We start from the raw sequence: 144,179 nt of genomic DNA, 5'->3' as shown, positions 1-144,179 counted from the left end.
TGTTTCCCCCGACACATTGATGCGGCTGGCTTCTGGGTTAAGCAGGCGGGTGTTAAGAAGCGCGGTTTGGCGGGTTTTGGAGGAGGCACGACTCGACCTTCGCCTACCGAACCTGTTGGGGAGTTATAGCGATGAGACAAGATCGAAGTTGGGGAGGAAAAGGGGGTTAAAAAAACAACAACAAAACATGTTAAGCACTATTATTGCACACAGAACGAGTCCATGCAACTTATGTGAATTTTTACGACTGAAATTATTTAGGCTTGCCATAACAAATTTATTGACTCAAGACATTTTGGCTTAGAATTTTTTATGAATTTGTAAAAAAAAAAAAAAAAAAAATTGACACTGTGGGTTATTGTGTGTAGGCCAGTGACAAAAAAAAATCTATAATTTTAGAGAGATCTCTCCATTTTAAATTCAGGCTTGTAACAAAACAAAATGTTGAAAAACTCAAGGAATGTGAATACTTTCTGAAGGCACTGATATGTCATGTTATACGGTACACATGTAGTCTTCTCATGTAGAGTCACGTTTTCCGAATGTGGGATGCTTGGACTGTGAACCTTGCTGTATTTTGGGAATGAGCGTATATCATGCAAACTTTGAGTGTGTATCACGCAAAGCAGACATACTGTCCATGAGATATAATAGATCAAATGCCTGGAATGTGAACACATTGTGGAGTGCGCAAAGCTAACATTATGCATACACGCACTATAGTGTGTATCATAACTGTATAATGACAAGAGTATAGTGAATAGCGTGTGTATAGTAGAGAATAGGGTGCGTCCATCATGTGCGGTCCTCACTTGTAATGGATCTGAGTGAGAGGCTTTGACACTGAGCGCTGGAACTATATATAAAACCCCTGGAGGAGGGAGAGACAGTTAATTAAGGACCAAGAGGGGAGTGATAGGGTTGCAGGGGGCTACGATGCAGGGAGTGTTGATCATCTTTCCTCTTTACGATGTTCCTTTGGATCCTCCTCTCTGACCTGTCAACAGGTCAGTCACACAGCGAATAAAGATCGGACTGAACTGTCTTAAGCTTGTAGTCTGCAATTCACTTGGATTGAATACACCATATACATTTCTAACTGAGATTAGGATGTTTCTGGGATATGGCAAAATAACATTGATCAGGATTGTTCATATGAGACAGCATGTTCATGAGCATTCTTTTACAGTAACATTGCTTTGAGACCAGTTGAGTTCACACACATAAAATCAGCAGAAAAATAATTGTCCCTTTTCCAGGACCCTGTCTTTCAAAGGTAATTCGTAAAAATCCAAATAACTTCACAGATCTTCACTGTAAAGGGTTTAAACACGGTTTCCCATGCTTGTTCAATGAACCATAAGAAATTAATGAACATGCACCTCTGGAACGGTCGTTAAGACACTAACAGCTTACAGAGGGTAAGCAATTAAGGTCACAGTAATGAAAACTTAGGACATTAAAGAGGCCTTTCTACTGACTCAAAAACACCAAAAGAAAGATGCCCAGGGTCCCTGCTCATCTGCGTGAACGTACCTTAGGCATGCAAGGAGGCATGAGGACTGCAGATGTGGCCAGGGCAATAAATTGCAATGTCCGTACTGTGAGATGCCTAAGACAGGGCTACAGGGAGACAGGACAGACAGCTGATTGTCCTCGCAGTGGCAGACCACGTGTAACAACACCTGCACAGGATCGGTACATCTGAACATCACACCTACGGGAAAGGTACAGGATGGCAACACCAACTGCCCGAGTTACACCAGGAACGCACAATCGCTCCATCAGTGCTCAGACTGTCCGCAATAGGCTGAGAGAGGCTGGACTGAGGGCTTGTAGGCCTGTTGTAAGGCTGGTCCTCACCAGACATCACCGGCAACGTCGTTGCCTATGGGCACAAACCCACCGTCTCTGGACCAGACAGGACCGGCAAATAGTGCTCTTCACTGACGAGTCACGGTTTTGTCTCACCAGGGGTCATGGTCAGATTCGCGTTTATCGTCGAGGAATAAGCGTTACACCGTGGCCTGTACTCTGGAGCAGGATCGATTTGGAGGTGGAGGGTCCGTCATAGTCTAGGGTGGTGTGTCACAGCATCATCGGACTGAGCTTGTTGTCATTGCAGGCAATCTCAAAGCTGTGCATTACAGGGAAGACATCCTCCTCCCTCATGTGGTACCCTTCCTGCAGGCTCCTCCTGACATGACCCTCCAGCATGAGAATGCCACCAGCCATACTGCTCGTTCTGTGTGTGATTTCCTGCAAGACAGGAATGTCAGTGTTCTGCCATCTCAATCCTATTGAGCAGGTCTGGGATCTGTTGGATCGGAGGGTGAGGGCTAGGCCATTCCCCCCAGAAATGTTCGGGAACTTGCAGGTGCCTTGGTGGAAGAGTGGGGTAACATCTCACAGCAAGAACTGGCAAATCTGGTGCAGTCCACGAGGAGGAGATGCACTGCACTGCTTAATGCAGCTGGTGGCCACACCAGATACTGACTGTTACTTTTGATTTTGACCCCCCCTTTGTTCAGGGACATATAATTCCGTTTCTGTTAGTCACTTGTCTGTGGAACTTGTTCAGTTTATGTCTCAGTTGTTGAATCTTGTTATGTTCATACAAATATTTACACATGTTAAGTTTGCTGAAAATAAACGCAGTTGACAGTGAGAGGACGTTTCTTTTTTTGCTGAGTTTAGACAGAGAGAGAGAGAGAATAAGGATAAACTACTTTTATTTCTCAGTTCATTTACAAAATGTACAGACTATTTACTAAAATACTCACAATATTCTCATTAACCCATAAAAGCTCATAGAGACATTGACTGACAAGGTGTTGTAGTAGAGACTATGGCTAAATCAGATTCAGCAGCGCATAAAACAGACATTGACAGTAGCCATGTCACACAGACCCAGACAGAGAGCAGCAGCTTTACATAAGGTCAAAGGTCAAACTTCACATCATCACATACAGTGCGCAGCAGCCAGTTTCTAGTTAAGAGCACAGGTTGTTTTGACATGTAGAATACTTTCCGTAATGTGTCTCTCCCTTATTGTTTAAACTTCCATGCTGGAATAGAAGCAGGGTAAAAAGAAAATACAGTCAGTGGAATTTACAGTATTTGAAGCGCAGCAGAGAAGAAATACCCCAAAAATCTATATACATTGTAGAGACCAGACAATTGAAGAAGTAGAATAGAGTAGAGTAGGATAGAATAGAATAGACCGTATGAAACCAAAGTGAAAATATGAATAGTGACAACCCAGTAAAGTAGTAAATCAACTAAGAGAGACTGACATAGTGAGAAAGAAAATCACTAATGTTTCTGATTAGTCATGCATTAAGACAGTCATAATGCATTGGCTGAAATGACTGTGACTACAGGAACTAGATCTACCCATCTATAGGCATGCAAGTTGTTTACTAAGTCTAACATGCAATATCTATACATGTTACTGTCTCACACATATACACTACTCATGCACTGGCTGTGTTCAGTCAATTAAAAAAGAACCCTCTACTCAATCTAGAACTGCTCTCAAATCAACAAACCATGTTATTTAACTGTGCTAAACTATTTCCTATTTACAATACAATACAAATACCACATGTTGGTACACAACTACAGATATTGTTTTTACATACATACATTTACAACCTATAAGCATTCATGTTTTTCAGGTCACCTCAGTGTTTAATTGCCTATCATACGATTATGATTATCAAACATGTATTGAAACTAATATTATATACTTATAGTCGTAATTTATTGATTCATAGCACAAATTAGAAGCACTAATTACCTATACATATTTATAATTATAACTCTACAATGGGATACTGGAATACAGAAGAATATTGGCTAAGCACGCTTTCAATGTCTTGTCACCTACACACCCACAGAATGTTAGCTGATTAGCTCGCCTACATACATCTAGGAAACAAGCCAACTGTCAGTCATGAAAGCACACTACGAATCCAGGCACCAGCTATAACGCTTACTGCATTCTGTACACGTTTCTCACAAACGATCCTCTAGACAAGAAAACATTTTATGTTAGATTGCTCTCTCAGTCATAGTCGTTGTGTGTTCTTGGACAAAGACCATTTAACTCCGGCAGCTCTAAAATAACACCATGGTTCTAACTCAACGCAAAGTGCATTTCTGACATTTTGCTCCACAGGTAACAAAGGAGTTGAAAGGATTTGTATTTCCACGGTAGCTAAATCATGCCAAAGGTAGAGTAAGAATCAAAAAGTATTCTCGGTGCACTCCCTTAGGTGCCGAAACGGCAGAGTAAAGGTTAGACGTCTTCTCCATGACAACAGTGTCACATCGCTGTTGTTGTTTAGTCAATCTATCATTGGAATGTGTTGTGTCAAGCTTACAGCAATGACACTGAAAAGGTCCCATGAATCTGTATGCTTCGTGCCAACAAAGAAAAGGGCACCATCGTTGGAGAATATAGATAGCAGAGAGTAGAACGCAAACAGTACAAGACGAAAATACTAGGTCAAAGAAACGCCAAAATGCACATCCTAAAAAACAATGGTCCATATTTCATCACTGGCTCCACTTTTCATTTTGGTGACCTATGTTGATTGTTTGTAATTTTTCAGAATGCTTGTCACGATAAATATTAAAAAATTATGCAAAACATTTAAACACAATGTCTATTTGCAAAAATAACTCTCTGTTTCAAATAACGAGCCTTGTTATTAAGTTCTGTTTCTAAGCAGAACCAAACACAGTGGAATCAGTCATTAAATAACTCCTCAGTCTTGGGGATAAATTCTTCCTATGGCTACAAAAATAGACATCTAGCTGGAAATGATTTGGACTGTCAAATTGAATACACCAAGTTGCATTAATGATAGTATTGTTCGTCTGTATAGATGCGTATAGTGGTTGTGGTTCCATTCACATACAAGATATAACCAATTGTAAGGAGAACGTGAGAGAGAGAGAGCGAGAGAGAGACAGAGAGAGAGAGAGTCACACAGATGCAGACGAGAAAGAGAAAGAACCATTTACAAAGGAGACAAACATCCAATACATCAAACTCATATAATCAAACCCTCCTCCACACATCTTCATTTAAACGTAAAAAGAGCATGCCACAACATAAACAGAAGGAAAAGTGTTGAAAGAGTAAATTGTGAGCCGTAAAGACACAAAGTGATTCAAAAAGAGGGGTAGGATCTGGGGAAAGATCACATGCCCATTAGAAAGAGAAACATCTCATCAGTGACTCAATATGTGCATGAGCTTTTCCCAACTCAACCTTTACAGGTTGTCAATAAACCAATCAACCATCAACCAATCAAATAATAAACCATCAACCGATCAATCAATAAATGCACAGACATGTTCTGTGCTAAATTGTGTCTTTCCATTGACTCCCATGCAGACACCGTACTTCCACAAACTCCGAGGCAGTCCCTGTTATATTATGCTGTTCCCTTAAACTCGTATGTTTATCTAAAGAAGTGCAGAGAGAAGAGTAGTAGAGAGGGAAAACGATTGAGTCAAACTGAAGGACTTTAAAGAGAGAAACAAGATATTGCCGTCCTTATCTTTACGTGGCTTAAACAGGTATATGTATTTCTCCTTTAGACTACTTCCTTGTGGTGTTGTATTTCCTGGTGAAAATGTCAGTTGTCGATGTAGTCCTCCTTGGAAGATGAAGCGAGGAGGAGACTTGACAAGGGCATCATGAGATAAGGGCATGGCATTGCCAGTGTTGCCAGGGGAAACCGGCACAGTCATTTCCTGTACAGTGACTTCCGTTCTGTGTAGTCCTCAGGTAAACGCTCTGGAAAGGCTGGGGACTATCAGGACTACAAGCACTGCCACGGCAACCACCGCCACCAGGTTCCAGCCTCCCTCGCTCTCCTGGTGGCAAGAGGACAGAGGACAGGGTTCAAAGGTCACAGAGGTTATTCATTCACAATAAGGACAGCTCAAGTTTTAACACACATACCGTACCAGCTCCTCGAGTTTGGTCAGAGTAGCTCAAACAACCACTTCGCTTTGCATACACTTTGGACACATCCATTTCCTCAACACACATGTTGGACAAAGGACTATTTTGTGCCTTACAGCCCAATAATTTACAGCTCAATTGGGATACAGACCCACACAACCAACCTACACACTCCTATGTGAGAAGAGAGAAGACTTGAGTGGTGTTGTTAGCTGCAGAGAGAGAGAGAGAGAGAGAGAGAGTGTGTGTGTGTGTGTGTGTGTGTGTGTGTGTGTGTGTGTGTGTGTGTGTGTGTGTGTGTGTGTGTGTGTGTGTGTGTGTGCGTGCGTGCGTGCGTGCGTGCGTGCGTGCGTGCGTGCGTGCGTGCGTGCGTGCGTGCGTGCGTGCGTGCGTGCGAGCGAGCGAGCGAGCGAGAGAGAGAGAGAGAGAGAGAGTTTAGCAGTGATGTCACCCTGGAGCCCAGTAAGAGGATCCCCCCTGAGTGTGGTGTAGTAACTGACAGCTTCTCGCCGACACACACACACACACATATACACACACCCACACACAACTTGTGGCCATGTCATCCTAAAATGGACGCCTGACACTCTCATTAAAGCTTCTGAACCCTCACTCACTACAATAAAAGACAAACACTCCAACTCAGGCTAAATGTCCCAAGGTAAATAGCCATACCTCATTCTAAATGTCCCAAGGTAAATAGCCATACCTCATTCTAAATGTCCCAAGGTAAATAGCCATACCTCATTCTAAATATCCCAAGGTAAATTGCCAAACCTCATTCTAAATGTCCCAAGGTAAATAGCCAAACCTCATTCTAAATGTCCCAAGACCCCTGTCGGCTAAATCTGTCAGGGGCCATACAAGAGAGAGAGGTGCAGAAAGGGCTATGCCTCACTGCAGGCTGACCACAACACAGCATTCAGCTGGCTGGAGGTTGGAGGGAGAGAAGGTTTTTCTAAACCTCAGTTCCCTGGCTTCCTGGCTGCTGTCCCACCTGTGGAGGTCAGGCAGGAGCGGTGGGTGTTGACATTAGCGCTGTGTCATCCATCTTGGCTCTAGCGGTAATCTCGGCACAGTCCCAATGGAGACATGAAAGGAGCCGCGTGTCACTGTGTTTCTCTCGGCTAAGTGTGACGGACCACTCAAAAAAAAGCCACCTTTCTCAGACGAAAACATCAGAGGAACAGGCAAGCAAGTGTGAAAGTCTCTTTCTTCTCTCTCCTTTTCATTTCTCTCAAGTGTGGCGGCTGCTTGGCTGTTCCAAGCCAAGTTCTTAGTATTCTTACAATCGGAGCCATTCCATTCAGTAGAGTCATAGTAAACACAGTGAATGGTGCATTTGGAGACTGCTGGGTGAAACTGAGTTATTGGACTGTCTGCCTCAGTGACTCCGCTAACTCTAAGGTTGACGGCCCACCTTCAGAGGAACAAAACAGACCACACGGTACATTTTGAGCCAGTTTAACCCAACGGGAGCCAAGTCGCTGATATCCGTAAAGTCTTTTCGCCACCCTCTATTAACGTTTTGGTTCTAGCCCATTTGGTGTTCACGTGGCTTTGGATGTTTATTGTTCACCATAGAGATTGCGTTCCTAAAACAGCTTTAGTTTGATTGACAGATCAAGGGAAACGTGATTCTTAGAGGGACAACTTACATTGTAAGACATGGGTCTACTCCACTGTAATAGCTGGTCTTTCCAGCACACGCTTATGCTTGAATCCGAGTCTTTATGTCAGTGGAATAAGGTACCCTTCCACAACAGATCAGATCACTGTCAGAACTTTGAACTACGAACTCTAATAACATTTAACTACTAACAGGAACCATATGTACTGGCCCTATACATTCGCTATCTACAGTATATCTGTGTGTGCAGTATTCTATATTCAGGCACACCCACAGCCAGAGGCTGAACAATCTGCATCTACAACAGATATTCAGCCTCTCTTAGAGGGAATAAGAGTTGACTATATTTGATTCTTCTAGATAAAGAAAGGGCATGCCCATACCTGGTCCCCTCTAGGACGCCAGCTCCTCCCACCAGCACCATATCAGGGCCATTATTACAATCATTCCTATGAAGGGGATGGAGAGAACAGGGGGCTCAGACGGAGGAGTGCAGTTCTGGGGAGAAAACAAGGGATCATGTGGGCATGAGAGAGGAGGAGGTAGGTGGTGAGAGAAATCACAAATCATAATAAAGGGAGACAAAAGTGAAAGAATTACATATGGAGAGATAGATGAAGAGACAACAGATATGTAAATAAAACATCATGAGGTGATTGAGAGGTAGATAAATGAGATGACAGGCAGATAGACAGGTAGAGAGACCAATAGACAAGGACAGAGAGGGTGAGTGACAGAGAGGGAGAACGAAAGAAATAAAGAGACAGGCAGATTGATAATAAAAACCATATTGCGCAACGTTTTGAAGGGTGGTTATGGTAGACAGATTTGACAATATGAATGTGAATACGTTTATAAATATGAGTTTTCAACAAAACACAGCCATGGCAACGATGAAGGGAGGGGGAGAAACAGAAAGAGCATGGCATTAGAGCACATCAAAGATGGTTAAAGACCAGATGAACAACTTGTGTAATGGTTCCATCTTGTCATTTAAAGATCTCTGCCAACACTGAAAAGTGCTGCCTGTCACTCAAACGGTCACTCAGACAGAGAGAACCCTGGGAGTTGTAGGCAGCCCAGCAGTGTGGGTGGGGGGGTTTCGTCACAAGAGAAACTACAACTATGGAGGACAGGTGAGTGACATGAACTGCTGTGGTACTCAGGCTGGATGGTCTATGTCCAAATCCTTGATAAGGAGACCACGTACACCCAATCAAATCATCAAGGGTAGAGTGGCTTGCTTATAAGCGCACATTTGTACACTATAATAACATGTGGGTTGATTTGTCCTTTTTGTTATTCAGTTTTCAACAAAACTCTGATTCAGCACTTCCTGGTTTTGATGGCATCAGAAAGGAAGAGGAAGAGAAAGAGGATAGGAACTGGATTGTTTAGGTGGACACGGGGACAGACACTGGACAGGGCGACAGGACGCAGAGACACACCGCCATTGAAGCAATGCATGTTGAGGGCGGAAGAAGCCAGGGACCAAAGTCGAGGACACAAAAATAACTGACTACACCACTGGAGGCAGAGAGAGGACTGGAGGTAGAAAGAGGACGAGAGACAAGTCACGATTCCATGAGACATAGCTGTTTGACTGAGCTGTTGTTACTGACCCACATGCACACAATACAGGCAGACAGACAGACTTGATGCTTGAGGAGAATGGGTTAGTTAGCGCACAGTTACTCAAGTGTACTGTAAATACAGGTGTGTTTGTGTATAGTTGTCTTCTCGTTCCCTTCTACTTACCTCATAACTAGCTCCTTCACCACCATAACCCTTCTTATAACACATGTGTAGTGATTGTCCCCTTATAGGAACACTTGTTTTCACCAACTCATACACAGAAGAGGCCATCTTTTGTCGGCCATTGTTACCAAAGTTACCTCCCTCCGACCGCTGACCTCTCACCTGTGACTTCCTGCCGCCCAGCCTCTCTAGCTCCACCCTGCAGTGATGCAGTTCCTGCTCCAGCTCCGCCCTCTCCTTCTGGCTGCAGTCAAACAGCCCCTGAAGTTCCGTAAGCTCCCCCTTCAACCCTTCACACTGGGAGGGAGAGAGAGAGAGAGAGAGAGAGAGAGAGAGAGAGAGAGAGAGAGAGAGAGAGAGAGAGAGAGAGAGAGAGAGAGAGAGAGAGAGAGAGAGAGAGAGAGAGAGAGAGAGAGAGGGAGAGGGAGAGGGAGAGGGAGAGGGAGAGGGAGAGGGAGAGAGAGAGAGAGAGAGAGAGAGAGAGAGAGAGAGAGAGAGAGAGAGAGAGAGAGAGAGAGAGAGAGACAGCATTTTCATTATCACATTGGCTTACTCTGTTTTATAAGACTTGTATGTGTCTGTGTCCATACTTGTCTCTGTACTTGCGAGGCCCTCTCCTCAGCCAGTTTGAGTTGGTCTCGTAGGGAGAAGACTTCAGTGGGTCCCCCGTTCCAATTGGTGATGGGCTTGCCATCAAACGAGATGTTCTTCTGGATGGATGCATCCACCAAGCGCCCACCTTGCCCAGTCTGGGTCTGCCCACCGTGGGTCTGGGACAGGGTCATGTAGCCTCCAGCTTTCACTGATTCCTCATCCTGCCCAACACCCTCATCCTTCTGGTCTTCGTCCCCCTCCCCTCTCAAGGCCAGGTAGACATCATTGGAGCTGTCATCCAGAGAGATCATTCAATGTGTTAGCAATTTATAAGCATCATTCATCTGTGTGTGTGTGTTTGTGTGCGCGCGGGTGCGTGCGTGTGTGTGCGTTTGCTGTGGTGTTGTTGAAATCCGCAGTGCAGTACTCACCTCATTACCTCTCAGCAACATTTATTCAGTGGGAGAAAATTATATTGTGGGCCAACAATAACTCTCACAGAGTTTAAACAGATTTAACTCTGTCCCCTGGGCCAACCACAACTCTCCCAGAGTTTAAACATTCATGACATAACAGCTTATATGGTCAGATCACCCCATTACACTACATAGTACTTTGCTAAAACACACCCATACATTCTGTGAATCGGTAGAGTGAACATAAATAATTGAAGCTTAAAAATTGATGAGCACTATCAGTGTACAAGACTAGAGTGCATTGAAGTAACTACTGTATTCAGTGTGATGTATTACAGTGCAATACCGTGAAGGACCAACCACAGCTCTCTTTCATTCTGGGAAAACATGAGTCACTACTTCTGCCAATAAGTCTGAGATTCTTTCTCCGGAGCTAACATTGGATAAGTGTGTCGTGTATTTCATTTGAGTAGATCTGGGTTGGAAGACGGACTTGAGAATGAATTCAATGAAATTTCCTTCCTAATACGAAGTTGCCACAAACCCAGAACTCACAATGAAAAGACACAAGTTATCTTTCAAAAACAGGAAATGACTTATGTCAGGATACAGTACCCTTACATACACAGGCTGCATCCTTACTAGTCTATGCATCCTAGAATTAGACAACGTCGTTTCCTAAGGCCTCACCCACATTAAACAATCACTTCAAAGGGGACAAGAGGGGCTAGGGTCTAGGGGATGAAATGAAACCAGGCCTAAGTATGCTCTTACAGTAAGATCATTGATTTAATTTCCCACAGTGCCCTGCTGTGCTATTGCAGCCTGCTATATACAGTATAGCCACCTCAATATCAGGTCTGTTTACATGGAGCTCAAATGGAGATGTTCTCCTGTGTCTCTGTATCACCTTTGATCAGAGTGGTGACACCAGAGAGCAGAGAGTGGAGGGTTTATAGGGAACTGTGTCAAGCATGTTATGTAAGAATGCAGTACTCACTGAGTACATAGAGTACTACCAGAGTATTGAGCTCTTTGACGTGCCACTATCAGCCGCAGGACGTTAGTTCCTGTACAGGAACTATTATCTGCTGCACCAGTCCCAAAACTGGGACCTGTAACACATGCACGCTCACAGACACACACACACACACACATACACAAATACACACATAGGTCTCCTAGTTATGTTACAGGGTGTGTACTGTAGGAACGAGATCACACTCTCACACATCCAGACACACACAGACGACCAAGGAAGACATTTCTTGGGGACACAGAGAGAGATGGAAGAGACAAAGGCTTTAACCATACAGAAGGCTATAAAAAGACTCTTACGTTTACCTGTGTGATCTTGTCTTATCTGTGGACTGACAGCTTGTTACTGACACATCAGACCCCAGACAAAAAGTTATGATAGATGATCTGCAGACAATAAACAGACGATAGGTTTGTAGAGCAATGTGGGGGTCTCCAGACATAGAGAGGCTGTGACTGATTGGTCGGCAGCTTGATCGACTGGCGGCTCGGCCACTCACCCGGCTCGCTGCTGCTGCAGCTGCTGCAGTTTGTGGCTCAGCTGTTTGTTTTCGTCCTTCAGGGCCTGACACTCGTCTGAAATGGTATGACACTCCGCCGTCAGCTGGCTTACCTCACCTGGAACACACACACGCGTACACAGGGTCACATGAGTGTGTGCTGTTTTGTCTTGGGTGTGTGTTGGGGTGGGAAAGTTGACGCACTGAACCATGTTAACAATACGTAGTCATGGTAACAGGTTCCACAGGAAAGGGTGTGATATGGCGAGGAAGGCGAGCAGAGGTTGACTAGATGGAGACCGGTATGAAACAGGGACAATGGAGGACGCTACAGTATACTGTTAACGACACCCTGGCGTTGGCTGAGAGGCTCAATCCTCCCCTGGATGAGGGTGGTCAATGAGTGTGGGAGAGTTGAGTATAAAGTCTGGAAATAAGCAAGTATAAGCTTACCTTTAGACATGACAGCGCTATGGCGCCAAAGAGCTCCTCTTACAGGTGTTATAATTAGGAATGCTGTTTGTAATGTTGCTGGGCAGCGTGTGTTTATGTGTGTATACCTATACGTGTGTACGTGTGTGTATACCTGAAAGTGTGTATGTGTGGGTGGCTATGAGAGAGGTTGCCACTTCTTGTTCAAGATCCTGATTTATGGCCATGAGAACAGCCTAATGTGTTTATGTGACTGGGTGAGGTACAGTACACTTAGACCTACCACTGTATCTTGCGCTGAATCGTCTTTACTGCTTTACCCTTTCTGAATCCCTGCTTTCCTTTACTTTCATTGTCCTAATTCTGTCTCAATACCACCTTCTCCCCCTCCCCCTCTTCTTTCCTTCCTCTCTTTTCTTCTCTCTTTCTCTCTCTGGCATTAGCCCTGCTATTAGACAGGCTAATGAAAGTCATGCACAGACTGGAGATGCACGAGGATAGAGTACTGTGAACTGCTAATATAATGCAGGTCACAAACACACACCGAGAGAGCCTTTGATCTAGTAACCCTGTGTTACTCATTCTGCTAGAGAATATGTTATGTCGTCATTATACTGAATACATAAAGTAGGGAGAGAAGAAACCACCAGAAGAGAGGTTTACAACACTGAGGAGGAATGGCCAGAGGGGGGGGGGGGGGGGAGAGAGAGAGCGAGAGAGCGAGAGAGAGAGAGAGAGAGAGAGAGAGAGAGAGAGAGAGAGTACCCAGGCTCTCCTCTGAAAATAACCAATTGAAAAAAGCAGCTCTGGAAAAATATGGGACTTTAACTCATTTATATCTACTATTGGGTTGGTTTTGTGTAGGGCAGAGTTGTTTTTCTACTTAATTAGCATTCAATCAAATAAAGGAGTAGCAGCTGTAACAAATGAGCACATCGAGACAGAGAACACAGTAAAACTTTTAAAAGCTTTCGCCTGCTTTCTGGACTTGAGTGTTTGAAGGAGGAATCAGTTTTCAGTCTGAATCATCCCTACAGATGCCAAGACAGATTGTGATCCTCATTTTCTCCGAAACAGTTTGTTACTCATCAGGTATAATTTATTTTTATTTTTATTGGTATATTTTATTTCGTCTGGGGAAACTCATCGAGACCAGCGTCTCATTTTCAGCACAACAATACAACAATAGAGAAATGATCACTCTAACAAAGATTTTTTTTGAAACTTTTACAAAAACTACAAATTACAACTTTCAACATTACAACCATCTCTTCATTCACTCAAAACAACTGCAACTCTCATTCAACACATCTAATACTAGAGCCATAAACTACCCTGGCGGCACCAGTGAATCAAGAGGCAAGGAGTTCTGCATCCTATCCAACAATGGGGGGCATTAAAACTGAAAGGGGATCTACCCAGATCGTTACGGACTAGCGGAACCACGAGAGAATCAACCCATCAAACTTAAACAGAGGCTGTTGGCTTTCCTCCCTCTTGTTTGAGTACACACAGTGGTGCTGTGTCATTACCATATTATCCTAACAGTATAGTGGTGACACCTTGAACTCTCCATGCGTGACTTCACCAGTAACCATAAGCCTGCGATCAATAACACTCATAAATCCTCTAAACATTGCCGAAGTGTGTTTTAATGGAGACGGCTAAAGCCAAATCTGGCAACCCTGGAGTCACGATGATGAGTCCCAGACTCTCTCGTATTTACCCACAATTCTCTGCTGCTAAGAAGGCCTCTCTGCCAACTGGACCTGTTGAGTCTTCTATTGGATCCGACCTACAGTTTTAACTGGATCATAATACTGTGCCGTATTATTGGGTATACTGACTGGGATTTTCCTCACCACTGATTGGTTTCCATTGCTTCAGTGTTATGTATGGAATGGTGTACTGGTTGGGCAGGGAATGGGTGTGTGGAATGGTTGTGTTTTGAGTTTGTGCAAGGGGTTTAAGCAGTGTTGCAGCTTGTGTGGTGTTGTAGTGGTTAGTAGTTTGGGTTAGATGCAGGGTTAGTGCAGTATATAGTATGATAGTACCGTCAGTCTCTCCCTCCCTCCTCATGCTCTTCATACTGATTTCGGCCCGCAGGGTGGTGATCTCCAGCTCGTACTCTTGGGCCGTGGAGCGGAGACGCTGCAGCTCGGCCCTCAGACGACACAGCTCCTCCTGCAGGGAGGCGATGTCGTTCTCCCTCTCCGCTGCCGCCTCCTCCCCCGCCTGCTGCAGAACCAGCACCTCCTCCTGGGCAGACCTCAGCTCCTCCTGCGCCTCCCCCAGCTCACTCTCCTTCTCCTCCTCCAGAGAGTCCATCTCCTCCTGGACCGAACGCAGCTGAGCTAGAGGGGGAGAGGAGAGGAGAGGAGAGGAGAGGAGAGGAGAGGAGAGGAGAGGAGAGGAGAGGAGAGGAGAGGAGAGGAGAGGAAAGGAGAGGAGAGGAGAGGAGAGGAGAGGAGAGGAGAGGAGAGGAGAGGAGAGGAGAGGAGAGGAGAGTTCATGTCAATCTTTGAATCAGAAAAGACAAGCAATGTTGACTTGTACTCTGTCAAGGACCTTTTGTTTCAGGAAGGTCTGGTAAGCACTCTAGTAAACATGTCCTGGCTGCAAAGAGCAGACACAAGAGCTGAATGAGCCAGGGATATGGGGAGGAGAGTGAAGAGGGAGAAGGCAGAGGAGAGGGACAAGGGCATTGGCTCTGGTCTGGGCTTTCTATCTCTAAAGTAGAACCCCTGTCGCCTCACCTCTCCTCATTAATCACACACACACACGCACATACTTGACTTTTAAAGTGAAGAGAGACTGATGGGTTTACACAGACATGGCCAGAGCTCAAGAGGCCATGGCTATATGGCTGTGTCTGCAGACCAGCTCTCTTAACACACAGTGCACAGAGGAACCACACACCTAGATTACTTCTTGGACCACAACATTACGAAGAAGTACAGTCTGGGCCATTCTGGCTCAGACAAAGCTACTTACTTACTTAGTTATAGTGTGAGGTACAGTATAGTATTGTACTGGACATAGGCTTGTCCTGGGTTAGGGACAAAAGGCGTCTGGGCTCACCAGAGCAAGAGGGCAATTCTTGAGCACTCACACGGTTGTACAATACGTTCACATTCTCCTCTTGAGAACTTTCCTTACCGGGAACATCAATCCCCTTCTGCCTTAATGTTTACAGTAATTCAGCCAATCACATGGCCTCTCTCTGACGTCACATGGCATTCTGCCTTGGTGTTGCCGTTACGTGGAGCTCACCATGTATGGAGAGTTCTCTCCCTCTCTCTCCTTGTCCCTCACTGTGGATGGGAAACACTGGCGTCGTGTGCGTACAACAGCAGAATAACAAAGCCAAATGAGCTAAGACAAACTACCCCTACCTCGGCCTTCCCCTCCCCCCTCACCCCCAGTCTGCATTCCAATAGGAGTCATGTGGTGAGTGTCACTGCAAGGGGGGAGTGAGAGAGGAATAAGGAGGGAGTGCTCTCACCCCCCACGCACCCTTACACTCAGTCACCTACATAACCCCATGTTTATCCAAATTTACATTTACATTTTTACATTTAAGTCATTTAGCAGACGCTCTTATCCAGAGCGACTTACAAATTGGTGCATTCACCTTATGATATCCAGTGGAACAACCACTTTACAATAGTGCATCTAACTCTTTTAAGGGGGGGGGGGGGGGGGTTAGAAGGATTACTTTATCCTATCCTAGGTATTCCTTAAAGAGGTGGGGTTTCAGGTGTCTCCGGAAGGTGGTGATTGACTCCGCTGACCTGGCGTCGTGAGGGAGTTTGTTCCACCATTGGGGTGCCAGAGCAGCGAACAGTTTTGACTGGGCTGAGCGGGAACTGTACTTCCTCAGAGGTAGGGAGGCGAGCAGGCCAGAGGTGGATGAACGCAGTGCCCTTGTTTGGGTGTAGGGCCTGATCAGAGCCTGAAGGTACGGAGGTGCCGTTCCCCTCACAGCTCCGTAGGCAAGCACCATGGTCTTGTAACGGATGCGAGCTTCAACTGGAAGCCAGTGGAGAGAGCGGAGGAGCGGGGTGACGTGAGAGAACTTGGGAAAGTTGAACACCAGACAGGCTGCGGCATTCTGGATGAGTTGTAGGGGTTTAATGGCACAGGCAGGGAGCCCAGCCAACAGCGAGTTGCAGTAATCCAGACGGGAGATGACAAGTGCCTGGATTAGGACCTGCGCCGCTTCCTGCGTGAGGCAGGGTCGTACTCTGCGAATGTTGTAGAGCATGAACCTACAGGAACGGGTCACCGCCTTGATGTTAGTTGAGAACGACAGGGTGTTGTCCAGGATCACGCCAAGGTTCTTAGCACTCTGGGAGGAGGACACAATGGAGTTGTCAACCGTGATGGCGAGATCATGGAACGGGCAGTCCTTCCCCGGGAGGAAGAGCAGCTCCGTCTTGCCGAGGTTCAGCTTGAGGTGGTGATCCGTCATCCACACTGATATGTCTGCCAGACATGCAGAGATGCGATTCACCACCTGGTTATCAGAGGGGGGAAAGGAGAAGATTAATTGTGTGTCGTCTGCATAGCAATGATAGGAGAGACCATGTGAGGATATGACAGAGCCAAGTGACTTGGTGTATAGCGAGAATAGGAGAGGGCCTAGAACAGAGCCCTGGGGGACACCAGTGGTGAGAGCACGTGGTGCGGAGACAGATTCTCGCCACGCCACCTGGTAGGAGCGACCTGTCAGGTAGGACGCAATCCAAGCGTGGGCCGCGCCGGAGATGCCCAGCTCGGAGAGGGTGGAGAGGAGGATCTGATGGTTCACAGTATCAAAGGCAGCCGATAGGTCTAGAAGGATGAGAGCAGAGGAGAGAGAGTTAGCTTTAGCAGTGCGGAGCGCCTCCGTGACACAGAGAAGAGCAGTCTCAGTTGAATGACTAGTCTTGAAACCTGACTGATTTGGATCAAGAAGGTCATTCTGAGAGAGATAGCAGGAGAGCTGGCCAAGGACGGCACGTTCAAGAGTTTTGGAGAGAAAAGAAAGAAGGGATACTGGTCTGTAGTTGTTGACATCGGAGGGATCGAGTGTAGGTTTTTTCAGAAGGGGTGCAACTCTCGCTCTCTTGAAGACGGAAGGGACGTAGCCAGCGGTCAAGGATGAGTTGATGAGCGAGGTGAGGTAAGGGAGAAGGTCTCCGGAAATGGTCACTAGTTGGATCATATTTGAAATGCTGAGCCTGGAGACTGAGCATCTTCTCCCAAGGAAGTGACATCATGACAAGGCCTCTATGTCGTCTGGAGCCACTGTCCTTCCTGTAACTAATGATGTCTGGTGCACAGAATGAAATATATGGATTTCTATGGTCTGGTGTCTCTCTGGTCACGTGACGTCCTTCATACGGTGGCCACCAAGTCTCCTGAGGTTGAGCACCATTGAGATTTCAGCCAATCATGGAGCTATACCAGACCTCTTCCCAAGCAGACAAATTCTATGAATACAGTCTAAGATAAGATAAGATAGATGAGCCTGTCATTTTAGATAATTAGACCATATAACTATGGTGGGATCATAAGAGAATAGATATACTGTCATATTCAGCTATGTGTATTGAAACCCTATTGTGCTTTTTATATTGACTCTACTTGGAACAATTTATTATAAAACTTTTGTTTAAACCCTATATCATTGTCAAGTGATGGGGAGAGTACAAATAGAAAGAGAGAGAGAAGGATATTGTGTCCAATCCATGTATCTCTTAAAGTTGTCCTCTCTCCACTATCATGAGACCCGTCTAGGAGACATATTAGTGGGGAGTTCATCTATAAAAGTTATGTTTATTGTTAACTTTTCCTCAGCCAATACACTATTTCATGAGACAGTAGGGGAAGATAATGGTACTGTGTTCATTTATCAGAAGTGGAGAGAGGAAAGGTTGTGTATAATGGTGTGTGCACTTGGGTGCATGTTTGTGTGTGCGCATACACGCTTGCGTGCCTGTCTACCTTGCAGTCTCTGGATCTGTCTGGTAAAGCTCTCTGCCTGGTGAGCACTAGCCAGACGCTCGTCTTCCAACAGACCTGGGAACAGAGGAAAGAGGGAGAGAGGGGAGGAAGAGAAGAAGGGGGGATATGAGAGGAGGAAATGTACAAGAGGAGGGAGAGAAAGGGGGAGGAGAGGAGGAACAAAGTGAGTACGCATGTGAGTCAGCAGAATGGACCATGGGGGGTCAGGGACAACTGGCACAAGAACCATGACAGCTGAGCAGTAGGACCTCCCAACCCTCTCACGACCCAGCTGTGATGTCACAATGAACTAAACACCCAGCATGCAATCATGGCTACAGCTGTCACACAGTCTCACACACACAGGCACACATACACTCACACTCACTCACTCAGACACACACAATTCCACACACTAAGACAAATACAGTCACACTCACACTCAGACACAAACTCTTCACTCACACACACACTCACTCTCACAAACAGCAACTCACCCTGGAGCTCCATGAAGCTCTCTTCATGTTGTTGAGACACCTCCCTGGCCTCCTCCAGCTCCAACACCAGCTGCAACACCTGGGACCTCAACTCCTCCAAGTCCTCCTCCTCTAACATTCCTCCTTCCACCTCCTCCTCCTCCTCCTCCACTTTCACCTCCTTCTCCTCTCCCTGCTCCTCCTGCTGGCCCTTCTCTCCGTTCCCCAACTCCACCTCCTTCTCTTTCTCCTCCTTCTCATCGTTCTCCTCCAGGGACTCCCTCTCTTTGGCCGTCAGCATGTCCACAATGCCAGGCCTCTCCACCTTCAGGTCACATATGTCATCTAGAGAGAGAGGGATGGGGGAAAGGAGAGATAAAGATAGATAGTGTGAGAGAGAGAGAGAATTACTACCTCTGTAAACAGCTTAGTTTGCAAACTCCTGTCATACAGAGGTCTGTATTGGCCTACAAAGTGGTAGCAGTACTTCCTAACTCATTAACTCTGCTTCGTAGTATACCTCCTTGTGTTTGAAAGCTGAGAGGCAGCTGTGGTTCAACCCCCCACCTCATTGCTTGTCTAGGCTTTGAGCCTCTTACCCCAACCCCCAGACCCCCAGCCCCCCCTTCACCTGCTGCCCCCCCCCCCCCCCCCCCCCCCCCCGGTTTGATCCTCACCTGGTGTCCATAGAGACACCCCCCTCCCCCAAAGACTTCCCACACACACACTCGTTCTTGCCCACACAGTCCACCACCTGAGACTGCTGTCCTCAGACCAAGCAAAAGGCTGCTGAGCAACTATTCAAGTAGTGTTATCTGTTCTACAGAGCCATCTAGTGGGAAAACAGAGGAACAGTCAGAGAAACTCAGAGGAACTCAAAACACTCAATACACTCTCTATGGAGCTATATGTGTCTCTTTAGAATCATCTAAAATAATGCTGAGTCGGGCGAAGAAAGAATATTTATCTTTTGATACACTTGAGTCATTGCTTATGCAATATATGAGCTAGACTGCTTTCCATGTTAAAGAGATTATAGAAATCACAAGGACAAAAACTCAGAGACAGCGTAGGAGAGAGAGACAGAGAGAGGGAGAGAGAGAGTCAGAGAGAGAGACAGACAGAGACAGCGTAGGAGAGAGAGACAGAGAGAGAGAGAGAGAGAGAGAGAGCGAGAGAGAGAGTCAGAGAGAGAGAGAGCGAGACACACTTCCTCCCTCTCTCTCACACACACACACACACACTTCCTATCTCTCTCACACTTCCTCTCTCTCTCTCTCTCTCTCTCTCTCTCTATTCCCCTCTCTCTCTCTCTATTCCCCTCTCTCTCTCCTTTTCTCCTTCTCTCTCTCTCTCTATTCCCCTCTCTCTCTCTATTCCCCTCTCTCTCTCTATTCCCCTCTCTCAATTCAATTAAATTCAATTGCTTTATTGGCATGACGTAACAATGTACATATTGCCAAAGCTTATTTTGGATATTTACAATATGAAAATAAATAAAAATGAGTATCAAAATTGGCAACGGGACAACAGTTACAACAATAACCAAGGGTCAAAATAACCATACATTCAACAATTGCATGCCTCCTTGCTCGCACACGCTTTTTCAGTTCTGCCCACAAATCTTCTATGGGATTGAGGTCAGGGCTTTGTGATGGCCACTCCAACACCTTGACTTCGTTGTCCTTAAGCCATTTTGCCACAACTTTGGAAGTATGCTTGGGGTCATTGTCCATTTGGAAGACCCGTTTGCGACCAAGCTTTAACTTCCTGACTGATGTCTTGAGATGTTACTTCAATATATCCACATAATTTTCTGTCCTCATGATGTCATCTATTTTGTGAAGTGCACCAGTCCCTCCTGCAGCAAAGCATTACATTACATTACATTTAAGTCATTTAGCAGACGCTCTTATCCAGAGCGACTTACAAATTGGTGCATTCACCTTATGATATCCAGTGGAACAACCACTTTACAATAGTGCATCTAACTCTTTTAAGGGGGGGGGGGGTTAGAAGGATTACTTTATCCTATCCTAGGTATTCCTTAAAGAGGTGGGGTTTCAGGTGTCTCCGGAAGGTGGTGATTGACTCCGCTGACCTGGCGTCGTGAGGGAGTTTGTTCCACCATTGGGGTGCCAGAGCAGCGAACAGTTTTGACTGGGCTGAGCGGGAACTGTACTTCCTCAGAGGTAGGGAGGCGAGCAGGCCAGAGGTGGATGAACGCAGTGCCCTTGTTTGGGTGTAGGGCCTGATCAGAGCCTGAAGGTACGGAGGTGCCGTTCCCCTCACAGCTCCGTAGGCAAGCACCATGGTCTTGTAGCGGATGCGAGCTTCAACTGGAAGCCAGTGGAGAGAGCGGAGGAGCGGGGTGACGTGAGAGAACTTGGGAAAGTTGAACACCAGACGGGCTGCGGCGTTCTGGATGAGTTGTAGGGGTTTAATGGCACAGGCAGGGAGCCCAGCCAACAGCGAGTTGCAGTAATCCAGACGGGAGATGACAAGTGCCTGGATTAGGACCTGCGCCGCTTCCTGCGTGAGGCAGGGTCGTACTCTGCGAATGTTGTAGAGCATGAACCTACAGGAACGGGTCACCGCCTTGATGTTAGTTGAGAACGACAGGGTGTTGTCCAGGATCACGCCAAGGTTCTTAGCACTCTGGGAGGAGGACACAATGGAGTTGTCAACCGTGATGGCGAGATCATGGAACGGGCAGTCCTTCCCCGGGAGGAAGAGCAGCTCCGTCTTGCCGAGGTTCAGCTTGAGGTGGTGATCCGTCATCCACACTGATATGTCTGCCAGACATGCAGAGATGCGATTCACCACCTGGTTATCAGAGGGGGGAAAGGAGAAGATTAATTGTGTGTCGTCTGCATAGCAATGATAGGAGAGACCATGTGAGGATATGACAGAGCCAAGTGACTTGGTGTATAGCGAGAATAGGAGAGGGCCTAGAACAGAGCCCTGGGGGACACCAGTGGTGAGAGCACGTGGTGCGGAGACAGATTCTCGCCACGCCACCTGGTAGGAGCGACCTGTCAGGTAGGACGCAATCCAAGCGTGGGCCGCGCCGGAGATGCCCAGCTCGGAGAGGGTGGAGAGGAGGATCTGATGGTTCACAGTATCAAAGGCAGCCGATAGGTCTAGAAGGATGAGAGCAGAGGAGAGAGAGTTAGCTTTAGCAGTGCGGAGCGCCTCCGTGACACAGAGAAGAGCAGTCTCAGTTGAATGACTAGTCTTGAAACCTGACTGATTTGGATCAAGAAGGTCATTCTGAGAGAGATAGCAGGAGAGCTGGCCAAGGACGGCACGTTCAAGAGTTTTGGAGAGAAAAGAAAGAAGGGATACTGGTCTGTAGTTGTTGACATCGGAGGGATCGAGTGTAGGTTTTTTCAGAAGGGGTGCAACTCTCGCTCTCTTGAAGACGGAAGGGACGTAGCCAGCGGTCAAGGATGAGTTGATGAGCGAGGTGAGGTAAGGGAGAAGGTCTCCGGAAATGGTCTGGAGAAGAGAGGAGGGGATAGGGTCAAGCGGGCAGGTTGTTGGGCGGCCGGCCGTCACAAGACGCGAGATTTCATCTGGAGAGAGAGGGGAGAAAGAGGTCAAAGCACAGGGTAGGGCAGTGTGAGCAGAACCAGCAGTGTCGTTTGACTTAGCAAACGAGGATCGGATGTCGTCGACCTTCTTTTCAAAATGGTTGACGAAGTCATCAGCAGAGAGGGAGGAGGGGGGAGGAGGGGGAGGAGGATTCAGGAGGGAGGAGAAGGTGGCAAAGAGCTTCCTAGGGTTAGAGGCAGATGCTTGGAATTTAGAGTGGTAGAAATTGGCTTTAGCAGCAGAGACAGAAGAGGAGAATGTAGAGAGGAGGGAGTGAAAGGATGCCAGGTCCGCAGGGAGGCGAGTTTTCCTCCATTTCCGCTCGGCTGCCCGGAGCCCTGTTCTGTGAGCTCGCAATGAGTCGTCGAGCCACGGAGCAGGAGGGGAGGACCGAGCCGGCCTGGAGGATAGGGGACATAGAGAGTCAAAGGATGCAGAAAGGGAGGAGAGGAGGGTTGAGGAGGCAGAATCAGGAGATAGGTTGGAGAAGGTTTGAGCAGAGGGAAGAGATGATAGGATGGAAGAGGAGAGAGTAGCGGGGGAGAGAGAGCGAAGGTTGGGACGGCGCGATACCATCCGAGTAGGGGCAGTGTGGGAAGTGTTGGATGAGAGCGAGAGGGAAAAGGATACAAGGTAGTGGTCGGAGACTTGGAGGGGAGTTGCAATGAGATTAGTGGAAGAACAGCATCTAGTAAAGATGAGGTCAAGCGTATTGCCTGCCTTGTGAGTAGGGGGGGAAGGTGAGAGGGTGAGGTCAAAAGAGGAGAGGAGTGGAAAGAAGGAGGCAGAGAGGAATGAGTCAAAGGTAGACGTGGGGAGGTTAAAGTCACCCAGAACTGTGAGAGGTGAGCCATCCTCAGGAAAGGAACTTATCAGGGCGTCAAGCTCATTGATGAACTCTCCAAGGGAACCTGGAGGGCGATAAATGATAAGGATGTTAAGCTTGAAAGGGCTGGTAACTGTGACAGCATGGAATTCAAAGGAGGCGATAGACAGATGGGTCAGGGGAGAAAGAGAGAATGTCCACTTGGGAGAGATGAGGATCCCAGTGCCACCACCCCGCTGACCAGAAGCTCTCGGGGTGTGCGAGAACACGTGGGCAGACGAGGAGAGAGCAGTAGGAGTAGCAGTGTTATCAGTGGTAATCCATGTTTCCGTCAGTGCCAAGAAGTCGAGGGACTGGAGGGAAGCATAGGCTGAGATGAACTCTGCCTTGTTGGCCGCAGATCGGCAGTTCCAGAGGCTGCCTGAGACCTGGAACTCCACGTGGGTCGTGCGCGCTGGGACCACCAGGTTAGAGTAGCAGCGGCCACGCGGTGTGAAGCGTTTGTATGGTCTGTGCAGAGGGGAGAGAACAGGGATAGACAGACACATAGTTGACAGGCTACAGAAGAGGCTACGCTAATGCAAAGGAGATTGGAATGACAAGTGGACTACACGTCTCAAATGTTCAGAAAGTTAAGTTTACGTTGCAAAAAATCTTATTGACTAAAATGATATAGTACTGCTGGCTGGTGAAATAGGCTAGCTAGCAGTGGCTGCGTTGTTGACTTTGTTTGAAAGTGTAGCTGGCTAGGTAACCTCTAACTGGCTAGGTAACCTCGACAATTACTCTAGACTACACAATTATCTTGGATACAAAGACGGCTATGTAGCCAGCTAAGATCAAACAAATCAAACTGTTGTACTGTAATGAAATGAAATGTAATACTACCTGTAATACTACCTGTGGAGCAAAGCGGAATGCAACTACTCGCTCCAAACCAAACCGGAAGTGCGTATCGTAGAGGGAGAGGCAATAGAAGTGTTGTTTCTTGTATTATTGTCTTTTGTGTCTTTAGAGGACTGCTTCACCTTAATGTCCCCTTTCCCTTTTCTTCTGTCCTTATTTTGTCCCACTTTGTCCCTTCTTTGTCCCTTCTTCTCTTCTGCCAACTAGACACTCCTTGTTAGCTAGCTAGCTTCTTTCAGGAATGTCCCTAGCAACTGCCTAGCAACAGGTAAACAACTTAGCTAGCTAAGAAAACGGTATAATTTTATGAAAAATTGTTACTTTTTCAAAAGCCTTTCTTCTTTGTTTGCTGCTTGTTTGGTCTCCTATTCAGTTTGCAGTTTTCTTTTGATTTTTTTTCGATGTACTTTACTCTAAAAAAAACATTTAAATTTCAATATTTGTAGGAGCTCATCTTTTCAGCTGCTGCTGCTTAATTTGGAACTCCGGAACACACCCCCTCAACATGATGCTGCCACCCCCGTGCTTCACGGTTGAAATGGTGTTCTTCGGCTTGCAAGCCTCTTCCTTTTTCCTCCAAACATAACGATGGTCATTATGGCCAAACAGTTCTATTTTTATTTAATCAGACCAGAGGACATTTCTCCAAAAAGTACAATCTTTGTCCCCATGTGCAGGTGCAAACCGTAGTCTGGCTTTTTTATGGCGGTTTTGGAACAGTGGCATCTTCCTTACTGAGCTGCCTTTCAGGTTATGTCGATATAGGACTCGTTTTACTGTGGATATAGATACTCTTGTACCTGTTTCCTCCAGCATCTTCACAAGGTCCATTGCTGTTGTTCTGGGATTGACTTGCACTTTTCGCACCAAATGACGTTCATCTCTAGGAGACAGAACGCGTCTCCTTCCTGAGTGGTCCCATGGTGTTTATACTTGCGTACTATTGTTTGTACAGATGAACGTGGTACCTTCAGGCTTTTGGAAATTGCTCCCAAGGATGAACCAGACTTGTGGAGGTCTACAATTGGAGGTCTTGGCTGATTTCTTTAGATTTTCCCATGATGTCAGGCAAAGAGGCACTGAGTTTGAAGGTAGGCCTTGAAATACATCCACAGGTACACCTCCAATTGACTCAAATGATGTGAATTAGCCTATCAGAAGCTTCTAAAGCCAGGACATCATTTTCTGGAATTTTCCAAGCTGTTTAAAAGCACTGTCAATTTAGTGTATGTAAACTTCTGACCCACTGGAATTGTGATTCAGTGAATTATAAGTGAAATAATCTGTCTGTAAACAATTGTTGGAAAAATGACTTGTGTCATGCAGAAAGTAGATGTTTTTACCGACTTGCCAAAATGATAATTTGTTAACAAATAATTTGTGGAGTGGTTGAAAAACAAGTTTTAATGACTCCAACCTAAGTGTATGTAAACTTCCGACTTCAACTGTACATCATGGCTGACAGGTGCTGGTTTCTATATATATTTCTATATCCCGTTCTCGTGCTCTCTCACACACTTCCTCTCAATTAAATTAAATTCAATTCAAGCTGCCTTATTGGCATGGGAAACATATTGTCAAAGCAAGTGAAGTAGATAATAAACAAAAGAGAAATCAACAATAAAAAAATTAACAGTAAACATTACACTCACAGAAGTTCCAAAATAATAAAGACATTTCAAATGTCATATTATGTCTATATACAGTGTTGTAACAATGTGCAAATCGTTAAAGTACAAAAGGGAAAATAAATAAACATAAATATGGATTGTATTTACAATGGTGTTTGTTCTTCACTAGTTGCCCTTTTCTTGTGGCAACAGGTCACAAATCTTGATGCTGTGATGGCACACTGTGGTATTTCACCCAGTAGGTATGGGAGTTTATCAAAATCAGGTTTGTTTTCGAATTCTTTGTGAATCTGTGGGAAATATGTATCTCGAATACGGTCATACATTTGGCAGGAGGTTAGAAAGTGCAGCTCAGTTTCCACCTCATTTTGTGGACTTTGTGCACATAGTCTGTCTTCTCTCTGTAGGTGATGGCTTTGTTATGGAAGGTTTGGGAATCGCTTCCTTTTAGGTGGTTGTAGAACTTAACGGCTCTTTTCTGGATTTTGATAATTAGCGGGTATCGGCCTAATTCTGCTCTGCATACATTATTTGGTGTTCTACGTTGTACAGGGGATATTTTTGCAGAATTCTGCATGCAGTGTCTCAATCTGGTGTTTGTCCCATTTGTGAATTCTTGGTTGGTGAGCAGACCCCAAACCTCACAACCATAAAGGGCAATGGGTTCTATAACTGATTCAAGTATTTTTAGCCAGATCCTAATTGGTAAGTCGAATTTTATGCTCCTTTTGAAGGCATAGAAGGCCCTTCTTGCCTTGTCTCTCAGATCGTTCACAGCTTTGTGGAAGTTACCTGTGGCGCTGATGTTTAGGCCAAGGTATGTATAGTTTTTTGTGTGCTCTAGGGCAACGGTGTCTAGATGGAAATTGTATTTGTGGTCCTGGCGACTGGAACTTTTTATGGAACACCATTTTTTTGGTCTTACTGAGATTTACTGTCAGGGTCCAGGTCTGGCAGAATCTGTGCAGAAGATCTAGTTGCTGCTGTATGCCCTCCTTGGTTGGTGACATCAGCAAAGAGTAGACATTTGACTTCAGATTCTAGTAGGGTGAGGCCGGGTGATGCAGACTGTTCTAGTGCCCTCGCCAATTCGTTAATATATATGTTGAGGAGGTTGGGGCTTAAGCTGCATTCCTGTCTCACTCCACGGCCCTGTGGGAAGAAATGTGTGTGTTTTTTACCAATTTTTATTTGTTGACTTGACTTGTTGTTTGTGTACATGGATTTTATAATGCCATGTGTTTTTCCCCCAACACCACTATCCATTCATTTATATAGCAGACACTCATGCCAAGTTGAGTCAAAGGCTTTTTTTTTTATCAACAAAGCATGAGAAGGCTTTGCTTTTGTTTTGGTTTGTTTGTTTGTCAATTAGCCTGTGCAGGGTGAATATGTGGTCTTCAATTACATTGAGATGATTTCTGACATGCTGTTCCTTCTTTTTCCGTAGTGTATTTCTGTATTGTTTTCGTGATTCACCATAGTGAAGGCGTAGACTAAGGTTTTCTGGGACTTTATGTTTTTGGTTGGACAGGTTCCTCAATTTCTTTCTTAGGTTTTTGCATTGTTCATCAAACCATTTGTCATTGTTGTTAATTTTCTTTTGTTTTCTGTTTGAATTTTTTTGATTTGATAGGGAAGCTGAAAGGTCAAATATACCGTTTAGATTTTCTACTGCCAAGTTTACACCTTCGCTATTACAGTGGAACGTTTTGTCCAGGAAGTTGTCTAAAAGGGATTGAATTTGTTGTTGCCTAATTGCTTTTTGGTAGGTTTCCACACAAAATTCCTTCCATCTGTAGTATTTCTTAATATTACTCAGTTCCTTTGGCTTTGATGCCTCATGATTGAGTATTGCTCTGTTCAAGTAGACTGTGATTTTGCTGTGATCGGATAGGGGTGTCAGTGGACTGACTGTGAATGCTCTGAGAGACTCGAGGTCAATAATAAAGTAGTCTTCAGTACTACTGCCAAGAGATGAGCTATAGGTGTACCTACCATAGAAGTCCCCTCGAAGGCTACCATTGACTATGTACATACCCAGCATGCGACAGAGATGCAGGAGTTGTGACCTGTTTTGTTGGTTATGTTGTCATAGTTGTGCCTAGGGGGGCATATGGGGGAGGGAATGCTGTCACCTCCAGGCAGGTGTTTGTCCCCATGTGTGCTGAGGATGTCAGGTTCTGGTCCAGTTCTGTCATTTAGGTCATCACAGACTAGTACATGTCCCTGGGCCTGGAAGTGATTGATTTCCCCCTCCAGGATGGAGAAGCTGTCTTCATTAAAGTATGGGGATTCTAGTGGGGGGATATAGATAGATATAGGGGCGGCAGGGTAGCCTTGTGGTTAACGCGTTAGACTAGTAACCGAAAGGTTGCAAGATCGAATCCCTGAACCGACAAGGTAAAAATCTGTCGTTCTGCCCCTGAACAAGGCAGTTAACCCACTGTTCCTAGGCTGTCATTATAAATAAGAATTTGTTCTTAACTGATTTGCCTAGTTATATAAAGGTAAAATAAAGAGAGCACACAGGAGGATGTTAAGATCATTTCCTGTCACACCCTGATCTGTTTCACCTGTCCTCGTTATTGTCTCCACCCCCTCCAGGTGTCGCTTGTTTTCCCCAGTGTATTTATCCCTGTATTTCCTGTCTCTCTTTGCCAGTTCGTCTTGTATGTTTCCAAGTCAACCAGCATTTTTCCCATTCTCCTGCTTTTTGCATTCTACTTTTTCTAGTCCTCCCGGTTTTGACCCTTGCCTGTTTCTGGACTCTGTACCTGCCTGCCTGACCATTCTCCCTGCCTTGACCACAAGCCTGTCTGCCACTCTGTACCTCCTGGACTCTGATCTGGTTATGACCTTTTTGCCTGTCCACAACCATTCTCTTGCCTACCACTTTGGATTAATAAACATTGTAAGACTCCAACCATCTGCATCTGGGTCTCGCCTTGTGCCTTGATATTTCCTTTTGAATTTCTAGCCAAATGTAAAATATTCCTGTTTTGATTAATTTAATAGAGCGAGTTAGGTCTGCTCTATACCAAATTAGCATAGCCAGTGGGTCCGTCTCCTCTATACCATGTTTCTTGTAGGATGACAATGTCTGTATTTCCGATTTCTTTGATGAAGTCCAGGTTCCTGCTCTTTAGGCCAAAGGCAGATGACCTCAGGCCTTGGATATTCCAGGATGAGATAGTGAAGGGTTTCTGTTCCATAAAGTGTCCGATGTTGTTGGTTGTGTGGTTTGGCATCAGGCCAGTAAGTGTGAGCAGAGCCTGCTGAGCATCTGGTACATGCCATTGGCTTTGGCTAGTGTAAGAGTGGGGGTTGGGCCTGTTTACCCGCTCACGGCCTGGGCGTATGTGTGACTTCCATGTTGAGGACCTCTTTGCGAGAATGGGGGGCATGGGGTGGGCAGGAGGGGCATAGGTCTGATCTGAGGGGGCCTACATGGGGTGTGAGCATGGTTGACTTGGGGGGGTGTTGATTGGTTGGGGTGGGGGTGTGGCTGGTGTTGTGGTCTGGATGTAGGTCCTCTCGGCCTGGGTCCTCTATGTGTAGGTCCATGGGGGGGGTCCCGCAGGTCTGGGAGAGTGTCTTACTGGTCTGGGCAGGGTGTCTATTGATTTGTTGCTCCTGTGTGAGGTGTTGGGGCTGTGTTTGAGAGCGATGTCCTTTAGGGTCCGGGCGAAAGTGGGCACTGCTGCCTTGTATAGGTGGACCTGGTCATAGAGGCTGTTCAAGTCCAGGGTGGAGTGGTGGGCCCGGAAAACATTTGGTTTTGAGGCACAGTCACGGGAAATACTTGTGTTTACCCGCTGTATGGTAACAGGGTGGAAGTCTTTTCGTGGTAGCAGGGTGGAGATAACCACTTGTGCATTGGGGAAAGTAGAAGAAGCTTTTTCAATCACTCCCTTCAGTGCTGTGGCCACCCTTTCCTGCTGTGCGCTCAGGTCGTTTGTGTCTGTGTGTTTTATTATGTGGCTAGGTGAACCTAGTTGGTCCTCAGACAGAAGGTCTAGGGCGCGCTGGGTGTTTGGACACCAGAGTTTAGACACACTGTGTTTGGGAAAACATATTTTTTTCTCGTATATATTTCCCATTTGAGTCCATAAGGAGTACAATCTGTGTCTTGTGTATGTCCTCAGTGGGTGTGGGGGTGTTGTCAGGAGGGCTATCAGGGTGGCTGACAGGGGGGGCTTGGGGTTCTTCATTTGTCTGTCCCACTGTGATTTCGACGCTATGGTCAGGGGTGGACTGTTCTGCTGTGGTGTCGAGACTTTTGTCGGGAGCTGAGGTGGGCTGTTCTGCTGGCTCTCCTCAGGGGTGGCCACCTCTCTAGTAGGTTGTTCTCTGTCACATGCCATCCCCCTCACACTCTCCTCCAGCAGTCTGATCCTCTCCAGTGTTCTGTTCTTCTCTTGCTTCTTCTCCTGGAGATGTTGTCTCATTATAGTCCAGAGTGCAGATATGTCTCTCTCCACCTCCAGCTCTCCGGGTCTGGTTAAGGGGGTGTTGTTGTTCTGGACTGTTGTCTGGGTCTGTGCTGACTGGAGTGTAATCACCTGCTGTTCCAGTTCCACCTGCCTTACCTCCAGCTGGGTAAATGTATCCTTCATTTCAATGAGGGAGTAGTACTCTGTGCTGGGAGGTTGACTTTCCGCTTGGGGTTGCTCGTCTGTGGGGTTATATAATGAAGAGGTCTGGTCTGACCGGCTCGGGGTGGGGGTAGCTTTCTCAAGGGAGAGCTTCTCCTGCTGGGCTAATTCTTTGATGAGGTGAAAGTCCAGCTGAAACTGTTTGGGGTTGCCCTGTACCAATACTGTTCCAGACTTATAGAGATTTATATTAGCTGACTCAGAGTCCTCAGTATCCTGAGTTTCAACCCATCGCTTCACCTTTGAAGTGATTGTTCAATGTGGGTGAGGCCTTAGGAAACAACGTTGTCTAATTCTAGGATGCATAGACTAGTAAGGATGCAGCCTGTGTATGTAAGGGTACTGTATCCTGACATAAGTCATTTCCTGTTTTTGAAAGATAACTTGTGTCTTTTCATTGTGAGTTCTGGGTTTGTGGCAACTTCGTATTAGGAAGGAAATTTCATTGAATTCATTCCCAAGTCCGTCTTCCAACCCAGATCTACTCAAATGAAAGACATGACACACTTATCCAATGTTAGCCTCGGAGAAAGAAACTCAGACTTCATTTTTTTTTTTTAAACACAGCATAACAATTATCAAGAATATCTGGAGGCCCTGGTTTGGTCTGGATTTAACAGTGATGCCTAAAAGCTAGCAAGGCCAATCTATTTGTAATCAAATGTAATGAGTTGTCGAAGGGAGACGAGACAGGAGTAAAACCACACACATCTGGGACAGAGCAATGTGAGGGAAACGCATGATTTCAAAGATGGTTAGAGTAACTCTACAGTGCCTTCCGGAAGTATTCATACCCCTTGACTTATTTTGTTAGTTACAGCCTGAATTAAACATTTATTAAATAGATTTTTTTTCTCACCCATCTACACACCATACCCCATAATGACAAAGTGAAAACATGTTTTTAGAAATCTTACTTTTTTTTTTAAATTACAGCTTTCAGTCTTTCTGTAAGAGCTTTACAAACATTTGCACATTATTCTTTTTTATATTCTTCAAGCTCTGTCGAGTTGGCTGTTGATCATTGCTAGACAGAAACATTTCAAGTCTTGCCATAGATTATTAAGTCTAAACTACAACTAGGCCACTCAGGAACATTCAATGTCGTCTTGGTAAGCAACTCCAGGGTATATTTGGCCATGTGTTTTAGGTTATTGTCCTGCTAAAAGGTGAATTTGTTTCCCAGTTTTTGTTGGGAAGCAGACTGAACCAGGTTTTCCTCTCAGATTTTGCCTGTCATAAACTCTATTCCGTTTCTTTTTATCCTAAAAAAAACTCCCTAGGCCTTGCCTATGACAAGTATACCCATAACATGATGCTGCCACCACCGTGCTTGAAAATATGAAGAGTGGTACTCAGTGATGTGTTGGATTTGCTCCAAACATAGCGCTTTGTATTCACGACAATAAGTTCATTTCTTCTCTTTTGCAGTTTTACTTTAGTGCCTTATTGCAAACAGGATGCATCTTTTGGAATATTTGTATTCTCGGCTACCTTCTTTTCACTCTGTCATTTAACCTCTACGGGATCAGTGTCCACCCCATGGAACGGTTGAGCTAACGTAGGCTAATGTGAGTAAGTAACAAGAAGATTTCTCAGGACATAGATATATCTGATATTGGCAGAAAGCTTAAATTCTATTTAATCTAACTGCACTGTCCAATTTACAGTAGCTATTGCAGTGAAATAATACCATGCTATTGTTTGAGAAGAGTGAACAGTCATGAACTTGAAAATGTATTAATAAACAAAGTAGGCACATTTGGGCAGTCTTGATACAAAATTTGGAACAGAAATACAGTGGTTCATTGAATCAGTCTAAAACTTGGCACATACAATGCTGCCATCTAGTGGCCAAAATCGAAATTGCGCCTAATCTGGAATATTACATTTTGGCCTCATTTCAAAGATGATGGGAAAAAATACATTGTAGGTGTTTTTCTCTTTGTATTATCTTTTACCAGATGTAATGTGTTTTATTCTCCTACATTAAGTTCACATTCCCACAAACTTCAACGTGTTTCCTTTCAAATGGTATCAAGAATATGCATATCCCTGCTTCAGGTCCTGAGCTACAGGCAGTTAGATTTGGGTATTCCATTTTAGGCGAAAGTTGAAAAAAAGTGTCCGATCCTTTTGTTAGTGCATTGATAAACCATCCAAAGTGTTATTAATAACTTCACCATGCTCAAAGTGATATTCAATGTCTGTTAATTTTTTTTTACCCATCTACCAATAGGTTCCCTTCATTGTGAGGCATTGGAAAACCTCCCTGGTCTTTGTGGTTGAATCTGTGTTTGAAATTCACTGCTTGACTGAGGGACCTTACAGATAATTGTATGTGTGGGGTATAGAGATGAGCCTTACGACAGGCCATTGCAAATATGGTTATGTGCCATTTTCAAGGTAATTTAGGGTGAAGTGATTGAAACCATTTTATTCATTTCCTCACGGTTCCCTCCCCTCTTGTTTGTTTGTTTTGTTGAACCTTTATTTAACCTTCTTACCCCTCCTCCTCCTCCCCCTCCTCCTCCTCCTCCTCCTCCTCCTCCTCTCTGCAATCAACTCAGCGCCCTAACATCCTTCTGGTCTTCCACAGGACTGACTGATTGGTCAGGGCTTCTGGCAGGCGACCAATGATGTCCCTGCTACAACAGCATCACTGTCACAGGGATCATTCAATAATCACTCATCATCACTGTCTGACCCTTTTCTCTCGCCCCTCTCTCTATCCATCTCTTTCTCTACTCCTTATTCCTCGCCTAACCTTCTCTTGACCCCTGTTCTCCCGCCCTCTTTCCATATCATCCCCTTTGCCTCCCTCTCTTCTTTCTCTCTGCTAGCCCTCCCTTGCACCGTCTCTCTCTCTCTAAGAAACACAATACTCATTCTAAAGACAGAGTTTGACATTGAAATGCTCCTGGCAAGATGAAATAGACGTGTCTCTTTCTTCTGTCTGACTGAGAAGCCACAGTTAGAACAGAGCCCAAATAACAACCATAACCACAATTATCTCCCTTCTACACAACTGTGACTGTAAATAATGACCCCCCTCCCCACCGTTCATAATCCCAGACCTGTCCCTCTTCGTGTCCACATGACGAAGGGACAATCACAGTGGCTGGTGGTTTGGAGGTGAAGGGGGGAGGGGGGGTCTGCGATGGCAGAATGAGTCATACCTCACCACTGCGTCAGAAAACAGCACCTTGGTAACCATGGCCACACTCTCTTCTCTGCATACAGTATGCTACACATGCATCCTATCACACAGAAAGCAGCTTATTTATGCACTCATAGAGATACACCCACTTTAAAATACACATGAGGAGACTCGAGTCTTACACACTTGATCCCATCACTGCAATGGGATCCCATCACTGCAATGTTATATCAAATATGGGTTTATGGCTACAGACAATTTGATTGCAGGGTACTCAGGGGAATAGAACTAGAGCAATCTTACAGGTATAATAGGTAAATAAGCTACTGAAACAATAACTGGGAGTCAGAGCAGGAGTAATGTCATCTCCTAACCGTGGATAGGGACGACGGGTGACTATTAGGGACATGAACGCAAAAGAGCAGTAAAAACCACAACATCAATTACAGAGTTTGAGACATACAGACTTAGCGAAGGCTATGATTCCAGCACACACGTACATACAAACACACCCTACAGTCTCCTTAGCATGCAGACACCTGAAGTTACTGTCCTCTGGGGTGTAAAGCTGATGATTCAGCTACAATTCACTTCTGTCTGAATAGCATGTTTCACTAAGACACCATCTGTCACACAATGCTTTGGTTCCAACCTGACTCCACTCAAAGTAAAGCAATTAAAAAAGACATGACTTCCTCTTTCTCTGTTCTGACCACTCCAACACCCTCTGCAATATACTGTAAATTGCCCTGATACAGAGGAATTCAACCCAATTGGCTTAATCTAGCAGTAAATTAGCCTGCCTTGAAGCGGCACCTTTTTTACAAAGGCACGCAGGGCAGCCCTCTTAGCCTGTATAAAGAGTGATGTACTGCAGGTTAATGTGTATGTGGGACCTCTCACTCACTGGAAATAAACAGGCAGTGTTACAGCCGCCTCTAAAAGACGGCTATGTATAGAAAGTTCACCCACTGTGGCTGCGGCTGAAATGGCACCCTATTCCCTATATACACTACTTTTGACCAGTGCACTATAGGGGAAAAGGGTACCATTTAGAATCAGACTATGAATAGAAAGTCAATACGAGTGAAGGGTGGCCACGGAGTGCCTGTCAATAAATATTTGTGACAGCCCAGGCTAAAATAGACTGCTGGGATATGGGCCGCTGGGCTGGGGGGAGGACAAACTATGACCCCTTTCAGCATGTCTAGTCACTTACTTTATCCTTTCTCTCTCTCACTTGCCCATTCATATATTTCTGATGGATTAAGGTAAGGTGAATTAAAGATGGATACGTTTTTCAGTCCTTTTTCCTAATCTATACAATTTACGTGCCCCCAGACGATTGTGTTTTTTTGTTTGTTTATAACTTATTTTTTGACTTATTTTGTACATAATGTTGCCGCGGCCGTCTCTTATGACCGAAAATAACTTCTAGACATCAGGACTGCGATTACTCACCACGGACTAGCAGAATAAAATAGAAAAATAGACTCTGACGAGCCCGACGCGAAGGATACACTGCTTCCTCGGAAACAGGCCCTGATCCCCGTGAAGAGGAGGCGGAGAAAGAGGGGCCAAAGAGTGGGCTGCCATCTGAGAATTCGTAGGCGGTCGAATAAACCCCCACTTCCCTCCATTCTGCTAGCAAACATGCAATCCTTGGAGAATAAAATCAACGAGTTACGCGGAAGATTAAACTACCAACGGGACATTAAAACTGTAACATCTTATGCTTCACGGAGTCGTGGCTGAATAACGACAATATCAACATACAGCTGGCTGGTTATACAATGTACCGGCAGGATAGAACAGCGGCGTCTGGTAAGACAAGGGGCGGCGGACTATGTATTTTTGTAAATAACAGCTGGTGCACGATATCTAAGAAGTCTCGAGCTATTGCTTGCCTGAGGTAGAATATCTCATGATAAGCTGTAGACCACACTACCTACCGAGAGAGTTTTCATCTGTATTCTTCATAGCTGTTTACATACCACCACAGTCAGAGGCTGGCACTAAGACAGCATTGAATGAGCTGTATTCTGCCATGAGCAAACAAGAAAATGCTCACCCAGAGGCGGCGCTCCTAGTAGCCGGAGACTTTAATGCAGGGAAACTTAAATCCGTTTGACCAAACATTCTATCAGCATGTTAAATGTGCAACCAGAGGCTGGTTGAACTCTGGACCACCTCTACTCCACATACAGAGACACATACAAATCTCTCCCTCGCCCTCCATTTGGCAAATCTGACCATAATTCTATCCTCATGATTCCTGCTTACAAGCAAAAATGAAAGCAGAAAGCACCAGTGACTAGATCAATAAAAAAGTGGTCAGATGAAGCAGATTCTAAGCTACAGGACTGTTTTGCTAGCACCAACTGGAATATGTTCCAGGATTCCTCCGATGGCATTGAGGAGTACACCACATCAGTCATTGGATTCATTAATAAGTGCATCCATGACGTCATCCCCACAGTGACCGTTCTTACATACCCCAACCAGAAGTCATGGATTACAGGCAGCATCTGCACTGAGCTAAAGGCTAGAGCTGCCGCTTTCAAGGAGCGGGACTCTAACCCAGAAGCTTATAAGAAATCCAGCTATGCCCTCCGACGAACCATCAAACAGGCAAAGCGTAAATACAGGACTAAGATCGAATCGTACTACACTGGCTCTGACGCTCGTCGGATGTGGCAGGGCTTGCAAACCATTACAGACTACAAAGGGAAGCACAGCCGAGAGCTGCCCAGTGACACGAGCCTACCAGACGAGCTAAACTACATCTATGCTCGCTTCGAGGCAAATAACACTGAAACATGCTTGAGAGCACCAGCTGTTCCGGAAGACTGTGTGATCATGCTCTCCGCAGCCGATGTGAGGAAGACCTTTAAACAGGTCAACATTCACAAGGCCACAGGGCCAGATGGATTACCAGGACGTGGACTGCGAGCATGTGCTGACCAACTGGCAAGTGTCTTCACTGATATTTTCAACCTCTCCCTGTCCAAGTCTGTAATACCAACATGTTTCAAGCAGACCACCATAGTTCCTGTGCCCAAGAACACTAAGGTAACCTGCCTAAATGACTACCGACCCGTAGCACTCACATCTGTAGCCATGAAGTGCTTTTAAAGGCTGGTCATGGCTCACATCAACCCCATCATCCCAGAAACCATAGACCCACTCCAATTTACATACCGCCCCAACAGATCCACAGATGATGCAATCTCTATTGCACTCAACACTGCCCTTTCTCACCTGGACAAAAGGAACACCTATGTGAGAATTCTATTCATTGACTACAGCTCAGTGTTCAACACCATAGTGCCCACGAAGCTCATCACTAAGCTAAGGATCCTGGGACTAAACACCTCCCTCTGCAACTGAATCCTGGACTTCCTGACGGGCCGCCCCCAGGTGGTAAGGGTAGGTAACAACACATCCGCCACACTGATCCTCAACACAGGGGCCCCTCAGGGGTGCATTCTCAGTCCCCTCCTGTACTCCCTGTTCACTCATGACTGCATGGTCAGGCACGATTCCAACACCATCAAGTTTGCCGATGACACAACAGTGGTAGGCCTAATCACAGACAACGACGAGACAGCCTATAGGGAGGAGGTCAAAGACCTGGTCATGTGGTGCCAGGACAACACCTCTCCCTCAACATGATCAAGACAAAGGAGATGACTACAGGAAAAAGAGGACCAAGCACGCCCCCATTCTCATCGACGGGCTGCAGTGGAGCAGGTTGAGAGCTTCAAGTTCCTTGGTGTCCACATCACCAACAAACTAACATGGTCCAAGCACACCAAGACAGTCGTGAAGAGGGCACGACAAAACCTATTCCCCCTCAGGAGACTGAAAAGATTTGGCCTCAGATCCTCAAAAGGTTCTACAGCTGCACCATCAAGATCATCCTGACTAGTTGCATCACTGCCTGGTATGGCAACTGATCGGCCTCCGATCGCACGGCACTACAGAGGGTAGTGCGAACTGCCCAGTACATCACTGGGGTCAAGCTTCCTGCCATCCAGGACTTCTATACCAGGCGGTGTCAGAGGAAGGCCCTAGAATTTGTCAGACTACAGCCACCCTAGTCATAGACTGTTCTCTCTGCTACCGTACGGAAAGCGGTACCAGAGTGCCAAGTCTAGGTCCAAGAGACTTCTAAACAGCTTCTACCCCCAAGCTACCCAGACTATTTGCATTGCCCCCTCACCCCCTCTTTACACCACTGCTACTCTCTGTTGTCATCTATGCATTGTCAATTTAATAATTCTACCTACATGTACATACTACCCGCACATTGACTCTGTATTGGTACCCCCCTGTATATAGTCTCGCTATTGTTATTTTACTGCTGCTCTTTAATTACTTGTTACTTTTATCTCTTATTCTTATCTGTATTTTTTTGAAACTGCATTGTTGGTTAGGGGCTCGTAAGTAAGCAGTTCACTGTAAGGTCTACACCTGTTGTATTTGGCGCATGTGACTAATAAAATGGATCTTGCTTGCTATTTTTGTCTTTCTGTCTCTTTCGCCCTCTCTCCTAATCTGTTAATCTCTTTCTTCAGCATCCTTCTCTTTCTGCCTCTCCCTGACAAAGGCAGTAATGACCAGACACATTCCCTCTCCACATCCCTGATCACTCCTGACAAGCACCATCAACACTGTCTACACAGTGCACACATCCACTCAGGACCACTCACACAAACAAACACACACACACTCACACGCACACCACACAAAGAGGAACTGATAACACTGCTCTGTGGCACAGCTGAGCCAGTGAAATAAAAAGGAATCTCCGTACACTCATGATCAATGCATCATTTTCAATTTATTAGGCTGAGCTTTCAGTCGTCAGACCTTCATCAGAGAATACAAAAACACACAAGGCCACATGTAGGAAACGTGCGTCAATGCAATCAGACATGTTGCGCATCAGCAACAAAAGCGGCAGGAGGCACATCAGTAATCAATTATCTCAGAAAAGTGTTACTTGATCCAGTATTTTTTTCTCTCATTATTTTAACATGAGGGTCATCCTTTAATATGTTTCCCCTTAACCCCTGGCTTTATGTGGTTCCTGTAATTTATGTCGGTTCTTTAACCCAATACCCGCTTACAAGTTCCCATAGGCCCACCCCTTTCGCATTTTTATTTTGTTTATTTAGTTCACACCTGTTATGTAAAAATGTAATTTTAAAAAAGTACAATTATGTCAAAACTATACTGAATCCCAAAAATATCTATCCTGTCTCAATCAAGTCACACTTTTCTGAGATAATTGAGATAATTGACGACTGATTGCTTTGTACGCAGGTGTTGTTCATCATGTTTGATTGCATTGTACGCAGGTGTTGTTCATCATGTCTGATTGCATTGACACAAGTTGCCTATATGTGGCCTCTGGCATTGTGTGTTTTTGGATGCTCTGATTCCTTTTAATTTCAGTGTTACTCGTTATCACCTGCACCTCAGCAACGGTCAGGTGTGCCACATATCCAGTCAAGATTCTACAGCTGAGCCAGTGAAAAGAGAGAAAGGATGAAAAGAATGAGTGACAGAGAATCAGAAACTTGTCTTTTGCCCCAGGCCAACACCTGCACTGATTACTATTCTGGTGTGCTTCATCCCAGACCAAGGACAGGGTGCTAGCTTGCCTTTATCACATACACACACACACATACACACACACAGACTCCTGAGTGAGACTGAGGTGGAGCGGGTGACATTGGCTATGAGAGACAGGCAGAATACTGAGGACCACCACACAGACCTATACACACAACCTCCTTCTTCCATGTCCCATTATCAATCCATCCGGCTCTGTTCCTTTCATCAATCCCCAAGTGACCATTATCCCAGATGTTGCCACAGAACACACACACACACACACCACCCCAGCCTTAATGAGAAAAGGCAGTAGATCGTAGGCCAGAGGAGAGCAGTGCTGGAATATCAATAGGCCTGCATCAGTTCTGTGAAGACATGTAACATCTCTCTCTCCTTCACTTCCTCCATCCCTCATCTCCTCTGGTTCTCAGCATCTTCCCTTTCTTTCTCTCTGGCCAAATCAGACGTCATCACTGTGGCAGTGGTATTTTTAATTCATGTTTGATAGAGCTGTAATGAGTATTTCATATGAGATGGCGAGAGGAGATGGAGCCAGTAAGATGATGAGAGAGAATGAAAGAGAGGAGAAAAAAGAGAAAAACAGCTGAAGGGAGAGAAGGACCGATGACAATTTTAGAGTAAAAAGGGATGAAGCAGAGAGAGGATAGCAGAGAGAGGATAGGCGAAAGAAGATAGGAGAGAGAAGATAGGAGTAAAAAGGAATGAAGAGAATCAAAGAGTAGGAATATTAGAGAGGACATAAATCAAAGCCTAAACCAGACTAGACTAATCACCAATATTAATGTTTACCCGTTTATAAACCCAATTCAATTTGTTTTCCTTCTGTACAAGGGAGGGGAGATCAATATGAGGAAAATATCTCCTATCAGAGCACCCCTGTCTCTATGATTTACTAGGAGATTATGAATACACACACACACTCTCTCGCACACACACAAACAAGGGCTTATAAAATCCATATGACTAACCTGACTACACACAGCCCCAGTGCAGAGGGGATAGGATATATTGTAGGATGATGAAGATGGAGGAGGACGAAGAGCATTGGGACATAATGTTATTGATTTCACTCTCTCTCCCTTTCTCTCCTCTACCTCTATCCTTCATATCCTAATCTTCTACGAACACACTAAGGTAACAGACACCTCACACTCACACACACAAAGACGACATCCCACACACTCAAGTCCTACACACACTGTCGATGTCTAGCAGCACCGCATAGACACAATGCAGTCTTATTGGGAACAGTCTCATGGTCCCATTTGGAGAAAACACACAAACACCTTAAACTACAGTTATGTGCAGAATCCTCACGTTAACTCGCATCCCTCCATTCCAATGAGCCCATCCATCTTTTTGTATTGACGTCGCTCCCTCAAGGACAAAACATCCCATTCAGAAGAGAAACCATGACAGGAATCGAGTCACGTTATGAATTCACATTCTCACCGAGACAAATATGTAGGTTATGTCAGCCGAGACCTTTCATAATGATTGACACACACACGCACCTGTTAGATTTTTTTTTTTTATATGACCATACAAGGGCAGTCCACACCCACGAGCTCCTTTGGAGATGGCTGCTGTCTGGTTAGTACAGAGCAGGGGTACTCAAATACTATTTGAGAAGGTCCGGATGGATGTTGTAATTTATCGCCGAAGTAACAAACCCCCACCAAGCGACCCAATGCGACCTGAAACTGTTCACACCCCTCTTGTTGGTGGAGAAAATGGTTCAGTTTTAAAGCTAACATCCTGTATTTCTGCACATTTTCAAATCAAATCAAATCCAAGTTTATTTGTCACGTGCGCCGAATACAGCAGGTGTAGTAGACCTTACAGTGAAATGCTTACTTACAAGCTCTAACCAATGTAGGTAAGGTAAGTAAAGAAATAAAACAACAGTAAAAAGACATTTGAAAAAAGAGTAGCAAGGCTATATACAGACACCTGTTAGTCAGGCTTAGTGAGGTAGTATGTACATGTAGGTATCGTTAAAGTGACTATACATATATGATGGACAGAGAGTAGCAGAAGCGTAAAAAGAGGGGTTGGCGGGTGGTGGGACACAATGCAGATAGCCCGGTTAGCCAATGTGCGGGAGCACTGGTTGGTCGGGCCAATTTAGGTAGTATGTACATGAATGTATAGTTAAAGTGACTATGCATATAAGATAACCAGAGAGTAGCAGCAGCGTAATTTTGTCATCTTATGTGTGTTTATACAATGATACACTACATGACCAAAAATATGTGGACCCCTGCTAGTCGAACATCTCATTCCAAAATCACAGCCATTAATTCCCTTTGCTGCTGGGGGGACTTTCCACTAGATTTTGGAACATGGCTACGGGGACTTGATTCCATTCAGCCACAAGCGCATTAGTGAGGTCGGCAGTGATGTTGGGCGATTAGGCCTGGCTCGCAGTCGGCATTCCAATTCATCTTAAAGGTGTTTGATGGAGTTGAGGTCAGGGCTCTGTGCAGGCCAGTCAAGTTCTTCCACACCGATCTCGACAAACCATTTCTGTATGGACCTGGCTTTGTGTACGAAGGCATTGTCATGCTGAAACAGGAAAGGGCCTTCCCCAAACTGTTGCCACAAAGTTGGAAGCACAAAATCGTCTAGAATGTCAATGTATGCTGTAGCGTTAAGATTTCCCTTCATTGGAACTAAGGGGCCTAGTACGAATCATGAAATACTGCCCCAGACCATTATTCCTCTTCCACCAAACTTTACAGTTGGCACTATGCATTGGGGCAGGTAGTATTCTTTGTCTGTTGGACTGCCAGATGGTGAAACGTGATTCATCCCTCAAGAGAACGTGTTTCTGCTCCAGAGTCCAATGGAGGCGAGCTTTACACCACTCCAGCCGACGCTTGGCATGGTGATCTTAGGCTTGTGTGCCGGTGCTCGGCCATGGAAACCAATTTCATGAAGCTCCCGACGAACAGTTCTTGTGCTGACATTACTTCCAGAGGCAGTTTGGAACTCGGTAGTGAGTGTTGCAACCGAGGACTGACGCTTCAGCACTCTGTGGTCCCGTTCTGTGAGCTTGTGTGGCCTACCACTTTTCGGCTGAGCTGTTGTTGCTCTTAGGCATTTCCACTTCACAATAACAGCACTTACAGTTGACCGGGGAAGCTCTAGCAGGGCAGAAATTTATCAAACTTACTTTTTGGAAAGGTGGCATCCCATGACAGTACCACGTTGAAAGTCACTAAGCTCTTCAGTAAGGCCATTCTACTGCCAATGTTTGTCTATGGAGATTGCATGGCTGTGTGCTTGATTTTATATACCTGTCAGCCACGGGGTGTCCACATATACATATATATATATATATATATATATATATATATATACAGTGGGGAGAACAAGTATTTGATACACTGCCGATTTTGCAGGTTTTCCTACTTACAAAGCATGTAGAGGTCTGTCATTTTTATCATAGGTACACTTCAACTGTGAGAGACGGAATCTAAAACAAAAATCCAGAAAATCACATTGTATGATTTTTAAGTAATTAATTTGCATTTTATTGCATGACATAAGTATTTGATCACCTACCAACCAGTAAGAATTCCGGCTCTCACAGACCTGTTAGTTTTTCTTTAAGAAGCCCTCCTGTTCTCCACTCATTACCTGTATTAACTGCACCTGTTTGAACTCGTTACCTGTATAAAAGACACCTGTCCACACACTCAATCAAACAGACTCCAACCTCTACACAATGGCCAAGACCAGAGAGCTGTGTAAGGACATCAGGGATAAATTGTAGACCTGTACAAGGCTGGGATGGGCTACAGGACAATAGCCAAGCAGCTTGGTGAGAAGGCAACAACTGTTGGCACAATTATTAGAAAATGGAAGAAGTTCAAGATGACGGTCAATCACCCTCGGTCTGGGGCTCCATGCAAGATCTCACCTCGTGGGGCATCAATGATCATGAGGAATGTGAGGGATCAGCCCAGAACTACACGGCAGGACCTGGTCAATGACCTGAAGAGAGCTGGGACCACAGTCTCAAAGAAAACCATTAGTAACACACTACGCCGTCATGGATTAAAATCCTGCAGCGCACGCAAGGTCCCCCTGCTCAAGCCAGCGCATGTCCAGGCCCGTCTGAAGTTTGCCAATGACCATCTGGATGATCCAGAGGAGGAATGGGAGAAGGTCATGTGGTCTGATGAGACAAAAATAGAGCTTTTTGCTCTAAACTCCACTCGCCGTGTTTGGAGGAATAGAAGGATGAGTACAACCCCAAGAACACCATCCCAACCGTGAAGCATGGAGGTGGAAACATCATTCTTTGGGGATGCTTTTCTGCAAAGGGGACAGGACGACTGCACCGTATTGAGGGGAGGATGGATGGGGCCATGTATCGCGAGATCTTGACCAACAACCTCCTTCCCTCAGTAAGAGCATTGAAGATGGGTCGTGGCTGGGTCTTCCAGCATGACAACGACCCGAAACACACAGCCAGGGCAACTAAGGAGTGGCTCCGTAAGAAGCATCTCAAGGTCCTGGAGTGGCCTAGCCAGTCTCCAGACCTGAACCCAATAGAAAATCTTTGGAGGGAGCCGAAAGTCCGTATTGCCCAGCGACAGCCCCGAAACCTGAAGGATCTGGAGAAGGTCTGTATGGAGGAGTGGGCCAAAATCCCTGCTGCAGTGTGTGCAAACCTGGTCAAGAACTACAGGAAACGTATGATCTCTGTAATTGCAAACTAAGGTTTCTGTACCAAATATTCAGTTCTGCTTTTCTGATGTATCAAATACTTATGTCATGCAATAAAATGCAAATTAATTACTTAAAAATCATACAATGTGATTTTCTGGATTTTTGTTTTAGATTCCTTCTCTCACAGTTGAAGTGTACCTATGATAAAAATTACAAACCTCTACATGCTTTGTAAGTAGGAAAACCTGCAAAATTGTCAGTGTATCAAATACTTGTTCTCCCCACTGTATATACACATACATATAGTGTACCTGAGTGACACAACAAAATCAATGGGGGCCTCCTGTGGGTTGAGGCCCCCATGGGCACATACTCTGGCCATGGTAACTGGTACAGTAGCAGGTTAGTTAGCCTTACATACCTACCTAGCTAACATGGGCTGGTACCTGATCAACTGTCAAATGGCAGCCAAGCATCGATAATCATGTCACCAGAATAAGACCCCCGGTATTTATTGGAAAGGAGCATCAAGATCATCATCTTGTACATTCACCACCCTGTGAAGTTCATCACTTATTTCATCTGTAGCCTAATAAACTGTAGGCTTTCCTGACAAGTTGAAGTGGGAGGACCACAGAACATGTCATGACTCCAAGTTTACTTTCGATATTTACTTTCGTTATTTTATTAATATTTGTGCATAAAAACGTTTCCGCCGCCATTTCTCGCATAATCCATTTTACTGACACAAGAATCTCACCTTGTTTTGTCGACATTTGGAAAGTTGACTAACAAATTAGCTGTTTCCATCAGGCCTGTTGTGACATTTTTTATCCAACATGTACTTTCCTTGCATAAAAAGGTTGGATAGAAACCCACTGGTCATTGCGTGCAAAAAAATACTTTGTGTTTCACTTCAGTGCTGTGTTCCTGTCATTACACTGGTGTGTAGCCAATGAGATAGGCTTGCCAGGGATATGCAGATGACCTGGATGGGATTTACAACCTCACGAGGAGGAGGAAGAAGAGCCAATGCAGCTTGGACGAGTGCATTACCTGCTTCTGGTGAAAAGACTCATTTAATTGCTTTTAGCATAACAAATGCCCACAAAATATGTTTTTAAGGAGATTGAAAGAGAAAGTGAGAATGAATATGGCTCGACCGGAAGTGATCTGCTCGGGAGAAGAACAGACGGATCGGTCAGTAAAAACATGCATGAATAGCTAGCTAAGCTAACGTTAGCTGGTTTCAGTAGCTAGCTAGCCATGTATTTTGTTTTATGTAGCTGTGGTCTTCCTAGTTGTGTTTGGGATACAGTAGCTAAGTTATACAGTCTAGGGCCCATGTTCAGTTCCAGTGATTTAGGTTATAGCTAATATTGGATATAAACAACAATAGTAGTTTTATATTGTTTGCTGTTCAAATGTGGATACATGTGCATTTTTTACTTTGGAGACGAATGCAATTCCCCATTGTCTCCAAAGTTACCTGTGCTCCCATTGTTTGCATAGTGTATGTGTGTTCACACCTCTGTGTGGCACTCTCCAGACAAGCAGTTCAGACTGGGTTTTTTCTTGTAGTGGGCTGTATTGCTTTACAGAACAGTGTTAAACTTTAGTTCTGGTGTTATACTTTGTATTCCAGGTTATAGAGAAGCTTCTCAGGAACACAGAACACTCTATTTCATGAGGATAGGACCATTACTAAGAATTATATTTTCAAGTGATTGAAAAAGGTCACAGACAATGTTAATCCCTGGTCAACAATGGCACCAAATCACCTGCCTGGATTCTAAAAATCAACATGTTTTGTCCAATATCTCAAGATAGGGTGGTCATATTGTTATGACATTTTCAAGGCTGATGTAGAACACAGAGATTATTCAATTTAAAGTAAAATTTACTAAATGAAAATGTAATATTATGCAAATTAGGCAGTACAGAATACATAATTACAGTAATTTAAGCCCAATAATTTAAAGTAGGGTGGTCATATTATTAACAAATCTTCATGCTTTATGCAAAACTGAGAGTACGTAACAATTTCTGAAATTAGAATACCACTTTTATACTATTTTATGCAAATTAGGTACCCAACATGCTAATTAGCCTGTACAGAATGTAATAATTACAACACGTTAAGCCCATTCATTTAAAGTAAGGTGTTCATATTGTTAACATATATTGTCGAGTAAGGTGCGTGTTGTAACTATATGTATGTTACCAGGGATTGTAACAAAGTACATATAATTGGGCTTCCAAAATAACGAACAAAAAGCAGGGTTTCTATTAACCAATTAGTAACTGTTAGGTTGTATATATCACAGTTATATTGTATTCAGTAGACCAACTGATTAGTCCTCGAGTACCAAATAATACACCCAACCCTGTGCCCGTTCATACACACAGCCTAACACAGACACACACTTCTCACTAAGTCTGTACTGTAACACAGAAGGTTACTAGTCTAACAACATAGCTTACTTCTAAAGCATGAAACACACTGAGAATCTCACTGCCGATAGACTGCCGATATGTACTAATCACAGTGGGAGGCCGTTCCTTCTCTTAGTAGAACAAAAGCGTTACCTGCTGCGTGCCGACTTGGTAGCGACGAACCTACCGATTCTACGTGTAGAATCACAATGCTCATTAGCGGCCAAAAATGTGACTGAGCCAATCAGAAAAAATAAAAAAATTGCATTTTCTCCAAACATCCACGGATCAGCCTATGGGATGGTAGCTAGCTAAGTGCACAAACACAGTACACACAACACTAAATACTTCCTCCAAGCTTGCTAACCACTGTATCTAGTATTGACATTATAATTCAATCCCAATTAGCTAGATTAGCTAGTTAACCTGAAACAGCTGCCTGTGTTAACTGCCGAGTTAGTGCAGTGTCCTTATCTAACGTTAGATAGCATCCCAAATGGCACTATTCCCTATATACTGTAGTTCACTACTTTAGATAGACCATAGAGCTCTGGTCAAAAGTCGTGCACTAAATAGGGAACAAGGTGACATTTGGGACGCAGATTGTCATTCGAAACAGGATATTTCATAGGGATTGCCAGCCAGGATACACATCCACAGACCTCAAGCCATTTCCAGACTTGGCTCAAAGCAGCAGAAGCAAATTCATAGTCTACAGACCTGTTCCAGTCAGACTTCTAGTGACTAGATGAGGGTATAGTGATGAATTGTTAGTTTGACAGTTATTGCCTTTAAGTTGGTCGTAATACAGAGACAGTGTAGGAGTTCAGTACTCAGCTACACTGATAATAATCATGTTAGACAGCGGCCCACACACACCAGAGAGAGAGAGAGAGAGTAAACACGGAGTTTAAAGAAGGTTATACTGTAACTAGACAATCAGCTCTCATGACTGTACTTGTTGTTGACCTTTGTTACAGACACACTCCTACGATTAGCTCTGTGTACTAGGCGAGGATTGGTTGCAGAGTTGAGGTAGTACAGGAGGAGGACATGGGGATGGGGAGGGACTGGTTACTGGCAGGAAGGAAGGGAAGGCTCAAGAGGCCTCGTTTTTGCTGGAGAGAGAGACAGAGAGGGTAAACCCAGGCAATGGGTCACGATCCTGAACTTTTCATCTCCAGTCACATCCAATTACAGATGACAGAGGAGAGGAGACAGGCTCTAATAGGAGGATGCAGAGGCAGAACTATGGCTGCAGCTGTCTCCCTGTGTGTGAGAGAGAGAGAGCAGGGGGAGAGACTGCAGTAGAGTGGTGTGTTAGTGGGCCATGGAGGCGTGATGGTGGGAGGATGAGTTTGGCACGCGCTGGGCTCTGTGGGTGCTATACATGGCATATGTGAAGAGAGGGAGAGGAGGGGTGCAGCTGCTGGGGGTGGACAAGTAGAGACGGGGATTGGTGAAACCAGTGGGTATTGAGGGAAGGAAGAGCTATGGGAGTCGATGGTTCTTCAAAGGCATATCATGTGTGTGTGTGTGTGTGTGTGTGTGTGTGTGTGTGTGTGTGTGTGTGTGTGTGTGTGTGTGTGTGTGTGTGTGTGTGTGTGTGTGTGTGTGTGTGTGTGTGTGTGTGTGTGTGTGTGTGTGTGTGTGTGTGTGTGTGTGTGTGTGTGTGTGTGTGTGTGTGTGACACAACAGGGATGGGGTGTTCTAGAATGTCGCAGTCAGATCAAAGGAGATTGAGATGCAGTGGGTGGAGACCTTCTCCGTCCCTCTCCCACAGTGTGTCCATCATTATCCTCTACCTCTCTATCAACCTCCTTAGAGTCAAATCAGGTGGGGGGGGGGGGAGAAGGATAGAGATGCTGTGTGTTTGTCAGTACTTTGTAGTGAGAGTGGAGCAACACTGTAGTCATTACAGTAGCAGAAAAACTGGGCCATCAGCAGACACACACAGAATGAACCACACACACACACAGAGAGAATGAACCACACACACAGAGAATGAGTCACACAGCATAGACCTACACACTCGGAGCCATCACAAAGCAGCTCCGAAGATCACAACGGACTTTGGTTTTGATCAGAGACAGCATTTTACAGGGAGAACTCCCGGGACTCTCTATTTCATCTGGGTATAGCTAGCTATACCTAGCTCAAGTCCTTCAGACTAGCTAACAAACCCCATTAACTAGAGCAGCTATGGCTAACTCACAGCTACAGCAGCTAACTAGCCCCATCCACTCTGCCAGAGCAGCTCTGGCTAACTAAATTTATCTTGAACAGCAACTCAACTCAGACACCTGTGGCTAACCCAAACTCACCTGTACATACTGTAACTACAATATTGTCTCACCTGTACCTGTTCAACTCTGTCACACCTACACCCAGAGTTAATTTCGTCAATGAAAATAGTGACTACAATTTTTGTCAAATACCTATTTTTCCAGAGGAAATTGACGAGACTATAACTAAACTAAAATGGACTAAAATTGGACTACTAATGTTTTCTCATTGAACCTTTATTTAACTAGGCAAGTCAGTTAAGAACAAATTCTAATTTACAATGACAGCCTACCCCGGCCAAACCTGGGCCAATTATGCGCCACCCTATGGGACTCCCAATCACGGCCGGATGTGATGCAGCCTGGATTTGAACCAAGGACTACAGTGACGCCTCTTGCACTAGATGCAGTGCCTTAGACCACTGCACCACTCGGGAGCCCATTGGACTGAATAAGAGTTTTTAGGTGAGATTGAGAGCTTTTCAGTGATAAGCACAATGAATATTAGCAGCACAGATGCACAGAGCATTTCTGTTCAGCAGTCTAAAGGACACACCACCCCCGGCACACACAGCCTGCGTCCGATTATACACATCGTGAAGCCGACTCTCTTGCTTCCCCGTGGCTAACCAGTCACCGCCAGCCTTCTAGTTAGCTACCCTTTGCCTGGTTAAGAAAGAAGCTTCTTTACTAAATGAAAAACAACAGCAGCATTGAGTTTAATAGTGAAACAACAGTCTAGCTATGTTTTTCTCTCCCTCTATTATAGAAAAGTAGGCCGTCTTTGAATGTGTGGTCTCGTTCAACCCTCTCACTTTCCCCACTGCATTTCATAGCCAGGTTCTGGAGCCACCGTAACCAAGTCTCCCTCTTTTCCCCAGAGAAAATGGCTTGATTCTAGCCTTTACCTAAAAGATATGAGCCATATACCAGCTCAACTTTTTTTTTCTATCGTGTGTTGGTGGGACGCTTTTTACAGTCATAAAGCATATTGCCGGCTGTTCTGAAACTCCACTACTCTCTGACATGTTGAATAAGGAATAACGTCAGTTCTATTCATGGTATTCTCCATCTGCAACGTTCGAGAATGTTTTGGAGCCATGGTAACATTACCAGAGCCATGTTCAGTTGCAAAACATTCTCGAACGTAAAAAGAGTGCAAAAACTAACACTGCCTACACCTGTTAAAACTACAACACCGTCTCTCCTACACCTGTTAAAACTACAACACCGTCTCTCCTACACCTGTTAAAACTACAACACCGTCTCTCCTACACCTGTTAAAACTACAACACCGTCTCTCCTACACCTGTTAAAACTACAACACCGTCTCTCCTACACCTGTTAAAACTACAACACCGTCTCTCCTACACCTGTTAAAACTACAACACCGTCTCTCCTACACCTGTTAAAACTACAACACCATCTCTCCTACACCTGTTAAAACTACAACACTGTCTCACCCACACCTGTTAAAACTACAACACCGTCTCTCCTACACCTGTTAAAACTACAACACTGTCTCACCCACACCTGTTAAAACTACAACACCGTCTCTCCTACACCTGTTAAAACTACAACACCGTCTCTCCTACACCTGTTAAAACTACAACACTGTCTCACCCACACCTGTTAAAACTACAACACCGTCTCTCCTACACCTGTTAAAACTACAACACCGTCTCTCCTACACCTGTTAAAACTACAACACCGTCTCTCCTACACCTGTTAAAACTACAACACCGTCTCTCCTACACCTGTTAAAACTACAACACCGTCTCTCCTACACCTGTTAAAACTACAACACCGTCTCTCCTACACCTGTTAAAACTACAACACCGTCTCTCCTACACCTGTTAAAACTACAACACTGTCTCACCCACACCTGTTAAAACTACAACACCGTCTCTCCTACACCTGTTAAAACTACAACACCGTCTCTCCTACACCTGTTAAAACTACAACACCGTCTCTCCTACACCTGTTAAAACTACAACACCGTCTCTCCTACACCTGTTAAAACTACAACACCGTCTCTCCTACACCTGTTAAAACTACAACACCGTCTCTCCTACACCTGTTAAAACTACAACACCGTCTCTCCTACACCTGTTAAAACTACAACACCGTCTCTCCTACACCTGTTAAAACTACAACACTGTCTCACCCACACCTGTTAAAACTACAACACTGTCTCTCCTACACCTGTTAAAACTACAACACTGTCTCACCCACACCTGTTAAAACTACAACACCGTCTCTCCTACACCTGTTAAAACTACAACACTGTCTCACCCACACCTGTTAAAACTACAACACCGTCTCTCCTACACCTGTTAAAACTACAACACCGTCTCTCCTACACCTGTTAAAACTACAACACTGTCTCACCCACACCTGTTAAAACTACAACACTGTCTCTCCTACACCTGTTAAAACTACAACACCGTCTCTCCTACACCTGTTAAAACTACAACACCGTCTCTCCTACACCTGTTAAAACTACAACACCGTCTCTCCTACACCTGTTAAAACTACAACACTGTCTCTCCTACACCTGTTAAAACTACAACACTGTCTCACCTACACCTGTTAAAACTACAACACTGTCTCACCCACACCTGTTAAAACTACAACACCGTCTCTCCTACACCTGTTAAAACTACAACACTGTCTCACCCACACCTGTTAAAACTACAACACCGTCTCTCCTACACCTGTTAAAACTACAACACCGTCTCTCCTACACCTGTTAAAACTACAACACTGTCTCACCCACACCTGTTAAAACTACAACACTGTCTCTCCTACACCTGTTAAAACTACAACACTGTCTCTCCTACACCTGTTAAAACTACAACACCGTCTCTCCTACACCTGTTAAAACTACAACACCGTCTCTCCTACACCTGTTAAAACTACAACACCGTCTCTCCTACACCTGTTAAAACTACAACACTGTCTCTCCTACACCTGTTAAAACTACAACACCGTCTCTCCTACACCTGTTAAAACTACAACACCGTCTCTCCTACACCTGTTAAAACTACAACACCGTCTCTCCTACACCTGTTAAAACTACAACACTGTCTCTCCTACACCTGTTAAAACTACAACACCGTCTCTCCTACACCTGTTAAAACTTCAACACTGTCTCTCCTACACCTGTTAAAACTTCAACACTGTCTCTCCTACACCTGTTAAAACTACAACACTGTCTCTCCTACACCTGTTAAAACTACAACACTGTCTCTCCTACACCTGTTAAAACTACAACACTGTCTCTCCTACACCTGTTAAAACTACAACACTGTCTCTCCTACACCTGTTAAAACTACAACACCGTCTCTCCTACACCTGTTAAAACTACAACACCGTCTCTCCTACACCTGTTAAAACTACAACACCGTCTCTCCTACACCTGTTAAAACTACAACACCGTCTCTCCTACACCTGTTAAAACTACAACACTGTCTCTCCTACACCTGTTAAAACTACAACACTGTCTCTCCTACACCTGTTAAAACTACAACACTGTCTCACCCACACCTGTTAAAACTACAACACTGTCTCACCTACACCTGTTAAAACTACAACACTGTCTCTCCTACACCTGTTAAAACTACAACACTGTCTCACCTACACCTGTTAAAACTACAACACTGTCTCACCCACACCTGTTAAAACTATAACACCGTCTCACTTACACCTGTTAAAACTACAACACTGTCTCACCTACACCTGTTAAAACTACAACACTGTCTCACCTACACCTGTTAAAACTACAACACCGTCTCTCCTACACCTGTTAAAACTACAACACTGTCTCTCCTACACCTGTTAAAACTACAACACTGTCTCTCCTACACCTGTTAAAACTACAACATTGTACCTGCTTTAACCACCCACTGGACACCTCACACTTTCCCCTCAAATACAGTATGTCTTGGATAATTAACATAAGGAACCATACGTGTGATCAGACCATGGCTTAAATGAAGGTTATTACAAGCTTCCCTCCGTTGATCTACGTGCATGTGTGTGTGTGCGTGTACATGGGTGGAGTGGGATTTTTGGAGTAGCGGATACCTTTTGGTAACATGATATCGTCCACGGTCCCTCTCCCATTTGCAAGGGGGCGACAGCAACGTTTTTCATTTTTGTCTTTTCATTTAGTTAAAACAAGGAAAAGTCGCCTTTCCTTGCTAGTAGTAGTTAGGTGGCAGCCTGGCTAGCTGGTTTTAGCCTTGCTAAAAACATAGCGAGCTAGCTAGCCTTTTTAGCTTCCCACATCTCCATGTGAAATAATCAGATTTATAATTTTATAAATATATTTATACTTGCTGGTGTAACCTAAAACATTATTCCAGTTTGATAAGCTGCTTGTGTATTAATTTCCATCAGCTAAAAATAAAACGTTATCATATTTTGGTCATGGAGAAAAAAGCACATGGCTAGCCACTTGCCTAAAGCAGGTTCTACCATTTCACAATTGCCTATATCACTAGTTCTAAACAAAATACCTTGTTCGGTAGATTCGTGTTGTTTGGTTTACTGTTTGAACAGTTACTGAGATTATATTTGGTTATCAATGCAAAATAGGCTGCTTTGATGAATAGCCTATGTAGCATATAGATCAGATCAAGAAACCAAGCAACAACAGTTTTCAGGTAGTAAAAATGTATGTTGAATGCCGGAGTGTGTTACGAGGCCCCTTTTGTAATGAAAAACATTGCAACACTCCAAATCTTGCGTCTGCATAGAGCTTGTAGTAATCGGCTCAATGGCCAAACTTAACCTGTGGACCAACGGTCAGTCATACACTGTACATAGGCTAGTTATCATAAAGGATTCACACAGAGGTCATAGGTTACAAAACAAATACATAGGCTGAATGTCCAACATCATTAATGCCAGGAAAACCCCTGGGGATCTGAAAGCTGAAAGAATGCATACAGAATTCCCATTGTTATGATGATTGACTATTTACCCAGCATCAGCATTTATATTTGGATGTGTAAATCCAATATTTAAATCATATTAAGAGTTTATGAATGTAATATTCACAGAGCTCTGTGATCCAGCTAGCTTGCAGTCTCTGCTGGATGACGTCCCTGAATAGTGTCAATATGGAAGGCTGGCAGGCTGTCTCTCCCTCCCTCTGAGGTGAAGCCTGCCTGGATCTCTCTGTTAATCCATCTGTTCTGGTAAACACAGGCCTCGCTGACTGGCTAACACAAACACTCAGCCGTACAAACAGACACACACGCACACATATACTGGTAGACCCTTTACGGCTCACACACTCACGAACATAACATTTTGTGTAGACATCAATGGAGTCATTGGGATGCAATGCACACACGCAGGCATATAAACAACACACACAGGATTGTGTGATAAGCACACACACACAAACATACACACACACTAACCTGCAGGGTCCATGACCTCCTCGATGACCGGTGGCAGGCGTAGACCGTCCATGGTTGCCCTGGCGATTCAGTGTGGGGGATTAGGTGGAAGGTGTCGTGTGGGTCCGGATGCTCTCTTGTACTGCAGAGGTCGAGTGATGGATGAGTATAGGGGGACCAGGGCAAAGAGAGACAGGGGGAGGATGACGCAGACGAAGCCCAGGAAGGCTCCTCAAGCTCCGGGTAGACTCAGCCGCAGCAGCCCCTCCATCCTGGAGGTGAGAGAGACGCAAGGACGCTGGAGAGCAAAGAGACAAACTGAGCGAGGGACTGTAGTCTGAGATGCACGCAACAAAGAGACAAACTGAGCGAGGGACCGCAGTCTGAGATGCATGCAACAAAGAAACATATGCTACAGCTCTCTCTCAAACACACTCAGATGCTACACAATTCACTCTCTAGACCTCCTTTTGTTTTGATACTGCACTACTTTTTACTTGAGCTGTTATTCTATAACCCCTTCCTGTCCTTTTCTCTCTCTCTCTACCACTGACCAATTCTCTCTCTCTGATTTGCACGGTTGGTCCCTCTACTGGTTTCTCTCCCGTCTCAGTCTGGGTATGAAGCACGTTTGATGCTAATGCTTTGTATCCCTTCTCTCGTTTTCCCTCTCCCTTTCTCTTTCCCTCTATCTGCTCTTTCTGCTTCTTTAACCACACGGGTCAAATCAAAGGCATTCCTTTCACCATCTAGCACACGTATCTGTAAGTGCAAATATCAGGTAAATATAGACACACACACACACACACTGTATTTACCTTTAATGAGAGTCAGACCTTGGAGCTCTGGATGCTGACAACCTATTCTCCTGCAGCTTGCGATTCATTTCCCGTCTGTCGTTCACTCCTCCCTCCCTCTCTCTCTCTCACACACACACACACACACACACACACACACACACACACACACACACACACACACACACACACACACACACACACACACACACACACACACACACACACACACACACACACACACACACACACACACACACACACACACACACACACACACACACACACACACTCTCTCTCCCTCCAATTCTCTTTTCTCGTTGTGTTATCTACGCAGGCCTAATTAGTAAAAGGTTCTCATACTAAATACCGCTGTCTGATTAATTCCGTCTCCTTCCATCCTCCCAATATCTTTCCTTACAGATTAAAACGGCTTAACCCTTCCCTTACCTGCTGTTGACCCGTCAGCTGTGATCAATGAACACCGCTAGTTTCATCCAGCCATCCAACCTAATGAGAGAGCCCAGATTGTATGTCATGAATACACAATGAACTTATGACGCGAGTGATTTAACCCTTCGCTGCACTGAGGACAGGTACTGGGGAAGAGACTGATGAGGGAGGACTCTTGTGGGTTCTCACAAATGCCGTGTACCTTCAGAGGGACATGAAACACTGCGGGGGGAAATATGTACAGGTTTATGGTATCTGTCATTCTGCAAGCAGCATTTTGTAATATCTACAATGCCTTTGAAAGCTTTGTGTAGCAAGAACCTTTAATATTCACGACTATCAGAATGGCATCAAATGAAACTAAAGTAGGCTACTTGTCAATGCTGATTGTTCTCAAACTATTCATTACGAAATGTTGATCAGTCATGGAAATAAAAGTGCTGAAAACAAATTGGCTCCCAATTTAGAAAGAAGATGGAGAACAAGCTATGAAGGAAAAGTACTGAAGTTTTGGTGACGGTAAAGCCAACTAGCGCAAAAATAATATTGCGATTTTGTCAAAGCGATACGATAGGAATTATCATTTAAAAAAAAAATACATTTAAATAATGATGGTATCTGTCATTCTGCAAGCCATTGAAAGCTTTTCTCCTTTGTGTTGCAAGAACCATTAACATTCATGACTATCAGAATGGCATCAAATGGAACCGAAGTAGTCTATTTGTCAGTTCTGATTATTGTCAACAGATGTAACTATTTATTATGTGCTCTCAGCTTTGACATGTTGACATTGTGAGCACAAAGGCCATGAAGTAACAAACTGAGTAACACTTCACAATACACAATGACTCACAACAAGCAGGCCTCTCATTATAAAAATGGAACTGCGACGAGCTCAGAGCATCACACGACTCGAGGCGGAGGGGTTGCTAGGCAACCAAGTCCACTGGACCGCATCACATGAAATAGGCTAGATGCAAATTCTTCAAGCTAAAAACAAAACTACAGAGATAAGTGAAACATTCTTAACAGTCAAACCTCAATATCTAAATTAGTTGTAATAGATGGTCCTTAATAGCCATTGATGAAAGTTTCAGGAAAGACTACAAAAATTCAAAGTTGACTTCGAAGGATGTTTTATCTTTACCAGAACACCCTGGTATCCTCTGCCCTGTGGGTTCTCTCGATCAGATGGTGAATCAGTAAACCTGACTACAGTGAGTGAGTGTGACTGAGCTGCTGTGCATCGCTGTGCAACACTGCAGCAGAAGTTATATAAGGCAGGCTTTAAGAGGACCAGAGAGAGAAAGAACACTACTGCCTGAAAGGAAGGGAAGGGAGTATACCCAGAATTATGACAAATTGCATAAGTAGAATTGAATAAGCTAGCAACACATATAGGTATTGCTCCCACCACTGCGCCGCAAGGAGTGGAGGTTTCTGCTGTGTGCTATCCTATGGGAGATGCTATGAATGCCATGCTACCATCATCAGGAGGTAAGTCTACGAACACACATATAACACTGATAACAATGCCATGGAGGGCCCTGTGTCCTGCTCTCTCCAACAACTCTCTCCAGAATATCTTCTCCCACCCACCCACCCACTCACACACACACACACACAAACTAACAAACACACACTGATATAAAAGACAAGAAGACAAGCAGGCTGTGAAAACTAGCCTAACCTTGCTGTGGGCTAAGACAGGATCTGCCCGTCTCTCCTCTCATCACTGCCCTAACCTCGCCATGGGCTAAGACTGGATCTCCCACTCTCCTGTCATCACTTCTCTGGGTAACACAGACATTCACATTTAAACAGGCAGGAAAATGGAGTGCGTTCATTGCTGTTAAGCCAGGGTGTAGATAACACACACACACAAACACTCCAGGCGTACACAATGTGCAAGTGCATTTGGTAAAAATAAGTTGCAGCTCGGAGAAAATATCAACACCATAAAAAAGGCATATCCCCTAATTGTTTTTGTTTCCTCTTTCCAACCAGCTATAAGAGCAGCTGACAGATTTGCTCCATCTCAAAACACTTGCAACAGTTTACAGTCAGGTGCCCCAGTTAGCATGGGAGAGAGTGAAACTGGGTATTCCCAGATGGAGCGTGGTTGCCCTGGGCGCAAGGCAGAGCACTCTGTTGGAAACACATTGTGACCTTGTTAGACACAGCTGGGCCAGAGTTGGGATCAACAGAAGTGTCATTACAACACCGTTTCCATATTATATATCCATATTAATATGCCTTAGTACCATAGTGAGGTGAAGGAATATTATTGTACCTAAGGAGGTTCCTGCAGTGAAAAAACGTGGAAACAATATTCGGTTGGCCTAATGTGTGTAATAAGTAGATGTTCTGTGTTTTAAACCAGCATGGCTATAATACATTATGCACTAGAGTCTTATAAGTCATTATAGTTCATGATTCATAAAACATCATACAGAGTATTATGTTTTTATTTTATTTATTTTTATTTAACCAGGCAAGTCGGTTAAGAACAAATTCTTATTTACAATGACAGCCTACCCCGACCAAATCCTAACGGCGCTGGGCCAGTTGTGCGCCGCCCTATGGGACTCCCAATCACGGCCGGTTGTGATACAGCCTGGAATCAAACCAGGGTCTGTAGTGACGCCTCTAGCACTACGAAGCAGTGCCTTAGACCGCTGCGCCACTCGGGAGCCCTAATGTAACCACTTATGAGAATGGAGAATTATGGACTCTTATAGTTAGTGTCATAACACACTATAAAGCTTGTTTATAGAATGTGTACTTCATAGAATGTTACCAAATATGTGTGCGTGCGTGTGGCTTCCCATGTCTCCCCCCCCCCCCCCCCCCCCCAAAGAGTATTAGCTCACTCTCCTTATTGAGGGTAAGAGAATCAACACAAACCAAACTACACGTTTTACAGAGCAGAGCAACCCTGTCCTATAGGCTACACTGCATTAGCACGAATGTCCATTGTATAACTCAAAAGGAATATTCTTTGAAAGCACAAACAACTTAACTGCATTACATTATAGGCCTAAGCCTAATACTGACAATCTGTTAATAGTTCTCCTATTTCACACATGTACAAGCACGAATTGGAGATCTGTTTTTTTGCATATCCCTACTCCTCCTAAGACACCCTCGAAGGCTGATACAACCATTGTATTTCTGCTGAAAATGGAAAGATGTGGCGATGACATCATAAATAAAGTCCTGTGATATTCTAGAATTTTGACAGTGTATATCCCGGGTAACAGAACGCTCAAATGCACTTTTTCACCAAAAAAGACACCCTAAACTTCATAACACAAACTGCGCTCATAGAGTAAACACATGTAAGTATTACAATGTCTCTTAAGAAATCTTCCCAGCATTTGGCTAGGATCCAGAAAATGCTGGGCGAGATAGGTAAGGTTTTTTTACTTAAAAAAGTCAAATTTGTCTGTAAAAAATGGAAGTCAAAATAAAAAATATATATGTTATATATATATAATAGTTTTAGTATGTCTTATTTGGAAAACACTGAAAACATCCCGCTTCGCCCTGGCTTGCTGCCCTCAGCTGTCCACATTGTGAAGAACGAGAGGAGGTCTTTTGGGCCTTCAGGTGTGGGGAGGTGCCTGAAGCCTGGATGTCCTCCCTCTGTCCTCTCCAGACCAAGGGACCAGTCCGCCAAAGACTGTCTGGAGCTGAAGAACATCTAGTCTTACGTGCTAGTGGACGTGTGGGAGCCGGACATGGAGGACCCTCAAAAGGTCAGTGTCCCCCTTTCTGCCTCCCCCTCTCCCTCCAGAGAGAGAAGCAGCGGACCTGGCCACGCCCGGATCTGGAGAAAGGAGAGGCGCTCTGACCCCTACAGCTGCTACTCCAGGTCCAGCCATGTTGAGAGGCATAGGGGGGGCGAGGTGATGCGGCTTGGCTTCTCTGGCGAGAGACACAGCCACCAGAGCCATGACCCTCACACCCACCACTCCTATCAGAGCCACACGGACAGAACCAGCAGGACCTCTGCCCCCAGCTGTCCAAGTCCCGTAAGAGGAGCAGGGAGGGTCGGGACGAACTTCAGGTTTCCTCCAGCTGCAACAGTAGCAGAGTTGAGCACTCAGTGCACCCAAGGCACTGAAATTATTTGGAATTCGATTTATTCAAATTAGTTTAATTTCGAGCTAAATATGAGTTACTTGTTGTTTAACTCTTGAGTGTCTGCCTTATATTTTGTCCCAAAAGCATGCACATATTGTTAATGTGTATATTTGTGCGATCAAATAAAACATTTCTCAAACATTTGAAGATGTTTGAGAATAGGCTAATATGGTTAGCAAGTTTAGCGCAAGGGAAGTGCGAAACAGAAGTGACCTGGATACTGCAGCCCTGTAGTCTGCTCAGCATATTAATTAAACATGGAAACCATAGAGAGGGAGAAACGTATGTTTTACACTGAGAGAGAGAGTCAATGAAAGAAAAATGAAGAAAAATGGGGAGGCAAGGAGTATTTACTGACAGAAAGAGAGATGCTGTAAGAAAGGGAGAGAGGTGAGGTGGTTGTGTCAGGGATAGTGTTGATGGAGAGAGGGAGAGGGAGATTGAGAGGAGAGGAAAAGGATTGAAGAGGAAGAGAGATGTAATTACTGTTCTTGTTCCACAGTGAGCACAGTGGTCTGGAATAGGGAGCCTGCCTATTACTGTCAATACAGCAGGGCCAGAACACACGCACATGCACATGCACAGCACGCACACACGAACAATACCGAACCCACACACTAGCACCTACATTGACTTCTAAAAGCCAGATCTGACTTCATTTTCCAAACTAAAACAGAACAGACTATTCCAGTTGTGTTTACATACAATAGCGCCACACGCCGTTTCCTGATGGTGAGCTCACAGGACATTAAGAGGTACATTTTTCCCTTGAATGTCACAAAAAGTCTCCAAAGCACTGTAATATCACTTTAAATACAATAACATGTAAATGATCTGAGCTGTTGAAAACAACCAGAGACAGTTAGATAAGAGATAAGAGTCTGTTGAGTGCAGAGCTGTAGTGGGAGGGACATGGGCGGGCAGGAGATTAGGGTGAAGGGATTTATCTAAGCTGTTTTCATCTTTGGCTAGGAGACAGCAGATACACACACACACACTTTTTTTTTGGTCTGGGCTAACACTGGTCCTCACGGCTGTAGTTTGTCTCATCTATAGTTTGGGTGGTTGATGCTCTAGTAGGGGGCCTGGGCTGCTTTTGTCCATAATGTATGTATGTATGTATGTATGTATGTATGTATGTATGTGTGTGTGTGTGTGTGTGTGTGTGTGTGTGTGTGTGTGTGTGTGTGTGTGTGTGTGTGTGTGTGTGTGTGTGTGCGTGCGTGCGTGCGTGCGTGCGTGCGTGCGTGCGTGCGTGCGTGCGTGCGTGCGTGCGTGCGTGCGTGCGTGCGTGCGTGTGTGTGTTTCCGCCCCAGAGACCAAGGCAGAGCTCCCTGAATAACATTAACATTTAAAGCAGCACACTAATAACAGTGCAACATAATAATCACCACACTCATTGCATTACAGCTATGCAGCTACACCACATATTGCCTGCCTACCTCTTATAACAAAAAATGGCTTCATAACAAAACGCTAACATAAGCCCAGTAATTACCTAAAATCTTAATATCAAAACACTAAACATTAGAGAGACTACACAACCCAGCTTTGCTTAACTCAAATTAACTCTACCACACTAGTTTTAATTCATCATCAGACTCAGACACAATTTACATCAAACATATCTAGTTATTATAGCCTGGGTACTGCTTGGGACATTTACATTTGCACTTATTACAGTAGAACAAAACAACGCATCTTACTATAAGCCCTCCATTGTATTATGCACTACATGCACCACTACTACATCGGTAAAAATATCAACATTAGTTTCAATTTGAAAGGCAAACATATCCCATGAGAAAGAGACAGAGGATAAGAAAGAGATGAAAAACAGCCTTAGTCATATATTACAACTCCAGTGAAGAAGATGAAAAGAGAGAGAGAGAGGACAGATGACAACTGGTGAGATAGAGTGAGAGCGATAACTACCTGTGGGATGTGTGTCAACAGCAGCCTTGGGAAAATCCTCTGCATTATCATTAAAAGCAGACGTGCACATTTCCTCAGCGAAAACAATGTACTGAGCAAAGCGTTTTACCAAATTACAGTACGATAGACCACGCGTTCACCCTGCACACCCTAATTGACAAACAAACAAAACAAAACGCAAAGTTTTCTCATGCTTTGTTGATTTCGAGAGAGCGAGAGAGAGAATATATATGGGCCAGAGCTCAGTGAGGGGGTGAGAGAGTAACTCTATAATAATAAAATAAAATGTTATTGGTCGCATACTCATATGTATTTTGCAGATGTTATCGCGTGTGAAACGAAATGCTTATGTTTCTGATCTCCAACAGTGCAGTAATACCTAACACAAAACAAACCCACAAAAGAAAAAGAAAGCAATTAAGAAATATGTAAATATTCGAACGAGCAATGTCGGAGTCCGGAAATTAAAATATACAGTATATGTATATGATGGTGTGTATAGACATTATGGACAGTATATATAATATGACTCATCCACTGGTACACGCACGCACAAACGTTCACACCGTGGTATAAAAACACACCATTACTATTAGAATGGAAAAACACTGGAAGTGAGCTGAAGTGAATCAATGATTTCCCTATCAAAATCACAAGCTACACCAGTGCATAGAGATCAAGTCTATAATCTGTGTCCGGGTAAGAAGAAAAAAAACATTCTGTCTTTCATTGATTGGGATGGATTTACCCCAAACCCAAATTGCTGTGTAGGCCTTCATTCTCAGATCAATAATGGAGCAAGATTGGAGAGGGAGCAGGTTGCAAGATAAATATAATGGAGCCTACCTTTTCAGAGCCTACGTTATTTATTTTTTTATCTCTATTTTTTTGTTTTTACCTGTTCCCTTTTCCCATGATCTCTTGTACCATGGAAGTATCTAACCATGCACAAATGTCTGATGAAATCATTGGATATCCAGCACCAACAAATGACCTACACGTGAAAGAAATCAGATAAACTGAAGGAATTCATATAAATTTGAACTCTGGTGAACTCCGCGGCATGTAGGAGAGACAACACCACCACCTATTGGAAAGTCTAGGACACAAACAGAGATATACACGAATCTGCCGATGTGACTTCAACATGTAAAAGACAATTGTTCTAACTCTTTTGTAACAACACAATTGTCAAACACATTTACCAATTGTTGTCTTGTTCATAATAGTATGTTTTGTTTTGTTTATTACATGTCGGTATTGTCGAATATACATATCTGAAAAGACTGTGGTCATTTAACAGCGGCATCACATGAGCAGTGTGTGCATGTAAAGGTCGACCAGCCAGGAAGTTGAGGTAGCTAACCTAGCAATGTTAACCATTATGCCATCAAAATGGGATATTAGAATATAACCTGCATGATATATGAAAGCATGACTAATTTAAAGAGCTCAGTCATTGCTCATAAAAACGTCTGCATCTAAGTCAGGTAGCTTGCAGGCTTAGCCAGATAGCTCGCCACTCAAGCTGGACCTAAGAATGATGCAGTTTAGCTTGAGTCGCCTACTAGTCCGTTTCTAAACCTGTATTGTCTTTGTGGTAGTGCTGTGTTGCTGATGATTGTGGTATGGTTTGACAGGGTCAGGACAATTACAGAGCTAAATCTTGTGGTGTTATTAGACTGAATGGGCTGGTATGCCTTAGGAACACAGCTTGCTTACATTCTCACTGTTCTGGTTTCCCCTAGTTACCACCGCCACAAAGTCAAAATTGTCTCTATCTTAAAAAATGTGGTTAGGTTTAACACTCACATTTCAAGAAGATAAATGGTAGAAATAGACAGGGTTTATGACTTTGTGGCTGCGGTGACTAGTGACAACCCTTTATTCTCAACCCCTCAAGGTTTTCTGTGGGAAGTATGCTGTGTCTGGAGAGAAGGATGCTGGGACTTGTAGGCTTCATAGGGGGTGACCTTCATGCTACGTCTGGGAGACTCCTGAGATGCACCGTGAGGCCTTCAGCAGTCCAACAGAGTTCTGGCTCCACACACCACCCCCAGAGGGTGTGGCTCTCCTCACAGGCACCTCTCTGTGGACACCATACCCCTAAACATAGGACAGGCCTGTATGGGCCTTTTACACACCCGCAGCAGACACGGTGGAGTTCCCGTGGCCCCCTCTCCCTCCCCCTTTTCACCCAGAGGGTCACCCTCTCCCAGGGACCCAACACCTCCACAGCCAAGATCAGGTTACGAACACGTCTGGTGGTCACCCTGCTGTTCGGCGGGGGTCTGCTTGGCACCTGGTGGTACGTGCGTAACGAGAAGCAGCAAAATCACCGAATGCAGCGTATAGAGCAGTTGAAAAAGGTGGCCCTGGGCCAGGGAGACTTCAGCCTCCTCGACCACAGGGGGCACCGCAGGACCAAGAGAGACTTCCTGGGTAGCTGGGTGCTCCTCTACTTTGGCTTCACCCACTGCCCTGACATCTGCCCCGAAGAGCTGGATAAGGTATCTGCTGTGGTCAGCGCTCTGGACAAGGACCGGTCTCTCCCCGCGGTCCAACCGCTGTTTGTGACGGTCGACCCGGAACGAGACAACGTGGCGGCCCTGGAGAGGTACGTGAAGGACTTCCACCCCCGGCTGATCGGCCTGACGGGTACCCCAGAGGAGGTGAAGGTAGCGGGGAAGGACTACAGGGTGTACGCCAGTCCTGGACCTAAGGATGAGGACGGGGACTATATAGTGGACCACACCATCCTCATCTACCTGGTCAACCCAGATGGACTGTTCCTGGACTATTACAACAGGATGAAGGACGACGTGCAGATTGCTGAGAGCATCAGGAACCATATGAAAAGCTACGTCAAACTCTGAGTGAATGACGGTAACCACACCAACAAGACTGTATCAAAGACCTATGGTATGTCACACTTAAACTGAACCCAGTCCAGATAATCTCCATCAGAAATGAGGCCGTGTTGAATTATTCCCAGACCGAACCACAACAATATGGACGCTTCATCAAGGCTATACTGATTCTGTGTATGCAATAAATTGTCCGACAATAATGATTTGGATATGAAATTGTCTTTATACTAGTCTTTTGTCAAGGGCACTACAATCACTAGTAGGTGTTGCAATATTGAAAGTGTCTACACAACTTTAGTAAAATCCACATGCTCATGTTTTATTTTATACACATTTTTGGCCATTGTAAAAAAACATTTTTCCTTACAAACCAATGAAACATAATTTCCCAATTTAGGTTATTCTCTTGAATGAAAGTAGAAAAATGATCAAGTTTTTCTTAAAAGTCCTCTCATCTGATAGAAAATGTATGAGTTCTACACCACTTGGACAAACATGCAAATAAAAAGCTACGTATACAGTTGTCATCGATACAAAGGCTAACATTGTGAAAAGGGTGATATTTTTAGGGTCAGTCAACACTACCGACACACCACAACATACCCCGAGGACAACATCTGGTAAATATATTGTGTAGATGCAGGTGAAGGAGAAAAAAATTGCTTCTTTCTCTTGACATAACCAGAGGAATACACAGACATATGACACAGACACCAAAGATCAAAACAATAGAGGAATAAGAGCACATGAGCGAGTTAATGGGTGCAGCCAGGTCCTGTTGATAGAGCAGGTTAGTACTAGTGGTCCGGTAGGCACAAGTGGCGCCACACACACAAGAGTGTGTACCACATTTCAGAGTAATGGGTCTCTAGTCCCCACTGAGTCTGGAGGAGGCAAGAGCTCACACACACACTGGATCAGGTTCAGGAGATGAATGGGTCATATAGGGTCGGAGGTTGCTGCGGGGGCTTTCTTGAATCGTTGGTTGGCCCGGTGTTTGCTGAGCAGAGTGAGTCCCATGGTGTCGATGCTCTCCTCGAGACCCTCACTCCTGTCGACCTCCACTGTGTAGTCGTTGGCCTGAAGAGGAGAGAGCATGATAATAACCTGATGGCACAGTGTCCTGATGGTAGAGTAATGGAGTTACTGTAGACAAATACACCTTGAACTAGAAGCTATCAAACTCATTTGTCATACAATAAAATCAAGCATCTCTAAATATCAAATGTTCAGTCTCAAGACTGTAAACTCCAGACAGTGGCTGATTACGCTCGATTAGATTGTGATGTATTAAAATCACACACACACCAGTTGAAGGGAAGCCAGCATGTACTTGCAGGCCTCGAAGTTGTCCATGCCGTGGACTATAGAGGCGAAGGTCCTCCTCTGGCCCACACTGCACAACGCGCCTACGATCCTGTCCCCATAGTCATGGATGTCAAAGGTAGCACGCTCCTCCTACATAGACATGTGGACAGGAGTGTCTGGAAGTTTAGCCAACAGATCACATGACGCCACACTAGAAATCACCAACGGGGTGAACAATGATATATTTTATTAGAATAGATACTTGATCTACTGCAAAATGTATAGAAAGTATGTTATTGAGTCTTACCTGATAGGTGAGCTCCGGTCGTATTTTGTCCTCCCATTCCTTCACTCTTTTCGACAGCGCCGTCTCCTGGGCATAACCCTGGGAGTTCACCAGGAACTGCTCCTGAAATATGAAGGAAGTGGGGGGGGGGGACATCAGGAACATCAGTGACTAGCTACACAGAACCCTGTAGTATTCCTCGCTGGAACATGACCCAGAAAGACTGGGGCATTGAGACCGTGTATACGTACCACACTCTTCTTCACCAGGTCTTCGTAACTCAGTCCGTCCATGTCTGCCCCTGGCAGCAACAAAAACATTGTAAACATACTATCTTTGCCTATGATTGCCTACAGTGTCTTAAAACTATGAGTGGTCCACACTGTGTTTTTTTTATTTTTTATCTGTGTTTTGTATTGTCTAGTAACATATCATTGTGGAGTGACACTAATACATTAGTCTAACTCTACAGTCACACAGTGGAGACCTGACAGACAGGACAGTGTCTACCTGGTACGAAGTCCTGTCCATTCAGGAAGTCAGCCGGGGCTTCATCAGTCAAAGGGTCATGTTCGTTGTCAGAGAGGTCATCGTGCAGGCCTAGGGGGTCGTGGTGTCTGAGGCCCTCTAACTCCTCCTCCCGCTCTACTCTCTCGTCCAGCTGCAGGTACGTCCTTCTCAGCTCCTCGTCAGACACAAACACACCCTGTAAGGGCAAAAGGCTGGATGTTCAGTACATACTCATACACTCAACAGTAAAAACCGCAACAAAATGCTCTTTGCAACATGACCCATAGAAGTACAAACACATACCGTTTTCCTAAGAATCCTTTTCCGGGTCTTCAGCTTGTCTTTCATTTTACTCATATAGATGTAGTTCAAGTCTGTAACAGAAACACCACTTGCTGTAAGGGCCAAATAATAGAGGGTTCAAAAGAAAACTAAATGAGGGGATAGAGGAGTTATGAGATCCACCCTTACCTGTATACGTGGGTCCATTCTTTAGCCTGGGTTCAGGCGGGTCATCTGCAACAAGAGGAGGCATTTGTCAGGTATATTCCATCCTATTCACAGTCTTCAGACACACCAACACGCGTTTACGCACTACTTACAGGTGCCAGTGTACCAGGTCCAGAAGTCTTGCAGCGCAGCGGGGCCTTTCCTTTTCCGCTTCCCAGAATCATCCAGACCCGGAGGAACCTTATAACATTTTCCTATGGCGAAAGAACACACATTTAACACAGACAGGCCCCCTCACAGAAAATATACTGCGATACCCTCTCAGTGAGTAAGAGTCAGTTGGACTGCATCTCATCGATAGGATAATGTTCTCACCTGTTTTCAGAGGCTTGTCCTCGCCGACTGTATCATAAAGGTCATGTAACCTCCACATGTTGGCCTGCATCACAACAATCCTCACATCACAAAGACAAAAAAAAACAACGTGCATACTAGAATGGTTATTTTCCGTCTCTAAATGTGTCGGTGGTTGTGACGGGTAACCGTACCATCTGAGCCCTCTCCTCCTCCATCCTTTGATTCTTCTGCTCCTCCTCAGAGAGCTGCTGGACTCCTTCCCTCTCCCTCAGCACCCTCCCTTCACTGGGGGCCTGGGAGAGAACAAGTTAGAACACACATGGTAATACAAATCATACACAATTCAAACACAAAGTCCCATAAAAAGGGCTACGATAAAGGGGTTACTAGCTGTAATGGAACTAGGCGTGTGTGACACCAACGGTTCCTCTGTACGTATGTATGCATGCATGCACAGTGCCTTTGGAAAGTATTCAGACCCCTCGACTTATTCCACATTTTGTTGTGTTTCAGCCTGAATTCAAAATCTATTAAATTCCCCATAATGACAAAGTGAAAACATGCTTCCTTTTTTCAAATCTATTGAAAATATCTAATTTACATAAGTATTCACACTCTTGAGTTAATACATGTTATAATCACATTTGGCAGCGATTCTAGATGTACTTCTTTCTGGGTAAGTATCTAAGAGCTTTGCACACCTGGATTGTACAATATTTGCCAATAATTATTTTAAAAAATTCTTCAAGCTCTGTCAAATTGGTTGTTGATCATTGCTAGACAGCCATTTTCAAGTCTTGCCTCAGACCTTCAAGCAGATTTAAGTAAAACATGTAATTCAGCCACTCAGGAAGATTCAGTGTCTTCTTGGTAAGCAACTCCAGTGTATATTTGTCCTTGTGTTTAAGATTCACCTTTCAGCAGGACAATTCATATCCCAGTGTCTGGTAGAAAGCAGACAACCAGGTTATCCTCCATTTATTTTTTATCCTCAAAAACACCCCAGTCCTTAACGATTACAAGCATACCCATAACATGATACAGCCACCACTATGGTTAAAAAAAATGGAGAGTGGTACTTAGTAATGTGTTGTATTAGATTTGCCCCAAACAACACTTTGTATTCAGGACAAAAAATTAATTGCTTTGCCACATTATATTCAGTATTACTTTAGTGCCTTATTGCAAACAGGATGCATGATTTAGAATATTTATCCCCTATTGGCTTCCTTCTTTTCACTCTGTCAATTAGGTTAGTATTGTGGAGTAACTACAATGTTGTTGATCCATCCTCAGTGTTCTCCTATCACAGCCATTAAACTCTAACTGCTTTAAAGTCCCCATTAGCCTCATGGTGAAATCCCTGAGCGGTTTCCTTCCTCTCCGGCAACTGAGATAGGAAGGACACCTGTATCTTTGTAGTGACTGGGTGTATTGATACACCATCCAAAGTGTAATTAATAACTTCACCATGCCCAAAGGGATATTTGTCAGATTTTTTACCCATCTACCAATGAGTACCCTTCTTTGCAAGGCAGTGGAAAACCTCCCTGGTCTTTGTGGTTGAATCTTCCTTCTTTTCACAGTCTTTCTGTGTTTGAAATTCACTGCTCGACTGAGGGACCTTGTAGTTAATTGTGGGGTACAGAGATGAGGTAGTCAATCCAAAATCATGTTAAAACACACTCACAGACTGAGTCCATGCAACTTATTATGTGACTTGACAAGCAGATTTCTACTCCTGATCTTATTTAGGCTTGCCATAACAAAGGGGTTGAAAACTTATTGACTCAAGACATTTTAGCTTTTCATTTTTTTATGAATTTGTTAACATTTCAAAAAAACATTCTTCCACTTTGACATTATGGGGTATTCAATCAATCAATCAATTTTATTTTATATAGCCCTTCGTACATCAGCTAATATCTCGAAGTGCTGTACAGACACCCAGCCTAAAACCCCAAACAGCTAGTAATGCAGGTGTAGAAGCACGGTGGCTAGGAAAAACTCCCTAGAAAGGCCAAAACCTAGGAAGAAACCTAGAGAGGAACCAGGCTATGAGGGGTGGCCAGTCCTCTTCTGGCTGTGCCGGGTGGAGATTATAACAGAACTATGCCAAGATGTTCAAAAATGTTCATAAGTGACAAGCATGGTCAAATAATAATCATGAATAATTTTCAGTTGGCTTTTCATTCATTGTGCGTTTTAAATTCAGGCTGTGACAACAAAATGTGGAAAAAGTCAAGGGGTGTGAATACTTTCTGAAGGCAATGTACAGTGGGGAGAACAAGTATTTGATACACTGACAATTTTGCAGGTTTTCCTACTTACAAAGCATGTAGAGGTCTGTAATTTTTATCATAGGTACACTTCAACTGTGAGAGAAGGAATCTAAAACAAAAATCCAGAAAATCACATTGTATGATTTTTAAGTAATTAATTAGCATTTTATTGCATGACATAAGTATTTGATACATCAGAAAAGCAGAACTGAATATTTGGTACAGAAACCTTAGTTTGCAATTACAGAGATCATACGTTTCCTGTAGTTCTTGACCAGGTTTGCACACACTGCAGCAGGGATTTTGGCCCACTCCTCCATACAGACCTTCTCCAGATCCTTCAGGTTTCGGGGCTGTCGCTGGGCAATACGGACTTTCGGCTCCCTCCAAAGATTTTCTATTGGGTTCAGGTCTGGAGACTGGCTAGGCCACTCCAGGACCTTGAGATGCTTCTTACGGAGCCACTCCTTAGTTGCCCTGGCTGTGTGTTTCGGGTCGTTGTCATGCTGGAAGACCCAGCCACGACCCATCTTCAATGCTCTTACTGAGGGAAGGAGGTTGTTGGTCAAGATCTCGCGATACATGGCCCCATCCATCCTCCCCTCAATACGGTGCAGTCGTCCTGTCCCCTTTGCAGAAAAGCATCCCCAAAGAATGATGTTTCCACCTCCATGCTTCACGGTTGGGATGGTGTTCTTGGGGTTGTACTCATCCTTCTATTCCTCCAAACACGGCGAGTGGAGTTTAGAGCAAAAAGCTCTATTTTTGTCTCATCAGACCACATGACCTTCTCCCATTCCTCCTCTGGATCATCCAGATGGTCATTGGCAAACTTCAGACGGGCCTGGACATGCGCTGGCTTGAGCAGGGGGACCTTGCGTGCGCTGCAGGATTTTAATCCATGACGGCGTAGTGTGTTACTAATGGTTTTCTTTGAGACTGTGGTCCCAGCTCTCTTCAGGTCATTGACCAGGTCCTGCCGTGTAGTTCTGGGCTGATCCCTCACATTCCTCATGATCATTGATGCCCCACGAGGTGAGATCTTGCATGGAGCCCCAGACCGAGGGTGATTGACCGTCATCTTGAACTTCTTCCATTTTCTAATAATTGTGCCAACAGTTGTTGCCTTCTCACCAAGCTGCTTGGCTATTGTCCTGTAGCCCATCCCAGCCTTGTACAGGTCTACAATTTATCCCTGATGTCCTTACACAGCTCTCTGGTCTTGGCCATTGTGGAGAGGTTGGAGTCTGTTTGATTGAGTGTGTGGACAGGTGTCTTTTATACAGGTAACGAGTTCAAACAGGTGCAGTTAATACAGGTAATGAGTGGAGAACAGGAGGGCTTCTTAAAGAAAAACTAACAGGTCTGTGAGAGCCGGAATTCTTACTGGTTGGTAGGTGATCAAATACTTATGTCATGCAATAAAATGCTAATTAATTACTTAAAAATCATACAATGTGATTTTCTGGATTTTTGTTTTAGATTCCGTCTCTCACAGTTGAAGTGTACCTATGATAAAAATGACAGACCTCTACATGCTTTGTAAGTAGGAAAACCTGCAAAATCGGCAGTGAATCAAATACTTGTTCTCCCCACTGTATATCTATATAAACTCAGCAAAAAAATAAATGTCCCCTTTTCAGGACCCGATCTTTCAAAGATAATTCGTAAAATCCAAATAACTTCACAGATCTTCATTGTAAAGGGTTTAAACACTGTTTCCCATGCTTGTTCAATGAACCATAAACAATTAATGAACATGCACCTGTGGAACGGTCGTTAAGACACTAAGCTTACAGACGGTAGGCAATTAAGGTCACAGTTATGAAAACTTAGGACACTGAAGAGGCCTTTCTACTGACTCTGAAAAACACCAAAATAAAGATGCCCAGGGTCCCTGCTCATCTGCGTGAATGTGCCTTAAGCATGCAAGGAGGCACGAGGACTGCAGATGTGGCCAGGGCAATAAATTGCAATGTCCGTACTGTGAGACGCCTGAGACAGGACGGACAGCTGATCGTCTGATCGTCCTCGCAGTGGCAGACCACGTGTAACAACACCTGCACAGGATCGGTACATCCGAACATCACACCTGCGGAACAGGATGGCAACAACAACTGCCCGAGTTACACCAGGAATGCACAATCCCTCCATCAGTGCTCAGACTGTCCGCAATAGGCTAAGAGAGGCTGGACTGAGGGCTTGTAGGCCTGTTGTAAGGCAGCTCCTCACCAGACATCACCGGCAACAATGTCGCCTATGGGCACAAACCCACCGTCGCTGTACCAGACAGGACCGGCAAAAAGCGTTCTTCACTGATGAGTTGTGGTTTTGTCTCACCAGGGGTAATGGTCGGATTCGCGTTTATCGTCGAAGGAATGAGCGTTACACCGAGGCCTTACACCGAGGCCTTACAGCGTTACACCGAGGTCATGGTTTGGGGCAGTGTGTCACAGCATCATCGGACTGAGCTTGTCATCATTGCAGGGAATCTCAACGCTGTGTGTTACAGGGAAGACATCCTCCTCCCTCATGTGGTACCCTTCCTGCAGGCTCATCCTGACATGACCCTCCAGGGTGACAATGCCACCAGCCATACTGCTCATTCTGTGCATGATTTCCTGCAAGACAGGAATGTCAGTGTTGTGCCATGGCCAGCGAAGAGCCCGGATCTCAATCCCATTGAGCACGTCTGGGACCTGTTGGATCGGAGGGTGAGGGCTAGGGCCATTCCCCCCAGAAATATCCAGGAACTTGCAGGTGCCTTGGTGGAAGAGTGGGATAACATCTCACAGCAAGAACTGGCAAATCTGGTGCAGTCCATGAGGAGATGCACTGCAGTACTTAATGCAGCTGGTGGCGACACCAGATACTGACTGTTACTTTTGATTTTGACCCCCCCTCTTTGTTCAGGGACACATTATTCAATTTCTGTTAGTCACATGTCTGTGGAACTTGTTCAGTTTATGTCTCAGTTGTTGAATCTTATGTTCATACAAATATTTACAGATGTTAAGTGTGCTGAAAATAAACGCAGTTGACAGTGAGAGGACGTTTCTTTTTTTGCTGAGTTTACATACGCATGAGTATGTGCGTGTGTGTGTGTGTAAGAGAGAGAGAGATTTCTTCGTTCCTACCTGGTGTCTGTCAATATGTTCCTCAGGTCCATGGTCCATCTCCATCCCGTTGTCCTGCAGGGGCAGAAAGTTCTCCGCACCGGAATCACCACCATCATCCCCGGCAACGCCCACCACGGCATCCCCTGCTGCAAGCTCAGCGTCATCTGGACACACAACAACAATAAGGGTGTCAGCACCCGGCCTTAGCTTAGAAATACACATTAAAGAACCGTATATTCCATTTGAGCTGGTCCTGGCAACATGGTATGGGATTTTTTTAATGTTTTTTTTTTTACCTTTATATAATACTCTGTTGGAGGCAAAACGCATCACAAACGCTCCCAACCCGCTCACAGAGAAATCAAATCATTGGGGTGTTTTCTCAAATCAAATGTTATTGGTCACATACACATGTTTAGCAGATGTTATTGCGGGTGTAGCGAAATGCTTGTGCTTCAAGCTCCAACAGTGCAGTAATATCTAACAGTTTCACAATATATTACCAAAATACACATAAATCTAAGTAAGGAATGGATTAAGAAAAAAAAAAATATATATATATATACACACACACATGTACACATATACTACCGTTCAAAAGTTTGGGGTCACTTAGAAATGTCCTTGTTTTTGAAAGAAAAGCACATTTTTCTGTCCATTAAAATAACATAAAATTGATCAGAAATACAGTGTAGACATTGTTAATGTTGTAAATGGCTATTGTAGCTGGGAACGGCAGATTTTTTATGGAATATCTACATAGGCGTACAGAGGCCCATTATCAGCAACTATCCCTCCTGTGTTCCAATGGCACGTTGTGTTAGCTAATCCAAGTTTATAATTTTAAAAATCCTTTTGCAATTCTGTTAGCACAGCTGAAAACTGTTGTCCTGATTAAAGATGCAATAAAACTGGCCTTCTTTAGACTAGTTGAGTATCTGGAGCATCAGCATTTGTGGGTTCGTTTACAGGCTCAAATTAAATAGTACCTGCAGCTTCATTAAATAGTACCCGCAAAACACCAGTCTCAACGTCAACAGTGAAGAGGCGACTGCGGGATGCTGGCCTTCTAGGCAGAGTAGCACAGAAAAAGACATATCTCAGACTGGCCAATAAAAATAAAATATTAAGATGGGCAAAATAACAGACACTGGACAGAGGAACTCTGCCTAGAAGGTCAGCATTGCGGAGTCACCTCTTCACTGTTGACATTGAGACTGGTGTTTTGCGGGTACTATTTAAATGAAGCTGCCAGTTGAGGACTTGTGAGGCGTCTGTTTCTCAAACTAGACACTCAGTGATGTGTACGCCAAGGAACTTGAAGCTTTCCACCTTCTCCACTGCGGTCCCATCGATGTGGATAGGGGGGGGGTGTTCCCTCTGCTGGTTCCTGACGTCCACAATCATCTCCTTAGTTTTGTTGACGTTGAGTGAGAGGTTATTTTCCTGGCATCACACTCCCAGAGCCTACTACTGTTGTGTTGTCTGCAAACTTGATTGAGTTGGAGGCGTGCTTGGCCACGCAGTAATGGGTGAACAGGGAGTACAACAGGAGGATGAGCATGCACCCTTGTGGGGCCCCAGTGTTGAGGATCAGCGAAGAGGTGTTGTTTCCTACCTTCACCACCTGGGGGCAACCCGTCAGGAAGTCCAGGACCCAGTTACACAGGGCGGGGTTCAGACCCAGGGCCTCGAGCTTGATGATGAGCTTGGAGGGTACTATGGTGTTGAATGCTGAGATAAAGTCAAGCCAAAACGCTTGTGTACAGTGTATAGACCTAGACACAGTAATGTACAACTGTCGATATACTGTATCGATCTCTAAATGCCTCTCTACCTTGGTGCCCGAACAGGGTGACGGGGACCAGGGGTGCGTCAGACAGGGCATCCCTGAGGAAGTGGGACTGAGAGGAGGCCAAGAAGAGGCGGATGATACCCAGGGCGTCCGGAGTGAACGTGTTCATCTTAAAGTCCTTACAGCTGCCCAGCACCTCTCCTTTCAGACTGCAGCACATACACAGGGCACACACAAACATTGATATGACAGCCCTCTACAGAAATGTGTTCCATCAGAAAGTAAGGCAGCTACATATGGCAAGGCTGGCAATGTTCCATAGTTATTCTACAGAAGAGCTCATCATGTTGAGGGCGGTTTAGGCCGTGGACTTGGCACCCACCTGACGAGAAGCAGCTTCTGTTTCTCAAATGCCTCAGGAGGAATCAGAGACTCAGGGGGAAGAGGGGCCACGTCCACATTCTAAGGAACACACAGGACAATCATTTACAGAGAATCATGGATACACACACAAATCAGTTAGTCTGATTGAAACACCAATCAATATATTGTACATTCTAGAGGGGCATTTATAAAGGGTTAAATGTTTCCAGAGGTGGACACTCACCGTGTTAGCGTCATTCTTCATCTCTGACTGCAGGGAGACATCTGTTGTATCCTGGTCTAAGGATTCAAACTGGGGGAACAACAAACATAAGTAAAATCAGGTAATAACAGTGTTGGGCCGGAACTAAAGCCTGCTACACACCCACTATGGCTCTCTTTGGCCAGGATTTCCTAACCCAACTGTCACACCCCCCCCGCTACACACTCTTACCCCGTCGTCACCATTAGCATTGTTGGATGAGGCCCCGTCCGTGCCATCCTCTCCAGAAGTCAATGCTTGTTTATTTTTCCTGAAAATTAGATACAAACCCCTTAAACTCAATGGGCAATGAAGTGAAGAAGCAGAGCACCATGAAGACTTGCAGTTTGAGTGGTGCTGTGTGTGTTCACAGGGAGCGAGGCGGAGACAGTGCCTTGCGAAAGTATTCATACACCTTGACTTATTCCACTGTTCCATCGTCCCCCGTCCCCCTCACCCATCTACACACAATACCCCACAATGACCAAGTGAAAACATGTTTTTAGACATTTTTGAAAATGTTTTGAAAATTAAATACAGAACTATCTAATTTACATAAATGGGTTGAATTCTTGAATACTTATATAAATAACAAATGGGTTGCATACTTATTGACTCATGACATTTCAGCTTTTCATTTCTTATTAATTGTTAAAATTTCTAAAAACATAATTCCACTTTGACATTATGGAGTATTGTGTGTAGGCCAGTGACAAAATCTCAATTTAATCAATTATAAATTCAGGCTGTAAAAGAACAAAATGAGGGAAAATTCCAGAGGTGTGAATACTTTCTGAAGGCGCTGTACTTACTTGTTTCTGTCGTTGATGTAGTCCAGAGTTTGGTACACCAGGTTGTACAAATGCTCCACCTGAATCAAACCATAACAAAATAATACATTTTAATAAAGTGTTTCCCCTATATTCATTTGGCAGCGGTGGGCTGCTAAATCGTTGTCGCCCCCCAAAAAACATGATAAAAGAATGATATGATTTTGTTTTGAAAATAATTTGAGGGATGGAACTTTTTCAGTGTAAACTTAAAACACTTAAGCTAGATATAAAGTGTGTAGAAATGATAATGGACCTATATATTTTGTAAATAAGATCCTTGAGAACTAACCAGAACAACAACTACCTCTTCCCCTACTGTATTTATTTTTTTATTTTGCTCCTTTGCACCCCAGTATTTCTACTTTGCACATTCATCTACTGCAAATCTACCATTCCAGTGTTTTACTTGCTATATTGTATTTACTTCGCCACCATGGCCTATTTATTGCCTTTACCTCCCTTGCTCACATTGTATATAGACTTATTTTTCTACTGTATTATTGACTTTATGTTTGTTTTACTCCATGTGTAACTCTGTGTTGTTGTATGTGTCGAACTGCTTTGCTGTATCTTGGCCAGGTCGCAGTTGTAAATGAGAACTTGTTCTCAACTTGCCAACTGGTTAAATAAAGGTGAAAAAAATAATAATAACATTTAAAAAACTAGACAGTCATGGCATTGATTTTGTTATGTTTGAGTCACTCAGATAGATTGCATAAGAACATGCATTAAGCCATGGAAAAATGTGTAGAATTGTAGGAAATTAGCTTTAAAACTGCAATTTCTCTCAGCACCATGGCAAAATGTGTAGAAGAATTTAAGGAAATTAGCTTTAAACTGAATGTATTCTCTCTCAGCCAGTGAGCCCCTTGACAAAATGCAGGAAACTAGTTTTAAAACTAAAATTCTCTCCGCCCCGTTTCGAGGACCTCTAAATAATGTTGGTCAGAGACAGCGCAGTTGGCCACACCCACTACCACAAACCCCCCCCCCAACTTTGCTGAAACAAATCCTAAGGGAAACACTAATAATAATACATTTTATCTGTAACACGCTTTTCAAAAACTCAAGCTGCTAACAATATCATAGTTATACCACAGTTGAGATCAAATGAATTGTGGTGGATCACAGTTACTTTTGGACAACAAGTCAGGAATATTATATGAAACCAGCCTAATATTATTTTCTACCAAACAACTTCTCACCTTCTTGCTGTAAATGCAGGCTGAGCCTTGGATGAGCAGCGCTGCCTCTGCAAAGTTCAGAGTGGTTTTGCCCCCATCGAACGAGATGCACATCTCATCCAACTGCCAGAACATAGAGACAGTATGAGAGTGGTAAGTGTATATGAATGAGTGAGAGGACAAGCTTTCTTAACAATCTACTCCAGCCTTGGTCTGTGTGATTTTCAACCCGGTTGGTGACTCCATTGATTGATTCAAGGCTGTGTGTGTTGACACACAACAATGTTGTTAATACAGTACTTTAAAATCTATTTTGTTGACATGATTTTCCCCATAATGCATGTCACGGGCTCATTCCTACCTCCTCTAGATAATCTGCCAACTCCGAGGCCACATCAATGTCCCAGTTTTTCGTGAGCTCCCGGATAGGCTGCAACAAATGGGCGAATCGAGTCTCCACTGTGTCCATGACCATGGCTCCCCTTAAAATTAAAGATGAAATCATGTCAGATTTGAATCGGTGTGATTTTTAGAAAAGCTAACACTTTATTCAGTAGCTATCTACAAAATAGATTGGTTGACATTTAGCTATCTAGCTAATGAACGTTTAAGTTCACGGAAAAGTATATTTGGTTAATATAGTCGCTAACGTACTGACCTACTAGTAACTTAGTACTGACGTATAGTTACACCATTCCTGTAACGTTAGCTAGCTAGCCAGCTACCACAATGTTTTAATACAGACATTCATGAAATGCTATTACACTCACCAAATGATTTCCAATCACCGTTGGCGTTGATTCACAAAATACGAAGGTGATCCAAATATTTAATATGTGATGATAAACTTTGGAGCCCTTTCAAAAGAACCGCGCGTCCACCATTTTCTTATTTTATGTTATATTCGCGCGAGATGTTCTTATTCGCCGACTGTTTCCTCTCTGACGTCAACAGAGCCAGGGTTTATGCGCTTTGCTGCCATCTACTGGCGGGTGTACCACTAAAAAACAACCTGTACCCATCTCACCGAAAGATGGAGCACTTGGATTATATATTTACAAGGCATCCTTGAATAAATGTGATGATATTCGATGCTTGTGGCCAGTTAGGCTGCGTTTACACAGACAGTTCCAATCTGATATTATTCGTAATCAGATCAAATATCTTGTCAATAATTAGAACATGTTATCAGAATTTGGCTGCCTGTGTAAACGCAGCCTTAGTTATCATTTAGAAATCAAATGAGCATCTGTGTGTTATATTAACCACTTCTGATGTTTTATCGAAATACCAAAACATCAACCAATATCAGCAATGCAACATTTCGTTTTATGCTAAACTTTTCCAGTTGCTGTATACATTTTCTACTTTTATTGCATATAGGCCTAATTCGCACAATGTTATTTGACTTTGCCTCTAGCTTACATGCCCTATAAGCCATTCATCAAACGCATTTAATGTGGTTCAGTTTTTAACCAGTGGTGGGGAAACTATTCTGAAAATATAGTTGACCAAGCTACCAATTAGGCCTACTTCACACTGCAAGAAGTTAAGCAACTAAAGTCACTACATTCAAACTACTTAATGAAAAATTATCATATCTAAACACGCAATGTCATAGACTACAAATTTCAAGAACAGATAATTCAGTCAGCTGTTCACAGAATGTGTCATTTAGCCTATTGCAAAACATGTTTCAAGTGAGAATTAGGCAGGTTTGATGCCCAAAAAGTAAGACAATTCTTGCTTCTTCACTCATATTTTATTTTTGCAAAAAAAGTATTGTGTAGTTCCATAAGTTAGCTACACCGCAACATGGCAAACAAAGTAGGCTAATTAACTACTGAAAAAATACTACGATTTGAATTTAGTTCAATACCACCAAGCGACTGCAAAATGTTGTGAAATTACTCGTTGAACTAGTCTACCTTAAATTCGCTAATCGCCACTCAACAACACTTTTAACCCTTGCCTGGAAACCCAATGTTGAGTTGCTTTGAATTCTGCGTCAGGCAGAAATTAGTGTTTGAACCCATACTTCTGTACATAGCACAGAGCGTGGATAATACCACCCATAACCTTTTTCAACTTCTTGCTATAGGGACCGCCAGCATACCCCCAGGTGATAGTGATAGTCTAGACTAGCCTATGATGCTCAAACATTGTCCACAGAAACATAATACCTTTTCCGACACACATATAGTGAAGCCCTTCAGGGCCTTTATGGCAGTCTATGTGGGTGAAATTCTCCTTTCAGGCTTGACCCTTGACACTTTGTGGCTTCCCTAGGCGTATTGCATATTTGACCCTTGCAGATGAAGCCAGCAGTAGACTAATTTGCCAAAGTCTATCAATGATCCAGGCCTAATTGTTAAGTGAGGTCATACATTTGTCAAATAGCATGCTGTTTGTTGTGTAAAGTGATTTGAGGCCCTGGACCAGCTCGTCTTTCCCGCTGCGTCCGCACCCCAACCATCTCTCTCTGTGGCCGAAGCCCCAGCGGACAGCGCGCCCGTTTTGACTAGGACCCTACATCTTTAATGACCATCATTAATGCCTACATAACAGCACGTGTGAGTCGCCAACAAAGACTCAGTATATTCAAAGCCAAACAAATAAGGTGGTTAATTAAAAGGTGAGTTAGACTAATTCTACGGGCACAATCCCATTTTAAATGGGATTTGTGTGTTTACTGTATTCTATAGCAGCAGGCGGGTTAGGGTTTAGGAGCGCGCAGGGAACTAGACACTTCATGGTTTCCATGAAAATGCAGCTTTCTTCGAAAGGATTTTCTTGGAATTTTGTAAAAAAAATCGCTCTCTTTCTTCCATTCTCTATCATACACACGCATATACATTATGAGCACGCAAATATATTCATGTGGTGCAGCTGGCTTGGCACTACCTTAAAAATGGTTGCGCTCTACACCACGTGACGCGATTCCTGGAAAGTTCTTGGAAATCGGTCTTTTGTGTATAGCTGTGGGTTTAATGGGGATTTGGTTATTCAAAACACATACCGAAGGAAGGGGATTCAACGCCGCGGAAAAGACTGTCATTGGGATTTGTACTAAACACAAGACAAGCGTGGTTTGGTGACTTTCTGCATGGTATTTTAAATCTTAACATTACCAGCAGCAAGCGAGTCGTGCGGAGTCGACTTGCCTCGTTCGCTGTCATCGCCTGTTTTGCACCACGGGTTGGAAAATATTCTTAGTTTGCCATCTCGCCAAAAATGACAACCGATTGATTAGCCCGCCAGAAGATAAATATTACCACATGGAAAACGAACTATGTAATCTGTCATCTTTCAATGTGATCGACATGGCTAAACTAGCTAGCTGTTCCATGGAAGTGTATAGTTAACGAACGGTTTTGTGCTTTGTTTATTCATCTTAGTCCCCTTTTCTTTAGGGAGAAGTGTGTATTTCAATGGTCATCGGTTGAGTCGTTTGGGGCTGGATCCACTCGCAAATAGGTGATATTTCATTCATATAACTATCTGTTCATGGTATGTTTACTTTGTAAACTAGCTAGTCAGCATTAGATAGCTAAACTGTAATGTTAGACATGTGTTGTGAACATACGTCGATGGCACGTGCTTTATTGGCTTTGGAACAGTGGTTATTTAAAAACGTTGCACATTTACACGACCACAATGGACGCTTTAAAGTAGCCTACACAAAATAATCACGCATAGCTACAATAGACAAGTTGCAAACACCGAACAAGGCTGATGATGGTGATTTATCTGTTTTCAGTATCCCGCGCACTGCATATAGTGAGTTAACCTGCCATTTCAATTCACGAGAAGTAGTCGACTTCGCAGCTCGTGCCTTAATCTGTTTTTTATTCATTTTTGAATGCAGACATAAAAAACGTTTCCTAATGTTTCATCTCCACGCAGCAATTGTAATACCTCGAGCATTTAAGTGCATTTTTATTGTTTTATTGAAGATTTATCAAGCGAATTAATTAGGCTTTTCAGTGTTCAGTTTGTTTCGTGCCCCCTTTACTTGCCATGTTTTTTTTAAAGCTTGCGCAAAGGTAACCCCATTCATATACATCAACTAACGTTACCTTTAGCGCATATTGAAGTATCTTCTGGCAGGGGAATTAGAACCCCGACGTTCGTGCTCAACGTTAAAACGCATCACTTGCGGTACGATTTTGGAAACATATTTCAGCGAGAAATTAAATTACTACACTCCTTTTATAGGGTTAGGGTTCTCACACGGCTATATTTCTATGTTACAGGGGTACCAGTACCGAGTTGATGTGCAGGATATTTAAGTAGGATACTTAAGGATAGGATACTTAAGGGTAGGGGTAAAATGACTAGGCAACAGTTAGCAGCAGTTTATGTGATGAGTCGGAAGAGTTAGTGCAAAGGTGGGTCAATGCAGATAGTCCGGTTAACTATTTAGAAGGCTTATGGCTTGGGGGGGGTAGAAGCTCTTCAGGGTCCTGGTGGTGCATCGCTACCGCTTGTGGTGCGGTAGCAGAGCGAACAGTCTATGACTCGGGTGGCTGGAGTCAAGCACATAACAGATATGTCACAATGTAACGTTAGCTGGTATCTAGCGCGAATGCCCGTGGTTAAACTGCATTAATTTACGTGTTTTTTATTTATTCACTTACAGGACGATTCATTCATAAAATTCGAGAAGAAACCTGCAGAAGAAACTTGTTTTGCGACTGTGGGGCAACTGCCTGTCTTTTGGGGAATCTTTTTGCATTTGTCGGATGTCTTTTGGCCTACGGCTGGGCAATTTCGGGTGGTTCCCCAATGACCTGCCACTCACCCGAATCCACCGAGACCATCGAAAATGAGAGAAGAACGGATACCGAGTCGCGAGTTGTTGACTCCGATGAGACTCGCATCGGTCAAGCCATGAAAGACCTTAAAAATACAGGTCAGTGCATGTCCTCATTTTATAGTTTTAGATTACCTCTACACACACATTTCGACATGATTACTAAATGTTCCTATTTTCAGGGTTCTAGTAGTTTTACCAGTACCCAGTACTGTTATATACATACGAGCATGACATAGAATGTCAAAGCATTTCTGAATTACAAATAAACGATATAGCCTAACTTTCCAAATATTTTTTTGCAATAAAAACTCTAACAAGACCATGTATCTCTATGGCCCTGAAAAAAACGACTGCTTGTAAAGCAAACTAGTTTGAAAGTAACTTTATCTAAATGCTCGTGCCCCTATCTAGTACGATATGCATGCGGTCATGCAGTACGCACTGTCTGTACTCATTATGCATGGTTGAAAATGACAACTAAATAAAGCACACTTGGTATTTCATCGAATGCAATGAATGCATTTCACCCATATTTATCCCGAACAGTAACGGGTTTGGTCTCTTGAATTTCGTAGTAATTCGTGCATGAGTTACTGTTTTTAAGCCGCAGAATGTATAAGGAAGTTTTGTTATAGGTTATTGTGAGTTTGTTGGAAGACAACTTTTTTTTTTTTTTTACAATTAGACACATTCAAATGAAAACATGTTCAGAACATGTCTATGAATTAATACAATGTGCCTTCATTCACATGTTTGGCATTGATGTACATTTTTCACAAGACTTGTGTTCATTTACTGTTCTAATGAAATGTATGTTTCACTTAAAATGCTGTTGGAGTGAATTTATATATAGGATTGCCATTATTGGAATGCTGTGGAGAGGGGGGATCATGAAGATCTTGTCCAATGTGATCTTAAAATGGAGGTGGTCATTTTATTAGGTAAACATGTGTGAGCTCTTCAAAGATCAAGCATCTTTAATGTATTTTAAGAGGCATGTATTATCGTTAAAGGGAAATAAAAATTGTAACTTCATATTCATCTCCAGCAACATGGCCAACATCATATGTGAAGATGGGAGATGAGTGTTTTCAATGACATCGGCAATTATTAGTAGGCATTGCTTACTAATTGGTTGATGTAATTGGAAACACTTATCTTTATTTACTACAAAACATAGATGTGCAATTTTCACATGTTGATGTTGGGCTGGTGTTGGAGATGATGAAGATTAAAAAAAAATCTTTCTAAATTCCCAGAAAAGCACATTGTTTCTAAGCAAAGCTCATAACTCGCAACTATGTGGGGAATCTGTGCCAACTTTTACTGTTGAAAAGCGATATCTCAAGTATAAATACAGTAAAGTACACACACTAAAGCAGTGATCATCAACTAGGTTCAGCTGCAAGCCGATGTAAAAATAAAAAACATTGAGTGGATGGTCGAGGGCCGGAACATAATTACATATTAGTTTACTGCAAATTGACCTCAAGAAGCCCAAACAGATAATATTTGACTAAAACATAATAATTTCAAACCTTGCTTACATTTGTAATCGTGATCATGTTTCATTATTATACGTGGGAATAAATCACTTGGAGCTGATTTCCTGTTTTTAGTCTTATGTCCAACATAAATTCAATTAAAGATGATTTATATAGACATCCACACACACACTGAACCAAAAATATAAATGCAACTATTTCAAATATTTTGCTGAGTTACAGTTAAGGAAATCAGTCAATTGAGATACATTCATTAGGCCCTAATCTATGGATTTCACATGAATGGGCAGGGGCGTAGCCATTACATTTGCATAAGTAATCAGACCCTTTATGCAGTACTTTGTTAGCACCTTTGGCAGCGATTACAGCCTCAAGTCTTCTTGTATGACGCTACAAGCTTGGCACACCTGTATCTGGGGAGTTTCTCCCATTTCTTCTCTGCATATCCTCTCAAGCTCTGTCAGGTTGGATGTGGAGAAACGCAGCACAGCTATTTTCAGCTCTCTCCAGAGATGTTAGATCGGATTCAAATTCGGACTCTGGCTGGGTCGCTCAAGGACATTCAGAGACTTGTCCCGAAGCCACTCCTGTGTTGTCATGGTTGTGTGCTTAGGGGCGTTGTCCTGTTGAAGGTGAACCGTCACCCCAGTCTGAGGTCCTGAGCTCTCTGGAGGAGGTTTTCATCAAGGATCTCTCTGTACTTTGCGAACGTTCATCTTTTCCTTTCCTGACTAGTCTCCATGTCCCTGCTGCTCATAAACATCCCCACAGCATTATGCTGCCACCACCATGCTTCACTGTAGGGATGGTGCCAGGTTTCCTCCAGATGTGACGCTTGGCATTCAGGCCAAAGAGTTCAATCTTGGTTTCATCAGACCAGAGAAACTTATTTCTCATGGTCTGAGAGTCCTTTAGGTACCTTTTGGCACACTCCAAGCGGGCTGTCGTGCCTTTTCCTGAGTGGCTTCCGTCTGGCCGCTACACCATAAAGGCCTGATTAGTATAGTGCTGCAGAGATGATGGTCCTTCTGGAAGGTTCTACCATATCCACAGAGGAACTATAGAGCTCTGTCAATGTGACCATCAGGTTCTTGGTCACCTCCCTGACCAAGGCCCTTCTCCCCCGATGGTTCAGTTTGGCTGGGCGGCCAGTTCTAAGAAGAGTCTTGGTGGTTCCAAACTTCTTAAATTTAAGAATGATTGAGGCCACTGTTCTTGGGAACCTTCAATGCTGCAGCTATATTTTGGTACCCTTCCCCAGATCTGTGCCTCAACGCAATCCTGTTTCGGAGCTCTACGGACAATTCCTTTGACCTCATGGCTTGGTTTTTGCTCTGACATGCACTGTGAACTGGGGACCTTTTATATAGATAGGTGGTGCCTTTCCAAATCATGTCCAATCGAGGATGATCAATGGAATCAGGATGCATCTGAGCAAAATTTTGAGTCTCGTAGCAAAGGGTCTGAATACTTATGTAAATAAGGCTGTAGCGTAGCAGAATGTGCGAAAAGGGACGGGGTCTGAATACTTTCCGAATGCAGTGTGAGAGGGAGATATATATAATTAATTAATTACTTGGGGGACCAAATAAAACCACCTGTGGGCTGCCAGTTGGGGAACCCTGCACTAAAGGATACCAGTTTGTGAGTGCTACTTTCAGAACTACTGGCTAAAAAGTGTACAAAAGTACTGGAAAATCTCTAACCTCCACAAATCCAGTCAAACTTAGTTTTTGGGTTGAGGGGGTCAGTGAGAAGGGGGGGGGTGGAGGTAGACAGTCGCTGCTGCAGTGTACATTAACTGCAGAGAGTCCTCTCATACATTTCACTACAAAAGCACTACAAAAATTGTGAGAATTTAACATGTTAACCCACTCTCTAAGACCAAGTGGAATTTGTTTTAAAATTTCTGTGGACAGTATGAAGGGCTTTTTTTTAGGGTTAAGGCTTAAATTCAGGTTTAGTTTCATGTTCATAATTTTTGACTATGTGCGTTTGTGCATGAGATTTGGATTTGGATTACTGTCTTTTCTCATAAAGCGATCTTGTTTTCTTTGAATAACCCAATGTTGTGTGTTGTCCTGTCTCCTTGTGCTAATGCATGCGTGTCTTTCTCTCTCCTAACAGGCTGGTACTGGGGCAGCCTGACCGCCAACGAAGCCAAAGAGATTCTCCAGGATGCATCAGAGGGCACCTTCCTGCTGCGAGACAGCTCCCAGAGGGACTACCTGTTCACCATCTCTGCCATGACCTCCGCCGGCCCAACCAACTTGCGCATCGAGTACAAGGAGGGGAAGTTTAAACTGGACTCGGTGGTGCTGATCAAGCCCAAGCTCAAACAGTTTGACAGTGTGGTGCACCTGGTGGAGCACTACGTGCAGCTGTCCAGGACTACCAGTAAAGGTGCGTTGTCAGGGGCGTCGCAGTCCCTGGCCCCACCCAACGGGACGGTTCAGCTGCTACTGACTAAGCCTGTGTACACTGCCACGCCCTCTCTACAGCACCTGTCCCGGATCGCCATCAACAACGCCACCAGGCAGGTGCAGGAGCTGCCTTTACCCAACAGGCTAAAGAACTACCTGACGGACTACAGCTACAATGTATAGTAGTACTGCAAATCCCAGATGTGGTTTGGGATAGAGAGCAGTGCACCTGCCATATAGTGCCAGTCAGACTATCACCCAGTCCGAAGTGAATCTTTAGCCCCAACCACTAGACACGGCTTGACGGCCCCCGTACTTCTGGAAGGATTGCTGTTGAGCAATATGCTTATAGAGCCAAGTCAGTCATCTAATCCTCAGGAAGCTAGGTGGAATTTTTCCTAACATTACTACACATTACTTCCTTTAACGCTACAGTTGTTCATCAAAAAGGGCTTAGGAGTTGGAGCTAAGGGTTGATTTCAGACCTGGGTCATGTTCATAATCTCTGAAACTGGTGCAAATGTTTTCAAGCCGAGGTGGCCATCCCTCCTGCCTGCAGACCAGCTCAGGTAACAGGGTTTCGGACCCTTCTAAACGAGACCCAGGAGGGATGGCAGTTGGCACTCACTTTTTTTTTTTTGCTTCTCGGTTCAAGCTCTTTGTTGTTGCTTTACATACTCTGCCTCATGTCTGAGAAATGAGCATCTGACACGGTGTCCACTTTTTGTTCTGATTTATGTTTGAGTTTGTTCATATTCTATATTTTCTTTTTTTTTGTACTGTAATCATAAGAAGGGGCAGTGCTGGGGTGTCGAACTACATGTAGTGCAACTAGTCATTTAACTACATTTTTCACTAGCTTGGAGGTAGTTGAACTAAATTCAAATATTGGACTTGTTTTCAGTAGTTAATTACTTTTTTGGTGTGTAGCGAACTGCACTATTTAAAAAAAAAAATAAAAAAAAAAGTGTAAAGTTTGCAACTTATTTTTCAGCCTCAGACTTACTTAATTGTCACTTGAAAATGTTTTGGTGTTTTAATAGGGCTAAATTATGAATATTTGACTCCAGGGTGATCTGACTTGCAATTTGTAGTCTGACATTTCAAATTCTTATATCTAAATCTTTCATGTAGTAGTCTGGATGTAGTGAACACATTTTTTTCAAAATAACTTTAGTTAAGTAAGCTATAAGTGCAGCTTATTTTCTTCCAGTGCAAAGTAATTGGTAACTTGGTAAACTATTTTCAGTGTAGCTTCCCCAACACTGAGAAGGGAGAATTATTAATTATTTATTTTCACTCTTCTGATTTTTTTTTTTTTTGTAGATTTTTTTTTTGGGGGGTTGATAAAGCACAAGCAATATACCGTCTTCAAATCTGGCGTTGGTTTCTCTCACACTGTCTCGCTCTGCCTCCTGCTAAGAGGTTGAAAGTAATAGATTTTCGGAACTTCTTAATCCTGGATGTTCCTCCCACTACGCATCACTTTTCTGCGAAACCTCAATACATCATCACTGCATTTTCCTTCAATAGAAAATGCCTCATACCTCAGAACTAGACCTTGGTTAGACAGACAGTCTGTATCTAGCTACTACTAAAAGAAGTAATTACATTTCCAAGAGCATATTAGATGTTCGGCCAGGGGTTTTCATTGGATCGACGTGAATCTTATTTTAATCAATATTTTTTGAAGTATTTATTGATTGTGCTACTGTGTTTCCTAGAAAAATAAAAGTTACAAAAATAAACCCTGAAAGCATGTTTTATCATAGCCTCTATTCTGCAATTTGGGAGGCAATAATGAATGTGATGCAGGGGTGTCATGGTGCTCATGTGTATTGTTTGACTCATTCTCAATTTTCAGTACATAAGGTTCAGTGTGAACAATTCTCGCAGAATATTCCAGAACTCACTCTTGATACATGATCATGACATTTACTGTTTTCATATGGTGCTTAAATACAAGTGTCTCGTGTTTTCTCTGTGAGGAAACCAGAAAAATAAAACAAAAGAATGGAATCGAAGACTCGTTCCTATCTCTGTGTGACGGTTTTCAGTTTACGTTTAGCTGTAGGCTCTTGGCAAGAGGTTGGGTCGATGTCGAGGGGGCACAGGGATGAGGCACCAGTCAATATTGTTTTTGTTTGAAATTAAACATAATAGAACCCACCCACCGGCCACTAAAACAATCAATTCCTGCTACTGAGACCTGCTTTGGCGAGCAACAACGCCAGCACACACACAGCTCTGGTCTCTCTGGGTTAGTTGGCTGCATTCCTGCAGCTTCTAAAGCAGGATGGGACGTTTAGACTTAAGCCGGGGCAGACAGAATTTGATGCAAGACAGAGAATCAGCAATCATGTCCTGCAGAATATATTTCTGTAAACGAGTTCTGTAATGTTGCCCTGTATAATATGCCCCTTGTTAGCAGCAGATGCAAAACACTGTTCAAATGTGCAGATTGGAGTAGACTGAATTGAAGCAATTTCCTATGACTCAAAGAACTGAGTGCTTCAGTAGGCTATATGTTAAATTTCCACCTGCAGCATTGTTCAGCTTTATGTAGTGCATGTTGGATACATCCGTGCTCACAGTACAGTGGCTTACCCTCTTGAAGAACACACTGTGTGTGGGGCACAGGGGCTGCAGCCTGCTTGGCTCTGGGCCGTCCTAGCTAGCGCTGGTTTGATGAGATCAGGCTGGGTATTAGATCGTATTCTGCTTGTGGTGCAGAATGAGACTTAAATCCCCGTGCCCATGCTTACACTTTCTATAGGGACTGTTCATTCTGTAGCGGTCGCATGATGGAAAGGCCGGTAGTGTAGGGATGTGTTCTGCTGTACCTGCAGGTTCTCACCTTCCTCAGTCCAACCACCATTACCCCCAGTAAGCGGGGAGAAAGGTTTAAATTTAGCAGGCTGGAAAACCTGCCTATTTGGTAACACCACCTGAACACTCAATATGGACTGATTTTGTGTGCAGACAGTGTATCAGAAAGCGTTTCCCTGAGAAATCCACCGGGTCCAAGAACAAACCTTGGTAAGGGCCAAGTAGAGCTATTGGAGAGGCAGCTTTGGAACGTGTCAATATGTGTTGCATTCATAGCTGATTACTAACCAATTACATCTTGATAATGTGTGTGCCTTGTCTCTTTGTGTTATATACTTCAAGTCACCTGCAAAGCACATCTACTGTCAACTCCTTTTATAATAGATCACTTAGAGGCATAATCCTTCCTTTGTTACATGACAGAGGAACAGGTTATAAAACAGGTCTGTTTTACAGAAATTGTCAATTTCACTCCACATTGCTTCCTCCTTTCAGAATCCGAGACAACTGCAGACTTCAACAAACCCTTGTTGTAATGGCTGAAGAGGAAGAGCTACTATATCAATCAGGACTCAAAAGGTAAGACCGTTGATGACCGGTTGAATAGGAAGAAGACATGGAAGAAGGATCGAGGCTGTCAATTGTCATATCGACCATGGGTTAGGGTCAGGGTTTCCCCTGCTGAGCTGTAGGGAAGCTATCTGACAGTCCCTGAAGGGAGAGTAAGTAGACCTACTAGTGTTTACGCCTTAGTGTCGTTGGCTGCAAAGCTCTCACCGGGTCACTAGGGTTTTTTTTCCTTCACTGTAAACGTGTTACTGTCTTACAGACGCTTTCTGTTATCAATCACCGGTCCAACCTGTTCTGGTATCTGTTATTATTACTGGCATATTTAAAAGGCAAATGCAGCATCCTTGTTCTTGTCATTCATATCCAAGTCTACCATTCAAATATGAAGCCTGGTAACAGCCTCAACAGATCAGTTGGGACATGTTTCAGAGCTGATCTTATATCTGGACATGGTTCAGTAATGCAGAACTGGGTGCAGCTAGACACATTTGAAAGTTTTATATTAATTGTGCAGTTCATCTCTATTATTGTAGTATTATAAACAACCTTAAGCACCAGAGATGCAGAAATGTTCCTTTGTCTCTGTTCGCATTCTCATGTAATTATGTTGGCCTGGCTCTGCAGCCGTATAGGTTTTAGACTGGACACTGTTCTGAGAGTTGCACTGAAACAGCACATTGCCACGCGGATGGGACATGAGGTTTCAGATGCAACTGTAATTGAAAATGGCAGGTCAGATTAACATGACAATGATGACATAGAGGCCTGCCTGTCAACATGGGTTTAACTCATTAACTGATGTCACATGGGATCCCATCAGGGATTTATACTCAAGGCTTCGGCTCCCTCACCTTATACCTCTCAAGCATAACTTACAGTGTTATTAGTTTAATAAGAAGGAAAACTGTTTTGTTTTATTGTTGACAAATAAATCAGTCTAAAGCTGTTTATTTACACAGGCAACCCAATTCTGATCTTTTGCCCGATAACTGGTATTTGACCAATCAGATCAGATCTTTTGCCCATAATTGGGCAAAAGATTAGAATTGGGCTGCCTGTGTAAATAAACAGCTTTAGACTGCAATTGCCGGCCCGTTTACTTCCTCATCAGGGGCACAGCTACAGTTGAAGTCGGAAGTTTACATACACTTAGATTGGAGTAATTAAAACTTGTTTTTCAACCACTCCACAAATTTCTTGTTAACAAACTATAGTTTTGGTAAATCGGTTAGGACATCTACTCCCCCCCCCCCCCCCCCCAACAATTATTTACAGACAGATTATTTCACTTATAATTCACTGTATCACAATTTCAGTGTGTCAGAAGTTTACATACACTAAGTTGACTGTGCCTTTAAACAGCTTGGAAAATGTCTGAAAATTATGTCATGGCATTAGAAACTTCTGATAGGCTAATTGGCATAATTTGAGTCAATTGGAGGTGTACCTGTGGATATATTTCAAGGCTTACCTTCAAACTCACTGCCTCTTTGCCTGAAATTATGGGAAAATCAACCAGCCAAGACCTCCACAAAAAAATTGTAGACCTCCACAAGCCTGTTTCATCCCTGGGAGCAATTTCCAAACGCCTGAAGGTACCACGTTCATCTGTACAAACAATAGTACGCAAGTATAAACACCATGGGACCACGCAGCCGTCATATCGCTCAGGAAGGAGACGCGTTCTGTCTCCTAGAGATTAACATTCTTTGGTGCGAAAAGTGCAAATCAATCCCAGAACAACAGTAAAGGACCTTGTGAAGATGCTGGAGAAAACAGGTACAAAAGTATCGATATCCACAGTAAAACAAGTCCTACATCAACATAACCTGAAAGAAGCCACTGTTCCAAAACTGCCATAAAAAAGCCAGACTACGGGCTGCAACTGCACATGGGGACAAAGATTGTACTTTTTGCAGAACTGTCCTCTGGTCTGATGAAACAAAAATAGAACTGTGGGCATAATGACCATCATTATGTTTGGAGGAAAAAGGGGGAGGCTTGCACGCCGAAGAACACCATCTCAACCATGAAGCACGGGGGTGGCAGCATCATGTTGTGGGGGTGCTTTGCTGCAGGAGGGACTGGTGCACTGCACAAAATAGATGGCATCATGAAGATGGAAAATGATGTGGATATATTGAAGCAGCATCTCAAGACATCAGTCAGGAAGTTAAAGCTTGGTCGCAAATGGGCCTTCCAAATGGACAATGACCCCAAGCATACTTCCAAAGTTGTGGCAAAATGGCTTAAAGGACAACAAAGTCAAGGTACTGGAGTGGCCATCACAAAGCCCCGACCTCAATCCTATAGAAGATTTGTGGGCAGAACTGAAAAGGCTTGTGCGAGCAAGGAGGCCTACAAACCTGACTCAGTTACACCAGCTCTGTCAGGAGGAATGGGCCAAAATTCACCAAACATATTGTGGGAAGCTTGTGGAAGGCTACCCTAAATGTTTGACCCAAGTTAAACAATTTAAAGGCAATGCTACCAAATACTAATTGAGTGTATGTAAACTTCTGACCCACTGGGAATTTGATGAAAGAAATAAAAGCTGAAATAAATTATTTGAAGAATGTGAAATGTCAGAATAATAGTAGAGAAAATGAAGTGGTGATCCTAACTTTAGTCGGACGGTACATAGCTGTGCCCCTGCCCCTGAAGTGAATGGGCCGGCAAATGCATTGGAGAACGTTACTCCGTGGCTGTTTCCGAAACCGAGTGTAGATGGGGTGGCAGGTAGCCTAGTGGTTAGATCGTTGGGCCAGTAACTGAAAGGTTGCCGGATCGAATCCCCGAGTTGACAAGGTTAGGGTTCTAAGTTCCTTTCTCAGCTCTGGCATCAAAAGTAGGTGATCCAGTGATGTCTGAATAGTTGTCAGTTTCAGAACATTGAGCTAGGTTTGTGTGTGTGTTTTTGGCACAATGTGTGAACAGAATGGAACATTTCGTGGAAGTGTATGGGTTGTGGTGAACTCACATACTCTGTCTATTTTCCGCACGTATGCTGGGATAATGAATGACATGATTGTGCCCAGGGATCAGTGGTAGTTGATTTCAAACCATCCATCATAATTACGTACAGTATCGCTACTGTGAGCCGGTGTGTGGGGAGACATATAGATAATTTGTATTATTTGTTTTTAAGGATATATACAGATGGTTCAAAGGATCCAGTCAGTGGTATGGTGAGGGCTGGGGTGTATATCCCAGGCTTCAATGTTGGAGTATGTAAGCGGTTAACCTATAATGTGTCAGGGTATGTGGCTGAGTTGAATGCCATGATTATAGGTTTGAAAGGTGATATGCTCTGATTCGGCTGCAGTGTTGAGTAGTGTGAAGACGGGCAGGTCAGCTAGTGGAGAATTGTTTGTGGAGATGATGGTGCTGTTAATGGGACTGGGGAGGGTGGGAGTAGTGGTAAGCTTTTGCTGGGTTCCATGTGGGTTTGGAGGGTACGAGTGCTGTGAGGAGAGCGGGTGTAAATATTCAGGTCCCGTTGGGCCGCAGGGAAGTGAAGTCCTTGTTTTCCGGGCAAAAGGGCTAAATTTTTGGCAAAGGGAGCGGGATGCTAGTAGTAATGGGAGGCAATTGTATCTTGTGCATGGGTCAGTAAAGGAAGAGGTGGAGAGAGAGGATGTAGGAGGATGATGTGTGGAGTAGACTACAGTCTGGACACACAGATTTTGAATGCCATGTTGTGGATGATAGGGAGACACGGAACAGGCCTGTGTGATGAGTGTTTAGTGGAGGAAATGTAGAGCATGTGTTGATATTTTGTGAATTGTATGATGTAGATAGTGAGAGATTATGTGAAATGGTTAGAGAGGCTGGACGGGGTTGGGGTTTGAGTGGTGCAGTGGGGGGAGGAAAGTGGTGTCTAGGGCTCTATGTCAGGACAAATGAAGATCATTTTATGTAGTTAGGCCGTGACTGGCCTCACACTCAATTACAATAGGTGGCGATGTATGCGCCTTAAAAGTTGGGTGTGAGCCGCCTACCCAACCTCAAAGAAGAGGAAGTAAGCAGATGAGCGTGCCGAAAGTAATTGTAAAACAAGAGGAATGACAGTTGACAAGAATCATGTAATAAGGTTAGTTTTTGTTCACGTTGAGACAACAAAACGTTTGCGTATATGCTGCAGTTAATTAACGCTTCGAACACACCAACTGCGTCATTGCATCACTGCTGCGTAACATTTTGCGCAGCTAGGCAACTATACTGATGCAGGTACCTTTTGCAGATGGTTGCATGCGGTTGGACACATGGAGGAGAGAATCATTTTCGCAGTATCCTCAAAACCGTGTCTTGTTGACACAACTGCTGACAGCTATAGGGACATAAACACAAAAAAATGCTGCTTGGAGACAAGTGTCCACGATAGTAGGATTGCCAGGTCAGTTTAGTAGTGAGCTTGTGCTAGATGTGGCTAGTTAGCTAACCTAGCTTGCTAACCTAGCCAATGAGGTGTGTGTGTGAAAGAAATAGTCAAATAAATTATGCTAGTTACTACCCCTGATAACTTTACCAAATGATCATGTTTGAAAGAGTGTGAGTTTATGCTAGATAAATAGTAATAGAAATGTTAGATATAACTGTACCCCTGATAATTTGGTCAGATAACCGTGTGTGTGTGTGTGTGTGTGTGTGTGTGTGTGTGTGTGTGTGTGTGTGTGTGTGTGTGTGTGTGTGTGTGTGTGTGTGTGTGTGTGTGTGTGTGTGTGTGTGTGTGTGTGTGTGTGTGTGTGTGTGTGTGTGTGTGTGTGTGTGTGTGTGTGTGTGTGTGTGTGTGTGTGTGTGTGTGTGTGTGTGTGTGTGTGTGTGTACAGTAGGTGACATGTCCATGATAGCTATCTAATAACTATAGTTATGCTAGGTAATGGTTTGGCTTATCATGTTCATGTCTATGTAGAAGAAGACTGTAGGGGGAAGTGGATAGGACTCAGGGACAGGTATCAGAGAGAGAGAAGGGCAGAGAAAGAGAAGAAGAGGTCTGGGTCAGCAGCTTCAGGCCAGCAGCCTTGGCGCTTCTGCCACATTCTTTCTTTTCTGGATACATTTATTTAGCCTAGGGCAATGAGTGGCAATTTTACAGCCAGACCCTCTACTACGTCATCCACAAGTGTTGTCCCCACCAGTGCATCAAGACCCTCTACAACGTCTACATCATCCACGAGTATGACCACCACCGGTGCAGCCATGGAAGATGATGAAATGGAGGAAGCACCTCTGGATCTAGGACCACCTGAGATTATTATGAGCCTCACGGAAGTGACCACTGAGGACATCGTTGAACAGCATGTGGCCCATGGAGAGAAACGAAGAGGAACAACGTCACACCAGGCGTCATCGGAGGTACCAGCCCCCAGATCCACTAAACTCATTTCAGCAGAGGCTCCTCCAAGCCGTCGAGAGGGATGCAGCCCAACCTGATGCTCACAGGAAGGAGGATGAAGAGACCTTCTTTGCCATGAGCCTGGTGCCAACACTGAGGAGGCTGCCTCAGCAAAGAAAAGCAGCAGTCAAGGTTAAAATGTATCAGCTGCTTTTCGATGACAAGTTCAAGGGTACGTTTTTTTTTCTCTCCACATCACAGGTAGTGTCATAAGTGTTGCGACAGTAAAGTAGGTCATTTTTACAGTATACTCATGTAGGTTAATTGGTATTTCAGATCAAAGTATAAATATGAGGAACATGTATAGCTGTTGTTTCTGAAAATATCCTAAAACAACAGTTTGCTGTCTAAATATTTGCCTGTCACATTCATCTTTTGATCTGAAATACAAATTCCATGAGTAAACAGCAAGTATTACCAACTTTACCACACTGTTCCTATATTTATGCCACTAACTACACTATACAAGCAGTATTTAGTTAACATAAATCTCACCTTTTATGGTGTCATATTATGTTAAGCTTGTATGTGTTGTTTTTCTCTTCCCTTTCAGAAATTGAGTCAATTTAGCCGGCCAGCTCACAGGAAGGACAGGAAGATGAGAGGAAGGACAGGAAGGACAGGAAGAGGATAGGAAGGACAGGAAGGACAGGAAGAGGAGAGGAAGGACAGGAAGGACAGGAAGATGAGTTGTCTGGGTGTTGTTTTGACCTCCCTCATTGTACCTTTCTTTTCACACACGTCAGTTCCGTTTAAATTCAGTCAATTCATAAAGTAATTTGTTTATAAAGTCTTAGGATAGCATTCATTATTAGTGTTACATAGATTTCTGAATTGACAGAATTGAAACTCACACACCGGAGAATTCACAGATGCTCTTGTTGGTCTCTTACGAGACTAAAGGTGAATATATTTCTTTCATTTTAAACCACTTGAAAACCAGAGTGTTGAAACTGTTTGTGAAGTTATGTTCCATCGACTGGTCCATGACGTCCAAGGGCCATTTGTTTGTTTAGCTGTGTTATGGCTACACATTATTTTATTTTTTACACACACACACACACACACACCTCTTCTCCACTCCTCTCTGTGCCTCAGATCTCCAGTGCCCTGCCCTCTCTCTTTATGGCCATGTCTGAAGTTCCCCTACTACGTCTAGGCTTTATGAGTTGTCCCTGTATCTGTCTGCAGTTGTGCCAAAAATACATGCTCTTGTTGTTCTCTTACAGATTACAGGCTACACATTCATTTTATTTATTTTTTACACGCACATACACACCTCTTTTAATAGTTCTATTTTTTTTAAACATTTTTACAACACACATACCTGTCATGTTCTTTCCTGTACTTGAATACTAATTAAATAATGTTTTCATAGTCAGTTGTTTCAGTTGTTTATTAATATCTCATTTAGACTTAATCTGCTTATTTCTTGATGAAAGTAAAAACATTCTCTTCCTAATTTGTTTTTTTTTCCACCTGTATTTTGTCAGGCCAGTGAACATGGTGGTAAACTGTACTATTTTTATGGACCCTAGGTTACCCTTTCCCTTTGTTATCATACTAACTGTATGTCGTATAACCTTAATAAGTGCTCCTGCTCACCTGATGTACCATGCCAGGTGTGTATAATACTGACGTTAATGGGAGAGGGAAGGGGTTTACTCCCAAATTTCACTTAAATATAACTTCCAACTGAAGAGAGACAATGATACATAAAGTAATCTGGGGGAAAAATGCAACTTTATGGACAACGGTGGATGGTTCTTAAAATAACCTTTGTGGTAGGGGGGTCTTAAAAGAGCAGTTTCACTCCACGGCATACTGCCATGGGACTTCACCTGCTGGCGATGAGAAGTAGGTGGTCAGCTTCTCCCTCACCTGGAGTGCCTGTCTGGGGGCGTTGTTGGCACCTGCCCTGGTGACATCAGGTAGGTGACCATTTGGCGTGCCCATCTCCATCCGGAGCGGCTCCTGGAATGACCTCCGCGGGTAGTTATAGAGAACACATGTGGCCTTCACGCAGGCATCGACATTTGAGGCACTCTCCAATACATTCTCCACCGGGCAGCCAGAATCCCAAAGGTGCATTCAACAACTAACCTTGCCCTGGACAATCGTTTGTTAAAGATCCTTACAGGCTTTGGCAATGGCAGATGGCGTCCAGCGTAGGGCCTCATGAGGTTGGGTCTTCAAGGGAAGGCCTCGTCGCCGACGAAGATGTGGGGAACAGGTCCCAGGTCTTCAGCTCCAGGGAGTGATGAAGGTGGTGGAATCTCCAGGGTGCCATCCTGAAGTGCCTGGCCGAAGGCAGAGTCCCGGAGGGTCCCGCCATCACTTCCCTTGCCGTAAGCACCAACATAGACAACACGGAAACAGTAGATGGCATCTACTACAGCCAAGAGTATAACTGAATATGTACCCTTGTAGTTGTAGAATTGCGAACCTGAGCACGGTGGAGCCTGGATTACTACATGTTTCCCGTCAATGGAGCCAAGACAGTTGGGGAAATTCCACCTCTCCAGGAACTCGGCAGCGATGACCCTCCAGTCTTCCTCCTTGGGGACAGGCATGTATTCACCAACCAGACAGTCCCAAATGGCTTGTGCCACAGAGAGGACAATTCCTGCCACCGTGGACTGTCCAACTCGGAAGCTGAATCCAATGGTCCTGTAGGATTCCCCTGTCGCCAAGAATCTAAAATATAATTCAAAATAATTATCAATATTGTGTGTAAATTGAATTCCACCCACATATTATATCTACTCATATATCTACCTCATTACAGTTTATTATGCTCTACTAATTCTATTGTAATACTCATCAACCATCATTAACAATGCCTTGAAACACTACAATTCAGTCTATGACTATATCAATAAACTGTAGCCCAGGCCAACTCTACTCTTAGAAAGAATGGTACTATCTACTTAAAAGGTTTCTCCGGCTGTCCCCATAGGAGATCCCTTTTTGGTTCCAGGTAGTACCCCTTTTGGTTCCATGTAGAACCCTATTGGGTTCCATGTATAACATTTTCCCCAAAGGGTTGTACCTGGAACCAAAAATGGTTATCCTATGGGGAAAGCAGAAGGACAATTTTTCTCTAAGAGTATGTGAGTCCAATAAGAATGTAATGAATGACTGTAACTGTCTTGAACAACAATGGGTCCTGGAGAAGACTAGCCTACCTTCATCAGGGCAGAAGGCACCTCAACTTTATTTTCATTTGGTAATATTGCATAATTAAAAAAGGATTATAAACCAACTTTGGGAAAAGTTATAGTCCTAATGAACATTCTGTAAAAGTACATCTGATATCAAATAGGGACTATTAACTAGAGAGCCCTTTAGCTAGCTAGGTTGAACATAAAAATAATGTATCAATCAATGATGGTATCAAAGGCTTTAAAAATGTACTAGAATGTAGCTTACCGGAGACAAATCGCCAGGCGTTCAACTGGGCTGATGGACTCCCGGTAGTTGGTATCCATCCGGGCGATCCTGGCTCCAACCATCTGGAGCAGGTGATCGAACTGGCTTCGGTCCAGACGAAAGTAACTTCGGAATTCCTCTCCAAACATTCGAAGCTCTTGAATGAGACGGTGGAGTCTGCTTCGGGACTTGAACCATCTCTGGACCCACACAGACCTGCGCTTTCGGCGGGGCTGGTCCCAGCCCAACAGTGTGATCAAGACCACCTTCCTCAAAGTTGGTCTCATTGTTGAAAGAGCCTACGCTGCTATCTTGACTATTTATTATTGCATTTCGCTCCAAAACTGCATTTGAGGGAAATTATATTATAGGCTCTCACAATTAATTTGTGGATGTCATCGAATAAATAATATACTTGGCAATTAAATGAATAAAAAATGTAAAGAAATTCTCCAGTCAAACTGTTTTTATTATGTAATCCCACTTTTTTTTTTACTGGATATGTGTGCAACAAAAATTAAACATTCACATTTTGCTACTTTCTGTCAAGTAAGTCTGCGCATACAATTTGATGCATACGTTCGATAAATCGAACGTATTCACCACACGCAACGCACTACACTAGCCTCTGCAACGCAATGCTACAAGGCAAACGCAGCGTTCCATTGGAAATGAATGTACTTCTGGTGTGTCGAAACGCAATGACACAGTCGGTGTGTTCGAAGCGTAACGTTAGCAGCAAACCAAACATCACATGAAGGCGACCTAGCTGGCTAGCTAACGTAAGATGGCTAACGTTAGCCAATAAATATTATTGGATATGGCGGGTTAGTTTAACGAAATAAATGTTTATAGACATTAGGTACGACTAGTTAGTTATTTCACAACAACTATGGACCCGAGGCACAAAGAAATACTCAGGAAACACCGGCTGGACCTGTCCAACCAAATTTTAATTGATGACACCATAGTTCAATTCCTGTACCAGGAGAACATTTTAACAGAGAGCCAGGTGGACGAGATTCAGTCCCAAATAAGCAACAAGAAGAAGACGTTGAGACTGCTGGATATCCTTCCCACCCGAGGTCCGCGGGCGTTTGGTACATTTCTGAATTCCCTGGAGGAAGAGTTCACTTGGGTGAGAGACAAGTTACTCCAGGATTTGGAGCAACCCAATGTGCCTGTGCAAAGTCCAACAGGTGAGTCTGATGCCAAGTGTTTGACGTCAAACTAACGTTATAGGCTAGATTGTCAGTGGCTCTTCATTTGTACAGTAAAAAGTTCAAACCAGTGCTGGCACTTATTTTTTAGTGTAGGTACTGTTTATATTTATGTGAACTCTGCAATACTTTAGTGCTAATATTCTATAAGACGTGCAGGAACTCGAGTAGTAGGACATGGTTGTAACCATAGAAATATAATTACTCTAAATAACTAATAGTAATAATGAACTTTTTACTATACAAGAATAATCTAAAAGTGTATAAAATAAAAGGTCAATTAGAAAAAAAATAGTAATAAGTAAACTTGATAATATAAAGAACAGAAATGTTCAAATATATAACCATATAAAGAAAGCAATAATTAGATAGGAGGAAAGGTAGGCCAGCCGATAGAGATTAGTCTTAAAGGCCTGTTTTAAATGCACCAACATGTTGACCATCCCTGAGATTGTCAGGAAGGGAGTTTCAAAGGCGTAGTGCGTGGGTGGAAAAGTCCCTTAATTCCCATAATTCTATGGTTCTAACATTTGTTGGCAGTTTTATGCCTATTGCCCTGCAATATATCTGCACAATAACTGCAATATGTCTGCATAGTACGCAAAAAAATGTGGCTTTCCTTCTTTGCACATACATTCCATAACAATACCATTCTGGTTTGGTGTCAACATGGCATCCATCCGAAATTCAAACTCTTAAAAACGTAGAAATCCATTGTATTCTGAGAAACTATACAAAATAGCTTTGAAATTGAATGTCGCTCCAAATCTCATTTTTATCCGTCACATGCTTTGTAAACAGTGTCACAGACTAACTAGGGCTGTGACACTAATTGAATACAATGACTGTTTTAAATAGGCCCACATTCATTTTAGGATAAACCCCCAAAAAGTTTTATTAATTTTATTTTCATGTAGATACATTTGACCTAATAGCAGTTTTCACTGATAATTATGAGCAATTATTTAGCTAAGTTACTCTTTAAACTTTCTACATCTCCTCTTTCCAACAGTGCTTTGATGCTCCAGCAGCTAATCTGTTAGATGTGCAGGGGGGTGTAGAGCGCAATAGGCTATGGCACTATTTTATACAATGCACATTTTCATTGCTTGCTAGTAAGTAAATAAATTGGTATTCTTTAAAAAAGGTTGGATTCGTCTGAAGTCGACAAGGTTGTTCTGGGTCTGAGGCCTATAATGCGCTCATGTTGTGTCAAATGGACAATGCGCCAATTCTCTCCAACCTGGCATGGTATAATTTGATACGGAATCCTTTCTTAATTTATAGACTAATCAACGCTGATCAAGCCCGGTCCTGGCCGAATTTCCGCCCTCCTACAAAGTAGACTAGTAGCCTAGGCTATACAGTGTCGGGCCCCCAATGCACTTTTATGAATGCCATTTTGGTAGGCTACTGTTTGTAAAACAGGCGATTTACTGTTAAATCCCTATCATTTGGTTACCTTCATTTCTGTTTATGCATGTATTAATTCGTCATTTAGCGATATCATTCTCGGAGTGGAAGCATTGTTTGTATAGTTCACGACCTGCTACGCTTGTGAGAAACCCGTTTGGGTTTATTTCATAACATCAGTTACGTGCTCGACGTGAGCAATGAGCATATGTCTGGTTTCTCAGTCCTCTTAATTTTGATGGAGCGTGTGCGCCTGAGCATGTATAGAAGAAGTACCTGGCCTGCAAATGTAGGAAGGTGCCCATTGTCTTAACTCACCACCACTAAAAAGTTGGGCTTCTCAGTCTTTAAAAACATAAAACATTTATTTTTACATCCATTCAAATTATAATAGTTCCTCACAGTATTTGAAAAATCTTTCCAACACACTCCCCCTTGATAATCATTGTCGCTGATAAATAGGCTATGGTCGTTGATTTGATTCTATTTTAATGATGGTCAATTTCATCTTTATACTATAGCATAGCTCGTCCCCTTCATATTTTCCTTGTCAACTCATTAGCCTGCTTTCAGAAAGCCTAAGGTAGGCCTCGTTTTAAAAAAAAGTTTTAATGAAATTAGTAATATTTGCTCTTGCGTCTGACACATGCTGTTGTCTTTGATTGACAGGTGCTTTTACGGGGGTGTGTATGTGAGAGTTGACTGATTCTCTCTATAGGCCTATTTGTCCATTCAGAAAGCTTCCTAAAGTAGCCTGTCTGGACTCCATCTCTTTAATATAGGCCTATAGAGTGGCGCAGCGGTCTAAGGCACTGCATCTCAGTGTAATAGGCGTCACTACAGACACCCTGGTTTGAATCCTGGCTTTATCACAACTGGCCGTGATTGGGAGTCCCATAGGGCGGCGCACATTTGGCCCAGCGTCGTCTGGGTTTTGCCGGTGTAGGCCGTCATTGTAAGTAACAATTTGTTCATAACTGACTTGCCTAGTTAAATAAAGGTTACATTTAAAAATGTAAATAGCAATCAAATTCTCCTGTCATGATTTAATCTTGTAAAAAGCAGATTTTCAGTAGCTTAGGCTATATTAGTTCTCTCATTACGGCGTCTTCTCTTTGAAGAGAAAATGGCAATGCCACGGCCTTTGAATGACTGCAGCATCAGGGTTTGTGACATTATGTAAATAATTCTGGAAAAGTGGGAGAGAATCCATCAGACTTGGTTTGAATGAAATAGGACTGTATTAAAGAAATTATATGCTGAAAAGCTGACACGGTAAGCATATCTTTATTGTGTCAATATGAAATGTCGTTTCAATACGAAAATACGACTTTCTCTCCAACCTGGCATTTCTTAATTTGTTTAATATTTATGCGTAATAACCTGAATCATAATAACGAAGTGTAATGGCTTGTTTCAAATAGGTTTTTATTCAGATGCATATCCATGTAAACAAGAGTACAAACAGAATTGTCATCTCCCTTTTTTAAACCCCCCCCCCCCCCCATGAACTGTTATGTTGGTGACGATGTACATTGGCCTGGACAATTACCTTAACCTAAAATTCCAAGACCGTCACAGCCCTAAGACTAACAATGAAATTCGTATGCCTACTTACAGGCTCCTTTCCAACAATGAGATGTATAAATATAACTATACTGAACAAAAATATAAACACAACATGTAAAGTGTTGTTCCAATGTTTCGTGAGCTGAAATAAAAGATCCCAAAAATGTTCCATATGCACAAAAAGCTTATTTCTCTCAAATTTTGTGCACAAATTTGTTTACAGCCCAGTTAGTGAGCATTTCTCCTTTGCCAAGATAATCCATCCACCTGACAGGTGTGACATATCAAGAAGCTGAATAAACAGCACAATCATTACACCGGTGCACCTTGTGCTGGAGACAGTAAAAGGCCACTATAAAATGTGCAGTTTTGTCACACACACAATGCCACAGATGTCTCAAGTTTTGAGGGAGTGTGCAATTTGCATGCTGACTGCAGGAATCTCCACCATAGCTGTTACCAGATAATTGAATGTCCATTTCTCTACCATAAGCTGCCTCCAACATCGTTTTAGAGAATTTAGCAGTACGTCCAACCGGCCTTACAACCGCAGACCACGTGTAACCACGCCAGCCCAGGACCTCCACATCCGGCTTCTTCACCTGCTGGATCGTCTGAGACCAGTCACCCGGGCAGCTCTATTTCCGTCTATATTAAAGCCCTTTGTGGGGAAAAACTAATTCTGATTGGGTGGGCCTATGCCCACCCATGGCTCAGCCCCTGTCCAGTCTTGTGAAATCCATCGATTGGGGCCTAATGAATTTATTTCAATTGACTAATTTCCCTATATGAATTGTAACTCAGTAAAATCGTTGAAATTGTTGCATGTTGTGTTTTATATCTTTGTTCAGTATAGTAATAAAGTGACAGATAATAAACAGAAGCAGTAGCATATGTGATGAGTCACAAAGTTAGTTAAATCTGCATTGACCTTTTTTGCACTAACTATTTAGCAGTCTTCTGTCTTGGGGGTAGAAGCTTTCAGGGTTCTGTTGGTTCCAGACTTGATGCATCGATACTGCTTTCCATGCGATAGCAGAGAGAAGTCTATGGCTGGAGTCTTTGACAATTTTTAGGGGATTCTGACAAAGCCTGGTATAGAGGTCCTGGGTGGCAGGGTGCTCAGCCCCAGTGATGTACTTGGGCCATACGCACTACCCTATAGTTCCTTGCGAAAGGATGCCAAGCAGTTGCCATACCAAGCGGTGATGTAAGCGGTGACTCTAGCTGTTTTATTAAATCGATCCTCATGTTTTTCTCTCGCATGCAACTTTTTTGTGAATAAAAAGTCAGACTCATTATAAAACCATCCTGGAGGTCACTGGCGTGCATGTCCTTATCTGAAGGCCACCAATACAACCAAAACACCAAGGTTTCATTCAGTAATTTTTTTATTTTTTTTCTCCATGCCTTGTTGGAATCCCCAAGTATTCATGAATTTATCAATTCTGTTAATGAATTTATTTAAATTCCAAATTCTATTTCATGTAATTAAACTACGTGGTTTCCAGTAGCAGCTAGCTACTGACATGAATGACGTTAGTATGACGTTAGTCGACTGTGTTGTAATGCATGCAGACTACTGATCCAATCAGTAATGAGGATCAGAGGACTGAGGGCCACTACTACTTTTGTGTAGGGCTGGGCGACGTATCGAATTAATTTGAATTTGTTTTAGCGCGACGTGGACAATGCGCGACGTGGACAATGACAATGAATTTGTTTTAGCGCGACGTGGACAATTGTATCACAAGAATCTAGGTTTTTATTTTTTGTTTGTTTTTATGAACGTTCTGTGTCTTTTTGGTCTAGGCTCCTTCTATGCTGTGTGCACTGTGTACCTTCCCACTCTCACAGACACCAAGCCCCTCCCCCTGCCACTCACAACAAATACGAAAGATAACGAATTCCTCTCTCACAACAAGTAGTTTAAACTCGCTTTTTGCATTTGAGGTTTGGTCCAACAGAATCGGTCGTATCGACACCGAAAATCTGACATTATTTGACTGTAATAGATGACCTTTCTAATGATACCCTTTTTATGTCTCAACTACCAAAATGTAGAACAGAGCAGACCCTACTAAAACGAGAGTATCAATGAACATGTTATGGGAAATGTATGTTCAGTTTCTGCCGCGTGTGATATTGTGGTGCCATGTACCGCTAGGAGCTTTTTAGCCACATACTTTTATGTGCTAGCTGTCTACTGTTTTTATAAATGTGCAACGAGCAAAATACACATTTACATAAGGAATTGGCATCTCATTCTCATTCTGAGAAATAAGCATATTCTTATCCAGGTAAGACACTTGATTTCAACATCTAAACAAAGTGAACAGGCTGTGTTGTTCAAACAGTTGGAGACGGACCAGAGGGTGTATTCATAACAGTTCAAATGTTCTTCTACCTTGTTAGAAAGCAAATAGATTTAAGTTGGCTCGACTTGGAAGTATAAAGCACGTGGGCTTGTGCTTGAGAGAGTGTTACTTTTTTATAATGCCTGCTACAATAAATTATTAGTGGATGTGCATGGTTCTGGTAAAAATTTGTTACAAAAATGGAATTTTCATGAAAGCCTGAAAAAGAATCAGGTTATAAGCAGGTTATTAGTGGGTCTTATGGTTGTGGAAGGCTTATAGTTAGCCTAGGTATACTTTCACATGCACTGAATTCATTTAAATATTCCTGACAGTTTGAAATAGTGTATTGATCTTTTAATTGTGCTTTTAATTGTGCAACAAAGCTTATTTAAGCCAGATCATTTACAAAATCGACATATACAGTGGGGAGAACAAGTATTTGATACACTGCCGATTTTGCAGGTTTTCCTACTTACAAAGCATATAGAGGTCTGTAATTTGTATCATAGGTACACTTCAACTGTGAGAGACGGAATCTAAAACAAAAATCCAGAAAATCACATTGTATGATTTTTAAGTAATTCATTTGCATTTTATTGCATGACATAAGTATTTGATACATCAGAAAAGCAGAACTTAATATTTGGTACAGAAATTTTTGTTTGCAATTACAGAGCTCATACGTTTCCTGTAGTTCTTGACCAGGTTTGCACACACTGCAGCAGGGATTTTGGCCTACTCCTCCATACAGACCTTCTCCAGATCCTTCAGGTTTCGGGGCTGTCGCTGGGCAATACGGACTTTCAGCTCCCTCCAAAGATGTTCTATTGGGTTCAGGTCTGGAGACTGGCTAGGCCACTCCAGGACCTTGAGATGCTTCTTACGGAGCCACTCCTTAGTTGCCCTGGCTGTGTGTTTCGGGTCGTTGTCATGCTGGAAGACCCAGCCACGACCCATCTTCAACAATGCTCTTACTGAGGGAAGGAGGTTGTTGGCCAAGATCCCGCGATACATGGCCCCATCCATCCTCCCCCCAATACGGTGCAGTCGTCCTGTCCCCTTTGCGGAAAAGCATCCCCAAAGAATGATGTTTCCACCTCCATGCATCACGGTTGGGATGGTGTTCTTGGGGTTGTACTCATCCTTCTTCTTCCTCCAAACACGGCGAGTGGAGTTTAGATCAAAAAGCTCTATTTTTGTCTCATCAGACCACATGACCTTCTCCCATTCTTCCTCTGGATCATCCAGATGGTCATTGGCGAACTTCAGACGGGCCTGGACATGCGCTGGCTTGAGCAGGGGGACCTTGCGTGCGCTGCAGGATTTTAATCCATGACGGTGTAGTGTGTTACTAATGGTTTTCTTTGAGACTGTGGTCCCAGCTCTCTTCAGTGGTCCCAGCTCTCCCTCACCTTCCTCATGATCATTGATGCCCCACGAGGTGATATCTTGCATGGAGCCCCAGACCGAGGGTGATTGACAGTCATCTTGAACTTCTTCCATTTTCTAATAATTGCGCCAACAGTTGTTGCCTTCTCACCAAGCTGCTTGCCTATTGTCCTGTAGCCCATCCCAGCCTTGTGCAGGTCTACAATTTTATCCCTGATGTCCTTACACAGCTCTCTGGTCTTGGCCATTGTGGAGAGGTTGGAGTCTGTTTGATTGAGTGTGTGGACAGGTGTCTTTTATACAGGTAACGAGTTCAAACAGGTGCAGTTAATACAGGTAATGAGTGGAGAACAGGAGGGCTTCTTAAAGAAAAACGAACAGGTCTGTGAGAGCCGGAATTCTTACTGGTTGGTAGGTGATCAAATACTTATGTCATGCAATAAAATGCAAATTAATTACTTAAAAATCATACAATGTGATTTTCTGGAATTTTGTTTTAGATTCCGTCTCTCACAGTTGAAGTGTACCTATGATAAAAATTACAGACCTCTACATGCTTTGTAAGTAGGAAAACCTGCAAAATCGGCAGTGTATCAAATACTTGTTCTCCCCACTGTACATATACGACATATAAAAATGGAGATGTTTTTTGGGGGCCATATCGCCCATCTATACTCTTGTATGAATTTTTTGGACCAAACTAATTAACTTTTTCTTTGGCAGATACTAAACATTTCGACATTTCAACATGTGATGATGTAGAACACATGTAGGCCTAAGCATATACAGTATAACTGTAAGCTTTAATATTTATTGTGAATGTACAGTATCCGTGCAGAAAAGGGGAAATGGCGAGGGGAAAAGTCTGTTTTTAGGACTGTCTAGGTTGTGAGTGTGTCGAGTTTCTCAAAGGCCTCGTTTCCCTGACAGCTGTTTTCATTTGAAGCCCTAGCACTGAGGTCAGGCACACACTGCATCCTCCTTTCTAGGAAAAATATTTAATCAAAGCCATTTGTCTGTTCTCTATTTCTCTCTCTCGCCCTCCTGTGCTGGATCCCCCCCACTCACTGTACAGATTGTAATAAATAGATGTGGGGGGATGGACAGGGAGGGGGAAACAAAGAGAAAAGAATCTGCTCTCAGATTTCCTAGAAGCAGCAGCGTAGGGAACTGAGTGCGAGAAGAGTGTTTCAGGTGGAGGAGAGGACGAGAGCCTTCACTTTCTAAAGGCTTTTATTCTACCTGATTGAACACAGTGGGGGAGCGTCTGGCGTTCTGAAAAGGATAATTTAGCCTGAAAAGGATTTCATGTATTCTTTTATACAGACCTCTCACTGAATCATTTGGCCTAATTCACATAAATGTATGGATGTGCTTTGTGATTTTATCCCCCGCTTCCCCCGCTCCTGTTATGATGGCAACAGATGACATTGGTGGGTTGCCTTGGATACCATGTGATGGTATTATCTGTTTTTCAATAACCCTTACCTCGTCCCTGTTTCACTCGCTACCCAGTACACACTCACGGGTGTCTTAAATAAGTTGTATTGCCACCACTGTATTTGTTTGGAACATATACTGTTACTCCCTGTTCCCTCCTGCTCCTCCACTCATGCAGAGTGACACAGAAAACATGCATCCCTCAATCAGCTCACAGGTTACCATGGTTTCTGGTCTCCACCAGTAAGGGATTCCTGTCAGCACCTGATTTGATAGATGCTGGTACAATATGTCCTCTCACCATGACTTAACATTTCGTTAGAGCTTTACCTCTTCCTGCACTGCCTGTAAAGAGCCAGTGCTGTGTAGACTATATTTTACACAGAACAGCATCTAACAGGAGGACAGGAGAATTAGACCAGCTGCCTACCAGGGTATCCGTCAGGAAACTTTGGCGCCGGACAACGTGACCGGCAAGACTTTAATTTACCGGACATCCCAGAAATGTACCGGTCATCCATATGTGTTGGGTGCATAACGCATTAGGGCGTCCAGCCAAGGTGCTCAAAATCTAAATTTTGTTTATCGTAAATCATAACAGAATAGAAATTAGCGTGTAAAGTATAAACAATGTTCTTATACCAACATGATTTATTGAAAATAAAACATATGCTTTGGCATCTTCATCCCTGCTATTAATCATAAATGTATATCGTTTAAAAGAAAGAAAACATTTAGCCAAGAAGAACATGTCACCTACACAGTAATACAACACAACTTCAAAATGTGCATAATATAACTTGCGAAAGACCTGTCCTGATGGCTATTTGCATTAACATTTTAATGAATAAATACCAAAACACAGCTGTTTTCATTAACAATCAAGGCCTCATTTAGTTTAGCCTAGGCATGAACATTTTAATTAGGCCTAATAAACAAAGTCCAGAAATTATAAAACCGGCAATCGAATTAGTTCAGACTGGTTCATTGAGAGAACGCTTATTTTACGACGCTCCTGTGAAATGAGGCCCACGCCATGCATTTATGAAAGCACTTGTTTCCAAAGCTCAAATTATCTATTTTTACAGTGCTTCTGGATGATGATAATAAATGTTATGATTATTATAATTAAAAATATCGTGGTAAAATACTAATGTCATGTGTGATATACACAGAGTATACAAAACATGCTCTTTCCATGACATAGACAGACCAGGAGAATCCAAGTGAAAGCTATGATCCCTTATTGATGTCACTTGTTAAATCCACTTAGAATCAGTGTAGATGAAGGGGAGACGGGTTAAAGAAGGATTTTTAAGTCTCGAGATAATTGAGACATGGATTGTGTGTGCCATTCAGAGGGTGAATGGGCAAGACAAAAGATGTATGTGCTTTTGAATGAGGTATGGAACGCTGCTGGATATTTCACGCTCAACAGTTTCCCATGTGTATCAAGAATGGTCCACCACCCAAAGTACATCCAGCCAACTTGACACAACTGTGGGAAGCATTGGAGTCAACATGGGCCAGCATCCCTGTGGAACGCCTTTGACACCTTGGTCCCTAGTGTTTGGTATACTCTGTGTACGTGGCTTAATGATAACAACTGTTTCCTAATGTCGGCAGTTGGCTGCCTAGTAATTGCAACTCTCCGATGTGAGTAGTTGGCAACGATGTTTTGTTACCAAGTGCTACTGAATAGCCTCAACTGGAGTGCACCAATTGCACATGACGCACGTCATTATTATAGTCTATCAATACTAGAGGTCGACTGATTAATCGGAATGGCCGATTAATTAGGGCCGATTTCAAGTTTTCATAACAATCGGTAATTTTGGACGCCGATTTTGCCGATAGTTTTATTTTAATTTTTATATATATATATATATATATATATATATATTTTTTTTACACCTTTATTTAACTAGGCAAGTCAGTTAAGAACACATTCTTATTTTCAATGACGGCCTAGGAACGGTGGGTTAACTGCCTTGTTCAGGGGCAGAACGACAGATTTTTACCTTGTCAGCTCAGGGATTCAATCTTGCAACCTTACGGATAACTAGTCCAACGCTCTAACCACCTGCCTCACGAGGAGCCCGCCTTTTACGCGAATGCAGTAAGAAGCCAAGGTAAGTTGCTAGCTAGCATTAAACTTATCTTATAAAAAACAATCAATCAATCAATCATAATCACTAGTTATAACTACACATGGTTGATGATATTACTAGTTTATCTAGCGTGTCCTGCGTTGCATATAATCGATGCAGTGCGCATTTGCGAAAAAGGACTGTCGTTGCTCCAACGTGTACCTAACCATAAACATCAATGCCTTTCTTAAAATCAATACACAGAAGTATATACTTTTGAACCTGCATATTTAGCAGGCAGAAATCCAAAGAAATCCAGGTTAGCAGGCAATATTAACCAGGTGAAATTGTGTCACTTCTCTTGCGTTCATTGCACGCAGAGTCAGGGTATATGCAACAGTTTGGGCCGCCTGGCTCATTGCGAACTAATTTGCCAGAATTTTACGTAATTATGACATATCATTGAAGGTTGTGCAATGTAACAGGAATATTTAGACTTATGGATGCCACCCGTTAGATAAAATACGTAACGGTTCCGTATTTCACTGAAAGAATAAACATTTTGTTTTCGAGATGATAGTTTCCGGATTCGACCATATTAATGACCTAAGGCTCATATTTCTGTGTGTTATTATGTTTATAATTAAGTCTATGATTTATAGAGCAGTCTGACTGAGCGATGGTAGGCACCAGCAGGCTCGTAAGCATTCATTCAAACAGCACTTTCGTGCATTTTGCCAGCAGCTCTTCGCAATGCTTCAAGCATTGTGCTGTTTATGACTTCAAGCCTATCAACTCCCGAGATTAGGCTGGTGTAACCAGCTAGCTAGTTAGCGGGGTGCGCGCTAATAGCGTTTCAAACGTCACTCGCTCTGAGACTTGGAGTAGTTGTTCCCCTTGCTCTGCATGGGTAACGCTGCTTCGAGGGTGGCTGTTGTCGATGTGTTCCTGGTTCGAGCCCAGGTAGCGGCGAGGAGAGGGATGGAAGCTATACTGTTACACTGGCTAAACTGACTAAAGTGCCTATAAGAACATTCAATGGTCAAAGGTATATGAAATACAAATGGTATAGAGAGAAATAGTCCTATAATTCCTATAATAACTACAACCTAAAACTTCTTACCTGGGAATATTGAAGACTCATGTTAAAAGGAACCACCAGCTTTCATATGTTCTCATGTTCTGAGCAAGGAAGTTAAACGTTAGTTTCTTTACATGGCACATATTGCACTTTTACTTTCTTCTCCAACACTTTGTTTTTGCCTTATTTAAACCAAATTGAACATGTTTCATTATTTATTTGAGGCTAAATAGATTTTATTGATGTATTATATTAAGTTAAAATAACTGTTCATTCAGTATTGTTGTAATTGTCATTATTACAAAAAAAAATAAAAAAATAGGCCGATTATTCGGCATCGGCTTTTTTTGGTCCTCCAGTAATCGGTATCGGTATCTGCGTTGAAAAATCATAATCGGTCGACCTCTAATTAATACATTCCAAATCTGTACACTATACTTGACACATGGGCGGCATTTGATGATCTTACCTAGGGCGGCAGCAGAACTGCAAGGATAGGGCCGGCCTAACACAATTTTCCTCAAATGTACTTGCATTTGTGCCAAACCTTGGCCTGCTCAAAGTGAGCTGCTGCAGTTGGTAAGTCAACACTGTCCAACTCCTTGGAGCAGCTTGCGATGTGCATCAGCCTCGTTACTTTGTCCTCTGAAGGCGCCTTATTGAGGTAATCTTTACTCTTGTTTTGGAGAAAGAATCCCCTCTCGGCGGGTATACTGGAAACGGGGATAATCAACACATTCACAAATGTTTATCCAGTCAGGGTACACTTAGCAGAAGTCCCTTATGAGGACCTTGTGTCTTTTGCCCGAGTAAAAATAGAAGCACACACTCTCGACACTAATTTCCAAGAAGCTTGAGGATTTATTAGCCTATTAGTATATTTGACTTTGAAGTTGGGGTAAATGGACTGGTATTTCCAACAATGAATGAAAAGCATTATTTTGCAAGGGATTTTTTGTCTTGTCCCGGACAATTTGGCCGGCAACATTATCGGCTTTTCATTTATTTATTTTTATCGGCCAAAAGCCAGCATTTACCGGCTAACGGAAACCTTGCTGCCTACCCTATCATGTACAGGAGGCTATGGCTGAAATGGGAGCAGATTTGAAGATGTTTGACTAAAATGTTTCTTCTCACACTGTTACAAAGTCACCTGTTGCCATGGTGATCAGATATGACCGTCGGTAACATTATCTAATCTAGATGGTCCTATTTAAAAAAAAAAAAAACTCCTGTGGGGTTGAAAACATGTTAATATCATACACCGAATTATCAAGACGACAACCTACAGTGGTACAACCCTGGCCAGCAAACAGATTGTAGTGTGTTCGTAGAAGGAACTTATCTATTTGGCATGTTTAGAGCTTTGTATAGTGAGAGTAAAAAATATATTCTTGCTAAGTCGTTGTAGCTTGTTCTTAGAAGGATCTTATCTAGGCTATTTGGCACGTTTAGCCAGGGCATGATTAAGTGAGAGCTTAACTGTATTCTTCATTGCAGCTTGTTCTTAGGAGCGTATCTATTTGTCTCATGGAGGGGATAGTGTGAGTTAAAGCTGTAAACTTGGAAGGCATTGTATAGTGTGTCCTGATAAAGAGCAGTAAATTCATGCTGGGACAGGCCGAGAGGGAGAGTGCCGTGTGCTGCTGCCTTGTTTTCCATGGCCGTGCATTGCCAAGGGTTGTGCCTGCCGTCTGCTTTCCAGGAATCTTGGCAGGAGGAGTGTCTTCCCGTTTGAACGGTGAAGCATTAGAGTCAGAGGCCGGCTGCTCCGCTCAGAGGTAGCCAGGCGACCAATCGCACGGCCAGGACTAGGGCTGTGGCGGTCATGACATTTTTGTCAGACGGTTATTGTCCTGCAAAAGACTTCCTGTCTCAAGTTTAATTGACCGTTAGTTAACATAAACAGGTTTAGTGTTGCCAGGCCTCCACGCATAAAAGCTGCCTTTGGTACATCTACATTTTAAAAAAGTCTGAATCAGTTTAATATACACCATCACAATAAATCCATTATTTATTTTTAGTCAGGTCTAAAGAGAAATGATGTAATGAAGAAAATGTATTTCAGGTGAACAGAATGAGTTGAATAAAATAGGAAGGATCTTTTTTTCATTACAGAGCGAGTGCGCATATGAAGTGGTTGTGGTGCGGGTAGGAGCGTTTGGCCAGTAACCGAAAGGTTGCTGGATCGAATTCCCGAGCTGACGAGGTAAAAATCTGTCGTTCTGCCCCTTAGCAAGGCAGTTGACCCACTGTTCCCTGGGTGCCGATGACGTCGATTTAAGGCAGCCCTCCGCACCTCTCTGATTCAGAGGGGTTGGGTTAAATGCAGAAGACATATTTCAGTTGAATGCATTCAGTTGTACAACTGACTAGGTATCCCCCTTTCCCTATGTTGAGTGTAATAGTGATCATTTGGCCTCCCGAGTGGCCCAGCGGTCTAAGGCACAGCATCGCAGTGTTTGAGGTGTCACTACAGACCTATGTTCGATCCCGGGCTGTGTCGCAGCAGGCTGTGACCGGGAGACCCATTTGGCAGCGCACAGTTGGCCCAGCGTCATCTCGGTTAGGGGAGGGTTTTGCCGGCCGGGATGTCCTTGTCCCATCACTCACTAGCGACTCCTGTGGCGGGCTGGGTGCAGTGCACGCTGACACGGTAGCCAGTTGTACGGTGTTTCCTCTGACACGTTGGTGCGGCTGGCTTCTGGGTTATGCGAGCAGTGTGTCAAGAAGCAGTGCGACGTGGCAGGGTCGTGTTTCGGAGGAGGCATGGCTCTCGACCTTCGCCTCTCCCGAGTCCATAGGGGAGTTGCAGCGATGGGACAAGACTGTAAGTACCAATTTTGAATATCATGAAATTGGGGAGGAAAAGGGTTAAAAATATATATATTTTATTAAAGTAACTAGCAAAAAAGTGATCATTTGAAACAGATCGTATTTGCTAGATTCAGAGTTATTTGGCAACTTTAGTTGTGAATGATACAAACCTTAAAGTCTTAGAAATCAGAGCCTCTTGCCTCAGGCTGCACAGCTGTTCTCTCAAGTGATCATATTTTCACCCATCAGACTATTGTCAATTTAATCTTGTCTTTACTAATGTCAAATGAATTTAGATTTAGAATGGCCCATTTATGAAATGGGCAGGAACAGAAACCAGGGCAGGTGAAAAAATGTCATCTGTATGCACTCAAATAGTAAATGGAGGCCCTGCGCTTTCCGGCCGGTCCATTTTGTTTGCTACATCAGTTTTATAGCAGCGCATGTGCTTAATATGAGCAGCTGAGAAATCAATATAAAACATTTATTTCACTCCACACACCAACCACTGTTTGAGGAGCATGCTCTCGCTGCCCAACGGGTGAAATTCCGCCCAAACTCTGTTTGTCATGGGCTCTCCAACCTTGTTCCTGCAGCTACCCAGTGCTTAAATCTGTTCGGGAACATCAATAGTAAGATGTTTTCGCAGCGAAACATACTTCAAGGAACTGCTGTGCTCAAGATGGGAATAAAGGAGAGAGGAGGAGATGGAAATGCAGGGTGGTGAGAGATTCTGTTTAGCTGAAGGTAGTGTCACTCAATGAATTATGGAAATGTCACTGCGGTCATGATGACTCATGACTGCCAATGTGGCGGTAATACGGTCACCACAACAGCCCGAGCCAGGACCAGCTTAAATGGTTTCTAAAAAATATAACATTCATTATTGTGGAGGCTACGTTTAAATGTGGTTGGTACAAGCATACAGTACATTGTGCTGAATTGTTTTAAGAAGCTGCTTGTACGGCTAGTTTAAATGGCCGACTGTGCCCAACTGGCAACACAGCTACACTGGCTTCCATCAAGTCATTTTAAGTCCTCAAGTTAAAAACATTTTTAAAAAGGCAGAACCAAACATTTGTGTCCTGACAAGACATCAGAGTCCCATGAGGACACAGGAAACTTTCCTGGAAAAAGCCCCTCGGAGCAAGAGGAGAAAAATCATGATTATTTTAGGCCTCCACACAGGGGTTACACACACACACACACACACACACATTACTCCCACTCACTTTGTCTCTGTCGGTCTGTTTAGCCATGAACAAGGTAGTTTGGCCAGAGTCCTGTACCTTTTTGGATTGTTTTCTTTGCCTACTCAGGGTTTGGGTTCAGGCTTTTAGTCATCGTTCATCCCTTCGTTATTACGTTGCAGTGTAAGCGCTAATAACTGAGATAAAAATGGAATTGAGCAAAAATGAATGGAACTGTTTGAACTTAGACGAATGGATCTGAATGAGTTGGTTATTAAAATATGGATACAGCATGGTGATGTTGGTTTCTTTCGGTTTTTACTATGTAGAATAAACTAGGCATCGCTACACACCCCTTACCTACCGGGACTACTGTCCAATGGCCTCATACACTTCTAAATACTCTGGTTTATTTCAGTTACATGTTAGCATGCCCTGCCCCCCTCCTCCTCCTCCTGAGAGAGAGAGAGAGAGAGAGAGAGAGAGAGAGAGAGAGAGACTCCCCCCCCCCCCCCCCTCCTCATCAGTGTGAGAGAGAGAGAAGGTAAGATTGGACGCCTGCTTTTCTCATAAAGAGGCGATTCCTAGGAAAGTATTCCGTTTCGTCAGTTAATTTTTTCTCCCACAGCTCCTTATTTGGCTACAATCTCTCTCGCGCGCTCCCTTTCTCTCGACCTACTCTCTCTCTTTCTCTCGACCTACTCTCTCTCTTTCTCTCGACCTAGTCTCTCTCTTTCTCTCGACCTACTCTCTCTCTTTCTCTCGACCTAGTCTCTCTCTTTCTCTCGACCTACTCTCTCTCTTTCTCTCGACCTAGTCTCTCTCTTTCTCTCGACCTACTCTCTCTCTTTCTCTCAACCTAGTCTCTCTCTTTCTCTCGACCTAGTCTCTCTCTTTCTCTCGACCTAGTCTCTCTCTTTCTCTCGACCTAGTCTCTCTCTTTCTCTCGACCTAGTCTCTCTCTTTCTCTCGACCTAGTCTCTCTCTTTCTCTCGACCTACTCTCTCTCTTTCTCTCGACCTAGTCTCTCTCTTTCTCTCGACCTAGTCTCTCTCTTTCTCTCGACCTAGTCTCTCTCTTTCTCTCGACCTAGTCTCTCTCTTTCTCTCGACCTAGTCTCTCTCTTTCTCTCGACCTAGTCTCTCTCTTTCTCTCGACCTAGTCTCTCTCTTTCTCTCGACCTACTCTCTCTCTTTCTCTCGACCTACTCTCTCTCTTTCTCTCGACCTACTCTCTCTCTTTCTCTCGACCTACTCTCTCTCTTTCTCTCGACCTACTCTCTCTCTTTCTCTCGACCTAGTCTCTCTCTTTCTCTCGACCTAGTCTCTCTCTTTCTCTCGACCTAGTCTCTCTCTTTCTCTCGACCTAGTCTCTCTCTTTCTCTCGACCTAGTCTCTCTCTTTCTCTCGACCTAGTCTCTCTCTTTCTCTCGACCTAGTCTCTCTCTTTCTCTCGACCTAGTCTCTCTCTTTCTCTCGACCTAGTCTCTCTCTTTCTCTCGACCTAGTCTCTCTCTTTCTCTCGACCTAGTCTCTCTCTTTCTCTCGACCTAGTCTCCCTTTCTCTCGACCTAGTCTCCCTTTCTCTCGACCTAGTCTCTCTCTTTCTCTCGACCTAGTCTCTCTCTTTCTCTCGACCTAGTCTCCCTTTCTCTCGACCTAGTCTCTCTCTTTCTCTCGACCTAGTCTCTCTCTTTCTCTCGACCTAGTCTCTCTCTTTCTCTCGACCTAGTCTCTCTCTTTCTCTCGACCTAGTCTCTCTCTTTCTCTCGACCTAGTCTCTCTCTTTGTCTCGACCTAGTCTCTCTCTTTCTCTCGACCTAGTCTCTCTCTTTCTCTCGACCTAGTCTCTCTCTTTCTCTCGACCTAGTCTCTCTCTTTCTCTCGACCTAGTCTCTCTCTTTCTCTCGACCTAGTCTCTCTCTTTCTCTCGACCTAGTCTCTCTCTTTCTCTCGACCTAGTCTCTCTCTTTCTCTCGACCTAGTCTCTCGCTTTCTCTCGACCTAGTCTCTCTCTTTCTCTCGACCTAGTCTCTCGCTTTCTCTCGACCTAGTCTCTCTCTTTCTCTCGACCTAGTCTCTCTCTCTTTCTCTCGACCTAGTCTCTCTCTTTCTCTCGACCTAGTCTTTCTCTCGACCTAGTCTCTCTCTTTCTCTCGACCTAGTCTCTCTCTTTCTCTCGACCTAGTCTCTCTCTTTCTCTCGACCTAGTCTCTCTCTTTCTCTCGACCTAGTCTCTCTCTTTCTCTCGACCTAGTCTCTCTCTTTCTCTCGACCTAGTCTCTCTCTTTCTCTCGACCTAGTCTCCCTTTCTCTCGACCTAGTCTCTCTCTTTCTCTCGACCTAGTCTCTCTCTTTCTCTCGACCTAGTCTCTCTCTTTCTCTCGACCTAGTCTCTCTCTTTCTCTCGACCTAGTCTCTCTCTTTCTCTCGACCTAGTCTCTCTCTTTCTCTCGACCTAGTCTCTCTCTTTCTCTCGACCTAGTCTCTCTCTTTCTCTCGACCTAGTCTCTCTCTTTCTCTCGACCTAGTCTCTCTCTTTCTCTCGACCTAGTCTCTCTCTTTCTCTCGACCTAGTCTCTCTCTCTTTCTCTCGACCTAGTCTCTCTCTCTTTCTCTCGACCTAGTCTCTCTCTCTTTCTCTCGACCTAGTCTCTCTCTTTCTCTCGACCTAGTCTCTCTCTTTCTCTCGACCTAGTCTCTCTCTTTCTCTCGACCTAGTCTCTCTCTTTCTCTCGACCTAGTCTCTCTCTCTTTCTCTCGACCTAGTCTCTCTCTCTTTCTCTCGACCTAGTCTCTCTCTCTTTCTCTCGACCTAGTCTCTCTCTCTTTCTCTCGACCTAGTCTCTCTCTCTTTCTCTCGACCTAGTCTCTCTCTTTCTCTCGACCTAGTCTCTCCAGTGAAGGCCTATTTCTCAAAACCTCCCAGCATCTTAACTGTTAGCCTATGCGCCTTTCAGCAAATGGGTTTTCAAGGAAAAAGGATTTGTTTACTCTCACACAGCCCTGTCACTCTCCCCCCGTGTGCCCTCCCTCTGAGTTTCTGTGTGTGTGTGTCCCCTTTGTTAGCGAACAGATGAAGGCCTGGCTTGGTTGGGCCGAACCGTTCTTGGCATGCATTAGGGGACATGATGTACTTCAGAGTCCTACTGTCTCTGTGGGGGGTTTATTTATGACACTGTGTTAAGGGTGTTTCCGGGCGTTGTTACCCAGGTTTGAGTTGCTTAGCCTAGTGTGTCAGCTGCTAGCTATCCCATAATACGTCTTGTTCAATAGTAAGAAATGTTGACCAATGGAAGATCTTTGAAAAAGAAAGTGGGCTCACACACTATCAGGTGCAATGCAATCATAAATGAATGACCAATGTCACGGGAGCGTTAGAGCGCCTACTCTCATTAACTTTGAATCAGTGACCGGCAGTGTCATGTTTGGCAGTTCTCTGTCAGCCACTCTTTTGGGAACTCGACACATGACCTCTCGTGACCTTTTGGACACGGAACTCCCTCCTCCAGCTTATAGGAGTTAGACACCCACAATTACTCCCCCCCCCCCCCCCCTCACGTCTCCCAGTATTAGCTCAAACTCTATTTTTTTCTCTTAGTATGTTGGATTCCCAAAGCGGATGATGGCGTGGATGAAATCCTAATTGTCCCTCTGAGCTGCTTGCCCATATCATTTCAATAGGGGAAGGGGGGGGCGTTTGTGTTGGCCTCATCGCGCCTCAGTGCGTTCTCAACTGTCCATTAATTGGATGACAACCATTAGTTCGCCAGACGTGTCACAGGCCTGGCCCTGTGTGTGTGTTTACACGCGCTGGGCTGCGTGTGTGTGGGTTGGGGGGGGGGTCTGATTAATAAAATGAACACAATGCTTATCATTTATGTTTTCCTTTAGTGTAATACACATGATTTCCAGTGTTTTATTTGGGACACTCATTTGTGTACTAGTTGATGGTCACTAGACTTGATACTGAATGTTATGGATTGTTCATGTCTGAGAGTGATTGACGCCAGACTGGTGGTACAAGGACCGAGGACACTGATTCTTATTATATTCTGGGACAGTGTGATTCTGTAGCAGCTGATGTTGTGACTTCCTACAAGCCTCTCAGCTGTTTTTTTTACAGAACATTGGTGCTGTGAGACGAGAATATAAGGGCCTGCTTCTCTGCTTCTGTGCTGGAGGTGTCTCCCTGTTGCAACTTGTATTAAACCACATTGATTTACTTTATGTTACTTCTTTTATTCACCTGGAAAATCCCTTTTACCTGTGTGTGTGTGTGTACATGCGTACTCTGTGATGAGTTGGGCAGGGTTATGAAATCCTCTGTCTTGTATGGGGGCTCGGAGTGCAGTGACACAGGCTGGCACAGTGATCTCTTTTGTCTGAGGGGTCAAGAGAGCAAATGGCACTATCAGCACCGAGTGGAGGGAGAGGGATGAGAGTGAAAGATTACCTTAAACTAGAGAGGGAGGCACGGAGGATAGATTGAATTGTGGAAGGGAAGGAGAGTGTGATTGGGGAGTGAGGCAGAGGGACTAACGGGAGGGAGGGCATTGGGGTTATAGGCCTAAACAGGGATGAGAGCTGGGGAATAGGGTGCAGAGGAGAGACCACTGTTAGGCTATTTACTCGCCATACTGCCCCCGAACTCACTGACCGTACACCTCCTTATACCGTCTCATAACAGCCCCACATCCATCTGTGTCCTTGGTTCCACCATACCTGCTGAACTGAACGTAACGTGGCTGGACCTTGACCTGCTCTATACATACAATGCATGATATACAGCTGTCCCCAAAGCATGTTTGTTTACCATGCAAACCCTGTCACCTCCATGTGTGCACCCTTTTGATACCCTCTCTAAGGACAGTTGCTCTACTACCCTCAGCCCCTTACCGGCTGTGCAAGAAGACCATCCATAGGTGACAAACAACTGGCTGTATTTTGAGGCGAGGCGACTGCGGCGCACAAGCCACATAGACGATATCCCATTCCGTTCGGCCAGAGGGGGAGAGAGATTGGTAATGGATATTCAAAACGGTTCTTTCCAAGCAAATATTCTTAAATCTGCATAAAAAAACAATATGCACATTTTCCCAGCAGATTGACTTGATTTGACTTGTTTCCAGCAGATAAAAGGTTGTGTGTGATGACATAGCCCAGTGCACATAGGTTGTGCGTGATGACATAGCCCAGTGCACATAGGTTGTGCGTGATGACATAGCCCAGTGCACATAGGTTGTGCGTGATGACATAGCCCAGTGCACATAGGTTGTGCGTGATGACATAGCCCAGTGCACATAGGTTGTGCGTGATGACATAGCCCAGTGCACATAAAAAAAAAATTGCGGTTAAATTCCCATATGACAAATAAAAAAATACAAGTTAAATTGGTTTTCAACTCCAATGGATATGGCACAATAAGCTAATGTGAACATTCTGGTTTTGGCAAGTGTGCTCTAGTCAACAGCTCTCAGATACAGTGTGGGCAGGCCAGCCTACATGATGAGATTATTTTATTTGTTAAACGGCAGCCAAGCATCGATAATCATGTCACCAGAATAAGACCCTAGATATTTATTGGACAGGACCATCAAGATCATCTCTGTGCACTTTCACCACCCTGTGAAGTTCATCACTTATTTCATCTGTAGCCTAATGAACTGTAGGCTTTCCTGAGTTGTAGTGGGAGGACCACAGAACATACCACGTCACTCCAAGTTTACTTCGATATGAGGGCTATTATATCAATATTTGCGTGCAAATGTGTTTCCATCACCGTTTCTCACATAATTAATTTTAGACACAAAATGATCCCACCTTGTCTAGCGTATTTTGTTTTGTCGACATTTGGAAAGTGTACCGACATTTGCTGTATTCATCAGGCCTGTCGTGGCATTTTTTCCCCCGACATGTACTTTACTCGCATAAAAATATTGGATGGAAATCTGATTTGTGATAGATGGATATTGTGGAGAGAAGATTGGTGTTGAAAGAAGAGGGAGAGAGAAATTTAAAGGGGGTGGGGGAAGTGTGTAGCCTAGGTCTATAGAACTGGAGGACAATTGAAAATATACTTGAAAACCTGCCTGCTCTGCTCTCCATCTCCCCACCTCCTCTCAGCCAGAGGACGATGACCTGGTATTTGATGTGGTTTTGGTCTGACTCTATTATAAAAAGTGGTTTCCAGGAACAGTGTTCCTGGTCTGCCCACCTCTGTTATGTAACACGTTCAGATAAAAAAAAAAAAAAAACACCACAATATCTCACTATATCGCTCTGTTTTCTAGGCCTATCTCACTCTCGTTCCCTCTCTCCTAAACGGAGGTCATTATCAGACAAGCTGATTTCGAAAGCATGCAGGCCTACACACACTCCTAAAAACACGCCTTTTCTCCGTCACTCAGACCCTGAAAAGTAAACAAACACGATGGCATTGTGACGTTCACTCTCTGTGGAAGTATTTTTCCTCCTCCTTTCATGTCCAATAAATGGACACGGAATTACATAACGTCTAGTCTTATTTTCACAACAAATTGTTGTAGCATTACATCACAATGAATCAGCGACATGTTTTTCTTAAATGGAAATTGATACTGTCTCTCTCTCCACCCATCTCTCCCTTCACCTTTTCCTTACTCCACCTCTCCTCCTCCCATCTCTTCTCTGCGTTTCCCTCTTTTCATGCATACCCACCACCTTTCCCTCCTTCCCTTCCAAAGATGAGTGGAACATTCCAGAGGTGACGCTCCGAGCAGTCCCGGCCGACAGACAGTTGTCCCGGCTGGCATCCCGTCTCGGATCGGAGTGGGAGTCGGTTCTCCTCGACCTGGGCCTCTCCACGGAGGCGCTGTACCGTTGCCGTGCCGACCACCCTCTGAGCTTGCACGGGCAGGTGCTAGCAGGGCTGATCCAGTGGAGGCAGCGCCAGGGGAGGAGCGCTACAGTCCACAGGCTGCTCCAGAGCCTGCAGTCCACTGACGTCCACCCCTCTACCCTGGACGAGGTGTTCCAGTGAGGGGAGAGGACACTATGGATCGTGGGTGAAATCCTAAATGGATGACAGCCGTTAGCTCAGCCAGACCAGGGTTTCCGTTAGGAAAATGTGACCAGACATTTGTGTAATCTGCCGGTCCCATGTGCATTGGGTGCATAACCTGATTAGAGTGTCCACCCATCGTGCTCAGAATGACAAATCACATCTAGATTATGGTAATTCATAGTAACAGAATATGCAACAATGAAGATAGAATAACTGTCTACAGTTTACTTTTCCTCAGCCAGCAAGACAAGTAACTAACAGCAAAATCACTAGCCTGTCAATCTACTATCCCCCATAGTACAAAAGTTGACCTATTCTATTGGTCAGCTTGTTGAGAGATAGTCTATTCCAACCGACTCTGGGACAGTTGTGGGATGATAGAGTGGGATGCCAATTTAAAAATAACCTATAGAACGATAAATATAACCAGTCAAATGTATTTCCATCAATGAAGAGGCTAAAAAGCATTATTTCGCAATGAGATTTTTTCTTTTCCAGGACAATTGGCCAGGGCCAATTTTTTTTTATTCATCAGCTTTTCTATTTTTTTTATAGTCCAAAAGCCGTCTATTACCGGCTAACGGAAACCCTGAGCGAGATGTGTCATTGGCCTGGCCCTGTTTGTGTATGTTGAAATGGGGAAATTTAAGATGAATAAAGTTAATATTCAGTTAAGGGTATTTAACACAATGCTGAGCATATTTATGTTTTCTCGTTCTGTAATACACATGATTTACAGTGTTTTATTCGGGCAACTCTTTCTGGTTGATGGTGTGAGTGTTATGAATTGTTCTCGTATCTGTTGATAGTGATCGTTGATAGTGATTGACGCCAGACTGGAGGACAGAGGACACTGATTTGTTACTGTAAGATTAGAATAAGCCAATTTCGAAAACACGCAGGCCTACACACAAACACACACTCCTAAAAACGCCCCTTTACTCAGTGACTCAGACCCTGAAAAGTCAACAAACACGATGGCATTGCGACATTCACTCTCTGTGGAAAACAAATTCACTGATAGAATTTTCCTTCTTTCATGTCCAGTAAGTGGACATGGAATTACATAACATCTAGTCTTATTTTCACAACATATTGTTGTAGCATTACGTCACAATGAATCGGCGACATTTATGGCTAGCAACAATAGTTAAGCACCGCTGCACTCAGTTTTTAGAAAACGGAAACGCCTCAACAAGGTCAAGGCTGCATGCCCAACAAGCACTCTCCAGGATTTTTCCACGTTTTTTTAAAAAGTGGAGCTGAAATTAGAGGAGTTTGTACATGAACTATATTCTTGAACTTTTTGCCTATGATTTGCCTTGAAAAAGCATTCTATATTTGTCCACCTTTTTTTTAAGGTGGAACTGGAATGGGGGTTTTTCTCTTCAAATGGCATACAATGATTGTACATTTGTCTGTGACTGCCTCTTTATGTAGTGCTTTATGGGTCTTGATGTCATGTTGCCATTTGTTAATGTAGGGCCATTTTACAAGATGTTTCATTTCCAAATGTTTACAGTTGTAAAAACAAAAGCCATACTGTTTCGTCTGCATGTGTCTTGCTGTTCATGACCACAAGGTTAATGCCAAACAAATTCTCTAACCACTCTAAGTAAATGTAAGAACAGTTTAAGAACCCGTTCTTCTCTGACATGCACGACGTGTGAGTTCTGTCTGCACCTCGGGCCAATGCTAGTATAATTCTTAATAGGATCATTTATGATAGGCTTAAGGTAATTGATAGCACAGCCACATGCACAAAGTGAGTGTCAGTTAGAGTTGACATTTTTTGTGTGAATGAAAAGCCACAGTGTTCCTGGGAAAGCTTTGACGTAGAACTAGGGGACACGCATACGTACACACCTCGCTGCAGGGATTTTTACACATCTGTTTTTGTGGATTGACTGGGCTGGCCCGGAAACACAGAGCCAGGGAAACTAGGCTAGCACAGGTAGGGTGCAGTGACTGCAGCTAGGCAGCAGTCTAATCAATCAAACTTGATGTACTCTGTGACTTTATACAAAACACTAGTCACTGGGCAAGGTTAGAGGGGGAGAGGAAAGACTACCTACCTCTGCCTTTGTATTTATTAGGCATCAGACTGAAAGTGGGAGGGACTACCTCCCCTGAACTTATCCAATAATAAATACTTGTTTTTCGGTGTGCCCTAATGACTACAACCCAGTTGTGTGGCAGTCCTTCTCTTGAGATATCTACATCCAACCCCCATCTTTTTCACCATCCCTTTCTCTTTCACAGTCTCCGCTATCTGTTGGTCTGGTTGGTGAGTGGTGGCTTTGGAGGAAAAGGTCAGAGACCCCTCTCAGCCTGTCCGCTGACACCATCACGACCCCTGAGAGGATCACAGGCCATGAACCACATGGCCTGAGCGTAAATCCCTCTCCTGGTTGGTTGAGACAAAGCCACGGTGAACTCTGACCTATCCAAGGGCGTTCCAGGCCAGGGATCAACTGTGTCTAAGACTTTCCAGGATGCTCTTCGGAACGCTGCACACTGACATCACTCCAGCCAAGCATTTTGCCTTTGACTTTTTTGTCAGTTTAGACCGAACAGGAGGAGGGATGTTGAGTAACTCTCTGCGGGGGAGTTGTTAGATGGGAGTGTTGAATAATGGAAGCTGTTTTGGCTGCTGTTGTCACAAAGCAGCATGAACAGGTTACTACAATTTTGTCTTTAGTGCCTTTGTGAGGAGTGTTGTCGCCCATACAGTATGTGAAAGGTACTGTAAAAAAAAAAAAAAAATGCTTACCCCCCCCCCCCCCCCCCTCATAAAATGTACTCTAAAATAATACCACCATAAATAACAATTGTAGCAACCCTGAGTTTATAATTGTGGGTATCGACTTTACCATTTCAGCATGTTTTTTTTGAGACTGTTGATGCCACACAGGGCTAACAGGACAGAAGGTTGAGGGTTCGCCGATCACCACGGACTAGCTCACTCTCCCTGCCTGTATCATTACATTACTACAGCCAGCTGCAGACAACCATCGGCTATATTTATATAATGAATACAACACATTTTCCACCAGCAGGTTTATGTGCCAATGCACCACACAACCAATAAGCAATGCATAACTGCATACCAATTACCGACTTTGAACTCTCATTATGGTTTGCGTTTTCAACATCACAATCAAGTATGTCAATCCCACAATCGAGTATGTCATTCTCGACCAACAGAAAATGCATCCCTCCCTACTCAGTATTAAAGGCTTGGTTTGACAGTCTCCGAATGTCATTAAACTTGTTGGTGTTTTGTAACCGATTAATCGAATGGCCGTTGTGCAGTTTGGAAGCTGGAATTATATTTGAGTGGAGTGGATGAACGTGAGCAGGTAGCCTACATAAGACTTTTGAAGTAACCTAATCAGATGAAAACATTTTGACTAGTTGTGTTTATGCCACACAAAAAGTAATACATTTTCAAAGGTCGAGGAATAGCCGCTCTGATCGGAAATGAGGCAGAACGCATGTTAAGCTTTCCTGAATAGCTGGGCCTACTGGGAGCGTAGAGAGACACACACAGGCCGGTTAGACGTATTGCAAAATTCTCTAAAATGACGTTGGAGGCAGTTTATGGTAGAGAAATTAATGTTCAATTCTCTGGTAACAGCTTTGGTGGACATTCCTGCAGTCAGCAGGCCAATTGCACGCTCCCTCAAAACTTGAGACATCTGTGGCATTGTGTTGTGTGACAAAACACATTTTAGAGTGGCCTTTTATTGCCCCCAGCACAAGGTGCACCTGTGTAATGATCATGCTGTTTAATCGGCTTCTTGATATGCCACACCTGTCAGGTGGATGGATTATCTTGACCAAGGATAAAATGCTCACTAACAGGGATGTAAACAAATTAGTTCACAAAATTTGAGAGAAATAATATTGTTGTGTGTATGGAAAATGTCTGGGATTGTTTATTTTAGCTCATGAAACATGGGACAAACTTTACATGTTGCGTTTTTATATTTTTGTTTATTATATTTAGCAATCTTGGGGGTAAAAGCTGTTCAGGCCAGTGTCCTGTTGGTTCCAGACTTGGTGCATCACTACCGTTTGCCATGCGGTAGCAGAGAGAACCGTATGACAAATGTAATTTTCACTGCAGTTTACAGCCTACTCAACTGTACTCACTTGAAAACAGTAATGCAATTTCTTAATTAGATTGTGCTGTTGTAGGGTAGTCTAGGTAGGATCATGTCCTGGTCCCTAAACAAGATCAATAGGGGAGCATTTTGAGCTGCGTATCTTCAACTGTTCTTTAATGCGCAATGAAGCATCTGGCCTCCATTGCCTATCAGCTATTCCTCTATCTTGTGTATTTATATAGAAAATTGGTTCAGATTTGAATGATTTTACAGAGCCTTCGGAAAGTATTCAGACCCCTTGACTTTTTCCAAATGTTGTTACGTTACAGCCTTTTTCTAAAATTGATTAAAAAATATATATAATCCGCAGCAATATACACACAATACCCAATAATGACAAAGCGAAAACAGGTTTTGTATTTATTTTTTTGCAAATATATAAAAAAAATAAACAGAAATGCCTTATTTACGTAAGTATTCAGACCATATTGCTATGAGACTCAAGTTAGCTCGAGTGCATTCTGTTTCTATTCATCATCCTTGAGATGTTTCTACAACTTGATTGGAGTCCACCTGTGGTAAATTCAATTGATTGGACATGATTTGGAAAGGCACACACCTGTCTAAATAAGGTCCCACAGTTCCCTGTGCATGTCAGGACAAAAACAAAGCTGTAAGGTCAAAGGAATTGTCCGTAGAGCTCCGAGACAGGATTGTGTCGAGGCACAGATCTAGGGAAGGGTACCAAAAAATGTCTGCACTATTGAAGGTCCCCAAGAACACAGTGGCCTCCATCATTCTTAAATGGAAGAAGTTTGGAACCACCAAGAGACTCTCAAACCATGACAAACCAGATTCTCTGGTCTGATGAAATCAAGATTGAACTCTTTGGCCTGAATGTCAAGCGTCACGTCTGGAGGAAACCTGGCACCATCCCTATGGTGAAGCATGGTGGTGGCAGCATGCAGTGGGGATGTTTTCAGATGCAGGGACTGAGAGACTAGTCAGGATCGAGGGAAAGATGAACGGAGCAAATAACAGAGAGATACTTGATGAAAACCTGCTCCAGAGTACTCAGGACCTCAGACTGGGGCGAAGGTTCACCTTCCAACAGGACAACAACCCTAAGCACACAACCAATACAACGCAGGAGTGGCTTCGGGACTCAATGTCCTTGAGTGGCCCAGCCAGAGCCCGTACTTGAACGGGCTCTGGCAGAGACCTGAATCTCTGCAGAGACCTGAAAATATCTGTGCAGCAACGCTCCCCATCCAACCTGACAGAGCTTGAGAGGATCTACGGAGAAGAATGGGAGAATTGTGTGTAACTATTTAATACATTTTAGAATAAGGCTGAAACATAACAATGTGGAAAAAGCCAACGGGTCTGAATATTTTCCCGAAGGCGTGTGGTATGATTGCAGATCTGGACAAAAGATCCACCTACCACTATTGTCACTATGGATAGATGGCAGGATAGACAGTTTACTGGTAGACCGTATTGACCTGTAGTATTTTGTGCATAAGGGAAGTATGCAAGCAGATGAGGAAATGTTTCTATATGGAAGACATTAATTAGTAAAACCTGAAAAATTGTGAATGTAAATCAGGGGAGAAAGTGTACTACCCTCCCAAAAGCAAAAAAAAGTAAGAGAACCGTCCCCTATTTTGGACCAGCCCCCACACCACAGTACATTTCAAACTGTCCCTAATCCCAAGTTAGGACTTGGGCCTTGATGTGTTTATTGACAGGGAGTTCGTGTGAGTTCATTTGAGGACACAAGCTTCCACGGGTATCAAAGGTCCTTTCACAGAGAGGAAAATCATGTGGGCACACACACACACACACACACACACACTGAAACACATCCATGTACTCTGGATCAGTTGTGTCAACTACCCACACACACACAGAGGCCACACTTACGAAGCTGAGGAGAGAAACCTTAGTTCTCCCCACCCTGTAATTAGAGAGAGAACAACAGGGAGCACAGGACTAGAATAACAGGAAATAAGACCCGAACCAAGAGAGAGAGGAAAAGTGAGAGTATCTGTGCGTAACCGGACCCGGCTCAAAAACAAACAAGATAGCTAAACCAGCTCAAATTGTAGAGCATGGCAAATGTCCAGAGTCAAGACATTTGTGCCACTCTCACAACGTTGCTCTTCTCAAAGCACCTGTTCACACTTTTGTTTGCTTTGCACTGCAAGGTGCAATTCAGCAACTGGACAAATAACAAATACAGTACCTCATGAAGAGAGGCTTCGTACGCTTCATTCATACACAATACACACACTCTGCTACGTGTGTGTGTGTGTGCGTCTCTGTTCTGGGTAAGGCGTGTGTGTGTGTGTGTGTGTGTGTGTGTGTGTGTGTGTGTGTGTGTGTGTGTGTGTGTGTGTGTGTGTGTGTGTGTGTGTGTGTGTGTGTGTGTGTGTGTGTGTGTGTGTGTGTGTGTGTGTGTGTGTGTGTCAGTTCCGGGTGAGACTGGCTGAATGGAGTGTTGGTTTGGTGTGTGTGTGGTTTTAAGGGTGTGCCTCACCCCACAACCCATTCCTCTACTTCTGAGTACCTAGCTCTGGTCACCCCACCACGTGGGCGTATGTTTGTGTGAGCTCAGCATTCTTTCCTGGACCATATCTCCCATCTCTGAAGAACTCATCCACTCCCTCCATTACACGTCCCTCCCTCAGTGACACGGCTGTAAATCAATCTACGACTGCGGCTCCCGCTGGTGTGCACTCTGTTCTAAATCACCGTCTAAATCATAGTGGTCCACTGACACCGTGTTATTTTCTATACATTAGACCTGTTGGAGATTTTCTTCATGATTTATGCACCTCCCCACCCCTTCTACTCCACACATAAGGCCTGAATGAAGTCTAGACTTCAATGACCTTTGTGTCGTATACGGTGGGTATACAGTTCAGGACGGTTTAGAAGCAGTCATACAATAACCAAACACACACAGAGGGGACTAGGTTTGTTTGAGCGGATATTCATTCTAATCTGTTCAAAGCTGGAGGCTATATTTAAAACCTCCCAACCCAGGAAGTACAAGGAAAAAGAGGGAGAGTACAAAGAAGAGGGGGAGGGGTGAAGGAATTAGGAGAAATGTTACGCAACACCTCTTCAGATCTCCTCATGTGTTTAACGAGCAGTGAGCACACTCAGTCTGTACAATACCTCGGGCCATATGACCGAGCATATGCACAAAAATTGAGATAAATATTTGCTTTGTTGTGTCTGTTTACATAAACAAATAATGCAGTAATTTCAGTCATGTTGCCTCACGGATTTACAAAATACAAAATGGACGGGGAGAAACTCGTTTTCAGCACGGACTCTAGATCTCGAAGAGAAGCAGCAGAATAGATGTAAATGAAATCTTGTTTTTGTCTTCAAAGCTTGTTTTCTGGTCCCATGCCACCGCAAACCCAGTTTCCCAGAAGAGCATCTGCCTTCCCAGTAAAACTTTGCGCTGCAGCAATGCTACAGAGTCTCTTAAACACTCACCCCCTCACATATACATGCATACACACACACACACTTCCTTTGACACACACACTCGCATTCACATAAAACGCTCATAGAAACACTCAAACGGTACAGACCAAAACACACCTGCTCTACCTCTCATACATGCGCACATACACACGCCGCTGTCTGATTGATTAACCCGGGCCAGGAGAGGGAGTCTCCTTACAGTGCTGAAGGAGGCCAGAAATCATGGGAGGAATTTCAGCGGGATTACCTAGCGACCGCTTCCCAGAATGCCCCAGTCAGCGCATGGAAACGGCTTTCCCAGAAGCCTGATTTAGAGGAAAGTGGCAAAGTGCCAGCCAGCCAGAATCTGTCCACAGGCCACGCTGCCGTGCTGCAGCTAGGACGTACACACACACACAGTAATTAAATCACACACTCTGACAGACACACACATTAAATCATACATGATTCCACGTATTTTCAACCACCCCCACACACACAAATGCACTCATACATTTGCATAATTTACGTACACACACATCGCCATCACACACACTCACCCTAACCTCACAGAGACAGACAGAGAGTCGGTGACAATCCGCAGTCCAACCATGTCTCTCTCTGTGCCCTGTGGGGGTGACCATGACACCATGACACAACACTAATAAGAGTATTATAAAGAATCCATATCCCCTGAGTAAGAGTATTAGTAGTCTAGTGTGTACACAGAAACACAGTCAAGCACATTAGCCAGGTATGTTTACATGTGATGTGCGTTAGGTATAGGTTGTCTGGCGTGTAGGAGTGTTGGGCCAGTAATCGAAAGGTTGCTGGATCAAGTACCCAAGCTGACAAGGTAGAAATCTGTCGTTCTGCCCCTGAACAAGGCAGTTAACCCACTGTTTCCCAGTAGGTCATCAGTGTAAATATGAATTTGTTCTTAACTGACTTGCCTAGTTAAATAAAGGTAACATTTTAAAAAGTAGTGTATTTAAATGTGAGTGGTTAGGTTAGCTGGACCCAGGCCATGTTGAGGTACCTGATACCACAAGGCTTTCCCTCTGAATATGTGGCAGTGGATTTCACTGAGATGGGTCACAGATATTATCCTCTCTCCTTTTTTCCCTGCCCTCTCTTTCTCCTCCTTCCTTTTAGAGATAAACAATATATTAAAGCTGGATGTGAGTTTGGCTAGTCATGAATCGGTTCATACTGTGTTCTCTTTCCTGTCCCCCTGTCTCTCCCTTCCCTCGTGTTCTCTCTCCCCTCCTAATCACTTTAATATCCTCTGTCTCCTTCCCTCTCTCCTCCTCTTCATGTGTCTTGGTTTTGGCATTCATCAATCCCATTGTTCTTCCAAACCTTCCCCTTCTTTCTCTCTCTTTCCATCTGTTCTTTGTGTACAAGGCAGACTCAAGCATCCCTCCTCCTCCTTTCTTACCCTCCCTGTTCAGAGGATTGCAGGGTTCAGAAGGATCTAACCATATGAGGTGTGATGGAGAATTATTGAGATTTAAATTGGACGTCAGTAAAAACCAGTTTGTTGGCTTCCAGACAAGCTCTCGCTTTAATTGGTGCGTCTGTCGGCTCCTGGCCTGATTCCCTGACCCCGAGGGGAAAGGGAAAAGAGAGAGGGGGGATGAATAGAGGGAGGAAGAGGAAAGTGGCTGCGTGTTAGACACGGTTGGCTCAGTGTGCAATTACGTTCTCATCTGTTTAAATCCCAACGGGATGTTTTCTCCGAATTAGCCAGCTTTCCAACTCAGGTTTTATTATCCTGATAGGTTTCAGGGAACAGTTCCTTCTGTATCTGGAAAAGACAGATGAACTACTATCTGATTAGTGATCCAGCTGAATGAGTTAGCTTGATTGTGCAGTACAGACGACTCCTGATAAGTGTGCTTGCCTTCGGATAAAGAGTTTTACAGTCCCAGTTCAATTACATTATTTTCTTATTTTCTCTTAAAATGTTCTCCTGGAATCTGCATGGCCCAGTTAAGTCCATGTGACCACAACAGTCCCAAGAACGTGTATGAGTATCTATGAATTTGTTGTTTAGGCTACACACCCACACACACCCTATCTTCACAGAGAGTGACAGACGGTGACAATCCTCAGTCCTCTGGCTCTCCTTGTGAATGGGGGTCAATGATGGGGTACACCATGATACTAAACACTTATAGGAGTATAATAAAGAAGGCACTGACCGGGAGTCCCATAGGGGGGCGCACAATTGGCCAAGCGTCGTCCGGGTTAGGGGAGGGTTTGGCCGGGGGGCTTTACTTTGCTCATCGCGCTCTAGCGACTCCTTGTGGCGGGCAGGGTGCCTGCAGGCTGACCTCAGTCGTCAGGTGAACAGTGTTTTCTCCGACACATTGGTGCGTCTTGCTTCCAGGTTAAGCGGGCCGGTGTTAAGAAGCGTGGTTTGGCGGGTCACGTTTTGGAGGATGCATGACTCGACCTTCGCCTCCCGAGCCAGTTGGGGAGTTGCAGCGATGAGACAAGATCGTAATTGGGGAGAAAGAGTATTATAAAGAATCCTTATCCCCTGGGTAAGAGTATTAGTAGTCTATGTGTACGATATACACTGCACTTAGCATAGGCTACACAAACACAGGCAAGCACATTAGCCAGGTATTAGTTGTGTCTATTCCTTATATCTTCTTAATTGTATATTGTGTTATGACTATGTTTTCTGATTTAAATAGAAAAGGGGTGAATTATACAAGAAGAGAATATTCCATATAGTGCCGTAGCGTGAGGAAGAAGGGAATCTTTATTCAGCTCTTAAACTTGACAACACACACCACAGGGATAACCACGTCTCAGAGAGCACTGTTTTACACTCCCGCGTTTCCACCTCGCATGAACTACACACACACACACACATTGACCGACGGGCTCATATGCATAATTGAACCTGCATTCTCTCACACAGACATACAGTACTGTGCATAAATAACATCCTCACAGACACACAGACAAGAATGATCACACACACAAATCAAAACTTATGCAAAGGTGACAAGTGCATGAGACCACACACCGACATCTACAAACACTCAACACACACACACTCGTTTATAGATTTTGTAACTGGAGGAGATTCGATGTTGATGCTGTGTGTCAGTGGGTCACACAGCTCAGCATTGATAAAAACCCTAACCTCAGAGCATCTGAAGAAGGTCCATTTTGAGGCTGTGTACTTTCAGCAGGGGAAAAGTGTGTGTGTGTGTGTGTGTAATGGTTATGTAAGGGAAATTTGGAAATATAAATTACAGTAAGTGAATAATGAATCCCTAGTCCTGTGCCAGCGACATCTGAGAAATACTGCAGCAGAGCAGCAAGGAAAGGAAGAGAAATCATTGACCAGTAGCCTTTATTCTCAGAAGCAGCAGCCTGCCTCAGCCCCATTGGCAAATTACAGGTATAATGTGGAGTTATTGGAAGCAGCTGTCTCTCTCAGCAGAGGGATTTCTCCACTGGGTCAGGATGAGAATTGTCTTCTCGCTCTCTCTCTCTGAGAAGGCTGGACCCACGCTGCTCTGGCTGCCGACGGACCTCCTTGCCCCGGCTGAGTTCCCTGAACTGGGAACGCCATGTGGAAATCTGGAACTACTGGGGGATCCATACCTCACTGGCCTTTCTGTGAGGTGACCCGCGGGATTAGTCCTGTGGCATAACCTAATGTCATTATGACATAACCGCCATCACATAACGTCTCAGTCAGCTGCGCTGATTAGATTCCTAATGAGCTGTCTTAGACCCAGACATTGGTTGGGAACCATTGATCGAGTTTCACAATAGCTTACAATTCCCATTACAGTGCAATGCTGTTCCTGTATTACGTTTGTTTCGTCACAGAGGGTAACACTTTATATGGTGGGCTATAACTACTGTTAAGTGCCATGAAAAGTGAAGTCTGCCCAGGCTATGAAATAGGCCATTAGGACTGGAAGCAACCTGCGTCATCTGAGATCAATTTCGAAGAGTGTCCTTTGTGATTCACTCATTCAGGCCCTGGTTTGTGCTGGAAATACATGTAGCCTATAAAGGGAATAGTGTAAAAAATAGACTAATGTTGCAGACCTATCATCACGGTTAAACAGGTGATTAATCAGGATCTCAATGTAACCCTATGTATATTATAATAACGTTTTTTATGGTAAACTCTGGGAGAGTAGGCTACACCTGCCACATGGGTGAACACTTCTTTAGGCCAAGGTGTGTGTGTGTGTGTGTGTGTGTGTGTGTGTGTGTGTGTGTGTGTGTGTGTGTGTGTGTGTGTGTGTGTGTGTGTGTGTGTGTGTGTGTGTGTGTGTGTGTGTGTGTGTGTGTGTGTGTGTGTGTGTGTGTGTGTGTGTGTGTGTGTCTAGCCTAACCTAAGCTGGACAGCTACTCTAATCGATGTTCCATTTCAGACACTGTGATGGCCGGCGACTTCCTAGAATAGCACTAGAGTGAAATAAACATTTGAAAACTCCTTGGAATCTCAGAACGAGGCAATCGTTCCCGTATTGATCTTTCCACAAAGGGAGAGTCCCGGGATGTGGTCATTACTGTTGCCATGGTGACTGCATCGCTCCATGGCTGGGTGGATAGGTATTGGAAAATACAAACGTGGGGGGTGGTGGTGAGGGCTTTGGGTTGCAGCTGTATGGGTACCGAGCTGTACTGTGCTGGCCTAGTTAAACATCTACCATAATTGCTGGAATACTGCATGAAAGGTCAATGTGAAAGGAAACAATCTGAGCCAGCATGGTACGGTTCAGGTCTTTATGATAGTGTGAAAGGGGTTCTGGTAGAGTACAGTTTCAAGGCAGTATGAAATCACACAGCCGAAGACAAGTGTGATGAATCATAAGGGCTGGCTTACTGTAAACTCTAACAGTTTACTGTGTGGGAAACAGTTCATTAAGGATTCCTTTCTCACAAAGGCACATGTATAATGTAATGTTATGGATCCTCCCTAAGAAGCCTACTGGTCATGTGTGTGTCGTTTCATTCCTATGATTGGCTGAGCTGTTGTCTAAACAGTACATAGGATGTGACATCACTTGATTGGTTACAGGTGAATGTTAACTTGGCCGTTAATGACATCTGAGCAGCTATAAAAGCTGTGGCTTAGAATATACAAATGTCCAAGTGCTTTGATCACTACACCCCTAGGGACTTCACATCCTGTAGGGGCAAAGAGATTTAACATATACTTTATTGTCCATTAACTTGCAGAGAACAGAAATGTGCCTTTATACTCAACCAACCCCCCGAACACACACACCCTGAGGGGCTGGAAGTAACTGGTCAGCTGCAGTGCAGCGCCCCTGGCGAAATGTTGGGTGGTTAAGTCCCTTGCTCAAGAGCACAATGACAAGGATGATGTCAGCAACCCTCCTGTTGCCGACTCACTCTAAGCCCGGTTTTCCCGTCGGAGCTGGGATCCGCACCTGCAACGCTGCTGTTGTTGGACCTCTTCTCTTACCGCTAAGCTACCTGCCTCCTCCAGGGTCCATTTGGAATTGGGCATCAGTTGGCTATTTGTGGAGTCCCTATAGGACCCTGGGAGTGTTAGATTACAGTGAGCTATAATGACCCAAATCTAGAGCTGAGAGAGATGCCTTAAAAAAATATATGTTTTATTCAGATCCCATTAGATATAGCCAAAGCTGCAGCTACTCTTCCTGGGGTCCACACAAAACATAAGACACGACATAATACATAACATTAATAGACAATTACAGCTGAAGGACAGAACTGCATAAAAGGAAACAATACATAACATTATTAATAGGCAGATACAGAACTACATAAATGAAAATGTTTAAATGCAATGGGCCCATTATCAACTTTAAAGGCGTCCTCCAGTGATAAAATAAATTAAAAGCTTTTCCTCTTGAAATCTATATCCTAAGTATAAATACAGTAAAGTACACACACTAAAGGGTAAAAAAGTGTCTTTTAGACACAACTGCAAACTTCAAGGAGTTGGTCTGATGGTGACTTTGTGATGTCATCGACCACCACCCTTGCTTGAGGAACAAAAGAGGAAAGCCCCCCCCCCCCACTTGTGCCTTGTCATGAGGATACCTGGAACACCTATTGAGATGTGTCTTTTGTTAAAGGCCCAGTACTGTCAAAAACGTGATTATCCTGTGTTTTATATATTTTTTCACACTATGAGTTTGGAATAATACTGTGAAATTGTGAAAATTATGATAATGCCCTTTCAGTGTATGAGCTGTTTTAAAATTAAAAGACCGCCTGACATTTTTGCCTGTTTTGGTGGGATGAAGCTTTGGCCTTTCAATGGTGACATCACCATTCGGTAAATTAGTTAATAGACCAATAAGAGAGTTCCAAAGCTCTGCCAATAACAGCTAGTTTTACGTTTTCCCGTGCCCACTGAAGGGGTTAAACCAAAGCCTCATACCTTTTAAAGGGTTAATAAATTGTTTTTTGATAAACTATAAGGTCTCCTCTTTAGGAGACCTCTGTGTGTGTGTTAACACCTGTTTTAAGTGTTGTGCCCTTCAGACACTATCAGAAGGCGGAAACCGCCTATGCTCAGACTCCTCCTGTCTGAGCCCCACCATGGCTATCTGAGGTTCTGAGAATACGACTGGTTTTCTGAGAACACAAGGCTGATGAAAACAGCCACCTGATGAAAACAGCCACCAGTCAGAAGATGCTTGGACTCGTTCACCTTGTTATGACCCTATACTTGTGATGAAAGGTCAAGTTTCAGTCAAACCCACTGCTGAGCTTTTAATTGCTGACAAGATGGTTGCTGCTGTCAGGGGGAGGTTAGATTTATTAAAATGTTGTTGCCAGGGAAACTCACGCAAAGAGGACTGGGGAGGCTATATGAGTTACAGGATGTCTTAGACATTTTGCAGAACCTGGGGAGAGCTATCATATACTGTACTCTGTACCAACGTCTGCCTACAATTGTATTACTAAAGGATCATTTTAATACTTAAACAAAGAGTCTGTGTTTCCTTTCCATTACTAATGTATGTTTGATAATTATATAGACCTGATCATCTGTTGAAGAAATTGACCAACACTTTGGCGAGCTAGCCAGGAGCGAGTGACCACTTCACTGGACTGACCGTTGATCCACGTGCAAGCCCTACAAAATTATAAGGTAAGCAGATGCCTGTTGTATCTAAAGTCTGTCATTTGCTATAGCACGTTGCGGTTAATGAGTCATTCTGGCAAGTAAGTGGTGCCTCGCTGTTAAATTTATACGAACCTACATTTCTCTGTAATAGTGGAATAATTGAAAGTGTCAAATTATTGTTACACAACCCGTGGGAGGAAACACAGACCACCTAGGTGGAAATAGGTTCTAAATTCCTGGGTTAAATGTTTATGTGATGAGACTTGGTGATAGGACTTAGGGAAGAAATTCCAAGTATAAATGCCGATTGTTGAGATTATTGTGATGAGACTCGGTGATAGGATTTAGGGCATAAATTCCAAGTATAAACGCCGATTGTTGAGATTATTGTGATGAGACTTGGTGATAGGATTTAGAGCACAAATTCCAAGTATAAAACGCCGATTGTTGATAGAATTGAGAGTTGATTAAATATTTTCCCATAACTGAATTTGTAATATTGTTCTATTTATGATTTTTTCTGTGTGTTATGACTGGATGGTGGGACATTAAATCAGGAGTTAGTTATAAACAATATAATGCTCGTGTATTTGAATTAACTGAGTGGACATTCGGATCCGATGCTCGAAGAGTTGCCTGTGGGGGTATAAACCTTAAAGCATACACCATTGCTGCATTAGGAAATACACCTGCCCGTGTGTTACTGACCCACGACATTTTAAAAATAAATAGTTTTGAAGTAATAGTTTCTCCCTTTGAAGGAGAAGATTATCACAGAGATACCAGTCATTGTTGTGGAGGTTACACCAAAGTTTATACCAGTTATAAATCATCTTGAACCCTTTACAATTTCCTGGTTGCGCCATAGAGGACGATTATTTTACACCACCCATACATTACGTGTTATTCAGTTATAATTTACTTATCACCCTGCTTTAAATAAACTTTTGCGAGTTAAGGTATAGACTATACACATATAGGGTTATTTTGCATTAATTTATCTGTATTCACATTACACGTAGAGCCTAATTTAAAAAAAAATAGATATGGCAGACGGGAGCTCAGAGTTGTCTGAGGGGCCAGTCGCAATGAAACCCTCCACCCCTCTACAGTTTTTAATTGGGAAATACCCCACTATGCAAAAGACTTAACCTGGGTTTTCAAGAAATGGCATGAGTGGCAAAAGAGGCTTTTGAATATGGCTGGCCTATGGATGGGTCATTTTAACAAAACCAAATATCAACATGTGCAGGACATTGTGAAAAGAAGACAGGAAAATAAGACCAAGGGAAAGAAAGAAAATCGGAGGGTAACCTATTCTGGACTCAAAAGAAAGCTACCTGTTTGAAAAAGGAATTGACAAAGATTAAAGACCCTGCCTCCGTCAAGACAGAGAAGTTACTCCCTACTGCGGAGCTAGGTTTAAAGGAATTTATCCACCACTCCCAAACAAACTAGTAGCTCCAGGCGATAATTCTTCTCCACCACCGGCACCGGGTAGAATGTATCAAGAACTAGGAGATATATGGAATGATGCCAGGGCACACTCAACGCCTCTCTACCCTAGAGTTACCACGGCAAAGGACCTTATGGCAGCTCAAGAAAAGAAAGTGCAGAGAGAAATGGATAAAGCTGTTGACAAAATCCGACGACATTGCGATGATGAAGACAAAGACAAAAGGATGAGTGGAAGTAACACAACAAAGGAATTGAAGAGAAGAGAAGAGGTAAAAGATGAAGACTGAAGAAAAAGCAAGGAAGACTGGACTTGACACACAGCTCAAGAAGGCACAACTAGCCCAGATGGACAAAGGAAAGACCAAAAACCTGATGGTGGCTGTAGCCTCTACCCCTCAACAACCACCAGCACAACCTCACCAACCACAGCAACAGCCACCCTGGCAGCAGAGAGGGAGAGGGAATGCTGCCAGAGGGAACTTCCAAGGTGGTAGAGCTGGAAGACCAGCCTACACTGGACAGCCTCAACCTGTTTTTTTCCCAGACTCAACCATTGAATGGTCGACAATATGGATGGCCCCAACAGCCTCCTGTGACAAACCAGGTGTGGTTCCCACCGCAGAATAATCAACAATAGGGATGCCCTGACCCCCTTCTCCAGTGTCACCAGTACATATTTCCGGATGGTACCAAAGAACCAATCATTACTCTGAAGGTCAACGATCAAGAGGTATCATTTTTAATAGACACTGGAGCTCACACCTCCTGCATTAGATCTATAGGCCAACACCTCGGCCTGGGACTCACATCTAAGTCAGTGAGGACGATGGGAGTCGCTGGGATATCTCAAAAGCTGTACTGGACTGAAGATACAACAATTGGCCTGGGGGAAGGTAATACTATTAAGGCTCCCTTTCTGACCTCTCCGGCCATTCCTGTTAGCCTACTGGGTAGAGACATTTTCCTGATCAAGTCCAACATGATTCAAAGGCCCGACCTGACCTTTATGATGAACCTCTTGAGCTCCCTGATGTTACTCTCTTTGTTGATGGCTCTGCCTTTATTGATAGGGAGACTGGTAGGAAACATGCAGGGTTTGGTATAGTCTCACTGCATAGGTCATTGTTGATTGAACAGCACTTGCCTGAACATTGCTCAGCACTACAAACTGAGCTCCTGGCCCTTACTGAAGAATGTATATTAGGTAGTGGTTTGAAGGTTAACATTTATTCTGACTCTGCATATGACATTGGTGTTTGCCTCTCGTGGGTTGGCGTTTGGAAGGGTAGGGACTTTGTTAAAGCGTCTGGTACCCCTATTAAACACCGTTTACAGATAGAAGCCCTGCTTGAAGCTATGTTGCTTCCTGCCAAGTTGGCTATTCCTAAGGTCTGTGCCCACACAGGTAACACTGACAGCATTAGTTTAGATAAGGCTGCTGCTGATGCTGCTGCTAAGAATGCTGCTTCTCGCTGCCATACTCATGCCGTTATACATACTACCCCGTGTATGTCTGAAATCACTGATCTGGACCAACACCAGGCTGCTGATGCACTTAATCACCCCTTATGGGAATCTAGAGGCTGCTCCAGAGGCCCTGGTGACCTGTGGAGGCAATCACTCTCTGGCAAACCAGTTCTGCCTCTGCCTCTTGTCTCCTCTGTGTGTTGCCTGGCCCACGGGATAGGCCACGCGCCAAGGGGGGAGATGGTAAGACTAATATCTGACACCTGGTTTTGTCCAAATATGATTGACATTTTCAAAACACACGTGTATAAATGTACTACATGCATGCAATACCACTTTGGTAAGAGTGCCCCCCTGAAACCAGGGAAATTTCCAGCACCGGCTGGCCCGTTCACCCATTTAGCTATGGATTTCATAGACATGGCTGAACGAAAAGAAAGAAAGAGATACTACCTGGTAATAATTGACCACTTTACCAGGTGGGTTGAAGCATTTCCAACCGTGCACTGTGATGCCAAAACAGTAGCGAAACTTCTGGTAAGGGAAATTATCCCTAGATTTTGTATTCCGGAAATTCTTTCCGCAAAAAAATGCCACACATTTCATAGGAGATGTGGTTGCACAGGTGACTGCCCAATTGGGGATAGATCAGAAGTTTGTTTGTATCTACCACCCACAAAGTAATGGGATTACTGAGAGGGCTAATCAAACCATAAAAGGAGGGCTTGCCAAAGCATGCCACTCCACAGAGAAGTCATGGGTAGAGTGTCTTCCCTTAGTCCTGATGAAAATGCGCAATAGCATAAACCGCGGAATAGGGCTTAGCCCACAAGAGCTCTTAACTGGCCAGCCAATGAATGTTCCTTTACACAGACCAATGACTCCAAAACTGACTGACCTGACTGCACTGGATGATGATTTGAGTAAATATAAGAAGGAACTCACCCATGCTGTTAGGTTTCTGTATTCCCAATACAGGAAGGCCCAGGAAGTTCCAGAACAGGGTGACCCAGACAAGCCTACCTGTTGACGTTGGAGAATGGATCAAGCTGAAGGTCCACAAGAGGCAGTGGAACCACCCCAGATGGATGGGTCCGTACCAGGTCATCACAGCATCACCTACCGCGGTGAAGGTGCAGGAGCGTCAGGGGTGGCACCACCTATCGCACTGCCAGAAGACGTCCCAACCATCATAACAGATAAGAGTGCACACCCAGACCCAGATGTTGTTACACATGACCACTATGGTCACATTGTTAAAAAGAAAACTTGGGGTAAACCTTTGAGGTACATGTTTCTGATACTTCTTATCATCCACCAGCAGCCTCTGTTGGGGGGAATAGAGATCCAAGAAAATCAATTGAAGACCGGTAACCAATGGGTAAAAATGGTCCAGAACCTGAGCCGACAAGCCACACCTAGTGGTTTGTATGTAGTCGTTTAAAAAAAAACTCAGAGTCAGAGTGAATTGTTTGGATCAATTGTAGTCCCATTGCTAAGTACACCTACTCCATGCAGGCCCATATGAATTTGACGATTGCTGACTTTGCCCTTCTTTCTACTGATGTTCAAAATCTTAAAGCTGTTACAACCAGGCATAGCTTGGCATTAGACTACATCCGGGCTAGGGAGGGTGGATATTGCAGGGCCCTAAATTATATTTCCCTCACTGAATGTGTTATGCTTCTCCCTGACTCCTCTGATAATATGACAGAGATTTTGAAAGAATGAACACAGATGGCTGATACCTACACCCCTACAGGAGAAGACTCCTGGTTCCTGTTTGGGTTGTTGAAAGATAAGTTAGGCAATTTTGGATTTAAGCTGTTTTCCATTTTGGTCCCATTACTGGACCCACTCCTTGTTCTGCTGATTTGCATTTGTGCATTCTGTGCAGCTGCAAATGTATACTTCATAAGGCTATGCCAGGCATGTTTATGCTTCATGTTCCTCATCCCCCAGACCCTTATTTTTATCCTCAATCTCCTGAGGATTGCTTACAATCTAATGCACCTATTATGGATGATTCTTATGATCACTATGCTTGAGTTACCTCGCTTTTGTTGAGGCCTCGTGGCCTCAAAGGGGGGAATGAAGAGGTTAAACCAAGGCCTCATACCTCATACTCCTCTTTAGGAGACCTTTGTGTGTGTGTTAACACTGTTTTAAGTGTTGTGCCCTTCAGATACTATCAGAAGGCGGAAACCGCCTACACTCAGACTCCTCCTGTCTGAACCCACCTGGCTATCTGAAGTTCTGAGAATACAACTGGATTTCTGAGAACACAAGGCTGCCGCAGGCCTGATGAAACCAGCCACCAGTCAGAAGATGCTTGGACTCGTTCACCTTGTTATGACCCTATACTTGTGATGAAAGGTCAAGTTTCAGTCAAACCCACTGCTGAGCTTTTAATTGCTGACAAGATGGTTGCTGCTGTCAGGGGGAGGTTAGATTTATTAAAATGTTGTTGCCAGGGAAACTCACGCAAAGAGGACTGGGGAGGCTATATGAGTTACAGGATGTCTTAGATATTTTGCAGAACCTGGGGAGAGCTATCATATACTGTACTCTATACCAACTTCTGCCTACAATTGTATTACTAAAGGATCATTTTAATACTTAAACAAAGTCTGTGTTTCCTTTCCATTACTAATGTATGTTTGATAATTATATAGACCTGATCATCTGTTGAAGAAATTGACCAACACTACTCAGACCCCTACCAGACAGTCCTAGCAAAATTCTTGCTTGAGAAATTGCTCTTTGCTTAACTATTTTTGTTTATTTTTTTACCATTTTAATTGAAAACAACACAATAAGGTACTTAATTGTTACCCAGAAATGTGTTGATATTAAGACAAAAACGGCTGCATTGAACCTTTAAGTAAATCAAGCGTTAAATGAGGTGAAAAGGAGACTGGAGACTTGACTTGCAACTACTAGTTGGGACTGTCGGAGGCCCAGGCAAGGAAAATGGCGGATGGCGAGAATCTGCGAAATACAAGCAGAGTACTTTCTCGTTTGAGTCAAGTACAGACGAGATATATACATGTTACGCTCCTGAAACCCTGAGCAGTCAACGGATAGTGAACTTCAAATTGAACCTGACCGAAGTGAAGAGGAAGAACCTGCACCGCCAGGTGATGTGAAGGCTTCCGAGCCTCACCCTAATGATCAGGAAAATGGCAGAGATGACTCTGGCCCAGTGGGAGTACTCTGCACCGGCTCTATGCACACTTACTGGACTACCCACACACTCACACGTACTACACTGACACTCTAACACACACATGCACACGCTACATCCACTCAAACACGTAAAACGCCAACACGCATATTGACGCCACACATAGACGCAGTTTCACATTCAGACCCAGTGGCGAGATCGAGACTAAGAAGACCCTGTCTGTCCTTCTGAGTTTTGTTGCAGAATGTTTATTGCTATGGTCATTCATTGTACAGAACAGATGAAAAGGAAATCCCAGAAGATTGAATTGGTAGTTGCAGCAACAGAGAAGTTTTTGGTGTGTCAGAGATTTTAGTGCAGAAGAACTACAGGGGGGTTTGAGAGAAGGGGTTCCAGCCTCCCATTGTGGACGGCCTGGTGTATGATCTGCTGGGGCCAAAGTAGTGGGAAGGGGTGGTGGGGTGTGTTGGGGATAGTGTTGTATATACAGGGTTAGATTTTGGTGACGTTTCCTTTTTTCCCCATTTCCCTTTTCCCTTTTTTTGTGAACAAATGTGCAATGCACTTACCGAACTGTGACAGGCAGCCATACAGCAACAAAGCATCTAGTCTGCCGTAAAACCACAAGAACAAGAACAAGAAGGAGGCTGGAGTAGGACTTTAAGTCCTGGTTTAACATCTGGAGTAGGACTTTAAGTCATTGTTTAACAGGAGGAAGATAGAAGTACAGTAGCAGAACCTGACCGAGGCTACTTGCATTTGGGATCTATTATTACTGGTATTAGAGCGCCATCTTCTGGTCCAAAGTTAAAAACCTTTACAGAAGTGTCTGCTGTAGTATACACATAGGGGACAGGTGAATGTATGTGAGCGTACACTTTTTGTTACATGTATTGTGTGTGTTGATTGATTGATTGATTGATTTGATTGATTGATTTTTTCGGTGGGCCTGTTTCAAACTAGAACCACAAACAATTGAATATTTTTCTTAGGTGGTTGTTACCTATTCATTTTGAACTCAATCTTAATTCAAGACCTGGTATGTGAGTAGATTCTGGAGTACATAATGCCAGTCTTTAGGCTAGTAATTTGTCTATTACATTCTAGTATTGGCATAGTAGGCCTAATGCAACATTTTCACCACCAGAACGCAGCAAATGACTGAACAAAAAGAGCCACCTTGGAGTATCCCATGACGTCAAAAGTCATGTGTGAGGCATGCACTCTCAGTTAAGTATTTCATTGTTAAATCTAAGTATGTCTTTCAATCTCAATAAAGTCTAGCCTATGTGATAATGGCACTGGCATTTGAATAGATAATGTAGGCATTACCTAAAATGCACGTTTGGAGACCCTTTGGAAACGTTCAAACAACGATGTCAATGATACATCCTCCGCTGAGATTGAAAGGTGTCACACCTGTATGGGGTCTGAGTTGGCAGACCTGGGCGTCCAGGAGCAGGCATCATTACTCCAGCTACATCCAGCTGTCATGCACTGAGAACACCTGAGAGACATTGAGAAATAACAAAATCTACGAAATGTGTGTGTGTGTGTGTGTGTGTGTGTGTGTGTGTGCTTACGGCGCAATGGGTTGCGGTGAACTCACATACTCTGTTTGTCTGTTTTCTGCACGCATGCTGGGATAATGGATCACATGATTGTGCCCAGGGGTCAGTAGTAGTAGATTTCAAACCATCCATCATAACTACGAACAGTATCTCTACTGTTTGTGTCCTTGATT

General features: G+C 43.8%; 5 protein-coding genes across 17 annotated transcripts; 3 read left to right on the top strand and 2 right to left on the bottom strand.

The window, feature by feature from the left end:
- Positions 1–2,715: 2,715 nt before the first annotated feature.
- ccdc136b (coiled-coil domain containing 136b) lies at positions 2,716–55,412 on the bottom strand. 7 transcript variants are annotated; one of them, XM_071332741.1, is made up of 11 exons: positions 55,311–55,412; positions 54,085–54,361; positions 18,843–19,166; positions 18,346–18,420; positions 14,409–14,708; positions 11,923–12,040; positions 11,729–11,809; positions 9,965–10,259; positions 9,537–9,671; positions 8,000–8,114; positions 2,716–5,895 (listed from the first exon to the last, which is right to left on the bottom strand). In XM_071332741.1, exons 2-10 carry the CDS (start codon positions 54,134–54,136, stop codon positions 8,010–8,012), a joined length of 1,485 nt encoding a protein of 494 aa, XP_071188842.1. In that variant the 5' UTR covers positions 54,137–54,361; positions 55,311–55,412; the 3' UTR covers positions 2,716–5,895; positions 8,000–8,009. The 7 variants fall into 7 exon arrangements, 6 of the variants coding, with proteins under 6 accessions (XP_071188842.1, XP_071188844.1, XP_071188843.1 ...); XM_071332743.1 differs by having other exon boundaries at positions 54,085–54,335; positions 55,311–55,327; XM_071332742.1 differs by lacking the exon at positions 55,311–55,412 and adding an exon at positions 54,882–54,996 and having other exon boundaries at positions 54,085–54,335.
- Positions 55,413–62,685: 7,273 nt separating this feature from the next.
- On the top strand, positions 62,686–64,792 carry LOC139534058 (protein SCO2 homolog, mitochondrial-like). Of its 2 annotated transcripts, none has more exons than XM_071332733.1 (2): positions 62,686–62,754; positions 63,301–64,792. In XM_071332733.1, the coding sequence occupies exon 2, from the start codon at positions 63,317–63,319 to the stop codon at positions 64,271–64,273; it is 957 nt and encodes a 318-aa protein (XP_071188834.1). In that variant the 5' UTR covers positions 62,686–62,754; positions 63,301–63,316; the 3' UTR covers positions 64,274–64,792. The 2 variants fall into 2 exon arrangements, with proteins under 2 accessions (XP_071188834.1, XP_071188835.1); XM_071332734.1 differs by lacking the exon at positions 62,686–62,754 and adding an exon at positions 62,757–62,887 and having other exon boundaries at positions 63,301–64,470.
- On the bottom strand, positions 64,561–81,203 carry LOC139534057 (condensin-2 complex subunit H2-like). 3 transcript variants are annotated; one of them, XM_071332730.1, is made up of 19 exons: positions 81,096–81,203; positions 77,378–77,498; positions 77,038–77,139; positions 75,812–75,870; positions 75,192–75,270; positions 74,982–75,050; positions 74,757–74,836; positions 74,417–74,583; positions 72,598–72,743; positions 67,370–67,471; positions 67,197–67,260; positions 66,974–67,075; positions 66,843–66,887; positions 66,675–66,745; positions 66,372–66,567; positions 66,113–66,162; positions 65,883–65,984; positions 65,576–65,725; positions 64,561–65,347 (listed from the first exon to the last, which is right to left on the bottom strand). In XM_071332730.1, the coding sequence occupies exons 2-19, from the start codon at positions 77,489–77,491 to the stop codon at positions 65,207–65,209; spliced, it is 1,839 nt and encodes a 612-aa protein (XP_071188831.1). In that variant the 5' UTR covers positions 77,492–77,498; positions 81,096–81,203; the 3' UTR covers positions 64,561–65,206. The 3 variants fall into 3 exon arrangements, with proteins under 3 accessions (XP_071188831.1, XP_071188830.1, XP_071188833.1); XM_071332729.1 differs by lacking the exon at positions 81,096–81,203 and adding an exon at positions 77,787–77,911; XM_071332732.1 differs by lacking the exon at positions 81,096–81,203 and adding an exon at positions 77,787–77,911 and having other exon boundaries at positions 66,113–66,156.
- On the top strand, positions 79,950–87,511 carry LOC139534059 (suppressor of cytokine signaling 2-like). 4 transcript variants are annotated; one of them, XM_071332738.1, is made up of 5 exons: positions 80,080–80,214; positions 80,430–80,493; positions 81,659–81,931; positions 82,689–82,776; positions 85,468–86,724. In XM_071332738.1, exons 4-5 carry the CDS (start codon positions 82,755–82,757, stop codon positions 85,944–85,946), a joined length of 501 nt encoding a protein of 166 aa, XP_071188839.1. In that variant the 5' UTR covers positions 80,080–80,214; positions 80,430–80,493; positions 81,659–81,931; positions 82,689–82,754; the 3' UTR covers positions 85,947–86,724. The 4 variants fall into 4 exon arrangements, with proteins under 4 accessions (XP_071188836.1, XP_071188838.1, XP_071188839.1 ...); XM_071332735.1 differs by lacking the exon at positions 82,689–82,776 and having other exon boundaries at positions 79,950–80,214; positions 85,468–87,511; XM_071332736.1 differs by lacking the exon at positions 82,689–82,776 and having other exon boundaries at positions 80,107–80,310; positions 85,468–87,511.
- Positions 87,512–98,723: 11,212 nt separating this feature from the next.
- On the top strand, positions 98,724–123,256 carry LOC139534056 (death domain-containing protein CRADD-like). The gene is made up of 2 exons (XM_071332728.1): positions 98,724–99,188; positions 121,283–123,256. The coding sequence occupies exons 1-2, from the start codon at positions 98,882–98,884 to the stop codon at positions 121,576–121,578; spliced, it is 603 nt and encodes a 200-aa protein (XP_071188829.1). The 5' UTR covers positions 98,724–98,881; the 3' UTR covers positions 121,579–123,256.
- The last annotated feature ends 20,923 nt before the right edge of the window (positions 123,257–144,179 follow it).

This window comes from Salvelinus alpinus, chromosome 11, assembly GCF_045679555.1.
Source record: "Salvelinus alpinus chromosome 11, SLU_Salpinus.1, whole genome shotgun sequence".
NCBI lineage: Eukaryota > Metazoa > Chordata > Actinopteri > Salmoniformes > Salmonidae > Salvelinus > Salvelinus alpinus.
Note: the sequence above shows the minus strand (reverse complement) of the source record. Positions and strands in the feature narration are given on the sequence as shown.

Coding starts and splice junctions, on each gene's coding strand:
- ccdc136b (XM_071332741.1), bottom strand. CDS start 54,136: ATGGACGGTCTACGCCTGCCACCGGTCATCGAGGAGGTCATGGACCCT. Junction 12,041..14,408: donor GAGGGAGGGAGAGACTGACG/GTACTATCATAC, acceptor TGTGTGTTCCAG/GTGAGGTAAGCCAGCTGACG. Junction 9,672..9,964: donor CCTCGCAAGTACAGAGACAA/GTATGGACACAG, acceptor TCTCCCTCCCAG/TGTGAAGGGTTGAAGGGGGA.
- LOC139534058 (XM_071332733.1), top strand. CDS start 63,317: ATGCTGTGTCTGGAGAGAAGGATGCTGGGACTTGTAGGCTTCATAGGG.
- LOC139534057 (XM_071332730.1), bottom strand. CDS start 77,491: ATGGTCATGGACACAGTGGAGACTCGATTCGCCCATTTGTTGCAGCCT. Junction 67,076..67,196: donor GGACAAGCCTCTGAAAACAG/GTGAGAACATTA, acceptor CTTTCGCCATAG/GAAAATGTTATAAGGTTCCT. Junction 66,568..66,674: donor AAAGGATTCTTAGGAAAACG/GTATGTGTTTGT, acceptor TTGCCCTTACAG/GGTGTGTTTGTGTCTGACGA.
- LOC139534059 (XM_071332737.1), top strand. CDS start 81,805: ATGACCTGCCACTCACCCGAATCCACCGAGACCATCGAAAATGAGAGA. Junction 81,932..85,467: donor GAAAGACCTTAAAAATACAG/GTCAGTGCATGT, acceptor CTCTCCTAACAG/GCTGGTACTGGGGCAGCCTG.
- LOC139534056 (XM_071332728.1), top strand. CDS start 98,882: ATGGACCCGAGGCACAAAGAAATACTCAGGAAACACCGGCTGGACCTG. Junction 99,189..121,282: donor GCCTGTGCAAAGTCCAACAG/GTGAGTCTGATG, acceptor TCCCTTCCAAAG/ATGAGTGGAACATTCCAGAG.